Genomic DNA, 132,587 nt, shown 5'->3' with positions numbered 1-132,587 from the left:
GCATTATTTGAGATTTGGTTCAATATGCTGTGTCAATAAATAGGTTAAGTCTGATATCCTCACTCTGAACTCAAAAATATAAAAGTACTTAACCTACAGAGAATCAGATATCTTCATAAAAAGTGAAGACCTCATGCAGACATATTAATGAGTTATATTATCTTTATCTTGAACTTGACTTCAGACATTTTAATTTTTTTGTCAGGCAATACTTTTGCATTCTCCTAAGTTTCATTTGATAAGCTATGTGTACTGGATCTTATATAAAACAAAGAAAGCCATGCTTGCTTCTTCCTTTTGGAAGTAACATGGGACCATATTTCAACAATAATTGTTGATTATCTATAAACAGTGTTTTAAGGTAAGAACAGGTTTCTTGGTCTTTTAAAAATCATGTTTGAGCCCAGGCCAGTTTGACTCAGAGGTTAGAACATCAGCCCATGGACCAGAGAGTCCTAGGTTTGGTTCCTACTAGGGGCATGTATCTCGATTGCAGTTTGTCCCCAGCCCCATTTGGGGTCATGTGGGTGGCAACCACTTGATGTATCTCTCTCACATCAATGTTTCTCTCTCTCTCTTCCTCCCTCTCTCCCTCCTGCTCTATCTAAGGATAAATGGAAAAATGTCCTCAGGTGAGGATAAAAAAAATTATGTTTGAAAGCACTTTAGTGATTGGATTTCATGACTATTTCCTTTCCTGTATTTTCTTTGCCACTTATTTATTATGTAAAAATAAACATTGTGTGGTGTGTTTGCTCTCAAGGTGCTCCTTCTATTACATAATTGTCTGTCTCCATGTCATTGCTGATCCCCTAACAAGTCTCCCCACTGCCATCCCCTTTCAATCTGGGAACATGCAATGCATTTCATTCTTCAGTCTGCAGCACTTACCATGTGTTGCTTTGTAAACTCCTGAGGTAGTGACCATGTCTAATTCACCTTTTAGAATTCAGAGTCCAGAGAGAGCTGAGGGGAAAATGCAGAGCTTCATGAAGAAGGCAGAGCCCAAAAAGAAAGTGGAAACACTACTTGGAAGGGTTTCCTCTAGAAATTGGTGCAATCATCTGTCAGGTGGGGCCTAGTTCTCCCATCTCTCCAGATGAGAAAACAAGGACTCCCTTCCTTTGGCTTATTTATATACTAGTGTGAAAATTAAATGTCACCTATCCTTACTGTAAAAACAGAAAACAAGATCATACAGCATTTGTCTTTCTGACTTATTTTATTAGCATAATGCCTTCAAAGTCCATCCATATTGTTGCAGATGGCAAGATTTCCTTTTTCTCTCATGGCTAAATAACATTCAAGTGTGTGTGTGTGTGTGTGACATTTTCTTTGTGCATTTATCTGTCAAAAAAAAAACACTTAAGTTGTTTCCATGTCTTAGTATTGTGAATAATTTTGCAATGAACAGAGGAGTACAGGTAACCTTTAAAGATAGCGATTTCATCTCCTTTGGACATACATCCAGAAGTGGGATTACTAGATCACATGGTAGTTTCATTTTTAATTTTTTGAGGAATTTCTATATCATTTTCCATAGTGGCTGCACCTGCCCATTATCTCTTAATAGTGTGTGTACTTCCTAAGAATAAAAACATTCTCTTACATAATTTGAATAGTTTTCAACTTCAGAAAATCTGAATACAATGTTTTAATTCAAATCTAAACACAGCCCAGCCAGTGTAGCGCAGTGGATTGAGTGTCGTCCCATAGACTGAGAGGTCCTGGTTCAATTCCTGGTCAGGGCACATGCCCTGGTTGCAGGCTCAATCCCTAGCTGGGGGGGCATGCACTAAAGAGGTGATCGGTGTGTCTCTCTCACATCAAAGTTTCTATCTGTCTCTCCCTTCCTTTGTCTCTAAATAAATCAATAAAAATATATTTTTAAAAAATCTAAATAAAATATTCTAAACCTGAATAGAATACAGTATTCTAAAACTGAATAAAATATTTTCATTTAATATAATATAGTATAGTTAGTTGTAAGACAACAAAAAGCTAGGAAAATTCTGGGACAAGTGGAATAGAAAAACTGAGGCAGAAAAATTAAACAAAGCCAAAAAGCTTTGCAGGCTGCTTGTAGTAGAACCTTATCTTGAGAACAAAGGGCTAAGACCTTATAACAAAAGAATGCAGGACAGGACTGGGAAGGGAAGGGAAGAGGAAGAGGAGGAATCCTAATTTAACTTCTCACTAACCAGAGACTATTTAGTGGAAATCATCGTGGAGCTATTAAGACAGTAAGGAGGAAAGGTGAGGAAAAGTATAGTAGTAGCTCATCTCACTATTTATTTATTTATTTATTTATAAAATATGTTTGTATTGATTTTTTTTTTTTTAGAAACATCTATTGGCTTCACGCCCCCCCCCCCCCACTGGGGATCTAGCTGCAACTGGGGCATGTGCCCTGCCCAGGAATCAAACCAGGACCTCTCAGTCCATGGGCCAATGCTCAATCCACTGAGTCACACCAGCAGGTTCATCCTACTGTTTAAACAGAGAGGCCAGCAGTCCCGCTATTTAATTGCCAGGTGCTTCTCATAAATTCTGGGACAAGCCATTAACAATAAAAAGGGGAGACCTTCAGTCTGGCCTGTGTGGATCAGTGGATTAAGCACATCCCATGGACTGAGAGGTGTGGATTGGATTCTTGGTCAGGGCACATGCCTGGGTTGCCAGCTAGATCACCAGTGATGGGGGAGAGGGGCAAGTATGCAGGAGGCAGACAATCGATGTTTCTCTCTCACATCGATGTTTCTATCTCTCCCTCTCTCTCTGAAAAATAAAATTTTTAAAAAGGGTGAGATCTTCAGAGTTAATTTATACCAGGTTCTACAGAATCTTGTCATTCTGAGAAAACCTTTCAATTGCCTCGGGTTCCATGGTGAAGCTAGACTGACTATTACTGCCTTTCCCTCTGCAGGTAGGCTTCTTTGCCCTTGGGAAATGAGGAAAACACAAGATACTTAACTTCTGGTTTGGATATCTGGGATACTTGGTATCCCTTTTCTGCTAGATAGTTTAAGGTCAAAATAGTGTTTCTGTCTGAAGTTTCTTTATCAGGCAGTTAAAACATTATCTGCATATTGTAGTACAGTCTCATTTTCAAGTTGGAGGTCTCTTAAGTCTTTTGCAAGAACTTCCCCAAAGAGAGTTGGGAAGATTTTGTAACCTATGGTAACACAGTTCAGCAATCCTTGGACTTGTTGATGGGTATCAGAATCTTCCTATTCAAAGGCAATTTTTTCTAGGAATCATGGTCCAAGGGAATGCAAAAGAAAGTATCCTTTCAATCTAGAATTATGTAATATTTTCTCGATTCTGGGATATTGGCAAACAGGGTATAGGGATTAGAAACAATAGGTTGTACATCCCCTACTATTTCATTTATGACCCTTAAGTCTTTTATATATCTATATTCTCACATCCCCAATTTGAAAATATTAGGAGCTCAAGTCTGATAGTGAAGACTGGAAACAATTGTGGGCACAGGTTGTAATTAAACAGGAGGGAAAAGTAAGGAGAATCAGCTGATGCCACGAAGGCTGCTCACAGGAGGCCACCACCTGCCTCACCTTTTATCTTGGGCCCCAGATGTCCACACTAGCAGGGTCAGCTCCTACTCCAATCCAGGCAGGATAGTTTAATGTTAGGAGAATTTTTGACAAGTTGAAAAAGGGAAATTGAGACAGATAGACAAATGGGACCAAACAATTCAAGTAATTTATAGCCAGCAAGTAAACCACAAGATTTTATCTTCCCTAACAAAGGACAACTGAAAGCAAATGGTTTACACCTCTCCTCCCTAATCAGAGAGTAAATAGCTTAAATCACCCTAGTCAGGGAGATAAATGACAGAGACCCAATTAGTGCCAGCTGTGCCAGCCAAACCCAAGAATGGATGAAGTCAGGGGAATAAATAACAATAACAACAAAAATTAGAACCAAACAAATCCAAGATAGAGGTAAAGCAGACCAGAAAATGACCCTGGTACCTTTAGGCACTCATTTTGCCACATCAATGTACCACAGGAGCTCCAAACCAGGGAGCAACTCTGTTTTTGTATAGTGCCCCCCCCCCCCAAAAAAAACCCCAAAAAACAAAACAAAAAAGACATACAGGGGAACCAAAGTGGAAGGACATGGCCTTTATTACTTACACAATGGGGAATACTTGATGATAGTGGGTTGGGTGAACTATCACACTTGACCAGAGTAAGGCAGGGGCTTATCTAGCAGTGGGGAGGAGGAGGGTGATATGCTGGGAACAGCTTGCTTTGCAGGCTAAAGACAAAGCAAACTTTGCTTGCTGTCAAGGATGTGGAAAAACTCCTGGTTCTTGCTGCTCTGCTCCGGGTGGCAGCCGGCCAGATGGACACTATTCAACTGACTGGGAGGGGAAATCAGGCTATATCCCTATGTGATTCTACACTCCACACTGATATCACCTGTTCTACTCACAGTCTATGTGTCAGTCTTCCAGCCAGGGACCTGTATGGTTAGGGCATTAGTACATTGCAACCAAATGCAGTATAGGCTACAGGCACAGAGTAATAGCAGAAGGCGTAGACCCACAACCCCTAAAAGGGTGTAGCACCTCCAGGAGTCAAGTGAGTTCCACCAGAAGATGAGAGGGTGATTGCCTAGGGCAGAGATGGTGCTGATTTCTGCCCTCAAGGCCTGCAAGGCTAAATTGACATTGTGTCCTGAGTCAACTATGTAGGATTTTTCACTGGAAAACATATATTTTTTAAGAGGCATAACAGAGATAACATGAGTCATTCCTTTAGTGTGCTTAAAAGTGAGCTGTTTAATTATCTAGTGTCCTCGACCACTTTCAGGAGGCTAGAGAAGAAGCAGGAGGAGATAGGCTTGGGCTTATTCCCAGGACTGCAGCAGCTTCTGAGCCTGCAGGGCTTGAATGTAAAAGTATCATTTTTTTTCCTCATGTGCTCCTCTAGCAGCCAGCATAGGGCTCCAGGGTAGCACTGTCCCTGGTACCACAGTTGCCTCCCGGCCTCAGGTGGGGTTAAGGCTGGGCTGAGGTGTGCATGTACATTAGTGGTGGAGGCAGCTTGGCAGGGCCCTGCCCATCTGGCCTCCCCTGTTGAGTTTCAGTTTCTGAATGATAAGGGGCTAATCCTGCATGGCTGGGTTGCCGGAGTCTGTCTCAACTAGTGTCTTTTCATCGGAATCAGTATCACTTTTAGCAGTAGGGTCCCATTTACTAAGGTGCCAACTCTTGGCCTGCTAGGGGTTGTCGCATTGTATTGAATTACAAGTAGAAGCAGCTTGGAGTGAGGGGGAACATCGCAAGGGAGCACATGCTTCCGATCTCTGGATGCAACCCAATTTATTCTCTTAGCAGTTCCTCAGGTTACACGGTGTTTCAGGTAATTAAGACCTTGAGATAGCATCTCTACTGACCTTTCAGCCAAACCCAGCATTCTTCCTGTTCCAGCTGCCCCTCAGCTCTTTTCAACGGAGATACATAACATTCACAATTGGGCCATAAACCCATTGACATGTTCAGGGTGGCGGTCCAACCCATCATGCATACTTTTACTTTTCTCATGTACACTTTGGTCCTTAGCTGGCCAGGTCATGAGAATGCATACCTCAAGGTTACATTTTGTTCATCCACCAAACCCCCAACCCTACACTAGGGTTCCATTCTGGGTACACTACTATGGCCTGGTTTTGAGCCAGGATCAGCTAGCTTCCTCCAGCTCAGGTGAGCAAACCAGACCACTAAATCCTGTGGCTGCTCACTGGCTTGCTGTAACTGCCATCTTAAAGTCCCCTTTTGATCTGCCTGCATCAGGCACCTATCTCACTCCCACTTCACTGACTTCTCCAACTTACATACTTTCACTTCAGCCCCCAACTTCTATGCCGTGGTGTCCAGCACCACCTGTAACAGAGGCCATACCACTGCAGCAGCCACACCCTGGCAATCCTTTCCTTTCCCTACTTGCCCTTTTCCCATGGTCCCCAGGACCATGAGCAATCCCACCAGGATGCAGAGGGGCATCTCCCCAGTCCCTTGGTGGTCTCCATGAATTTAGTAAGCTTGCTACTTCAAACCATGTAGAGCTTGTGCTCTACACTGGGGATTGCCCCTGTTAGATCTGGAATTGCCCCCAGCAGTGCTGGGATTGCCCCGGTGGCTCTGGGAATGCCCCCAGTGGAGCTGGGATTCCCCCTCAGCCCTTCCCTAAGGCATGTCCATGTCATCAGTTTCCACCCTAGCATTTTCTGGACTATCTTGCAGAGTATGCCAACTGTAACACAGGAGCTCCAAACCAGGAAGTTCCACTCTGTTCTTTGATAGTCAAAAAACCACATGGGAGACCAGAGAGGAAGGACATAGACTTTATTACTTGCACAAGGGGGAAGACCCAATGGCAGTCAATCAGGTGAATTATGGCACTCAGCCAGAGTCAGGCAGGGGCTTATGTAGCTGTGAGGAGGGGGAAGGTGACGTGCTGGGAATGGCTTACTTGCATGCTAAAGACAAAGCAAAAGTTGCAAAAATCCAGGTTCTGTGCTGCTCTGCTCCCTGTGGCCACTGGCCAGGCAGACACCATTCAATTGACTGGGGGAGGGGAAGGAGCAGCTATGGGGCTATATCCCCATGTGATCCTACAACCAGCATATTAAAGAACACATCTGGAAGCTGATGAATATTCAGCTGAGATATTTGCCTAGGGCCTCCCCTAGGATTGCCTTCTTTAAAAAACATAAGAACTTTCCAAACAAAGGACCCAGCAGGAGCTCTTCTTGGAGCTTCCAGGTACCCATCCTTTTCTCAGGTATGAGCTTTTACTTTCTCCTAAACTCTATGCATCTCCACAAGACTTGCAACCAGGAGAGCAGTGAGCAGCAGCAGCTTGTCCTGGGCTAATCCACTGAACTTGTCTCCAAGGCCCCCTTTTTTTTGACTTTTTAGTGAGCATCCTGGTGTTGGCCCACTTCTATCATGGTGACTTTTACAGTTAGTCCACTCAGCCCCACATGGCTTATTTCTTTCTTATACCATTCTTAGAGGGCCAAAGCAGCTCCTGGACTTGTATTGTGAAATCTTTTCTGAACGAAGTCAAGAACACTACAGGCTGGCCCAAGGCAGACCTGCTCCTGTCCTGCTCCCTATCCAGTGACAGTTACATGTCCCAGTTCTTCTCAGCCCTCTGGTTTCTGGACTCCAAAAAATATGGCTGAGAAGGCCTCCCCAAGACATATTCTTCATGTCCCAGACAGGTGGGATTGTGAGATGGAGGACAGGCCCAAGATACCTAGTTTAACAGCTTGGCTCACATGCCATTATTCAGACCCAAACTGCTGATAAGAAGGTTCTGGGTGGTGTGGCCTCCCTGCACCTGTCTGCTTTCACATCTTAGCAGTGAAATATTCTGTTCCTAAACTTCCATGGCTGCCTTGGGCTATGAAAAAGCAATGGGCTTCTCGACCTTGCTGCTTCCACAGTAGCGCATGTGCCCAGGTCAGCCCATTCCACTGTCTATCAGCAGACTCCCAAAGCCACAGGAGCCTGTTCCCAGGCTGAGTGGAATGGGCTCTGCCTCAAGGAGGAGGCAGAGCTTAGAAGCACCTTGTCCTGCCTGTGAATGCAGAGAGAGAGTTTTCTCACCTCAACATGCCTCACCCTCAGCCACCCCACAACTTTGGAAGAGAGAGGGAGAGCTAATAGGTTGTTCACAAAAGAAGCTGACATCTCATGAGTCTTCTTGACTTGATTGGGCTCTGACAGAAAGGAATTAATGACTGTGCAACTTCCCAGGGTCAGTGATTTCAAAACCATCATTCAGGTATAGAACACCACCTCCACACTCCACAAAGTAATGTCAGACCTCAGATGATCTGCTTATCTCAATGTTACTGAGCAGTTTTCTGCTATTTGATTACTACTTTAACAGGTTGACCATACTTTGCCCTTTTGACTTTTCCTTGTGTCCAAATAGCTGGATTTAACATAGTCAACAATCTTGGTGGGTACAGGTCCCTGGTCTTTCAGGACCTGATGGAATAGAGCCATGAAATATATTCTTTTATCCTTGGGAATCAGTACTTCTACTTTTTCTTGATTTAAATATATAATAGCCCCCAATTTACTTAGTAGGTCCCTTCCTAAGAAGGGTATATAAAGGACAGAATATGAAAGCTGTGTTAATTCTATTTCATAGGTGTCTGGTTTTCCTGATGCCCTTTTAATATTACATTCCCTCTGGGAGAGAGGGTCCTTTGCGTTGTAAGAACAGAATAAGTGGCTACAGTACCTAATAAAAATTCCATTTTCTCCTCTACTATAATCAGAGTAACCCATGGCTTTTCATGGGAGGTTAAAATGTTATTTTTGGAGCCAAAAGGGGAGCCCTCCAAGCCCTGTCAGTCCTTATCTTCTATCTGAGCAACAGCAAAGAATTAGGAGTTCCCCTTTGCCTCCTTCACTAAGGAGAGTAGGGGCACTCTTGCAATATGCACAATGGTTAGGTTCCTGCTTTGCTGTATGCCTTTGGTTGATCCCATGGTGGGGGAAAGGGTTACTTCCCCAAGGTGGTCTTCCTCCTTTCATCTTCAACTTTCTGGAAGCCTGGAGGGTAATAGTTAGAAAAGTGGCTTGATTTTTTATCTTTCCTTCTTCCTTCTTTTCTTCTGCCATATCCCAGTTGTTAAAAACCTAACGTACACCTCTACCAATTGGTTGAGTTCCTGTCAAGTTCATCCTGTTTACAACTGGTCTGCAAAATACTGTGCTACATTTTAATATTTAGCAAAAATAGCATTTAATAAGAACCATCCAGACCTTGAGACCCTTGTCCTATCTATCATTATCTCTATACGTCCTTCTGCATTATTTGAGTTATTTAAATTAATTTTTAAAAATATGCTTTTATTGATTTCAGAGAGGGAGAGATAGAAACATTGATAAAAGAAAAACATCTATCAGCTGCCTTCTGCATGTCTCCTACTGGGGATTGAGCCTGCAACCCAGGCACGTGCCCTGGTCAGGAATTGAACCAGCAGCATCTTGGTACATAGGATGATGCTCTGAATTTTTAATGGTTAAAATGAGTTAAAACTCATTACTTGAGTTTTAATTTTTAATAATTTGATACTTATTAAAAAATAAGAGAAACATTGTTGGAAGACACGTATTTTGGAGGTAAGCAGGCATGTTCATTGTTTTTCAAAATTTTTTGAGTAGGCCAAATAAATTGAAAAGACTGCACAATTTAGGGAAGAATTCTTTCTGTCTAGAAGAAAAAAATCATCTTCCAGCTACTCAGCATTTATAAACTCACCAATTGATGTCCTAGGAATCCACATTGTAAGTAGTTAGAAGGTTCAGAGACCCACCTTCTTTATGCTCTGTAATGGCAGCTAATGAACTCTGGGTCATTGATTCAGAAATTGGTTTGAGATTCTTTGGGTTTCATTTCAGAAGCTGAGTAGGAACTGCAAAAGGTTTTCAGAACCAAGGTTTTTGTTAGGTGGACAGCAATTTCTCTGGCAGCTCTAGAAAGTCTTGCCTCTCCCAGAATTGTTGTGAGTTTCCTATTTAAACGTCTGCTCATCCAGGCAAATATTTACAGCATTTTTTAGACAGCACACAGGCTCTTTCAAACCCTGTTTTGCTGCATAACAACCTTCAGTCAAACTCTCTAATACTGTTAAAAATGGCTCCTCTGGGGAATTATTTGTGAAGTTGTGTTCTGCCTAAATAAGTGTGCTACTGCAAAATATGCTAAAATGACTGCTGTAATTAGTAAAATAAATAGGAAAAAAAATAGAACCACACTAAACAAAAATGGAAATAAGAAAGAACATATTAAATGTGAATGGTTTGAATGCTCTGATAAGAAGACACAGAGTAGCTGACTCAATAAGAAAGCATGACTCACATATCCGTTGCTTACAAGAGACCCACCTCACAACAAAAGATTCACAGAGGTTGAAAATGAAGGGATGAGAAAAAATCTTTCAAGCAAATGGAAAGCAAAAAAAGGCTGGGGTAGTAATACTCATATCTGATAAAGTAGATTTCAAAATGAAGGCCATAACTAGAGACAAAGAAGGCCACTACATAATATTGAAAGGATCTATCTAACAGGAAGATATAACCTTAGTAAACATTTATGCACCCAATATAGGAGCACCAACATATATTAAAAATCTTTTGGAGGACTTCAAAGGAGTAATAAACAGCAATACAACCATAGCAGGGGACTTTAATACCCCACTGACATCACTGGATAGATCTTTAGACAAAAAATTAACAAGGAAACACAGACTCTAAATAAAGCACTAGACCAAATGAATTTAATAGATGTCTACAGAGAATTACACCACAAAACTGGAGAATTCACATTCTTCTCAAGTGCACATGAGACATTCTCAAAGATAGACCACATGTTAGGGCACAAACTGAGTCTCTACAAGTTCAAGAAGATTGAAATCATATCAAGCATCTTCTCAGATTACAATGGCATGAAACTAGAAATCAATTGCAACAAGAACATGCAAAGACATTGCAAAACATGGAGGCTAAACAGCATGTTATTAAACAATGAATGGGTTACCATGGAGATCAAGGAAGAAATTAAAAACTTCCTCGAAACCAATGAAAATGAACACAAAACAACACAAAATCTACAGTGAAAGCAGTTCTGAGAGGGAAGTTAATAGCACTAAAGACCTACCTCAAGAAGCAAGAAAAATTTCAAACGGAATATCTAACCTCACAACTTAAAGAACTAGAAAGCAAACAAACAACAAAAACAACAAAAAACACCAGAGCAAGTAGAAGAAAAAAAATAGTAAAGATGAGAGCAGAAATAAATGACATGAAGACTAAAAAATCAATTCAAAGGATCAATGAAACAAAGATCTGGTTCTTTGAAAAGATAAACAAGATTGATGGACCCTTAGCTAGACTCACAAAGAAACATAGAGAACCCAAATACACAAAATCAGAAATAAAAGAGGAGAAATAATAACTGACACAACAGAAATACAAAGGATCGTTAACAAATATTATGAACAATTATACAACAACAGATTCGACAATGTAAGCGCAATGGACAAATTTCGAGAAACACATAGTTTCCCAAAACTGAACTGGGAAGAGACAGAAAACTTGAACAAACCAATAACAACAAAAAAAATTGAAGATGTAATCAAGACTCTCCCAGCAAACAAAAGCCCAGGACCAGATGGCTTCACGGGGGAATTTTACCAAATATTCAAAGAAGAACTAATACCCATTCTCCTCAAACTATTTCAAAAAATTCAAGAAGAAGTAAGACTTCCAAACTTATTTTATGAGGCCAGCATAATTTCAATTCCAAAACCAGAAAAAGACACTACAAAGAAAGAAATTACAGACCAATATCCCTCATGAACATAGATGCCAAAATCCTGAACAGAACATTAGCAAATCAGATCCAGCAATACATCAGAAAAATTATTCACCATGACCAAGTGGGATTCATCCCAGGAATTCAAGGCTGGTACAATATTTGCAAATTAATAAATGTGATACACGACATAAACCAAATGAAAGATAAAAAACATATGATCATATTGATAGACACTGAGAGAGTATTTGACAAAATATAGCACTCATTTCTAATAAAAATGCTTAGCAGTGTGGGAATAGAGGGATCATATCTTGCTATAAGGAAGGCCATATATGAAAAACCTATAGCCAACATCATACTCAATGGGTAAAATCTACTGAAAATTACTGGAAATCTTAGCCACAGCAATTAGACAAGAAGAAAAAGTAAAAGGGATTCAAATTGGAAAGAAGAATGTGAAACTGTTATTATTTGCAGATGACATGATATTGTACATAGAAAACCCTACAGACTCTACCAAAAATCTACTAGACTTAATAAATGAATTTGGCAAAGTAGCAGGATACAAAATTAACATCAAGAACTCGACCGCATTCTTATACACCAATAATGTACTCACAGAAAGAGAAATAAAACAACAATCCCATTTACTGTTACAGCAAAAAAAACCCACAAAGATACCCATGAATAAATTTAAAGAAAAAAGTAAAGGATCTATTACCCAAAGCAATTTATAGAGTCAATGCAATACCCATTAAAATGCTAATGATGTATTTCATTGAACAAGAACAAATGCTCCAAAAATTTATATGGAACCAAAAAAGACCACAAATAGCCACAGAAATCTTGCAAAAGAAGGACCAAGTAGGAGGGACCTCAATATTGGATACAAAGTCATTGTAATCAAAACAGCGTGGTACTGGCACAAGAACAGGCATATAGACCAGTGGATCAGAACAGAGAACCTAGAAATTGACCCAAAACATTGTGCTCAATTAATATTTAACAAAGGTGACAAGAACATACAAAGGAGTAAAGTCAGCTTCTGTAATAAATGGTGTTAAGAAAATTGGATAGCTACAGGCAAAAAATGAAGATAGACCACCAACTTACACCATACATAAGAATAAACTCAAAATGAATAAAAAACTTAAATGTGACTCGTGAATCCATAAAAATCCTTGAAGAAAATGTAGGCAACAAAATTTCAGACATCACACACAGCAGAATTTTCACTGATATAATACCTAAGGCAAGAGAAACAAAGAACAAAATTAATAAATGGGACTACATCAAGCTAAAAAGCTTTTGCATAGCAAAAGAAACAATCATCAAAATGGAAAGAGAACCCACTATATGGGAGAGCATATTGGCCAATGATACATCAGGTAAGGGATTAATTTCCAAAATATATAGAGTACTTATACAACTCAACAAAAGAAAGACAAAGAATCCAATTGAAAAATGGACAGAAGACCTAAATAGACACCTGTGCAAACAGGACATACAAATGGCCAAGAGGCATATGAAAAATGCTCCAAGTCACTAATCATCAGAGAGATGCAAGTTAAAATGACTATGAGGTATCACCTCACACCTGTCAGAACGGCCGCCATCAACAAATCATCAAACAACAAGTGTTGGCGAGGGTGTGGAGAAAAGGGCACTCTAGTATACTGCTGGTGGGAATGCAGACTGGTGCAGCTACTATGGAAGACAATATGGTGTTTCCTCGAAAAATGAAGAATTGAACTGCATTTGACCCAGTGATCCCACTTCTACGAATATATACTAAGAAGCCTGAAACACACATCAGGAAGAATATATGTACCCCTATGTTCATAGCAGCACTATTTATAATTGCTAAGCTTTGGAAACAGCCAAAGTGTCCGATAGATGAGTGGATAAAATGCTATGGTGCACATACACAATGGAATACCTTGCAGGTGTAAGAAAGAAAGATGTCTTATCCTTTGAGATGACATGGAGCGACCTGGAGAGTATTATGCTAAGCAAAATAAGCCAATCAGAGAAAGACAAATATCACATGATCTCACTTATTTGTGGAATATAATGAACAATAGAAGATGATGAACAAAATAGACCCAGAAGAATAGTAGTCGGGTACAGACTGACAAATCTCAGAAGAGTAGGATGGGGGAAGGGAAGAGATAAACCAAAGAACTTATATGCATAAACACTTAACCAAAAGACATAGACAACAATGCCTGGGGGAGGTAAGATTGGTAGGAGGGTGTCAGTGGGGGAAACAGGAAAAATATCTGTAACAAAAATAAATTAATAAAACAAACAAATAAACAAAAACCAAAAAAAAAAAAAATCATTCTAACAATCTTTGTCTTTACTCCATTTGCTTAGAATATAATTATTGACATTTTGATACTTATTTTCATTAATTTATTTTTTGTGTATATTTAATTTTTTTCCCACTTTTTTTTGTTTGTTTCTTTAAAAGTTGTTTCTCTTTTTCTTCATCTCTTGGATTGCTCAGATTTTTCTTATTCTATTTCCCTGCTAAATTATAATTTATATATTCTGCTAGATTAGAAATTATATATTCTGTTTCTGTTTTTGGTTAATCTAGAATTTTAACATGCCTGTTTAAACTTAAAACTCTCTCAAGCATTGGAAAGATTAAGGGTGCTATTTTTTATTTCTTTCATCAACTTCTGTGCCCTTATTGTTCAGGATTTTGACCCTATCTTGCTTGTTTTAATGCAATGATGTAGACATTATTGTGATACTTTTATATTGCTAATGTTTGTTTTGATTTATCTACACGTGTAACTATTTCCTTGCTCACTGTACTTGTGAACTAAATGGAGCACATACTAAACCTGATAAACCCAGAGACCTAAAGTAATCACAAAGGATGGACTGAAATGAAAACTTATGAACTAAAAGCAGTTTATGGCAGGTAGTCATGACTTATACTAGAATCTTCCCTGACAACAGTCAGTCTTTACCTTAATTAAACCTGTCTATTGTCCTTTTGCATCTACCATAACATACCTTTGGAGTGTCAAAGTAATTTCCTTTTGTTCAGATCCCTCAGGGCACTAGTACCAGAGCAGGAGCCCACAAATCCTCTCATTGTCTTTAAGTTAATTGTTGACTGTTATCTATCCTGTAACCACCTATGTAAAGATGTATGTGTCTATCATTTTACTTTTTCCAGTCCCAAAGTCCTTCCTACCCTCTTGCTTTCCCCAGCCTTCCTAATTTATCACCAATGGATTTCATGTAACCTACTTACATCCCCTCTTTTAATTGTAATGTATAAAACAAGGTGCAGAACTGCCATTTTTCCAGAGCATAGTCTCAATCCGTTGAGATTTTACTTCTGAGCAATTGTCAGTTTGGCTCAAATAAATTCACAAAATTCTCTACAGGTTTGAGTGTTTCTTACTTGACATACTTCTTGCATTTCATTTCAAATCTGCATTTGGGAATAATATCTCTTCCTCCTGAAGCAATTCTTTCCTGAGGGTCAAGAGTGGAGAATGCTATTTGCTTTTGTTTGTCTTAAGTGTGTTTTGTACCTGTTCTTGAAAGATCATTTTACTAACTACATTATTCATGGTTGACAATTATTATACTGTAATATTTTAAAAGATATCTCTGCACGGCAACCTGTCAATGTAATCACCATTCTTGTGTCAGTGATCTGCTTTTTCTTTCTGTTTTTAAGAGCTGCTTGTCTTTTGGTTTTTCATAGTTTCACTATAATGTATATAGATGTTGATTTCATTCCACCTGGCTTGGAATTTGTGTTCTTTCTGAACCTGAATATTGTCTTTCATTAATTATGGAAAATTTACTTTTTTTTTTTTTTTTTACTATCAAACTGAATTTTATTTTATTTATTTATTTATTTTTTAATTTTATTATTGGGTTGTTTCCAGACCTTTTTTTTTTTTTAATTTTTTAATTTATTTTTTGTTAAAGATATTTTACCTTTTTTACCCCATTGGCACCCCCCTCCCCAACCCACCCCCACCCTGTCCCCAGCTTAGTTGTCCATGTCCATTGGCAATGCTTACATGCATATAAGTTCTGTAGTTTATCTCTTCCCTCCCACCCCTCTTGTGAGGGATGACAGTCTGTGCCCTACTTCCATGTTTCTGGGTCTACTGTATTCCTCAGACTGTTATGTTCATTATATTCCGTATATAAGGGAGATCATGTGGTATTTGTCTTTTTCTGCTTGGCTTATTTCACTTAGGATAATACTTTCCAGGTCCTTCCATGTCGTCTCAAAGGATAAGAGATCTTACTTTCTTACCACTGCATAGTATTCCATTGTGTATATGTACCACTGCTTTTTTATCCATTCGTCTACTGATGGACACTTGGGCTGTTTCCAGATCTTAGCTATTGTAAATAGTGCTGCTATGAACATGGGGGTACATATGTTCTTCCTGATTGGTGTTTCAGGCTTCTTAGGGTATATTCCTAGCAGTGGGATCACTGGGTCAAATGGAAGTTCAATTTTTAATTTTTTGAGGTAACACCATATTGTTTTCCACAGCGGCTGCACCACTCTACATTCCCACCAGCAGTGTATTAGAGTCCCCTTTTCTCCACTCCCTCGCCAACACTTGTTGTTTGATGATTTGTTGATGGCGGCCATTCTGACAGGTGTGAGGTGATACCTCATTGTTGTTTTAATTTGCATCTCTCTGATGATTAGTGATGTTGAGCATTTCTTCATATGTCTCTTGGCCATTTGTATGTCCTATTTGGAGAGGTGTCTATTCAGCTCCTCTGCCCATTTTTTAATTGGGTTCTTTGTCTTCCTTTTGTGGAGTTGTATGAGCACTCTTTATATATTGGAAATTAACCCCTTATCTGATACATCATTGGCAATGATGTTCTCCCATACAGTGGGTTGCCTTTCCATTTTGATGACTGTTTCTTTTGCTGTGCAGAAGCTTTTTAGTTTGATGTAGTCCCATGTGTTCATTTTTTCCTTTGTTTCTGTTGCCTTAGGTGATGTATCAGTGAAAATTCTGCTCCATATGATGTCCGAAATTTTGTTGCCTACATTTTCTTCTAGAATTTTTATGGATTCACGGGTCACATTTAAGTCTTTTATCCATTTTGAGTTTATTTTTGTGTATGGTGTAAGTTGATGGTCTAGTTTCATTTTTTTGCATGTAGCTGTCCAATTTTCCCAACACCATTTATTAAAGAGGCTGTCTTTACTCCACTGTATGCTCTTGCCACCTTTGTCAAATATTAATTGAGCGTATTGCCTTGGGTCCATTTCTGGGTTTTCAGTTCTGTTCCACTGGTCTATCTGCCTGTTCTTGTGCCAGTACCAGGCTGTTTTGGTTACAGTCACTTTGTAGTATAACCTGATATCTGGTATTGTGATCCCACCTACTTTGTTCTTCTTTTTCAAGATTGCTGTGGCTATTCGGGGTCTTTTTGGTTCCATATGAACTTTTGAAGTATTTGTTCTAGTCTATGAAATATGTCGTTGGTATTTTGATGGGGATTGCATTCAATCTATAGATTGCTTTGGGTAGTATGGACATTTTAATGATGTTAATTCTTCCAATCCATGAACAGGGTATGTGCTTCCACTTTTTTATATCTTCCTCTATTTCTTTTTTCAATGACCTGTAGTTTTCTGAGAATAGGTCCTTTACTTCTATGGTTAAGTTTATTCCTAGGTATCTTAATTTTTTTGGAGCGATGTTAAATGGGATTGTTTTTTCAATTTCTCTTTCTGTGAGTTCATCATTGGTGTACAAGAATGCCGTCGATTTCTTGACGTTAATTTTGTATCCTGCTACTTTGCCAAATTCATTTATTAAGTCTAGTAGATTTTTGATGGAGTCTTTAGGGTTTTCTATGCATAATATCATGTCATCTGCAAATAATGATAGTTTCACTTCCTCCTTTCCAATTTGGATCCCTTTTATTTTTTCTTCATGTCTGATGGCTGTGGATAAGACTTCCAGTACTATGTTAAATAAGAGTTGCAAAAGTGGACATCCCTGTCTTGTTCCTGTTCTTAATGGAAATGTTTTTAGTTTCTGTCCATTGAGTATGATGTTGGCTGTAGGTCTTTCATATATGGCCTTTATTATGTCGAGATATGATCTCTCTATTCCAACATTGCTGAGTGTTTTTATCAGAAATGGATGCTGGATTTTGTCGAATGCTTTTTCAGCATCTATTGATATGATCATGTGATTTTTATTCTTTATTTTGTTTATGTGGTGTATCACATTTATTGATTTGTGAATATTGTACCAGCCATGGATCCCTGGAATGAATCCCACGTGGTCATGGTGAATAATTTTTTTGATGTATTTCTGGATCCGATTTGTTAATAATTTGTTCAGGATTTTGGCGTCTATGTTCATCAGGGATATTGGCCGGCAGTTTTCTTTCTTTGTAGTGTCTTTTTCTGGTTTTGGAATTAGAATTATGCTGGCCTCATAGAACGTGTTTGGAAGTCTTCCTTCTTCTTGAATTTTTTGAAATAGCTTGAGGAGAATGGGTGTTAGTTCTTTTTTGAATGTTCGGTAAAACTCCCCAATGAAGCCATCTGGGCCTGGGCTTTTGTTTGCTGGGAGAGTCTTGATTACCTCTTCAATTTTCTTAGTTGTTATTGGTCTGTTCAAGTTTTCTATCTCTTCCCGGTCCAGTTTTGGGAGACTGTGTGTTTCTAGAAATTTGTCCATTTCACTTAGATTGTCGAATTTGTTGCCATATAGTTGTTTATAGTCGTTAACCATCTTTTGTATTTCCGTGGCGTTGGTTGTTACTTCTCCTCTTTCATTTCTGATTTTGTGTATTTGGGTTCTCTCTCTTTGTTTCTGGGTGAGTCTAGCTAAGGTTCCATCAATCTTGTTTATCTTTTTGAAAAACCAGCTCTTTGTTTCATTGATCCTTTGAATTGTTTTTTTGGTCTCTACGTTATTTATTTCTACTCTGATCTTTACTATTTCCTTTCTTCTACTTGCTCTGGGGTTTTCTTTTTGTTTGCTTTCTAATTCTTTAAGTTGTGAGGTTAGACAGTCAATTAGAAATTATTCTTGTTTTTTGAGGTAGGCCTGTAGTGCTATGAACTTCCCTCTCAGAACTGCTTTCGCTGCATCCCATAGATTTTGTGTTGTTGTGTCTTCATTTTCATTGGTTTCCAGGAGGTTTTTAATTTCTTCCTTGATCTCCTCGGTGACCCATTCATTGTTTAATAACATGCTATTTAGCCTCCATGTGTTGAAATGTCTTTGCATGTTCTTGTTGCAATTGATTTCTAGTTTCATGACATTGTGATCTGAGAAGATGCTTGATAGGATTTCAATCTTCTTGAACTTGTAGAGACTCAGTTTGTGTCCTATCATGTGGTCTATCTTTGAGAATGTCCCATGTGCACTGAAGAATGTGTATTCCGTAGTTTTGGGGTGTAATTCTCTGTAGATATCTATTAAATCCATTTGGTCTAATGCTTCATTTAGAGTCTCTGTTTCCTTACTAATTTTTTGCCTAGAGGACCTATCCAGTGCTGTCAACGGGGTGTTGAAGTCCCCTGCTATGATTGTATTGTTTTCGATTTCTTCTTGGAAATCCTCTAGAAGATTTTTAATATATTTTGGTGCTCCTATATTGGGTGCATATATGTTTATCAAGGTTATATCTTCCTGTTGGATACATGCTTTCAATATTATGTAGTCGTCTTCTTTGTCTCTAGTTATGGTCTTCATTTTGAAATCTATTTTATCAGATATGAGAATTGCTTCCCCAGCTTTTTTTTTGCTTTCCATTTGCTTGGAAATTTTTTTCCACCCCTTCACTTTCAATCTATGTGAGTCTTTTGTTGTAAACAACATATAGATGAGTCATGCTTTCTTATCCAATCACCTACTCTGTGTCATTTTATGGGAGCATTCAATCCATTTACATTTAAGGTGATTATTGATATGTACTTATTTATTGCCATCTTTGTTTAGTGTGGTTCTATTTTCCTTCCCATTTCTCCTGGTAATTACAGCAGTCCTTTTAACATTTCTTGTAGTGCTGGTTTGGTGCTAATGTATTTCCTTAGCCTTTTTTTTTGTCTGAAAAGCTCTTTATTTGACCTTCTATTTTGAATGATAGCCTTGCTGGGTAGAGTAGTCTTGGATTCAGATTCTTGTTTTTCATGACTTTGATTACTTCATGCCATTCCCTTCTGGCCTGTAGTGTTTCTTGTGAGAAGTCAGCTGAGAGCCTTATGGGGTTTCCTTTGTAGGTAACCTGTTGCTTATCTCTTGCTGCTTTTAGGATTCTCTCTTTGTCTTTAATTTGTGGCATTTTAATTACTATGTGTCTTGGTGTGGGCCTGTTTGGGTTCTTCTTACTTGGGACTCTCTGTGCTTCTTGAACTTGAATGCCTTCTTCCTTCACCAAATTAGGGAAGTTTTCTGTCACTATTTTTTTAAATATATTCTCTATCCCTTGCTCATTTTCTTCTTCTTCAGGGACTCCTATGATGCGAATATTATTAGGTTTCCACTTGTCCCACAGTTCTCTTAAGCTGTCTTCCTGTTTTTTAATGTTTCTTTTTTTTCCTTTTGGTTTTCTGATTGGTTGATTTTTTTCTACCCTGTCTTCTAATTCACTGATCCGGTCCTCTGCTTCCTCTACTCTGCTTTTTAAACCTTCCAATGTGTTTTTCATTTCTGATATGTCATTTTTTATCTCTTCTTGATGGTTTTTAATTTCCAATCGGCTTATTTTCAGTGTCTCTATGTCCTTACTCATGCTGTTCAGCTTCTTCAAGATCATGGCTCTGAATTCTAGCTCTGTTAATATGCCTAATTGCTCCACATTGATCTCATCTTCAGTGGAGGTCTCTTGCTCTTTCATTTGGCTTCTGTTTCTGTGTTTCACCGTTTTGGCTATCACTGTGGGCTTTGGAGCCTGTCAAGTTTTCCCTGTGGGTGTTGGTGTTCTGCTGTTTGTGGCTCCCTCTCCTGTGTTTAGATGAGCGAGGGAGGACCCACGTTAAACACCACTGTCAAGTCTTACTTTCCTGGTTATAGTTGCCAGCCCTTAAAGGTACTGTTATCCTCTAGCTTTTTGCCTGGAGGCTAGCAGTCGAGGTTACTTGATGAGTTTTGGGTTGTAAGTTGATTGAAAAACTCCCTCAGGTGCTCAGCACAAGGGTGGGGCAGATGCTGGTTGTTAATGACCTTCAATTAGGACTTCAATGGCCCACAGGGTGGGGTTGGATCTCCGAGGGAGGAACTGCTGCCTCCTCTCAGTGCCCTGGGAAGGAGCAATATGGCCACCGTCCTGCGTGGCTGCAACTCAGCCAAAGCTCTGAGCGCCCTCCAAATCCCGAGTGTCCGACACAGTTCCCGTCCAGTCTGCCCTCCCTCTGCCGGAGCCCAAGGTAAGTGGCTGTGGCTTTTTTAGCCTCTGTCCCGGCTCTGTGCTGTGGAGCCGCCTGGGAGTGTGATCTGAGGGTGCTTCTCCTAGCTAAGGCCGCTACTGAGCTGCCGACCGTGGGCTCCCAGTCCCCGTCTCGCGCCTTCGCAAGCCTACCAGGATGGAGTCAATGTCCCTCATTGTATCGTCCTCGCAAGCTGCTTTTCTGTTGCTTTTTCCTGTTGATTTGTCTGTGTTATAGTTGTAATTCCAGTTTGGTTCTGGGAGACGGTCTGTGTAGCTTCCATTCACTCCACCGCCATTTTTCCTCTCAAACCTATCTGAGTTTCAGGTTACTCCTTTGTAAAATGGAAATGATACCACCACTGAGATTGCTGGTTCCCGCAAGATGCCCAGCTCTGTTCCGCACCTCACGAACCCTATGGGCCACAAATTCAAATATCAAAAATTTACATTTTTTAACTAATTTAATATTGCCTCTTCTCATTCTCTCATTCTGGACCTCCTGGTGTGTGTGTGTGTGTGTGTGTGTGTGTGTGTGTGTGTATTCCATAATGTGTGCTGTACATGTAGACCCAGGGAAAAGCACAGAGACTGAAAATATAACTCTGTAAATGGAGAGCAGAGAAAGACTGAAGAAAGAGGCTGTCACTTCAGTCTGGCAATTAACAGAATTTATTCAAGGAAACATATACAAGGTGCATCTTGAGCAGCTATAAATGGATATCCTCTGAGCTGCATGACAGGCACTAAAGAGCTCTATAGGCCTTGGCCAGTTTGGTTCAGCAGTTGGAGCATGGGCCTGCAGACCAGAGAGTCCCAGGTTTGGTTCTTGCTAGGGGCATGTACAAAAAAAAAATAAAGCTCTAAAGAATACGGCAAGATGGATAGGGGTATTGCAGTGTGACCTGTTGGAGGTATGGAAAAATGCCTTACTGCTTGCCCAGGAAAGAAACCAGCACACCTTAGGATATAGGGGAGAGCTACTGGTTTATGTCAGAAAGAAAGTATTGATTACCATCAGACAGTCTGTGAGGGGGTTTACAGAAAGCATTCTCTATTCTGGCCTGAGTCTAGCTTGAGGACCCGGCAGCAGTCATATCATGGAACTGTCTCCCTTCCATACCATATCTTGCATCCTCTTTTCCAAGTATTCTGTCCTTTTGACTGTCCTATAATTTGTATTTAATGGGGAAATTTGATTAATTCATAGCTATAACTGATATGATGCTTGGATATATCCATAGATTTATTTTTTGGGTATGTGCCCCTAGCAACAACCAAACCCAGGACTCTCTGGTCCGCAGGCAATGCTCTGACCACTGAGCCAAACCAGCCAGGGCATATCCATTGATCTTATTTTACATTTTTCAACTTACTCCCTCTCTCATCCCACTCTTTCCAGCTTTTTTAAAAAATATGTTTTTATTGATTTTTTTAGGGAGAGAGAGATAGAAACATCAATGTGAGACAGATACATTTATTGGCCGCCTGCTGCACACCCCTTACTGGGGATTGAGCCCTCAACCCCCAGGCATGTGCTCTGACTAGGAATTGAACAGGGACCTCTCATCCATGGGATGACGCTCAATTCATTGAGCCTCACCGGCTGGGTTACCTTTTTTTTTTTTAATTGACCAACATTTGTTCCATTTCCCTCACCAGTAGTTTTGAAGTTACATATTCTATTTTTAGCTTTTGAAGAATTATCCATAAATTTTAAGCACATATCAGCATATGTTTCTATAAATATCTAGTTCCACAGTGCTTATACTCCCATCCAGGCACAGACTTTTGCATGGTTTTACTTACCTCTACCCTTCCTTCTGTCTGACTCCCAACCAAACACCTAATGGTTTCCCCAGAACATCTTCCCACTGCTCACATCTGGCTTCTTCAGGTCACTTCTATCTTCTACATGTGTTTTGGGCTGTAGTTTCTTCCTTTAATTCCACCTTGTTTACCTCCCATCTGCCAGAAATCCTCCTCAGGATTTCTCTTCAACTAAGGTGTCATAGGCTGAATGTCTATGTTCTCCAAAAGACATACGTTGAGATCCTAACCCCCAGTGACATGGCATTAGGAGACATTAGTGTGGGGACTGTGGAAGGTGATTAGATCCTGACAGTGGAGCCCTCTGAATGGGGTTAGTGGCCTTATAAAAGACCCCAGAGAGGTCTCTCATTTTTTCTGCCACATGAGGACACAATGAAAAGACTGCTGTCTATGAACCAGAAAGTAAGTTCTCAACAGACACTGAAGCTACCAGTGCCTTCATATTGGGCTTCCCAGCCACCAGAGGTATGAGAAATAAATTTCTGTATTTCAGTCATCCAGTTTATGGTAGTTTTTTTTTTTAAGTAATCAGGCCAAACTAACACACAAGGGCCTTATCTTTTCTCAACTTATCCAATTTTAAAATAAATCTTTTCAGTTATTACATATACCCAGTCTACCACCTTGATTGAGTCTATCATTTATAATACATCTCTCATATCCCTTGAGTCCAGGACTGCTAATCAATCATTATTGATAAGTTCACTAAAGAGACAAAGACTATTACAAGAAGCCTTATTATTCAGAAAATGCTCCTGGACTTCCTTTGATGTTGACATGATTACAAGGAATGTGCTCTGTTCTTCTAGTTGGCTTGTTTGTAATAATGTTAGATTACAAACATTAAATTCCTCGGATGATAGGGATGCAAAATTCATCTCCAGGTGGCAGTGTTGGCCAGCTTTAAAATTTCTCAAATTCAGTGATGTAAGAAATTTGTTTAATAATACTAGATTTATTTTCTCATCTTCCCATTCAATCAATCAATCAATCAATATTTATTGAGCTCCAGCTCAATCAATGTACGTCCTCTTGGGTCACCACACAGTGGTGTTTGTTTTTTTTATCCTCACCCGAGGACATTTTTCCATTTTTTGTTCAGATAGAGTGGGAGGAAGAGAGGAGAGAGAGAGAGAGAGAGAGAGAGAGAGAGAAAGAAAGAGAAACATCGATGAGTAGAGAGAGAGAGAGAGAGAGAGAGAAAGAGAAACATCGATGAGTAGTTGCCACCCATACGACCTAACCAGGGCCCGGGGCAAAGTGTAACCGAGGTACGTGCCCTTAGTGGGAACTGAACCCGGGTCTCTCTGGACCGTAGGCTGACACTCTAACCACTGAGCCAAACCAGCCAAAGCCACGGTGGTGTTTTTTGAGTGTCCTGTTTAACTTCTTCTTGGGACCCACAGGACTGGCCTCAGAGAAAGCAATGTCCCTTCAGGCAGTCAGTACATGTTTGTGGACTGACCCCTTCCCTGCCATAATCTTTGTCTCAAAGTTATGCCCACATCATAAACCCTCCCTCTTGGTTTGACTGAGCTGAGAGGTTTGGGAAGCCTATAGTTACTAAGGCCACAGACAGCAGTGGTGACAGTAGGGGCAGGAGAAAGGGGCCCAATAGCTCAGACCTGCCTAAAGGCTATTCCCTTATTCCCCTCCTTCCCCTCATAACCTCTTATGGAGGAATCAAGCAACCGGGATGATTACTGCCAACCAAGCATGTGAGTAAGGATATCTACTGGACGGAAACCTCAAAGGTGTCAGGCAGGCTGCTGGTGGGTACTGGGACTTTGAGCTCAAAGTGGGTGGACTGTACAGGTTTCTGCCAGATGATGAACCCATAGGATGGACCATGAAGACAAGTGGCCTTTTTGGAATGTTGGGGAAATCCACATGCTTTTTAAGATGACTCTGTCTTGGCTTGTGAGTTTGCTTCTCTGAGTAGTGTTGAACTGGGCCATCCCATTCCACTTACCCTTTGGTGTATAAGCATCCCCCTTCTCTCACCTTCCCATTGTGACTCCTAATTCAAACTCAAATGAAAGGAAACTCCAGGAGCTACCTGATAGCACCTTTCCTAGCTGCCTGATTTTTTCTTTTATTCAAATTAAAATAGAAACCTTTCAAGCCAGAACTGGATGCCATTCTTGGAAGCTACTAGACTAGAAATCCGCCAAACCATTGATTCTTGGTTTCATTGAAGTCAAGAGTGAAGTCAGTTCTAGTTGGGCAACCTTTCAAAGAAAACCACAGAGGGTATTCCTGACTGCCTCACTGGGCTCAGAGCTTGGACTATAAGTCATGTAAGAAATAATGGTTAATCCAGGGAACAACACCAATGAGGTGAGATGGGGAAGTCTACTGAATTAGAAACAAAGAAAGGCAAGGAATGGGACGGGGGATCGGGCTTGAGCTCTCCAAAGCTGAAGTGAAACACCCTTTAAACACATCCATGGAGCCCCCTCACTGGCATTAGCTGTGATTTAGGGAAACAGAAAGAACTTGGATATTTAGTCTGACATACCCCTATTGGGATGAATGCACCACTTGGAATTTTAGAGGTAAAGGATTCAGAATTTGGCTCACATTTGTTCATTATGCAGATGAGAAAACTGAGGCTTGGAGATGTTCGGGGACTTATCCTATGGGGGGCTTGGTCAGAACTAAGATTCTAGTCTAGTTTTCTTGGCTCCCTGTCCAGTGCTTTGTCCAGTCAGCTTCCTCAAGTTATAAATACAGGGTTTGATACATGTCTGATGGTGGCTACTTACAACTGGCCTTGGAGTGACTCGTATGTGTCTGTGTGATCACCACCAACAATGCCAGCCTGGCCTTAAATGAGAGTAGGAGCAGGAGGTGCTATCACTCCAGCAAGGGTGTCCACTCAGGAGACCAAAAAGAGGTGGGTATGGGCATGGGGGTCTTGGCTTCCCTTAGCCCTGTGCACCTGGCAGTTAGGAGACTGGTTCTTCCAGGTGTCAATGATTAGCAGTCACAAGACATGCTGTTGTCTTCTCTGATGATTCTCTTGACCACTGAGGCCACAAGTGAATCTAAAAGAGGATTTGGTTTGATGAAACTTAGCATGTTGCTAGAACTGACAGAGAATAAACCCCACCATGAGGTCTAACTGCTCCCCAGTAGTACTTCCCACAGATGGGGGGTCCCTCAGCTCCAGGAGAACACCTAGCTGCCAACTTAATACCACCTGAAGTCAGTCCTGGATTTTACCTCCTGTGTCTTCCTGCTCTTTGGTGGTAAATTTTCTCATCCTGGGTTTGCTATGGATTGCTAGGTAAACCCCACAAGGATCTGGTGTAAACTGTTACAAGATAGAGATAGAGGTTTTGCTGCAGCTGTATGGGAATCATGGATCCCCCCCTGCTGAAGCTGATTACATAGGCTACTCACATGTCATTGCTACCACTGAGTTCATGGGAACATCAGAAAATGGGAACTGGAAGAGAAGGTGAGTCCTTCACTCTCATGTAGCTACTCCCATTCTCCCAGCCAACTGGGTCCTCTCTTTCTTCCAAAACTCTTCAGTGTTCTGATGATAGATTTTTTTGTTTTGGGTTTCAGTTATTTGAGTTGATGTGTGTCTCTCTGTTTCTCTCCACACTCTTCCCCCAATCATGATCTTGATTTCAAGGGTTGTGTTGGGTTCATTCTTGTTGAGCTGACAGCCCTCTGTGGGCTGTACATACAGAAAGGGCTCCACAAATATCCTTTGTGTGTCATTGAAAAGAAGAAATGGGGGAATGAAGGGAACAGGAAAAGAAATAATATAGGGAAGAGGAAGCAGAGTGCTTTACAGATTCATTGATGACACCTGACTACAGTGAATGGCTTTGGTGACTCGGCGCGCACACACACACACACACACACACACACACAAACACACCCGCCCTAGCCTCAATCCACACAGCTATGTCCTGTGGGGCCTGGATAATTCTGAGAAAGCAGCAGGTTATCCAAGCCATGCTGATTACATTTTCTCCCCAGGAAGCCCCCTTCAACCTTAAAATGAGAAGAGCTCTCCTGTACGGAAAGCTATAGTTGGCAGGTGCAGAACTTAGGAGGGACTGGGGAGGCATCCTTCAGGAACCTTATATCTCAGACCTGATATTTAAGTTGGAGATGGTGGTACAGCTACGATTGCTGACGCTCACAATCCTTAGAGATAGATGCTTTGATCATCACTTTACATATGAGAAAACAAGCACAGAAAGGATAGATGCTCACTCAAGGCCACACAGCTAGCAAGTGGTAGAGCCTTAACTTTCTACCTCCAGACCTTCCAGTTTTGCTTGTTTATTTGTTTTTTGTTAATCCTCACCCTAGGATATTTTTTCCATTGATTTTTAGAAACAGTGGAAGGGAGGGAGAGAGAGACACGTTGATTGGTTGCCTCCCACACTCACCCTAACTGGGTCAGGGATAGAACCTGTAACCCAGGTATGTGCCCTTGACTGCATACCTTTGGTGTCCAGGTCTATGCTTTAACCATTTAGCCACATTGTCCAGGGCCAGAGCTAAAGCTTCTAGTTTTAACAGCTTTAGGGGTACCACCCACCAACACCCCTTTTGCTGTTTGTCTTCATCGGTCCTACAACTGACATTACTCAGAGTGTTGCAGCATTTGGACACCTGTAAGAAACAGTCTTCGTTGATAACGGATCCCTTGGGAGACCCACTTGCCCCAGTCAGAGTCATCTTAAAAAGCATGTGGCACAGATCAGGGCACCTGTCTACTGCTAGCTATTATCATGTTCTCTAGCCTTAAAAATCTTCTCGTCTATGGCAAGAAGCCAATACTCAACATGGCCTGGGGCTAACTGACAGCAGAATCTCCTTGGAATGGCAGGGACTTTCTTTCTGCAAATTTCATAGCTAAGAGGGTAGAATCTTTCCCAAACCCAAAGAACTCAATGAACCAGTTTTCAAAAATCTCCTTTCCCATGTGCTTAACCTTTTTTATTATGTGTTTACTTCCTGGGTGTTGAAACAGTAAGAATTTGGTTGAGAGAAGTTTCTTTGAGTTCCCTTCTATCCTTCCTGGCTTGACAACAAAAACACCTCCTCCACTATTAAGCTCTCTGTGTGCTGATTTCAGGTGTGGACCCTGAGAAAGCAGATACCCAATAAGAAGGGCTTCTGGTGGCTAACTGGACACAAACAAACAAACACAAAAACAGAGTGTAGCAGTCATTTTTACACAGGGGCCTCTCATGCATATGGCATTTCAGGAAGAAGCCTGAACTAAGCTACCTGCCTCCTGCACTGAACTGCCTTCCTGCACTGTGTTTCTGCCATCTGATCCAGCCCTTTATTTATTTATTTACTTATTATTTTAAAATATGACTTTATTGATTTTTTTGAGAGAGAGGAAGGGAGAGAGAGATAGAAACATTGATGTGAGAGAGAAACATAGATCGGCTGCCTCTTACACGCCCCTTCTTGGTTATTGAGCCCACAACTCAGGCCTGTGCCCTGATCAGGACCTTCCAGTACATGGAAGCACACTCAATCCACTGAGCAACACCTGACAGGCTGATCCAGCCTTTTATAAAGGAGTTTCTGGAATCCTATTTCAACCAATAGGGCTGAGACTTTCCCTTTCCAATTGGAGCTACAGGGCTATATCTCCATCAACATCTTCACTGACCAATCAGAAAGGCACTATTCTGACTAATCAGGACAATGCATTTTGATCACATCAAACTGAGAGGATTTGCATGAAGATGGACCGATCAGGGACCAGAGGTAGGGACTTCTGTCTATATAAGTCAGCCCTCCTTTAGTTCTGGGAGTACACTTTTCTTTTCCACCTTAAGACTTCCTTTCCCCAGAGCTGAAATATCAAAGATGTCTCTCCGGAGAGGGAGTAGAGCTGTCTACCTGGAGAGATGGGGCTCTTCCACAGCTATGCTGTATCACAGTTGAGCTATTTGCATTGAATAGTTTCCTTCAACCTCAAATTGGGGATTCCTATTAGCCCCAAGGCTTAAGACACAATCTCATTTATTCTTTACTACAGCAGGGGAGGGAGATAGTGTGCTGACATGTTCATACCCCATAATTGATGATTGGTAAATTATTGTGCTGACTTGTTTAGCTCCATAATTGATGATTGGGCAAGTCACTGTGTGCCCTTTAGCTGAAACTGTTTTGTAAAGAATTTAATCAACAGGATAGAGATAAAAATAACCCCAGTAAATTGAAATATTCCTTGAACCAAGAAATTGTTGGGAGCTGGCTACGCATCTGACAGAGTCCACAGAGCCTGGAGACCTTGGGTCAGAAACTTGACCTCCTCCACAATCACAAGAAATTAGGCTTGCATTGTGTTTGTGCAGCTCGGGACTAAGTGTTACCCAATGTACCTTGAAATACACCTGCGATAACAGACTGAGTGTTCCTGGGTATTCCTGGGTGGGCCTGGGTGTTTCTATTACCCGCAAGGCAAACTAATTCTATACAGCATTGTTGTAGCCCTTGCATTATATCAAGAAGATACTATTTTCTTATATCATTAAACTTTTGCTGTAAGGTATAAAAGGCATGTAATAAAGCATGTGGAGGCTGATCTCCAAAGACTGTCACAGGGGTGTTTGGAGTCAGACCCCCGCGGGCTAATACACGGCTGTTATTTGGACTTCAGTTCTCCAGTGGTCTTTGACTCTGTCACGCCACAATAGTAGTCCCCTTTTCTAAAAAAGTAAAATTAGGCACAGAAAAGTTTAGGAATTTGCCCTAGATCACAAAGCTAGAAATTCCAGGGTTTGAACCCAGGCCACAGAGAATGAGGCAATCAGAGAAAACCCGGAAAGGTACACAATTCTAAACCAGCAGAAATTAGTGGAACCTTTGCTTCTCCGTTAAACTTTCCCCTCTCCCCATACCTTCTCTCTCAGCATAAGACTGGTGGAGAGGTGGGGCGGTGCTAGGCTGCAGTTGGGTGATAAAAGCATTGGATTCCCAGTCCCCAAAATCCCAACAGGCCCCCGCCCGGTGGGCCACACGCCCCCCACCCCCCCTTATCAGCCCATTTAGCCCACAGGGGCTACTTGTGTTTGTGTGTTAGGAGGTACAGATGGGTTTGGCGGCGGGAGTGTGTGTGTGTGTGGGGGGGCTGTTCTTTCTCTATGTCACACAAAGAGATTAATACTTTGACTTCAGCTTTAGATGCCAACCGACCTAACTTTGGTTCTCACACCAAAGCTGGTTTATTTCGCTGCATCAGCCCCTTCTGTTTTATGAGGGTTCCTTCCCTCCAATCCAGAAGACACCAAACGCAGCCAGCGTCCTGGAGTTTGCTGCTTGGAGCAACTGTCGGAACTTGAAGATACACAAACTGAAACCAAAACGACGAGAGCACAGACAATCGCAGTTCAGGGCAGCCTCGCCAGAACCAGGATTCGGTTCACTCCGGCACTCCAGCGCTCGTACTCAGGCCGCTTTCCCTCCTCCTTAGTGGTCCCCTTCTCTAGGGCGGGGAGAGAGGAAGTGGGGACCCAGCGGGCTCCTAAAGGCAGCTTCCCTCCAGCAGGAGGCCTGAGAAGTGGGTGGTGGCGGGAGGGCGGAGACAGGGCGCGGCCCTTGGAGAGCGTGAGGCTCCTTGCCCTACTGCGGGCTTGCAGTGGCTGGGGTACAGAAGCCTTGAACGTTGGGGAAATGGCGGCACGCAGTATGGGCTGCGGTGTCCAGCGGCTCCTGAGCATTCTGCATGGCCACACTGGACCGCGGGGGTGGCTGCCGAGCCGAGTGAGCCCGAGGCGGAGAGGGGCCTCCAGGCTCCCCGGCAGCACACCTGCTGCTGTGGACCCAGCGCAGCCCGCTTCTTACCCTACGCTGAGTGTGCTGGCTAGTCGGCAGCCCGCCGCCTTCTGGGGGCCGCTGGCGCGGGATACGCTAGTGTGGGACACCCTCTACCACACCGTCTGGGACTGTGACTTCAGGAGCGGCAAGATCGGCTGGTTCCTGGGAGGCCAGCTGAACGTGTCTGGTGAGTGGGCTGCGGGGACCCATGGAACCCCAACTCATACGTCCAGAGGCGACTCACAGAACCCAGCCGGCGCAGCGGTCCCGGGCGGGTCGCTAACCGTTGGCCTGTCACCTCCGGACCCAGAGGCTGCAGCCTCCTATTCGCTGCGACCCCGCTTTCCCCGCGCCCGCCGGAGGAGACCAGGCCCAGCGTCAGCTCGGGTCTCCCAGCTGATAGCCTTGCCCCAGCTGCCTCCTGCAATGGCAAGCCCTCAAGCGTAAGCACGGGATTCCACTGCCCGGCGGAGCGCAAGCGGGGGATGGGGGGGGGGGGGCAAAGGGCGATACCTGGGGCAGGCTGGGGTGGGTTCCGGGTTCCTAGGAGTTGGGACTTCCCCATTCCTGTCCCCGGGGCTGGTGGCAAAACCGAAAAGCTTCAGTTACTTGTTACTATCAGCTGCCTGCCGGGCGAGTGGCCTGGGGAGAAATGTTGCCGATGTAAACAGAGCTGTAGTGTATCGTGAGAGGAAAAAAAAACCCAAGGCCTGCAGCTGGAATCACTTATCTCCTTGCTCCCTGGCAGTGCCGGTGGGAGGGAAGAAAACAATGGTAGGGCCTCCCAGCTTTCAGTTTCAGATACCCCCCCATCCCCGCCATGGCTTGTTTTAGACCTGGTTCTGTTTGAGGTCCCAGAAACCAGCGCCACTAGCCCTCAGTCATTTGGTATCTGGGGGGATTGAATCTACTATTGTTTTGTTAAGATTTAGAATTTGGGTGGTGGTTTGAGTACACTGTGCCCCGAGGCAGCAAGGACAGAAGGCCCAGGACCTGGAGGCAGTGGCCATCCAGGCACGGTAGGCTGGGGTGTGGGCAGCCTGGGGAGAAGGGGACTTACAGCCAGGTGGGGTGCTCTGGTGCCTGCATGGTAAAGGAGGATGAGGTACCCAGTTAGATGGAGGTGGGGTCTAGGGGATGTTTCAGGGAAGGACCTGCAGATCTTTAATGGCAGGGTCAGGCCCTGGCCAAGACTGAACTTCCATGTAAGATCTGGTGTCTTGCACAACTCCACCATTTACTGGGCCTATAACTCTACTTCTCAGAGCCTGTCTCCTCATTTGTAAACTAGGGACAGTAAGCCCACTTGCTAGGTTGATTGTGCAGACAGAATGCTGGAGGTGTGGAACAGTCTCAGCACTTACTGGTGATCTATAGTAGTAGCAATTTTTATATTTAGAAATACCCATATAATTATAGGTAGTGTCTTGCAGTTATTTTTCAAACAAAGAAACTTAGGGAAGAACTTTGGACCAAATTTGTTTTTTTCATAGTATATACTACTTTGGTAGTTTAATCAAAATGAATCACTTACTAGATAAGTGTTTTCTTTAAAACTGAATCAGCAGCAAATGTCCGTGAACTAGTGGGTAAAAACAGCAACAAAACAAACCCTTAGGTTTGCAGAGTTTGTGACCTGTGCTCTTGAAGGGAAAGGACCAACTTACAGAAGGAGAAAGCAGTAAATGTGTTGTGCAATTCCTGTGCAAGCTGACTGGGACTGTCGAGGCCTGAGGCCACTGTGAATGGTCAGGGTTGGCTTATGCATACTTGTAGCCTCTCACTCCCAGATAAGTCACAGGGGATGGACCTCACACGGCAGGCAGGAGGGCCACTTGTGCCTCATTCAGTAGGGTTCAACATGTAGTAGGCTAGCAGAAGTGCCTCTTTTTCCTTCACTTATTTTCCCAGAAATTGAGCTTCAGAAACTGCCTTGTGGAAAAAGTTTTTCAGCAACATTCTCACCTTGAATATGTATGTCCACCATTTCATCTGTCAGGAGTATCTCTGCCCTTTGCCATTGTGTGCAAACTACTGTGGTGATAGTATGAAAAAAGACCAGGCCAGACCATAGCTGCCCTGGGATCTCCCTAGAAGGTTGTGAAATGGTAGGCATGTTTTGGATTGATCTGTCTGTGTGATAGTCAGTGTGATGATGGCTTATTCCAAAGGAGTATCACTTTTGAAACTCTTATTACCCCTTCAGGAAAATCTGTACCACTACTCAAACTGTGATCCCCAGACCAGCAGCATCAGCATTACCTGGGAATTTTATTAGAAATGTAAGTTCTCAGGCCCCATCCTAGACCTTGAAATCAGAAACCCTGCGGGTGGGGCTCAGCCATCTGTGTTTCCAACCTCTCCAGGTGCTCCTGAGGCATATGCAGGGTTGAGAACCACTGACCTATTATGCCTCAAAGTAGGGCAGACAAAGACACTTCTACATGGGCAGAATTGGTATTACTGTCCTGGAGATGACTCTAATAAACAAACAGAAATGGCAGATGGGTGGTACAGCTTAGTGGCTCTGAGCATGTGAGAATTCTACCTGTGTCTGAATCCTTGCTTTCACCTTACTGTTCTTTACATGGGTTTCTTTGTCTGTATAATAAGGACAGTCTGAAATCTGTTCTAGTTATTATTTTTACATATCAAACCACCCCCAAGCATTGTATTACTCTCACAGTTCTATGGCTCAGAACTTTGGAAAGGGCCCAATGGGTATGGCTTGCTTCTGCTCCCCATTGATCTATAGTTGGGACTGTTGTCACAAGTTTGGAGCCTTGACTGGGACAACTCAGGCTGGCTCAGCTGGAACTGTGTCCCAAACCATCTACGCAGGGCCCAGGGAACTTCAACCAGAGGTCACAGACCCTACAGCAGAAGCTGCTAGGTTTCTTCTGACCAGCAGTGGATGGCCTGGGAATACCCAGGACTATTGTTAACATTAAATGAGAAAATACTTATAAAGCTCTCTGCACAGTCTCTAGCATGTTACTCATACCCAATCACTGGCCTTTTTTATTGATTGATGAATCCTGTGAGAGTGGGGAGTTGGGGGTGGGAAGGGGGCTGTGACATTAAGCCTGGCCTTCAGCAGTGTTGCTGAGAGTACTATGTTTCCTCGGACAGCATCGTATGGGTTTGTGTCTGATCAGTATGGGATAGATAGGAAACACAGTAGGGAAGTATGCAGGTGGTCAACAGGACTCAAAACTCATCCTGGAATTCTGGGCTAGTAGCCAGGTCACCAGGTGAGTCATGGTATCAGAGAGCACCCTAGGCAGGGGAAGTAGAGTCACCACTCCTCCCAGTATCTTGCTTCTTTTACCTTAAAACTGCTTTATAGAAGGTTATTTGGAAAGCAAAGATCTGAAAAAGATTCTTTCCAGTCTTTGAAATTTGGCTCTGTCCTTCATATGACTCAACAGGTGTTTTGCTCTGTGGTGTATAAACTCCAGATGTCAGGAAGTTGCAAATGCAGATGGGAGGGTAATGACATGTGTTGCTTTCAAAATATGAAACTGTATTTTCTAAATACCAAATTCTGAGTCTGATTTTGTAAAAAGTGTGTATATTCTTACTTTCAAACAAGGGTATAGAGAAACAATTTTTAACCAAGTATTGAACACAGGGATTTCTGCATGCTTTTTGGGACATTAGTTGCAGCAATGGGAACCCCTTTGCTGTACCTTTCTCTTCTTTATGACATGCCTCCAATAATTTAGAAGGCGGATACACTGACAATCAAAAGACGCTACAGTCCTGTAGCTTCACTTATTTCTCAGCAATTGAAGTAACTTGTTCAAGGTCTTTCAAGGAACAGTAAATGAAAATGTAACCCCGTTCTCTGGATTAAAGTCCCCCAGAAGAGACTTAATTCTCTGTAGTTGTCAGAGGCCTGACTTACTTTAAAGAGCAGATGTTTCTGGAAAGTTGGCAAATACAATTTTGTTGTTGTTGTTAATCCTCATCCAAGGATATTTTTCCATTGATTTTTTTGGAGAGAGTACAAGGGAGGGAGGGATGGAGGGAGAGAGGAGAGAGTGAGAAACACCTATCTGAGAGAGACACATCAATTGGTTGCCTCCTGTATAACCAGGGCTAGGGATTGAACCTGCAACCCAGGTACACACTCTTGACTGGAATCAAACTCTCAGCCCTTTGATTCACAGGGTGACGCTCTAACTGCTGAGCCGAACTGGTCAGGGTGGCAAATACAATTTTTGTGATTGATGTAATATCTTAAATTGTGCCAGGGAGATTTTCTATTTAAGGAAAACCCATTGTGAATTCTTCTGTGAATATTAACTTGTTTCTTTTAATTAATATAGAATTTCTGTATGTGTATTTACTTAAAATTGGGGAGGGGAAGGATGTATTTAAACAGCTGACAGTTCTTGAAAATTCCTACAAAACGTGTTCCATCTTTAAAAGGGAAATGATAATCTCTCATAGTCTTTTCTTTTTAAAAACAAAAACCCAAACCTGTGAACCATCAGCAGGTATTTGCTTAACTATTTGCAGAGCTATTTTAAGCTCTGTGTTAGACCTGCCTTGAGGTGAACATGATGGAGCCTCTTCTTATCTCATTGTCATGACACTGGTGTGAAGTGGTTGGTGGTCCCATTGTATCAATGTGGAAATAAAGACTCCAACTCACATATAGTGATGAATAGTGCAGAAAGTGCCCCAATGCTACAGAGTCTGCATTCTAATGAGATGAATCACAAATCAGTAAATGCGCAAGTGCACTCTAGGGTAACTTCCTCAAGGCACTTAAAGTTGCTAAGGGAAGAATTATGATGTCAGCCCTCCCAACTCACCCCCGTGATATGTGAATCTTAGGGACATGGTCCTTGCTCTCAGGGATCTTGTGACCTAGACTGAGGTCCTAGAATGGGACCACTGGGCAGAATAACTGTTAAATGGTGTGGGCCACTGAGTGAGAGAGAGGGAGAGATCACTGTGCTGGGAAATTTGGAAGAGGCTTGAGTAGGAGGAGGGGTTTGAGCTGAGTCTTAAAATGCATTAGGGCCTTGCCCTACTCTTCTTGGAAATCTTTGTAAATGTAATTTTCTTGTCCCACTGCTCAGTGCTATAGGTGGAGACTTTTTTTAAATCCTCACCTGAGGATATTTTTTCATTGGTTTTTAGATAGAGTGGAAAGGAGGAAGAAGGGAGAGAGAGAGAGAGAGAGAGAGAGGGAAACACTGATGTGAGAGAGACACATTGACTGATTGCCTCCAACACAATCCCTACTGGGGCTGGGCATTGGACCTGCAATCCACTTATGTACCTTTGACCAGGAATCGAATGCTCAGACCCTCCCTCAGGTCTGTGGGCTGATGCTCTAACTGCTGAACCAAAATGTCCAGGTTAAGACTTTTTTTTTAATGTGGAGAAGTAAGAATTTATTCCTTGTCTCCTAACTCTCCTTTCCTTCTTTCTTTTTCTCTCTGCAATTGAAGCATTAGCAGGAACTATACATGTGTTAAAAGCCAACATGTACATAATGTTTTAGGGTCACTGTCACCCAGACCCTGTGCTCTGCTTTCTGTAGGTGCCCATGTCATCTGAATGTAAACCATGCCAGCTGTGAACTGCATTTCCTGAGGGAACACTGCCACACATTCTGACCCTACGACAGGAAACTCTCCAGTGGTATCTAATTCCTGTTGTCACTCCCAGAGTTAGGAACTGTTAATCCCAGTCTGGATTAAGAAAGTGAGATTTAGATTAAATAGCAAGGGTGTCTGTAAGGAATTGGGGGTGCCGCTGAAAAACAGAGAAGAGACTGGAGAGCCAATCAGCTGAATAAACAGGGATCAGGCTTTATTGGGTACACTCCAGGCGGGTTCACAGACTCCGGGGGTCGAGTCCTAGAAGCTGTGCCCGATGCTGGGGTTTGTGTTTTTTTTTATATCTCCCTGTTGCAGCTGAGATTTGTCTGTTAGGGTCTGACCTTGTGGGGGCTATGCATGGGAGCCTCTGGAATGTGAGTCGATAAGAGCAGGATGGGAGTTAGTCTACAAGCTCAGGGCAGGCCGTTCCCAGAACAGGGTGGGAGGCAAGGCTGAGCAAGCGAGACAATGGTCAAGCAGTTTGCCTAGCACCAGTTCCCAGGCTATCGGACATTCCTGACTCTGTGATATAGAAATAGGGGCGAGGTCGTCTTTCTGGCTACTTCCCACTAGATGGGGGCGGTGTTAGGGGAGGGGGCCCGAGTCAGCGTGGTCCGAGTCCGGGGGGACTGGTCAGAGGCTGGTATTGTTGCAGCATCATTTGGTGGACTTCTAGTGTCCGTGTGAGTTGTGCGAATCGGTCCTGAATGAAGTGAAGAAAACGGGGCAATTAGCAGTATAATTATAATGAAGAGGACCGGGCCGGGGAGGGGGGAGAGTAAGGAGTACACAGAGGATTTCCACCAGGGGAAGGCATCTGCTGAGAATTTTTGTTTTTTTAAGTTCTGAGCTTAGCTGGTGGAGGGTTTCAACATGGGTTTCTACCAAACCTGATTCGTTGATATAATAGCAACATTCTTCCTCAAGAAATAAATAGGTTCCTCTGATTCCCACTGTGAGGAGTTCCAGGGCTCTCCGGTTCTGCATAGAAAGTTGGGCTAGAGAGGTTATTTGTCTTTTAAGAGAGGCTAGGGACTCCACTGAGCTGTCAATGGCTAACTGGAACTGGGATGCAAGCTGGGTGGAAGAGATTAGGAAGTTTGCAAGTGCCCCTCCCCCCATTCCCGAGGCTATGGCCAAGGTGGTGAGGGAGAGACCAATTACAAAAGGGAGAAAAACTGGGCATTTCTGCCTTGGGTGAGAGTAAATATATCGGCGTTGGAATTCAGCAGGGGTATAAACCGTAAGTTGTGGAGTCAGCGTGACCGGGAGGCAGAGAATAGAGGGATCGAGAGGCATGGAGAGGGTGATCGAGGGGTTTTCTATAAAGAGAAGGTGGTATAGCTGGAGCTGGGAGGGCCCAAGATGGGCCAGAGCCTAGTGTGAAAGAAGGTCCATAAGGCGATGGGGGGAGAAGACCTGTAATGGTTGTTGGAGGTTGATTTTCAGAGCCTTGGTGGTGAGATCGGCTGCAGCTGCAAAAGCTCGGAGACAGGGCTGCCATCCGCGAACCGTGGGGTCCAACTGTCTGGAGAGATAGGCTACCGGGATCAAAGTTGGACCCGTCGGTTGGGCTAAGACTCCAAGAGCTAAGTGGTGTCTCTCTTCTGTATATAAAACGAAGGGTCGTGAGGGATTAGGTAAGGCCAGGGCCGATGCTGAGCAGAGGGCCTTCAGGAGGGCTGAGAAGGCCTGGCTAGAAGCTGCCCGGAGTGTACCCAGTAAAGCCTGATCCCTGTTTATTCGGCTGATTGGCTCTCCAGTCTCTTCTCTGTTTTTCGGTGGCGCCCCCCATTCCTTACATCTGGTGCCAAAACTGGGAACCTCTTGAGGCCCCCAAAGCGGGCCCCCCAACCATGCTGCCCGGCCCCAGGAGCCGCTCCTCTTAATCATGCCCTCAGTTCCAAAAACCAACAAAATAGAACCGTGGTCCTATTCCATTATTTCTAGCTGCAGTATCCAGGTGGCTCGGGCCTGCTTTGAACACTCTAATTTTTTCAAAGTAAAGGCTTCCGGCCACAGGACACTTAGCTAAGAGCATCCAGGGGGAGCCGAGAGGCAAGGGGCGGGGACGGGCGGTGGCTCACCTTGCAACGGACCGCCTGCCAGCTGCCAGCTCCCAAGATCCAACTACGAGCTTTTTAATTGCAGCCACTTTTATATACGCTATTGGAGCTGGAATTACCGTGGCTGCTGGCACCAGACTTGCCTGAGGTTTGGACAGAATGTCTCTCCCCAGGAGGGGGACCGGACATGAGGGCATGACTAGGAAGGAGTGGGAGAACGGGTGACCCTCAAATAGGCAGTTAAGGAGAGTTGTCTGCCGTGGCGACGAGGGTGATCCGTCGACTCCCATGACAGAGACCTGGGAAGGAACCTTGAGGCCCAAATGAGAGGGAAGGACAGAGTAGGTAGCTCCGTGTCTATCAAGAAAGAGATAGACTTACCCGCTACCTGGAGTGTGACCCTGGGCTCAGCGAGGGTAACCAGAGTTGAAGAGCCAGGGCTGCCTCAGTCATCCATAAGCCCCAGTAGCTCCAATGCTGGGAAATCCTGGGTCTCAGGCGCTAGGCAAACTGCACAACTATTGTCTTGCTTGCTCAGCCTTGCCTCCCACCCTGTTCTGGGAACGGCCTGCCCCGAGCTTGTAGACTAACTCCCATCCTGCTCTTATCGACTCACATTCCAGAGGCTCCCATGCATAGCCCCCACAAGGTCAAACCCTAACAGACAAATCTCAGCTGCAACAGGGAGATATAAAAAAAAACACAAACCCCAGCATCGGGCGCGGCTTCTAGGACTCGACCCCCGGAGTCTGTGAACCCGCCCGGAGTGTACCCAATAAAGCCTGATCCCTGTTTATTCGGCTGATTGGCTCTCCAGTCTCTTCTCTGTTTTTCGGCGGCACCCCCGATTCCTTACAGTATCCACTCTGCAATAATGAGTGTTTGAACAGGGGATGGACTCTGGAGGGTGGGTTTGATTCATGATACAGGAAGCTGCGATTCAGTCAGGGCATGGCTTACAGAGCTGGCAAGTATTTTTTGTTTGTTTTTATTACTTTGGTATTGTTAACAGTATTACAAATGTCACCATTTTTGCCCCTTTGCCTCCGTTCACCTAGTCTCCACCCCACCTCACCTAGGCCTTCACCACATTATTTTCTGTGTCCAGGAGATATGCATATATGTTCTTTGGTTGATCTCTTCTCATCCCCTCCACCTACCTCCCCTCTGAGATCTGTCAGTCTGCTCCATGCATCCATGTCTCTGAACCTATTTTGTTCGTCAGTTTATTTGTTCATTAGATTTCATGTATTACTGAGGTCCTATGATGTTTGTCTTTCTCTGACTGGCTTATTTCACTTAGCATATTAATGTACATCCATGCTGTCTCAAAGGGTTACAGATCCTTCTTTTTTCACAGTCACATAGTATTCCATCGTATAAATGTACCACAGCTTTTTTTTTTTTTTTTACCTACTAATCTACTGATGGGCACTTGGGCATCCATGCCTCTGGACCTATTTTGTTCACCAGTTTATTTGGTTCATTAGATTCTACGTATAAGTGAGAGTATGTGATTATCTGTTATTTTCTGACTGGCTAATTTTGCTTAGCATGGTAATCTCCAGGTCCATCCATGTTGTTGCAAAGGGTAAGAGAAAGATTCTTCTTTTTATTTTACAGCTGCATTGTATTCCATTGTGTAAATGTACCATAACTTAAAAAATAATAATCAATATTTTGTTACAGATGTCCCTCCTTTTTTCTCCTTTGACATCCTTCTTATCATTCCCATCCACCTCCCCACCTTTACTGTATTGTATTCTGTATCCATTGGTTATGCATATATGCATATTAGTTCTGTGGTTTATCTCTTCCTGCCCTCCCACACCCCCTCCCACTGAGGTTTGTCAGTCTGTTTCCTACTTCCATGTCTCTGGATCTGTTTTGTGCATCAGTTTAATTGTTCATTATATTCCACAAATAAGTAAGATCATGTGTTATTTGTATTTCTCTGACTAGCTTATTTTGCTTAGCATAGTATTCCCAGGTCCCTCCATGTCATCTCAAAGGGTAAGAGATCTTTCTTTCTTTCAGCTGTATAGTATTCCATTGTGTATATGTACCACACCTTTTCTTTATCCACTCATCTACTGATGGGCACTTGAGCTATTTCCAGATTATAGCTATTGTAGATAACGCTGCAGTGAACATAGGGGTGCATATATTTTTTCGATTGATGTTTTGGGATTCTTAAAATATATTCCCAGAAGTGAGATCACTGAATCAATGACAGATCTATTTTTAATTTTTTGAGGAAACTCCATACTGTTTTCCATAGTGTCTACACTAGTCTGCATTCTCACCAGCAGTGTACTAGTGTTTACTATTCTCTACATCTTCTCTACCACTTGCTATTTATTGATTTGTTGATGTTAGCCATTCTGACAGGTGTGACATAATACCTCATTGTAGTTTTTTTAAATTAATTTATTTTTGTTACAGATGGTTCTCCTTTTTATCCCATTGACATCCTCCTCCCAATCCCCGTCCCTGCCCCCCCCCAGCATAGTTGTCTGTATCCTTTGGTTACGCATACATGCATATAAGTTCTGTGGTATAACTCTTCCCCCTAAACCACTCTTCTGAGGTTTGTCAATCTGTACATCCATGTCTCTGGGTTCATTCCGTTCATCAGTTTGTTTTGTTCATTGTATTCCACAAATAAGTGAGACCATGTGATATTAGTCTTTCTCTAATTGGCTTATTTCACTTAGGATAATATTCTCCAGATTCCTCCATATCATCTCAAATGATAAGAGATTTTTCTTTCTTACAGCTGCATAGTATTCCATTGTGTATATGTACCACAGCTTTTTAATCCACTCATCTATTGATGGACACGTGGGCTGTTTCCAGATCTTAGCAATTGTAAATAGTGCTGCTGTGGACATAAAGGTACATATATTTTTTCTGATTGGTGTTTCAGGCTTCTTAGGACATATTCCTAGGAGTGGGATCACAGGATCAAATGGCAGTTCAATTTTTAATTTTTTGAGGAAACACCATATTGCTTTCTACAGTGGCTGCACCAGTCTGCATTCCCCCCAGCAGTGTACTAGAGTCCCCTTTTCTCCACACCCTCACCAGCATTTGTTGTTTGATGATTTGTTGATTGCAGCCATTCTGGCAAGTGTGAGGTGATACCTCATAGTAGTTTTAATTTGCATCTCTCTGATGATCAGTGACATTGAGCATATTTTCACATATTTCTTGGCCATTTGTATGTTATGTTTGGAGAGATGTCTGTTTCGGTCCTCTGCCCATTTTTTAATTGGATTCTTTGTTTTCCTTTTGTTGAGTTGTATAAGTACTCTATATATTTTGGAGATTAACCCCTTATCTGATGTATTATTGGCACTTATGTTCTCCCATTTAGTGGGTTTCCTTTCGATTTTGATGCTTTTTCCTTTCGCTGTGCAGAAGCTTTTTAATTTAATGTAGTCCCATGTGTTCATTTTTTTCTTGGTTTCTCTTGCCTTAGGTGTTGTATCTGAAAATTCTGCTGTGTGTGATGTCTGAAATTTTGTTGCCTACATTTTCTTCCAGGATTTTTATAGATTCACAGGTCACATTGAACTCTTTTATCCATTTTGAGTTTATTTTTGTGTATGGTGTAAGTTAGTGATCTAGCCTCATTTTTTTGCATGTAGCTGTCCAATTTTCCCAATGCCATTTATTAAAGAGGCTGTCTTTTTTTTTCTTTTTTTTAATCCTCACCCGAGGACATTTTTCCATTTTTTGTTCAGACAGAGTGGGAGAGAGAGAGAGAAAGATTGACGTGAAAGGGACACATCGAGTGGCTGCCATCCACATGACCCAACCAGGGCCAGGGACAAACTGCAACTGATGTATGTGCTGTTAGTGCAAACCACACCTGGGTCTCTCTGGACCACAGGCCAACACTCTAACCACTGAGCAAAACCGACCAGAGCAAGAGGTTGTCTTTATTCCACTGTATGCTCTTGCCACCTTTGTCAAATACTAATTGAGCATAATGTCTTGGGTTTATTTCTGGGTTCTCTATTCTGTTCCATTGATCTATCTGCCTGTTCTTGTGCCAGTACCCCAGGCTGTTTTGATTACAATGGCTTTGCAGTATAACCTGATATCTGGTATTGTGATCCCTCCTACTTTTTCTTATTTTTCAATATTGCTGTGGCTATTCGGGGTGTTTTTTGGTTCCATACAAACTTTTGGAGTATTTGATCTAGTTTCATGTAATATGATGTTGATATTTTAGGGGGGATTGCTTTGCTTTGGGTAGAATGGACATTTTAATGATGTTGATTCTTCCAAACTATGAACAAGATATATGCTTCCACTTTTTATATCTTCCTCTATTTCATTTTACAATATCCTATAGTTTTCTGAGAACAGGTCCTTTACTTCTTTGGTTAAGTTATTCCTAGATATCTTAGGTTTTTTTTTGCTGCCATGGAAATGCGATATATTTTTAGTTTCTCTTTCTGTGAGTTTATCGTTGGTGTATAAGAATGCCATCAATTTCTTGATGTTAATTTTGTATCTTGCTGCTTTGCCAAATTCATTTATTAATTCTAGTAGGTTTCTGATGGAGTCTTTGGGGTTTTCTATGTACAACATTATGTCATCTGCAAATAACTACAGTTTCACTTCCTCCTTTCCAGTTTGGATTCCCTCTATTTTTTCTTCTTGTCTGATTGCCGTGGCTAAGACTATCAGTACTATAAGAGTGGCGAAAGTGGACATCCCTGTCTTGTTCCTGTTCTTAAGGGAAATGCTTTTAGTTTTGCCCATTAAGTATGATGTTGGCTATAGGTCTTTCATATATGGCCTTTATTATGTTGAGATATGATCCCTCTATTCCAGATTGCTGAGCGTTTTCATCAGAAATGGGTGCTGGATTTTGTCAAATGCTTTTTCAGTGTCTATTGATATGATCATATGATTTTTATCTTTCATTTTGTTCATGTGGTGTATCACATTTATTGATTTGCGAATATTGTACCAGCCTCCCTGGGATGAATCCCACTTGGTCATGATGAATAATTTTTTACTGTATTGCTGGATCCAATTAGCTAATAATTTGTTAAGGATTTTGGCATCTATATTCATCATGTATATTGGCCTGTTGTTTTTTTTCTTTGTAGTGTCTTTATCTAGTTTTGCAATTAGAATTATGCAAAACCAGATAAAGATGAACACACAATGAGTCTCATAAAACGAGTTTAGATGTCTACCTCCTTCTTGGATTATTTAGAGTAGTTTGAAGAGAATGGGTGTTAGATTTTCTCTGAATGTTTAGTAGTACTCCCTCGTGAAGCTGACCTGGCATATACTTTTGTTTTCTGGGAGTTTCTTGATTTTACATCTTCAGTTTCCTTAATTGTTATTTGTCTGTACAAGTTTTCTATCTCTTCCTGGTTCAGTTTTGGGAGACTCTGTGTTTCTAGAAGTTTGTCCATTTCACCTAGATTGTCCAATTTGCTGGTGTATAAATGTTCATAGTATGTTTTAATGATTTATTGTATTTCTGTAATGTCAGTTGTTACTTCTCCTCTTTCATTTCTGATTTTGTTTATTTAGTTTTTTTTCTTTTTGATTTTTGGTAAGTTTGGCTAAAGGTCTGTCGATCTTGTTTATCTTTTCAAAGAACCAGCTCTTTGTTTCATTGATCTTTTGAATTGCTTATTTAGTTTCTATGTTGTTTATTTATGTTCTTACCTTTATTTCTTTCCGTCTACTTGCTCTGGGTTTTTCTTTTTGTTTACTTTTTAGATCTTTAAGTTGTAGGGTTAAAAAGCCAATTAGAAATTTTTCTTGTTTCTTGAGGTAGTCCTATAGTGCTATGAACTTTCCTCTCAGGACTGCTTTTGCTGCATCCCATAGATATCGTGTCATTGTGTGTTCATCTTTCTTGCTTTCCAGGAAGTTTTTAATTTCTTCCTTGATCTCCTTGGTAACCTATTCATTGTTTAATAGCATGCTATTTAGCCTCTATGTGTTTGAATGTTTTTGTTGTAATCGATTTCTAGTTTCATGCCATTGTGATCTGAGAAGATGCTTGGTATGATCTCAATCTTCTTGAACTTGTAGAGACTTAGTTTGTGTCCTAACATGTGGTCTCTTTTTGAGAATGTCTCATGTGCACTTGAGAAGAATGTGAATTCTGCAATTTTGGGGTGTAATTCTCTGTAGATATTGATTAAATCCATTTTATTTAGTGCTTTTAGTGACTTTGTTTCCTTGTTAATTTTTTGTCTAGAAGATCTATCCAGTGATGTCAGCAGGGTATTGAAGTCCCCTGCTATGATTGTATTGCTGGTGATTTTCTCTTTGAAGTCTGCCAGAAGTTCTTTTAATGTATTTTGGTGTTCTTATGTTGCTGCATATATGTTTACCAAGGTTATATCCTCCTGTTAGATAGATCCTTTCAATATTATGTAGTGGCCTTCTTTGTCTCTAGCTATGGCCTTCAATTTGAAGTCTAATATATTGCATATGAGTATTGCTACCCCAGCTTTTTTTTTCGTTCAGTTTGCTTGGAAAATTTCTTTTCCATCTTTTCACTTTCAAGTAATCGGAGTCTTTTGTTGTGAGGTGTGTCGAGAGAGAGAGAGAGAGAGAGAGAGAGAGAGAGAGAGAGAGAGAGTCAGAGAGTCATGCTTTCTTATCCATTCTGCTCTTATCCATCTGTCTTTTGATTGGAGCATTTAATCTATTTACATTTAAGGTGATTATTGATAGGTACTTATTTATTGTCATTTTTGTTTAGTGTAGTTATATTTTTCTTCCTACTTCTACTAATTACAGCAGTCCTTTGAACATTTCTTGCAGTGCTGGTTTGGTGCTAATATATCCCCTTATCCTTTTTTTTGTCTGGGAAGCTCTTTATTTCACCTTCTGTTTGGAATCATACCCTTGCTGGATAGAGTAGTCTTGGGTTCAGATCCTTGTTTTTCATGACCTTGATTACATCATGCTACTCCCTTCTGGCCTTTAGTGTTTCTGTTGAGAAGTCATCTGAGAGCCTGATGGGGTTTCCTATGTAAGTAACCTGTTGTTTATCTCTTGCTGCCTTTATCTCTCTTTGTCTTTAATTTTTGGCATTTTCATTACCACGTGTCTTGGTGTGGCCTGTTTTGGTTCTTCTTATTTGGGGCTCTCTGTGCTTCTTAAACTTGAGTGCCTTTTTCCTTCACCAAGTTAGGAAAGTTTTTTGTCACTATTTCTTCAAATATATAGTCTAACTCTTGGTCATTTCCTTCCTCTTCTGGCACAGCTATGATGCATATGTTGTTACACTTCATGTTGTTCCATAGTTCTCAAGCTGTCTTCCTGTTTTTTAATTGTTTTTTTTCTTTTTGATGTTCTGATTGAGTGATTTTCTCTACCCTGTCTTCCAATTCACTGATCCGATCCTCGGCTTCCTCTGCTCTGCTGGTTATTCTTTCCAATGTGTTCTTTATTTCTGCTATGTCACTCTTCATTTCCAATTGGTTAGTTTTATTTTATTTTATTGATTAACTTTTGTTACAGATGTTTCTCCTTTCCCCCACACTGATTCCCCCTTCCCCCTCCCACCCTCCCCCTTCCCCAGATTGTTGTCCATGTCCACTGTTCATGCATACATGCATATAAGTTCTGTGGTTCATTCCTTCCCCACCTCCCCCCTCTTTAGGGGATTGTCAGTCTGTACCCCGCTTCTGCGTCTCTGGGACTACCACATTCCTCAAACTGTTATGTTCATTATATTCCACAAATCAGTGAGATCATATGAAACTTGTCTTTCTCTGTTTGGCTTGTTTCACTTAGGATGATACTTTCAAGGCCCCTCCATGTAGTCTCAAAGGATAAGAGATCTTTCTTTCTTAAAGCTGCGTAGTACTCCATTGTGTATATGTACCACAGCTTTTTGATCCATTCGTCTACTGATGGACACTGGGCTGTTTCCAGATCTTAGCTATTATAAATAGTGCTGCTACAAAGATGGGGTTACATATATTCTTTCTGATTGGTGTTTTATGCTTCTTAGGGTATATTCCTAGAGGTGGGATCACTGGGTCAAATGGAAGATCAATTTTTAATTTTTTGAGGTGACACCATATTGTTTTCCATAGTGGCTGCACCAGTCTGCATTCCCACCAGCAGTGCACTAGACTCATCTTTTCTCCACACCCTCGCCAACACTTGCTGTTTGATGATTTGTTGATGGCGGCCATTCTGACAGGTGTGAGGTGATACCTCATTGTTGTTTTAATTTGCATCTTTCTGATGATTAGTGATGATGAGCATTTCTTTATATGTTTCTTAGCCATTTGTATGTCCTATTTGGAGAGGTGTATACTTAGTTCCTCTGACCATTTTTTAATTGGATTCTTTGTCTTCCTTTTGTGCAGTTGTATGAGCACTCTATATGTATTTGAAATTAACCCCTTATCTGATATATCATTGGCAATTATGCTCTCCCATACAGTGGGTAGCCTTTCCGTTTTGATGATTGTATCTTTCGCTGTGCAGAAGCTTTTGAGTTTGATGTAGTCCCATGTGTTCATTTTCTCCTTTGTTTCTATTGCCTTAGGTGATGTGTCAGTAACAATTCTGGTGCGTATGATGTCTGAAATTTTGTTGCCCACAGTCTCTTCTAGGATTTTTATGGATTCAAGAGTTACATTTAAGTTTTTTATCCATTTTGAGTTTATTCTCGTGTAGGGTGTAAGTTGATGGTCTAGTTTCATTTTTCTGTCCAATTTTCCCAACACCATTTATTAAAGAAGCTGTCCTTATTCCACTGTATGCTTTTGCCACCTTTGTCAAATATTAATTGAGCATATTGCCTTAGGTCCATTTCTGGGTTCTCTGTTCTGTTCCATTGGTCTATATACCTGTTCTTGTGCCAGTACCAGGCTGTTTTGATTATAGTGGCTTTCTAGTATAACCTGAAATCTGGTATTGTGATCCCTCCAACTTTTTTCTTTTTCAAGATTGCTGTGGCTATTCTAGGCCTTTTGGGTTCCATATAAATTTTTGAAGTAATTGTTCTAATTCTGTGAAGTATGCCATTGGTATTTTGATGGGGATAGCTTTGAATCTATATATTGCTTTGGGTAATATGGACATTTTAATGATGTTAATTCTCCCAATCCATGAAAAGGCTATGTGGTTCCACTTTTTTATATCTTGCTCTATTTCTTTTTTAAATGACCTGTAGTTTTCTGCGAATAGGTCCTTTATTTCTTTGGTTAAGTTTATTCCTAGGTATCTTAATTTTTTTGCCACAATGGTAAATGGGATTGTTTTCTTAGTTTCTCTTTCTGTGAGTTCATCATTGGTGTATAAGAATGCCATCGATTTCTTGACGTTAATTTTGTATCCTGCTACTTTGCCAAATTCATTTATTATGTCTAGTAAACTTTTGATGGAGTCTTTGGGGTTTTCTATGTACAGTATCATGTCATCTGCAAATAATGACAATTTCAATTCCTCCTTTCCAATTTGGATCCCTTTTATTTTTTCTTCCTGTCTGATTGCTGTGGCTAAGACTTCCAGTACTATGTTAAATAGGAGTGGCGAAAGTGGGCATCCTTGCCTTGTTCCTGTTCTTAAGAGAAATGCTTTTACTTTTTGCCCATTGAGTATGATGTTGGCTGTAGGTCTTTCATATATGGCCTTTATTATGTCTAGATATGATCCCTCTATTGCCACACTGCTGAGCGTTTTTATCAGAAATGGATGCTGGACTTTGTTGAAGGCTTTTTCAGCATCTATTGATATTATCATGTGGTTTTTATTCTTCATTTTATTTATGTGGTGTATCACATTTATGGATTTGCGAATATTGTACCAGCCTTGCATCCCTGGGATGAATTCCACTTGGTCATGGTGTATAATTTTTTTGGTGTATTGCTGGATTTGATTTGCTAGTATTTTGTTCAGGATTTTGGTATCTATGTTCGTCAGGGATATTGGCCTGTAGTTTTCTTTCTTTGTTGTGTCTTTTTCTGGTTTTGGAATTAAAATTATGCTGGCTTCATAAAACGAGTTTGGAAGTCTTCCTTATTCTTGAATTTTTTGAAATAGTTTGAGGAGAATGGGTATTAGTTCTTCTTTGAATGTTCGGTAAAACTCCCCCGTGAAGCCATCCGGGCCTGGGCTTTTGTTTGCTGGGAGAGTCTTGATTACATCTTCAATTTCTTCTGTTGTTATTGGTCTGTTCAAGTTTTCTATCACTTCCTGATCCAGTTTTGGGAGAGTATGTGTTTCTAGAAATTTGTCCATTTCACTGAGTGTCGAATTTGTTGCCATATAATTGTTCATAGTAGTTGTTAGACCTTTTGTATTTCTGTGGTGTCAGTTGTTATATCTCCTCTTTCATTTCTGATTTTGTGTATTTGGGTTCTCTCTCTTTGTTTCTGGGTGAGTCTACCTAAGGGTCCATCAATCTTGTTTGTCTTTTCGAAAAACCAGCTCTTTGTTTTATTGATCCTGTGAATTGTTTTTTTGGTCTCTATGTCATTTATTTCTGCTCTGATCCTTACTATTTCCTTTCTTCTACTTGCTCTGGGGTTTTCTTTTTGTTTGCTCTCTAGTTCTTTACGTTGTGAGGTTAGGTAGTCTATTAGAGATTTTTCTTCTTTTTTTAAGGTAGGCCTGTAGTGCTATGAACTTCCCTCTCAGAACTGCTTTTGGTGCATCCCATAGATTTTGTGTTGTTGTGTGTTCATTTTCATTGGTTTCCAGGAAGGTTTTGATTTCTTCCTTGATCTCCTCGGTAACCCATTCATTGTTTAATAACATACTATTTAGCTTCCATGTGTTCAAATGTCTTTGTATGTTCTTCTTGCAATTGATTTCTAGTTTTATGACATTGTGGTCTGAGAAGATGCTTGATATAATTTCAGTCTTCTTGAACTTGTAGAGACTTTTTTTGTGCCCTAACATGTAGTCTATCTTTCAGAATGTTCCATGTGTACTTGAGAAGAATGTGAATTCTGTAGTTTTGGGGTGTAGTTCTCTGTAGATATCTATTAAATCCATTTGGTCTAATGCTTCATTTAGAGTCTCTGTTTCCTTGCTAATTTTTTGTCTTGAGGATCTATCCAGTGATGTGAGTGGGGTGTTGAAGTCCCCTGCTATGATTGTATTGTTTTCGATTTCTCCTTTGACGTCCTCCAGAAGTTTTTTAATATATTTTGGTGCTCCTATATTGGGTGCATATATGTTTATCAAGGTTATATCTTCCTGTTGGATTGATCCTTTCAATATTACGTAGTGGCCTTCTTTGTCGCTAGTTGTGGCCTTCATTCTGAAATCTATTTTATCACATATAAGTATTGCTACCCCAGCTTTTTTTCCTTTCCGTTTGCTTGAAAGATTTTTTTCCATCCCTTCACTTTCAATCTATGTGAGTCTTTTGTTGTGAGGTGGGTCTCTTTTAAACAACATATAGATGAGTCATGCTTTCTTATCCAATCAGCTACTCTGTGTCTTTTTATGGGAGCATTCAGTCCATTTACATTTAAGGTGATTATTGATATGTACTTATTTATTGCCATTTTTGTTTAGTGTGGTTTTATTTTCCTTCCCATTTCTCCTGGTAGTTACAGCAGTCCTTTTAACATTTCTTTCAGTGCTGGTTTGGTGCTAATGTATTCCTTTAGCCTTTTTTTGTCTGAAAAGCTCTTTATTTCACCTTCTATTTTGAATGATAGCCTTGCTGGGTAGAGTAGTCTTGGATTCAGATCCTTGTTTTTTATGACCTTGATTTCTTCATGCCATTCCCTTCTAGCCTGTAGTGTTTCTTGTGAGAAGTCAGCTGAGAGCCTTATGGGGTTTCCTTTGTAGGTAATCTGTTGCTTATCTCTTGCTGCTTTTAGGATTCTCTCTTTGTCTTTAATTTTTGGCAGTTTGATTACTATGTGTCTTGGTGTGGGCCTGTTTGGGTTCTTCTTACTTGGGGCTTTCTGAGCTTCTTTAACTTGAATGCCTTCTTCCTTCACCAAATTAGGGAAGTTTTCTGTCACTATTTCTTTGAATATATTTTCTAGCCCTCGCTTATTTTTTCTTCTTCCGGGACTCCTATGATGCGAATATTATTTTGTTTCCAGTTGTCCCACAGTTCTCTTAAGCTGTCTTCCTGTTGTTTAATCGTTTTTTCCTTTTTGTTTTCTGATTGGTTGATTTCTTCTAGCCTGTCTTCTAATTTACTTATCCAGTCCTCAGCTTCCCCTATTCTGCTTTTTAGACCTTCCAATGTGTTTTTCATTTCTGATATGTCATTCTTCATTTCTTCCTGTTGGTTTTTCATTTCCAACTGGTTTATTTTCAACATTTCTATGTCTTTACTCATGGTGCTCATGTCCTTACACATGCTGTTGAGCTTCCGCAACATCATGGCTCTAAATTCTAGTTCTGTTAACTCGCTTAACTGCACCTCATTTATTTCATCTTCCGTAGAGGTCTCTTGTTCTTTCATTTGGCTTTTGTTTCTGTTTCTCACCATTTTGGCTATCACAGTGGGCTTTGGAGTCTGCCAAATTTTCCCAGTGGGTGTTGGTGTTCTGCTGTTTGTGGCTCCCTCTCCTGGGTTTGGATTCGCCAGGGAGGACCCACTTTATTTATTTATTTATTTATCCTCACTCGAGGATATTTTTCCATTTTTTTGTACAGATAGAGTGGGAGGGAGAGAGAGGTAGGGAGAGAGAGAGAGAAACATCGACGTGAAGGGACACATCTAGTGGCTGCCACCCGCACGACCAACCAGGGCCGGGGACAAACTGCAACCGAAGTACGTGCCCTTAGCGGGAACCGAACCCGGGTCTCACCGGACCACAGGCCGACACTCTAACCACTGAGTCAAACTGGCCAGGGTGGGAGGACCCACTTTAAACACCACCGTCAAGTCTTAGCTTTTCTGGTTAGTGTTGCACGCCCAGGGGATGGTAGTCATCCTCTAGCTTTTTTTTGCCTGGAGGCTATTAGTAGAGGTCACCTGCAGACCCTTGGTTTCTGAGTTGCCTGAAAAACTCCTTCAGGTACTCAGTGTAAGAGGATGTCCTGAGAGTGAGGCTGGTGTTCCTTGTTAATGGGCCTAAATTAGCATTTTAATGGCCACCAGGTGGGCTTTAATCTCTGAGGGAGGGGCCGCCACCTCTCCCCAGGGCCCTGAGAAGAAGTGAAATGACCACAGTCCTGTGTGGCTGCACTCAGGAAAAGCTCTTAGCACCCTCCAAAACCCGAGTGTCCCCACACAATTCCAGTCCAGTCTGCCTTCCCTCTGCCGGAGCCCAAGGTGAGTGGCTGCTGCCAATTTAGCCTCTGTCCGGACTCTTCGTCGTGGAGCCGCCTGGGACTTTTGACCCGAGGGCGCTACTTCCAGCCAAGGGCGGCTGCGGCTGTGGCACCAGCTGAGGGGTTTGCACTCAGCAGAAGCCTCAGGACTGAGCCACAGTAGCGGGACACCGCAGAGGAGGCAGTAGCGTCCCACCAAGTCCCCTGGTGCCCGTGAGTCTGTGCGGCACCAGCTGAGAGCTTAGCAGGCAACAGAGTTCCCAGGGCCCATGCAGGGTCGCAAGGGAGGCGGTAGCAGTAACTTCCAGCTGAGTTCCCTGGTCCCGCCGAGTCCCCTGGTCCCTGCGAGTCTGTGCGGCTCCAGCCGAGAGCTTAGCAGGCAACAGAGTTCCCAGGGCCCATGTAGGGTTGCAAGGGAGGCGGTAGTAGTAACTTCCTGCCGAGTTCCCTGGTCCCTGCCCAGGCCGCTGTGGACCGTGTGGCCCCCTCTCGCGTCCTCGCAAGCATACCAGGATTGAGTGGGTGTTTCTGGTTATGTGTTCCTCCAAGGTGTCTTTCGGCTGCCCTTTGCTGATGATTTGCCTTTATTTTCGTTGTAAATCCAGTTTGGTCTTGGGAGATGGTCTGTGTTGCTCCATTCACTTCGCCGCCATTTCCTCCCAATTGGTTAGTTTTCAATGTTTCCATATCTTTACTTATGCTGTTGAGCTCTTTACTCATGCTGTTGAGCTTTCTCATGATTACTGCTTTGAACTCTCGCTCTGATATCTTGCCTATTTCTGTCATTTTTTTCTTCTCCTGCAGAATTATCTCATTTTGTCATTTGGGTTTTCTTTCTTTGTTTCACCATTTTTGCTATGTCATTGGGTTTTGTAGCCTGCCAAATTTTCCCTCTGGTTGTTGGTGTTCTGCTACTTGGGGGTCTCTCTGCTGGGCTTGGATGAGTGAAGAAGGACTCAAGTTAAACACCACTGTCAAGTCTTAATATCCTGGGTAGATTTGCAAGCTAAGAAAAGGGTCAGTTATCCTGTAGCTATTTGCCTAGAGGCTGTTAGTGTCAGTTGCTTGATGTGTCTCAGGTTGCTCTCTCTAGCTTATTCAATTGACATGTTAAGGATCCTTAATTTTGGTTTCTCTGGTCTCCCTTGGTGGTGTTGAATTTCTGTGGAAGGGGCCATTGCTTCTCCCAGGGCTGTGGTTAGGGGCTCTTTGAGTAATATGAGTATCTTCCCTGGAGGGAGCGATTCAGCACAGAACTCCCTGCATCCACCCCTCTGGAGTCAGGAGCCCTCTTTTCACTCAGTTCCAGTCCAGACCTTCGTTCCTCTGTCCGAGCCCAAGGTGAGTGGCTGTAGCTGGTTTGGTGCCTTTTTTTTTTTTCCCCAATAAAGCTCCACTTTCTCAGCGGGAAGTGCACACCACTAATATAGTTTTCTGCTGCTCTGCGGACTCCCAGCTTGTAGATTCTCAGCCCACTCCCTCACGTTTCCACAATTTCTAGCAGGCTTGATTTGGCATCTCTGGTTGCAGTTGTTCTATCCCACTGCTCTTCAGGTCTTTTTTCCTGATGATTTGTTTTTAAAACCCCTGCTTTCTCAGCAGGAGGTTCACACCACTAATACAGTCCTCTGCTGCTCCATGGACTCCAAGCCTGTGCCCACGCACCTCTGCAATTTCTGCCAGGCTCATTTTGGCATCCCTCGTTGTAGTGGTTCTGTCCAGCAGCTCTTCAGTTGGCTTTTTCTAGTTATTTGTCTTTATTTTAGTTGTAATTTCAGTTTGGTCTTGGGAGATGGACTGTGTAGCTTTCACTCACTCTGCTGCCATTTTTTCTCCTCCCCTCATTGTAGTTTTAGTTTGCATCTCTCTGATGATTAGTGACATTGAGAATTTTTTCATTTAGAAAAGTGTCTATTTAGGTCCTTTGCCCCTTTTAATTGGATTATTTGTCTGACTTTTGTTGAATTGTATGAATTCTTTACATATTTTAGAAATTAACCCCTTATCAGATATATCACTGGAGAATATGTTTTCCCATACAGTGGATTCCCTTTTCATTTTGTTGATTGCTTCTTTTGCTGTGCAGAACATTTTTAGTTTGATGTAGTTCCATTTAGTTTTTTTTTTTTTTCCTTTGTTTCTCTTGCCCTAGGTGACGTATTGGTGAAAATAGTGCTACGTGAGATGTATGAGTATTTTCTGTGTATGTTTTCTTCTAGGGTTTTTATGGTTTTACAACTTACACTTGTATATAGTATAAGTTGGTGGTCCATTTTCTTTTTTCTTTTTTTTTTTTTTTTTGCATGTACCTGTCCAGTTTTCTCAACACTATTTATTGAAGAGACAGTCTTTATTCAGTTGTATGCTCTTGCCTCCTTTTTCAAATATTAATTGACTATAATAGCATGGGTCAATTTCTGGGGTCTCTATTTTCTTCCATTAATTTATATGCTTGTTCCTGTGCTGTTTTGATTACAATGACTTTGTAGTATAGTTTGATATATGGTATTGTGATCCCTCCAACTTGGTTCTTCTTTCTCAAGATTGCTGAGGCTATTTGGGGTTGTTTTTGGTTTCATATATATTTTTGGGATATTCGTTCTAGATCAGTAAAATATGTTATTAGTATTTTAATAGCAGTTGCGTTGAATCTGTAGATTGCTCTGGGTAGTATGGACATTTTAATGACGTTAATTCTTTCAGTCCATAAACACCATATATGCATCCACGTGTTTGTATTTTTCTCTGTTTCTTTTTTCACTGTCTTACAGTTTTCCAAGTATAGGTCTTTTACCTTCTTGGTTAAGTTTATTAGTTGGTACCTTATTTTGTTGTTGTTGTTACAATGGTAAATGGGATTTTTTTTCTGTTTCTCTTTATAGAGTTCATTATTGGTGTATAAAAATGCCCTCAATTTAAATCTAGAAGTTTTTTGGTGGAGCCTTTAAGGTCATGTCATCTGTGAATAATGACAATTTTATTTACTCCTTTCCAATTTGGATGCCTTTTATTTTTTCTTGTCTAATCACTATGGATAGGACTTCCAGTACAGTGTTGAATAAGAGTGGTGAAAGTGGACATCCCTGTCTTGTTCCTGATCTTAAGGAAAGTGCTTTAATTTTTGCCCATTTAGTATAATGTTGGCTGTAGGTTTGTCATATATGGCTTTTATTACATTGAGGTATGATCTCTGTATTTCCACTTTGCTGAGAGTTTTTATCATAAATGGATGCTGTGTTTTGTCAAATGCTCTTTCTGCATCTATTGATGTGATTATATGATTTTTATTTTTCATTTTGTTTATGAAATATTTCACATTTACTAATTTATGAATACTGTTTTAGCCTTGCTTCCTTGGAATAAATCTCACTTATGCTATATGATCTTTTTAATGTATTGGTAGATCCAATTTGCTAATATTTTGTTGAGTTTAGCATCTGTGTTCATCAGGGATATTGGCCTGTTATATTTTTCTTTGTGGTGTATTTATCTGATTTTGAATTAGGATAATGCCAGCCTTGTTAAAAGAGCTTGGTAAAAAAAGAAGAAAAAAAAAGCTTGGGAAACTTTCTTCCTCTTTAATTATTTTGTTATAGTTTAAGGAGGGTAGGTGTTAATTCTTCTTTGAATGTTTGATAAAATTTGCCCTGGCCGGTTTGGCTCAGCGGTTAGAGCGTCGGCCTGCGGTCCGGAGAGACCCGGGTTCGGTTCCCGCTAAGGGCACGTACCTTGGTTGCAGTTTGTCCCCAGCCCTGGTTGGGTTGTGTGGGTGGCAACCACTCGATGTGTCACTTTCACGTCGATGCTTCTCTCTCTCTCTCTCCCTCTCCCTCTATCTGAACAAAATATCGAAAAATGTCCTCGGGTGAGGATAAAAAAATAAAATAAAAAAAAATGAATGTTTGATAAAATTTGCCTGTGAAGCTGTCCAGGCTAGGACTTTTGTTTGCTGGCATTTATTTATTTTTTATTGCTTTAATTTTATTCGTTGTTATTGGTCTATTCAGGTTTTCTGATTCTTTGTAATTGAATTTTGGAAGATTGTATTTTTTTTAGAAATTCATCCATTTCTCCCAGGTTGTCCAATTTGTTAACATATAGCTGTTCATAGTATTTTCTTACTCTGTATTTCTGTGATGTCAGTTGTTATTTTGTCTTTTTAATTTCTGATTGTATTTGTTTTGGTTCTCTTTGTTTCTTGATGAGTCTGGTTAAAGGTTAATCAATCTTGTTTATCTTTTCCAAGAAACAGTGCTTGGTTTCATTGATCTTTTGTATAGTCTTTTTTGTCTCTGTCATTTATTTCCATTCTGATCTTTATTATTTTCTTCCTTCTTTTTATTTTGGGCTTTTTACTGTTCTTTTTCTAATTATTTTAGTTATAGGGTTAGCTTGTTTATTTGCAATATCTCCTGTTTCTTGATGTAGACCTGTAATGCTATGAACTTTTCTTTCAGGATGGCTTTGCAATGTCACATAGATTCTGGGTTGTTGTGTGTTCATTTTCATTTGTTTCCAGGAAGTTTTTGATTTCTTTCTTGATCTCATTGGTAATCCATTCATTGTTTTATAATATACTGTTTATATAATATACTGTTTAGCCTCCATGTGTTTGAATATTTTTGCCTGTTTTTATTGTAGTTGATTTCTAGTTTCATGACATTGTGAACTGAGAAGATGCTTTCAATCTTCTTGAACTTTATATTTCTTCTTCTTACATGAGTCCCTTTAACATTTCGTGCAGTGCTGGTTTGGTGGTAATAACTCCTTTAGCTTTTTTTTTTTTTTTTTTTTTTTGGTGGGGGAGAGCTCTTCATTTCACCTTTAATTTTGAATGATAGCCTTGCTGGATAGAGTAGTTTTGGTTTCCGATCCTTGCTTTTCATTACTTTGAATAGTTTATGCCATTCCCTTCTTGCCTGTTGTCTTTCTGTTGAGAAATCTGCTGACATCCCTTGTAGATAATTCCCTTTCTCTGTCTCTTACTGCCCTAAGATTCTCACTTTGTCTTTAATGTTTTTCATTTTAATTATGATGTGTCTTTGTGTGGGTCTCTTTATGCTCATCTTTATTGAGACTCTCTGTGCTTCATGAACTTATGTGGCTTTTTCATTCATCATATTAGGGGAGTTTTCTGTCATTATTTCTTCAAATGGGTTCTCTATCCCTTGCTCACCTTCTTCTCCCTCTGGTACCCCTATGATGCAGATGTTATATTTCATATAATCTCAGAGTTTCTTAAACTACCCTTTTACTTTTTAATTATTTTTCTTTTGGTTGCTCTGATTGAGTAATTTTTTTTCTATCTTGTCTTCCAGTTTGCTAATTTGATCCTCTGCTTTGTCCAGCCTGTTGTATTTCAGATATGGCATTCTTCATTTTCGACTGATTATTTTCTATGGTTTCTATGGTTTTTTTTTTCATGCTTTTGAGCATCCTATAACCATAACTTTGAGCTCTGTTTCTGATAAATTGTTTACCTCCATTTTATTTAGCTCTTTTTCTGGAGATTCGTCCTGTTATTTGATGTGGGGTTGATTCTTTGTCTCCCCATTTTGGCTGTCTCTTACCGTTTGTTTCTTCGTATTAGATAGAACTGCATTAACTCCTAATCTTGGTGGGGTGGCTTTCTGTTGTAGGTGTCCTGTAGGACCCAGTGGTGCAGTCTCCTTGATCTCATGAGCTGGGTGCTCTAGGAATGTGTCTTGTGGGCCCTCCTGTTGTAATTGGGTATTGGTTGATTGATGTTGGCTCGTTCACAGATGGGATCAACCTTGAGGCTTGCTGAGTGTGAAGCTCAATCCTGAACATGTCATGCAAACTGCTGTGCAGGTGCAGTGTCGAGGTATCTTGGTGAGCTTCAGGCTGGGTGTTTATTTAGGCTAACCTTGATTACTATGTATGAGATGCTGTGCAGGGGTTGCCCCCCAGAGGTGAGGTTGTTCCAGGGTCTGAAGCTTGCTGGGATCCTCATTTGTGTGTCTAATTGAGTCAAGCTCTGGTGTGATTGAAGCCCACCACTGGTTGTGTTGGTTCTGGGTCCTCTTGGGTGCGTTTCAGATGCAGGTTGCAGTCAGATGTTGTGTGTAATTGGTCTTGGGCTGCCTGTCTGTAGCTACCAATCTGTTCACTGTTTATGTCTGTGTGTACTAGACCTGTGTGTGCATGGGAGGGGCCAATATGTGTAAATGGCTTCTTCCAGTTTAGAGCTGGGGGCTGATATGCGGTCAGATTGGGGCTGTCTGAGGTCTACCTCTACCTGTCAGCTACTCTGCTTTCCTCCTGAGGTTGCCTAGTCTTTCTCAGTGCCTTCTGGAGAGAGTGTAGGATGGACCTAGGCTAGCCTAGCTCAGGCTAGTGGACCCCCTGCTTGGGGATTATGCAATTAGGCACTCAATGAGGGGATATTAGTCTCTGCTTCAAAGCCAAACTCTTCAATCTCTGCCAGTCTCCAAATCTAGTTCCCCCTAAGGGAGCTCACTGCAGGTTCAGGTTGGTTACAGTCTGCAGTCTTTTCTCCAGGAGCAGTTTCAGCCACCCTGGGCTCAGGGGTGTAGATCAAATGAGTGTTCTGTTGAGGATGTTGTGGGCCCAGCCTGCAGGAGGGGGATAAAGCACTTCCTCCTGGTCCCAGACATGCTCAGAATGATGTGCTCTGAGCCAATCTTCCATCTCCCACAGAACTGCACCCAGGACTTCACAGGGCTGAACCAAGCAATTTCCTGTTGTGGGTAGTGTTTGCAGCCTGCAGGAGGTGGGGATGGGCACTACCATTTTTTGGGGGATCTGCAGGGCCAAACTCATAGGAAGCTCGGATCTGTCTCCCCACAATGCAATCACAGAGCTCAGCACTCGCCTGTTTGTCTACCTGACATAATCCTCCCCCAGGAAACACAGTCCAAAAATCCCAGCTCCTCTGTGCCACCAAACCAAGTAGGAGGGAGGCAGAAAATCAGCCCTGTGTGAGACTCCATTATCTGTATGGCTGGTTTAAGCATTGTGGGGCAGAAATTTCTAGCTCTGCTTGGGTTCTGAACCCCAAAATATGGGCCAAAAATCCCAGACCTGTGCTTCTCCCCTGTGCCACCAGCCTAGTGGGATGGGGCAAATCGGGCAGCTCCACGAGTGGGTGAGGGGCTCTGATCATGTACTCAATGTGGGAGAGACCATTCCTTTTTTCCCAAGCCACACAGATTAGTCACTGACTGGCACTCTGCCCAATGCCTTTCCAGAAAGTAGAGGGTGGGTATCTCAAAATCACTGCTGGGTGCAGCCTGCAAACCCCTCCACTGGACCCCAACAGGGCCATACAGCAGAATCTCAGTCTGGAGAAAACTTCTCAGGCTGGGGCTGCTAACAATAGGGGTAGTCCAAGTCTCCCAGGCAGACAGAATTTTTCTGATTTCTTCTGCCTGATGCTACACTGGCTCTTCTCCCCATCTCTTGCTCTGGGTTGGGGATCTCTGTGTGAGGTTGAGACCCCCCCACTCTCAGGCGGAGGGAGCTTTGCAGCGGCAGTATCTTTCTGGCCTGTCAGCCACCGCACCTGCTCGATGGGTGCTTTCCTTTTCTGCATCTCCGCTCCTCTTACCAGTCTCTATGTGGCTTCTTCAGTGCTACTTAGAGATAATGTTTCAGATCAGCTACACTTCAATTGGTTTTTCAAGCTGATTGCTCTGTAGTTTAGCTATAAACCTGGTTCGTGGCTGGGAGCAAGTGCACACAGCCTCCACTTACTCTGCAGCCATCTTTCATCTACCTGACATTTTGATCACTCCTGTCCTCATAGGAAAAGAAAGCCCTCTGGAATCTGGAATATACACACAAAGTAGAATGCATGTAGCTGTATACACATCTGTCTATGGGAGCATGTGTGGTCCTGAACTAGCAGCAGTGGCATCACTGGGATCTGTTAGAAGTGAAATGCTCAGGTCCTCCCAGACCTGCTCACTCATCCTTCTGATAGTGGTGGGGCTCATAATCTGTGTGCTAAGAAGCCCTCTGGGAGTTCTGGGGAGTTTAGAAGTGCTGATTTAGTCCAACAGAACTTCTTGAGGAACAAGGTCATGATGACAGGAAGAGGTCTGTTCCCTTCCCTGGGCATGGGACCAACTTGATGCCATTTAGACTCCGTTATTGTTCATTAGTTCAAGGACTTGAATAGTCTGTCCACTATCCAGAGCTGTGGTGCCTCTCTGCTCTCTGTCTGGGTTAGGCTGCATGCATACAAGCATGAACAGGACATCTGGCTCCTGCCCACAGAGGGACAGCAAGTTCAAACATCTCAGGTGAGTTAGAGGTTCAAGGGACATGAAGTGCTCACTGAGAAAGTGAGAATGTGAAGGTCGGGACCTGCAGGAGGGTTGATACCAGGTGAGGACAGCCGTGGGGAGAGTGGGACAGTGTGCCACGAACAAGTAGAAACCATGTAAAAGTTCTGAGGTAGGACCTGGCCAGATTTTCTCAGTGGTTAGAGCATCAGTCTGTGGACCAAACGGTCATGGGTTCGATTCCCTGTCAAGGGCATGTACCTGGCACGTTCAATCCCCAGCCCCAGTCGGGGTCATGTGGGAGGCAACCAGTTGATGTGTCTCTTTCACATTAATGTTTCTTTATCCCCACCCCTTCCACTGTGTCTAAAAAATCAATAGAAAAATATCCTCAGGTGAGGATTAACAAAACAAAACAAAACAAAAAGTTCCAAGGCAAGAAGGTGCTCACCAGAATTGCCACTGCCAGTAGGAAGAGATTGATCAACCAGGACCTTGGTGGCCTCTTGTCCCGTACTTCCCACTTGCAACGAAGGGATCTAGGGACACTGCACCTGGGGCTCATTGCTGACCTGCCTGAATTCCTGCCATTTGAAGAGATGGACACAGGGCTTTCTGGCTACCCAGCGACACCCTGGGTACTGTCCATCATGGGTTCCCCTCCACCTTCTGCATCTCTGCCCTCCTGCTTGGTTTAAACCAGTCACAGGATGCCCTGCTTGGCTCCATGGCACTGAGAGTCTAGGTTGGAAGTTGGATAGTCATGTGCTGGCACCTTTGCCACCCTGGGAGTAGGCGATGTAGGTAGATGAGCCCCAGGTAAGGTGTTACTTGTGCTTTGAGGCCCTTCCTATTGCTTCCTGGCTAGGCCTTGGGCAGGTCACTGGACCACCTGTGGACTGTTTTCTAAGCTATACCTGAGACAGCCCACTTTCCAGAGTGATTAAGAAGGTTCAACTCAGGGTGAGAGAAGGTGTGTTGGAGCAGACTTCTTGGATAAGAATCCACACCTATCATCTGGAGTCTTCTGAGGTCTGATCTGGGGTGGGATCAAGGATTGGCATCTATGCCTGGGGCAGCCAGGGTCCAATGAACACTCATGTACACATACAAGCAACACCCTGCTTCTGGACTCCTGCTCAGTGCATAGCTTTAATTCACTCTGTTTCCTCTCCAACCCTTTCTCAGTATTTGTCCTCAGCTTCAAGGAGCTGGGCACTCCATGGCTTGTCATGAACTGCTTAGGGTCACTCCTTCCCATTCCATCAATCAGGCTCTCTAGGGCCAGGCAGTGGAGTGGGAATAGGACCTGCCCTGTAGAGGCATGGCTACCACCTTAGCTCCCAGGGGAGAGTGTATCTTCATCTGCTGATCGTTCAAGAGAAGTCAGAAATCCCTAGTTTTAGTGTGAAAATTTGATTTTTCAACTTCGGATCTTTATTTGGGGAGGGGGTACGTGCCCCTAGTGAGAACCAAACCCGGGACTCTCTGGTCCGCAGACCGATGCTCCAACCACTGAGCCAAACCGGCCAGGGCGATCAACTTTGGTCCATTTTGAAACACACACACACACACACACACACACACACACACACACACACACATTGGGCTTATTGTATAAATTCAGGGTCATCCACCAAGCCCCTTCTTCTGTTTCTCATTTTGCTTTTTCTCTTTTCTGTTTTTTGGGGCATTTCTTCTCCTCCATTTATCTAATAATTCAAATAACTTTTCTGCGTCAGTAAATAGTATTAGTAACTTTTCCTATGACATTTATTTATTTATTAAAATTTTGACATAATTTATATACCTCTTAGGAGCCAGAAAATTGAAATGAATTAAAAACAATTTTTTAAATTGATTTTTAGAGAGGAAGGGAGAGGAAGAGAGAAATAGAAACATCAATGAGAAAGAGAACATCAATTGGCTGCCTCCTGCATGCTCCCCACTGAGGAAGGGGAGAGAGAGATAGAAACATCCATGCGACAGAAACATGGATTGGCTGCCTCCTGTGTGTCCCTTACAGGGGATTGAGCCTGCAACCCGGGCCTGTGCCCTGACCAGGAATTAAACTGTGAATTCTCAGTCCATGGGACGACGCTCAATCCACTGAGCCACATCAGCCAGGTGAAATGAATTTTTTTTATTGTAAGAATAAATAATAGAAAAAAATAACCCAAAAGGGAAAAAATGTAATTCACACACACACAATATTTTCATGTGAGTTTATCCTTTCAAGAAGTATAGGAATCACATGATCTTTTGGTATCTTCCAGAATTTTTGTCAGAATAGTTATCCCATTTAAAGAAGTCTCTAACTCATAGCATGGTATTTATCAGTTGGTAATATAGTACCTTGTATTTATTCATTTAACAGTACTTTAACATTCAGTATTTCATTTGTTTTTGGTCATAGCCTTGTGAATTAGACATAATAGATAATGCAGCTCCCATTTATAGAAGAGGAGATTGACTAGGAGAACATAGGTAACTGCCTTGAAAAGAAAAAAAAAAAAAAAACACACACTATTTTATATACCTGGACATTGGTGTGACCTGAAACCAGATGGCTGCTGCCCCCAACAACTATTTGTGGTGTTCATTTATTTCCCCTGCTGATGGAGAGGTAAGCAATGAAAGCTTGGCTTTAAAGGCTGGCATTAATAGCCACAGCTAATCTCACCTTGAACAGCATGTCAGCATGATTCAGATTTACAGTAAACTGGCAGAAATGACCTTCTATTTTTGTGGGCAGTCATGTGACCTGAGCTTGGGTAACAGAGGAGGAGGGGAGGGGAGTAGAGCCCTGTGGAAAACGATCATTGAATTTTCTCATCATTGCAACACTCTTTGGAGCAAAGATTGGTTTTAGGGTGCTGGCTGGACACCTGAGAAGGAATGTGGCTCCTTGACCTGGACTGTGTGCGTCTATACCACATGCAAAAGCCCCTTGCATGAAACTTGTATTGAATCAGGGGCATCCTATTTGCATGAAATATTCTTTCCAACAGCTCAGGCTACAGTACCCAACCCCAGCTGCACATTAGCACCACCCAGGGAGCCTTGAAAACCACAGGGTCAATTGGGTTAGGGTCCTTGGGATGACCCAGACAACACCAATGTATGTCTGGGTTTGGGACTACTGGTGTGAAGTGCTTGCTTCCGACTGTTCACAGAGGATCACCGTATACTTGTGAGATCATATTTGTATAGTTATTGTCTTGTTTTCGCAGGCTCTGACAATTACCTCCTTGCAAGGAAGTAAAAACCTCACCTTTGATGAGGGAGGGCTCCACTTCATCAGAGAGTAGTGCAAGTCACAGCAAACCAGATCCTCCCCTGATTTGGACTCTAAAAACACCAAGTTTAATGTTTGTTAACCTGTTTTTGTGCAGTCAACTGCTTGGATCAGCACGTTCAGAAGTCCCCAGAGAGTGTTGCTTTGATCTGGGAGCGAGACGAGCCTGGAACTGAAGTGAGGATCACCTACAGGTACTATGTGTTCCCTGATGGCAGGCATCTCAGTGTCCACAAGGTCTCCTGGACCTCTATGTCTGCTGTAGATGCTGGCAACGCACACCTTTGCTGGACTGTTTTCCAGGGACAGGATTGCCCAGTTTGGAGGAGATCTGGCTTTCCTGTTTACTTGGCAGTGCTCAGTGTCTTCAGATTTTCATAGAAGGATCTGGGTCTTTGGGAACAACTATGATGAATGTTCAAAGCATAGGGGAAGCTGTTGGCACAGTCCTGAGTGTGTGTCTGGTCCTGGGCAGATATCCTGGCTGTCTGAGTATCAAGGAGCATTGGGGATGTTTTCTCATTTCAGGAAAAGTAAGCATGAATGCAAGCTGAATAAAATACACACTGGCATAATTCAAATCAACCCACTCAGCCTCTTACTCTTAGTATACTTATATAAGAGTGGGACCAAAAATAAAATCAAGTCTTTTGAAGAGGGGGTACGCCTGACATTTGTATCCTTTGATTCCTTAAATTCTTAATGTATTCTAAGTGCCAAGCACCCTTCTGGATATTGGGTGTGTGTTGAGGGATTTGAACAAACCCACTGTCCAGGAATAGTAATTGGCCTCCTGAAAGTGCTGCCTACTGTAGTGATGGCCTTCCTTGGCGTCTCTGTGGCCAGTCTTTGCAGGGCATTGATTGTCCTTTCCCTGGGGGTAAAACTCCCTTTGCTAAAGCCTTGAGTTCCCTTTATGGTACCTCAGACTAATTATGAACTTAAGTGTGTGTCCTTTATCACCACCCCATCAAGGAGTCATGAGCACAATTATGCTCCTAGTAGGTGTCTTACAGCTTTTCTTGTGCAGTTGTTCAACAAGTTTCACTGTGTGCCACTGTATCAAACTCATCTCTCAGCCTGCCAGGATTGGTGCAACGCAATGAACTACAAGCACACACTGGTAGGAGTGAGAGGGAGCTTTGCAAGGGAACAAATGCTCCAGATCTTTGGACACAGTCCCATTTATTTGCAGATTGGTTCCCCCAGGTTACAAGTGGATTTATATAAATTATTTCCTTGAGATGGCATCTCTGCAAACCATACAGCCTAACCTTATCTCTAGCGTTTTACAGAGACTTTAAAGCTAAAAAATAACAAACTCAGACATTCTTGAGTCCTACAACCCATTTGTCCATTTGTCCATTCAAGGCAGAGGTGGTGCAGCCATTGTCATGCAAATCTTATCTCATTCTCATGCAAACGAAGCATCCAATGCAAGCAAGAGGGTCTTCCTGCCTATCAGTCAAACATATCTGTTCACACACACACTTTGAGCCTAGGCTGGCAGGTTGTGAGAATGCATTATCACAAGGTTACAAATCGTCCATCTACCAACCCCCCCATTTCCACACTCCTGTTTTTGCCAACACTCTTAGCAGTCACAGCCCATCATGACTTTCCAGCCTCTGCATCAACCTGTGTCCCACTGGCCGAGCTGAGAACAGATACAGATAAACCTCAGGCCCCCAGGACCCCTGTACACACTAGAGACTAGGGAATGCTGCTCTAAAAAACTGGCTCCACTGTTCTTTACGATTATTGGCCCAATTTGATTTCTGTGTGATTCTTTAGTAAAAAGATTTAAACTCAATGGGTAGGGGTAGAGGAGCTAACCAACTGGATGCTGGAGATAAAGTGGGTTCAGCCACAGACTGAATTCTTTCTGTCACTGCCTCAGGCATGCCCAGATCCTAGGGAAGGGGCAGGTGGGTGATGTGTGACATTTCCTTGGTTGGGTATCACCTGTGCACACACCAAGTGAGTGTTCAGCAGTATTTGACAGTCTGAGAGCTGGGCTTGGGCTGGCCTGTTGAGATTTGTGGTTAATTATAAACCACAGGGGAATTTTTAGTACTACAGCTAGTGTGTTAAAGCTGGGAACAATGTTAGTTCCATTTCAACAAAGTAACCTTGGGCAATGAACACATTTATGAATACAGGCAAAGTATTATTCTCTCCAAAAATATCTAGATTTATCCCAGAACAGTATTACAGACTTTAGCCATCTTAGCATCAGATGACTATTACTATTTACTGTTTGAGTGAAAAGAAGAGTGCATACAGGTTGTCTCTAATAGCAGCTAGTTTTTGAGAGACTTGGGTTATTTATTTATCTGGTTATTTTAGATTTTTGACAATAAGATTTTCTTTCTCTCCTCCCAAAGTAAAGCCACCTAGACATTGGTGCTGGCTGTGCTGCCAGCATACAAACTCTACTAAAATAAACTGCTTTCCTACCCAGTGTTCCATGTGGTGGCACTCAAGATGCCCCAGGATGGCCACAAGCCCAAAGATCAATTTCTAGATTCACAGCCTGAGCCTTTTATGGAAACACCTTGGGGTTGTGGTTCTTAGAGGCTAGGGTGCTGGTGGCAGTGTAGTTTCTTGGGGACCATGCCCACCTTGTCTGTCTCAAGCTTTGGCTACATGTCTCATTCGTTAGGTGCCCAAAGCCTCCCACTTCTGGGTCTGCTGAAGAATTTTTTTGATGAGGCATGTTTCTGAAAAATCATTGTAGAATTTGTAACATGAACCAATGGCTCCTGCCCCAATAACTATTAGTAACGCCTTTATCCCACTCACAAGAGTTGCCACTGTTTTCCATATGTCTAGGCAGACATACATGTGCATGCCCATGGGTGTGTGTGTGTGTGTGTGTATTCCACAATTTTAAACATACTCATTCTCCAGGTATGTTTTTGTTGTTAATTGTCACTTGAGGATATTTTTTTATTTTTATTTTATTTTTTTAGAGAGAGTGAGAGGGAGGGATGGGGAGAGAGAGAGAAAGAAATATTAATGTGAGCGGGAAGGAGGGGTCAAGGGGGAAATCTGTAACATTTTCAAAAATTAAAAAAAAAAGAAACATCGATGTGAGAGAGACACATTGATTGATTGATTGCCTCCCATACACACCTGGACTAGGGCCGAGACTCAAACCTGCAACCCAGTTACATGCCCTTAATTGGGAATAAAACCCACAACCCTTCTGTGCATGGGCTGCTGCTGTAACCACTGAGCAACACCAGCCAGGGTTCCAGGTATGTTTTTATAAACTACTTATAGTGTTGAAGGATCTATCCTGGAAACATTCTCTGGTTTGCAGGCATGGCCATCTTCCTGCTCTGTTAGTACTAGTGATTACTAATTAGTGATTACTTAGCTGTTGCCTTCAAGTGTCTGCTATTTTAAATACTGACTTGTATTTGTAACCTTATCTCCCTCGGATGGAAGAGGCCTGGCAGGTTGGCTTTGGGAACCTTGGTGAGGCCCTATGTCCTAATTCTGTCCCTACCCCTCCTGCCTCATCACGTCCTTCTTTCTGTGACATCAGTTGGCACCAGTTCTGAGGCACATCATGCCAGATGGGCTAAGGCTGCCAGGAGGAGGTATTCCTCAGCAGTGCAGGTAGGCCTTGTGCTGGTGCTGGCCATCTGGTTCTGGTAGGAGAACCTTACTGGCTGTCATTTTTTCAAGCTTCCTCCTTCAGAAGTGTAGTGCTTACTTCCCTATGGGAAGTGAAGGGGCAGGAATGCTTTACTTAGTAGGGATCAGCCTGGGATAGTCTGCACACATCTCTCCATCTCTCAGGAAAGAGAGCAGCCTGTGACCTGAAGCCAGAGACAGGGCCAGATGGCTGCCCAGCCCAATTTCAGACATATGTTCAGGAATGACCTGTGGAAGCTGTTCTCTCCTAGTGACCAGCAGGACTGCAAAACCCTGGGCCCCTCTTGTATTGCCTGAGGCTGTCCACATGAGCTTCTCCAGCTTGGTGCTATTTTACAAGATTGTCCTTCACATGTAGTTCATGTTGGCAGATTTCAGTGGTCTTGTGGGAGGGGGTGTGGAGAAACATAGATCCCTTTCCTTCAGGAAGGTGGTGGTAAGGTCTCAGGTAGATTCATAAGGTCAAGACCTGTGGTGTGTGGGTGGGTGCCCAGAAACAGGAGAGAGCAGGCTGTGGGTGCCACAGTGAGAGTATTTACCAAAACTCTTAACTAGCTCATCTTTTGCCTGAGGTTCTTTAAAGAAGGGTCTGAATTTGAACCTGAGTCCAGATGTGACCCTTTTAATTAAGCTGTAACAGATTTTATTTAACCCTGGCCAGTACTGTGACCTCATCTGTCACACCAGGGAGTAGAGGAGATCAGTGCCATTCCAGTACTAGTGGGTGTGGGACAGTGCACGGTGTCACACCCAGTGTTATAAAACACAGAGTAGCAACATTTCATGTGTGCGCCCCCGCCGCCACATGACCTGAGTGTAGTTTTCACCGTAAGTCAAGCCCCTGGAGGGGAGGATTTCTGTGGTTGTACCATCTGGGCCTTATTATTGGGGAGGGGTGCTCCACAGTGAGGAACCCCTATCCAGAGGAGCAGGGGGCATGTCAGACCCTCCTCCACCCTGCCTGCCTCAGAGCTTAGGTGCTGAGGGGATGGCTTTAACCTGGGTGTGCCAGGCCAGGCCTTGGGTGTCATTGAGACTTGATGCAACCTAGTGCCTAATGTGGAGGGTCCACCAGGAATATAACATAGGGCCTAGCCCTTTGGGACGTCCCTCTGACTGGGGCAGCTAAACCAGCACACATGGGCAGAGGGAACTGGATGGGAAAGAAGCCTGGAGACACCTCCCCCAGAGGCTTGTTTGTGTCTTTGGCCCTGAGTGTCTTCAAACTTGGCCACTTATTAAGGTCACAGAAATGGCTGGTTCCTTTGGGCACCTGCATTAGGAAACAGAAAGTCTCACTTTGGATACCTGGTTGAGAAGGCTCTGGGGAAGTCCTGTGGAGGGTTGGGTTTGGGGAGGCATGATGAGGGGTGCAGAGTGGGTAGTGATATGTGAGCACACTGTAGGGTGAGGCAGCCAGCATAAGTGGAGGGGGAGTCCTGTGCTCCACCCACTCTGACCACTCCAGCTTTCTGACCTTCAGTTTTCTCATCTATAAAATGGAAACACACGTCTCCTCCACTAAGTGGCTGAATGTTAGCTGGACATGGGGCATCAAAGCCCAGCACAGTATTTGGGAGGATGAGGGTCTGTTTTACCTGTATTTTGGGGCCAGTTGAAGGGAGGTCAGCAGAGGATTTCAGTTTTGACAATGGGAAGAGAACAGGGTGGCCCTACGACTGCTGGTGCTGAGTGAATATGGTGGCATTTTCAGGGGAGGACCTCAACTCAGGAGAACAATGTCATTAGCTAATGGGCTTCCCCTCCCCCTTCTTGTGTGCCTGACCCTTGTACCTTGCTCTTCTTCTCATCCCCAAAGTAATTACTTTAGTGAGCAGATCCTTTATTAAAATAGTGCGGCAATTGAAGGGAGGATCATAAACTGGCATAATGTGGTTAATGGGTATGGGGATTGACCCACCAGTAATACAGGTCAAAATTTGTTCAAGGGGCTCCCCTAGGTAGGGTAGAGAGGCCAGTGGCTCCTGGGCTTCTGTGTGGTGTCCCAGTTTCTAGCCTAAGAGGTATCTGCATGCTGACTCCCAGAATCCCATAGAAACCCTGTGTTACTTGAATCATTCTGGTTTTAAAGACTTGAACTCCTAATGTTGGAGCTGGGAAGTGTTTTGAACTTTTCTAAACATGGCCACTTCTTTTCTTTATCTTCTTTTGGGCAAACTAAGGCTCCTGGAATTTTATATTTTAGAATGGCCACATCTTGAGACTATAGCAAGAATGACCCACACTGAGAGAGTCTGTCTGTATGTCCAGGAAAATCTCCTTGATGGGGACTTTCCGAGCACAATGACAGAGGCTTACTTGGGGGAGCACACCTCCCTTGGAACTGGATCCTTGCTTTTTTGAACCCCCTTCTTCCATTAGGAGGTGTTGGGGTTGGTGGTCTTGTGGGAGGTGAAGGTGCACAGCCTGGTTAAGGGAGAATGCAGCTCTGGGGGTGCTGGTGGGGGCTGGTGCAAGCATTTGGGGTGGGAATGGTGATGAGATTGCATAGCTCTGGGATGGGTGGGGAAGGGCACAGGCTCTGTTGCAGTTGGCACTTGGAAGTAAGGCTTCCAGGACAGAGTGTTTTGTTATTCCTATTTGTGTTTCCCCTTCTGCTTTTGGAGACTCATGACAGTGAGGTAAGCCTGACTCACAGCTTTACTGTGGGCCTCACTGTGGAGTTACTCTACCCTGCCTGGTATCAGGACCTGCCTGAGACAAGGGCCACCAGGAACGAATCTGGGGAATGTTGCTGGCTGGGAATAGGACAACTTAGCCCTTTGTCTTCCTGAAGTCATAGATGTCCCTTTAGCCTGGGGGCAGCCACTAGTCTACTAGGCAGGAGCTCACACTGATGACCTTATTTCATATTAATGGTGGCCCTTGGTTTTAAAGCCCAGGACCTTACAACCAATAAGCTTCAGGAGCTCTCAAGCTTACCCAGCTGGAAAGGTCAGAAATGGGGTTTAAACTCAGCTTTGTCTGGCTCTTTGGCTGTGCTTAGTAACCTGAGTCTTCCATCCCCATCTGAAGGAGTAGGTGAAGGTACAGATGGGATTCCTACTGCTCTGCAGCACTAACTTGATGACAGGCTCAGAGGCCTGTGTGCAGATACTGAGGTCTGCTGTGTGCAGATAAAATGCCCTTTTATTAGGGTGATGTGTTCCAGATGTTGCCCCCCCCTCCCCCCCCGCTGCTCCAGGAGAAGCAGACACACATTCGGGAGGAGGGGACTCAGTAGTACCAGGGGGTCCAGGAGGCCTGGAGGAGGGACAAGGAATAGTGCAAGGAGGAGGCCAGGCTGTGGAATTCTAGTGTGACAGTGAGGTGTAGAAAGCGCACATGCTTGAGGGGCATTGCAGACCACAGCGTGCTTTGGCGGGAAGGGGACATCATCGTGGGTACTAGAGGAAGGGATAATGGATGGGTACTGATGCTTCTCAGGACAGATGCTGTATCTGTCTTGTGCTTCCTCACCATTTTTTCTCCTGGTTCTCCCTGTCTTGGATCTCATGTGCTGTGGTAACAGCAGGGAGTTGAGGTGGGTGAGAGGCTTGACAATTTCCTGTCAACAAATCTAGTTAAACTTCCTCTTAGAAATTAGGGCGAAGTTTCTGGACCACTGGCAGATGGGGGAATATACATGCTCCCTGTCTGGGCTGACACAGCCCCTTTCTCCCAACTGGTTCTTCTTGGAAAGGAATTTGGGAGAAAAGCCTTAAGTTTATGCAGTATGTGCATGGGATTTAGAAGAGGATATGTGGGGTCTTGCAGATGCAAACATACTCAGAAGTTCCCTGTGGTCTCCAAACATGACACAGCTTGAGTGATGTGTCAGTAGGATCTAAAGCAGTGATTTCCAGCCCAGGTGTCTCCAGGGGAGGTTTCTAACAACACACCATCCAGACCTAGCTTGGGCGTTGCAGTCAGGATCTCCTGGTGGGGCCTGGGAATCCGTACTGTATTTGAAAATGCATCTCTGGTAATATGATGACAATGTATTTGTCAGGATATAGTTGCAGAAAAGGGAGGTCACTGCTGCTCTTTTAAGGAGAAACAGTTTATACCAGATGATTACAAAGCACCTAGACATGGAAGAGCAGCCTCTGGGAAGATTCCAGCCCTCACCTCTGACACAATCAAAATGGACTCAGGAGACTCACAGACACTTCGGAGCTTCCAAACACATTCCTATGGCTTTGGTTTAGGGGTCAGGAAACCAGGATTATTGCTGGTTCAGCTGCATCTTGGAGCTAGTGGAACCTCTCCAGCAAAAGCCTAGCATCTCCTGATCTTACAGGGTGGCAGCAAGACAGGAGCCCACACTATGCAACTGCTCCTGTATGCAGCTACCTGGTGCAACCTGAGTCACATGCAGAAGCTCAGATGTGAGGCATTTAAGGTGGCAGATGCACCCCTAGGAGGCTGACCTGGATGTTGAGAGAACACCATGGCAATTGCAGGCAGGACCAGTCCAGGGTGGGTTTGTTGACTTTATTCCAGCTGATGCCCGTGTAGTTGATTATTATAGTATGGGGGACTGGGCCTGCACCTGCTCAGATCTCAGGCTACTTGGGTGGGGCCTGGTCGTCCCTCCTCATGGTGCAAATGAACCACAGCTGTTCAAATTCTGTTCTAACTAATAGGCTCCAGTCTTTTTACCCTGTAACTAAGTGCTTCTGCCAGGGTGGACCAGTCACAACATACACTTGCTACAGATTGGCCATTCTTCAAAAGGACAATCTTTTATTCTCACGTTGCAAAACCCATTATTTTTCTAAACCTTACAACTAAATTGTGGATAGTTTTCCAGTCTGATGTTTTACATGAGGAGGTCTTTGGCATGTTAGCAGCTGGTACAAATGGGGGCACTTTCTTTGAACTGCAAAAAGGTGGTACAAGGCCTGGTGTGGGCTCCAGAGTCCTGGGGCTAGTGCTTTGGAACAGGGCTGAGCTGCACAGCCATCTACAGTGGCCCAGGTGACAGGGCTGTCATGGAGTGTATCTGAGAGTGCTTTCAGCCTCTGACCTTAAGGATGAGAGTGGAGCCTGTGGAAACCCAATTTTTGAACTTACATAGAACTCAGTGCTTAAAACCCAGGATAGGGGACTATGGCCTGGAAAAGAAGGTGACTTGTTATATAAATATCTAATCACTGATTTGTATACCTAAAACTAACATAATATTATATGTCAACTGTAATTCAAAAAAATTGTGGTGACTTGGAGTGGAATTAAAGAGGCATGCATTGTATTCTTCTCCTTCCTTCCAAGTGAACAACTTTCTTTCTTTTTATCTTTGAATTACAGGTGACATACAATATAATATTAATTTTAGATGTACAACATAGTGATTAGACATTTATGTAACTTACAAGTGATCACCCTAATAAATCTGGTGTCCATCTGACATCATATGTAATTATTATAATATTGACTATATCCTCTATGCTGTACTTTACATCCCCGTGACTATTTTGTAACTACCAATTTGTACTTCTCAATCCCTTCACCTTTTTACTCATCCTTCCTATCCCCTTCCTTTCTAGCAGCCATCAAAATGTTCTCTGTATCTGTATATTTGTGTTTTGTTTATTTATTCACTTTGTTTTTTTAGATTTTACATATAAGTTAAATCATATGGCATTTGTCTTTCTCTGACTTACTTCACTCAGACAATACCCTGCAGGTCCATCTATGTTTTTGCAGATGGAAAGATTTCATTCCTTTTTATGGCTGAGTCATATTTAATTTTATATATATAATGTCTATTTTATCCACTCATCTACTGATGGACCCTTAGGTTGCTTCCATATCTTGGCTATTGTAAATAATGCTGCAATTAATATATGGATGCATATGTCTTTTTGAATTAGTGTTTTGGGTTTCTTCAGATAAATACCTGGAAGCGGAATTCTTGGGTTTGTCTCTTATTATAGCCTTTGTTTTAAAGTCTATTTTGTCTGATATAAATATTGCTACCCCAGGTTGGTTTTTTTTTAATTACTTCCTTTTTCATGAAATAACTTTTTCCATTCCTTTACTTTATGTTTGTGTGTCTTTCAATTTCAAGTGAATCTCTTATAGACAGACTACGTAAGGGTCTTGTTTTCTTATCCATTCAGCTAACCTGTGCCTTTTGACTGGAGCATTTAATCCATTTACACTTAAAGTAATTGTTACTACATATGTTGTTATTGCCATTCCGTTACTCATATTTTTGAGCTTTTTTGTTTCTTTTTCTTCTTAAATAAGTCCCTTTAACACTTCTTGTAATATTGATTTGGTGGTGATGAACTTCTTTAGCTTTTTCTTGTCTGGGATGCTCTTTGTCTACATTTTGATTCTAAATAATAGCTTTGCTGGGTAGAGTAATCTTGGTTGTAGGTCCTTGCTTTTCATCACTTTGAATATGTTGTGCCAATCCTTATGGCTTGCAAAGCCGCCGCCGCCGTCTTCTTCTTCTTCTTCTTCTTCTTTTTTAGAAATCAGCTGACAGCCCTGGCCAGTTTGGCTTAGTGATTGAAGCATCGGCCCGTGGACCAGAGTCTCGGGTTCAGTTCCTGTTAGGGTGTTAGGGGCACATACCAAAAAAGAAAAAATAAATCAGCTGACAGCTTTATGGGAGCTCCCTTGTAGGTAACTAACTGCTTTTGTCTTGCTGCTTTTCAGATTCTCTCTTTTTCTTTAACCTTCACTACTTTAAATATGATGTGTCTTAGAGTGGGCCTCCTTGGGTTCATCTTGTTTTGGACTGTCTGCTCTTCTTAGACTTGTATGTCTATTTCCTTTGCCAGGTGATAAATTTTTCTTCAGATAGATATTCAGTTCCTTGCTTTTTCTGTTCTCCTTCTTGTACCTCTATGATGTGAATGTTGGTATGTTTGATGTTGTTCCAGAGCCCCCTTGAAATATCCTCACTTTTTTCTCTCTTCTGATTGGGTGTTTTTTGCTATCTTATCTTACAAATCACTGATTTGACCCTCTGCTTCATCTAATCTACTGTTAATTCTCTTTAATATATTCTTCATTTCAGTTATTGTAGTCTTCATTTCTGACTGGTTCTTTTTTATGGTTTCTGTGTCCTTTTTCTGCTGTTGAAGTTCTCACTAAGTTTTTTTGAGCATCTTTGTAACCATTGTTTTGAACTCTGTATCAGGTAGATTGCTTGTCTTAATTTTGTTTATTTCTTATGCTGGAGGTTTCTCTTATTCTTTTATTTAGTGCATGTTTCTTTGTCTGCTCATTTGGGCTGCCTCCCTATGTCTGTTTCTAAGTATTAGGTAGATCTGCTACATCTCCCATCTTGGCAGAGTGGCTTTATGTAGTAGGTATCCTGTGGGGCCCAGTGGTGCAGTCTCCCTGGTCACCTGATCTGGGTGCTTCAGGTGTGTCCCATGTGTGAGTTGTGTGTGTCCACCCTCCTGTTGTAGTTGAGCATTGATTGCTGTTGGCACATCATTGGTAGGGATTGACCCCAAAACTTATCGGTTGTGAGGACTGGTCATGACTACAATGGAGGAACTACTGTGCAGGGGCTGACCCTGTGGAGAAGGATTTCCTTTAGTGGGGCTCTGGTATCTGCCAAGTCTGCCCTTTGAGTGTGTCATTTGTGGAGGTGGTTGGGTGGTGCCCTTGTTTAGTCTGAAGCTGGCTACCTGGTATGTTGTTTCTGGGGCCTCCTCGGAGGTACAGGTCAAGGTTAGCTGCTGCCTGTACCCTGCTCAGGGCTACTTGGTATGAGCTACAAAGTGATTTACAGATGGTCATCACTTGTGCTGGGCTTGAAGTTCCTGGGAGAGGCTAAGCTGTAAACTGAGGCTGGCTGCCACGTGTTGGCCTTGGGACTGCTTAGCAAGAGATACAGGGCATGCCAAAGCTTGTTTGGGGTTTGTGAACCTTTGAGAAATTTTAGGGAAGTCTGCAGCATGATTCAAGACTAGCCATTTGTATGGAAAACCCACTGGAAGCATCTTGGGTGGATCTGCAAGTTGGGTGGGGCAGGGTCCCAGGAAATCACCAGGGCTGAGCCAACAGTGTTAGCCAGGTGATGGACACTCAGATATGATACCTTCCTGTGCCTACAGGGGGAAGGCTCAGCAAAGTAACAATAGCCTCTGCTTGCACTTCTGTCTGGGAGAAAACGTCCCCTTCAGCCCTCTTCCCTAAAGCCATATAATTTAATTCCTCCTAGGATGTCCCTGGTACCTTTTGAGCTGTTGCCCTGCGATGGAGCTCAGAGTCAGTGAGTCTGTTAGCGAGTAAGTTCTTGCATGGGCCCTTGAAGAGAAACACCCGGGGCTCTAGAAGTCCTCTGTCTCACTCAGTCACAATCGCTGCTGGTTTTTATAGCTAGAAGCTATGGGGACTTCTCTTGCCAGCATTAGAACCCTGGGGTAGAGAGTCTGGTATGGGACTGGGACTCTTCTATCCTCTGGGAGGAACTTCACAGCTGAGAAATCTTCAGTTTTTTTAACCACCACATATGGGTGTGGGACCAGCCCATTACATGTCTTTAACTCCCCCACCCCCTCCACCAATCTCTATGTGGCTTCTTCTGTATATTTTTAGTTATAGGACTTCTGTTCAGCTAGACTGCAGGCAGTTCTCAATGTTAGTTGTCTGTAGTTTAGTTGTAATTTTGATGTGGTCATGGGAGGATGCAAGTACAGCATTTACCTTCTTTGCCATCTTAATCAGAAGCCCAAACAACTTTCATTTTTAGCAATTATGTATTATTATAAAATGAATAGTTATTAAAATGAATAAAATAATTAACAATGATTGTTTTTATGAAGGAAGAAATTGGTTAACATAACCTTTAAGTAATGTCTTAGTGGGAGTCACAGGCTGCCTTTAGGGTGCTGAAGGCACAGGAGATTAGTTCTGGTGTTGTAGGGGCTCCTCTTCCAAACTCCTGGCTCATTAAGTCATGTTAGTAGCTGAAAATTGACTGTGGTGGGACTATTTAAAGTACAATAATTGACGCATACTGTAAATCAAGGCTTTCTTCCCTGAGAAAATTGATTGTCAAACATTTGCTGGCACAACAGTGACTACATGAGTTGTTCTTTTTAGCAGTTCTGTTTTTCTCTAAGCTGTGACCAAAAGGCCAGGAAAAAAACCTGGGTCAGAGGCAGTCACACTGAGTTTTAGTGTGCCCTCTGGATTCCTACCCATATGGCTGTGTCTGCCAGAATAAACCGGCTCTGCTTACTTTTTTTCAGGTGTTAACTTGGAAGGCTCTGTGGCCTAAGAAATAGAGCCACCCCTATGTGTGTCTTGTCTGAAACTTTCCATGTGAACCTGATACCAGATGAAGTTTGGGGTCCTCTTCCTCACTGGGTGCTGCTGGTGGTGGGCTTCTTACGATATTCTGAGAAAAAGAATTTTCTGAGACTCACATGGGAGAACGAGTGATTTTCATTTGTGTGGAATTAAATCCTTGTATTTCCAAAGCCCCATTTCCCTTTGTCTACTCATAGAAGTGTAGCTGGGGTTTCAGTAAAGTTAGAAGCAAAGCCAGTGTCCAGAGTTTTCTTTCCATATTGGAGCCAGGTCTAGTACAGCATCAGGTTAGCTGCATTCCATTAGTTCATTGTGTGTGGGTGAATGCAGGGGAGCAGGAGCAAAAGAGCCCCACAAGCCCAGAGTCACACAAGTCCCAAGAGAATGAGGAGCACAAGAGGGCAAACTCCTTTATTAAGGGAGTTATGTATCCCAAATCTTCATGCTTTTGCAGTGGCCATGCACATTCTGACCAACCATCTCTGTTCCCAGGTGTGATTGACAGCAAGCACCTTCACTAGTCCCCTCAACTTTATTGGGCATTCATTCATCTGTCTTGCCTTTGTCCAGGCCCCTTACCCCACTGTTTTGTTAGGAACTTGCCTATAATATCTGGCCTTTCCTTTGCTCCTTTCCTGTTACTAATAACTAGTTAATTACAATGGTATCAAACCCACTTGCTCTGTGTTTTGTCGTCGTTGTGGCCCAGTGGACTTGTGTGCATCAGGGTAGAGAGATCCACCAGATTGCATGTGGGCATGTAAACCTGGAGAGGGACCTGAATAATATACTATGGCCTTTTTTTTTTTTTTAACCACAGGGAAAAGTACATACATTTAAAAAGTTAAAACCTGCCCTGACTGGTTTGGCTCAGCGGTTAGAGTGTTGACTTGTGGTCCAGAGAGATCCGGGTTTGGTTCCCACTAAGGGCACGTACCTTGGTTGCAGTTTGTCCCCAGCCCTCGTTGGGTCATGCAGGAGGCAGCCACTCAATGTATCCCTTTCACATCGATGTTTCTCTCTCTCTCTCTCTCTCTCTCTCTCTCTCTCTCTCTCTCTCTCTCTCCTTCCTCTCTCTCCCTCCCACTCTATCTGAACAAGAAATAGAAAAATCCTCGGGTGAGGATTAAAAAAAAAAAAAGGTTAAAACCTACATTCTTCCCCATATTCTGCCAGGGAAAGACCATTAATTCTATGCCTTCCCTGGGAAGTAAACAAGCCTGTCAGGCAGTAGGTAAATGTCCTGCCAGGACACACCAGGTGTTTTCAGGGCTGGGATCCGTACTGGAGTCTACCAGTGTTTCTTTCTTAGGCTGCCAGTTGGCAAGCATCTCTGGAGCTCTTTGTGCATGGGTACCTGGCTCCCTCAAATGATATGAACTGGGCTTTGGTCTGGAAAGGAAATAACTTCTTTCCAGGAGACAAGACTGGCTGAAGGCCAAGTGCTGGGGTCTGAGGGTACATGGGTCCAACGGGAAATTAATCATTATTTAAGGAGGAAGATAGAGCTTCTCTGAAGTCTTACGGTTACTTCTATTCCACAAGGTTTGTCTAGAGGCCAAGGACATTCTACGCTGTGTCAGAGTAAGAGAGCAAGACTTGAGATGTGGCTTTTGACCTGGACATGTCTAGGGAGACTTACCCTAGGACAAGTGGTCCTGAGTATGGAACCAAACACTGAATTATGAAGAAAAAGGCTACCCCCATCCCCAGTCCCACCCTTTTAACACTTTCTAATTTTTCTTTTGAATAGTTAGTCTCAGGTTCAGAGCGTTTAGTTTATTCATAAAATAAATTTATTTAAAAATAAACCAATCTTCTCAATGTTAATTAAATAACAATAGAGGAGGCAGATGGCAAAAATCCTGAATTCCAGTCACCTTTTCAATAGAAAGCAAGAAGTTCTGATGCTGAGAGTTATAGAGGAACTGGTTAAGACAAGAAAGACTCTTGGAGTGAGGCCAAACCCTTTCCCTTGAAGAACTGCGAGAAAGTCACTTCACTGCTGTATATCAGTTTCTTCATCTGGAAAATGTAGGTGGGGTGATGATAGCCTATAGTCCATAGGCTGTTGTGAGGGTTAAATAGATGTATAAAGGATTCAGAGCAGTACTAGGCATAGGGCATTCACTTAATAGCGGTTACTGGTGTCATTTCATGAGCAGAAAATGTGAGCGCGGATAGGTAGATAGGAGAGTATTCTGGATAGTAATATGTGGGAGCTAGGGAAGGAACCAGACCCCTTGATGCTGAGGAGGTAGGAGATGGTGGGCCCGATGGTGCAGTGGCTGGCCTAGAGAGGAGGTTTCTGGTGTTCAGTGGGTGGCAGGTGTGGCTGGAGGAGGTGGGGTTGTTGATGGAGACTGTGAGGTGACATGGTAGGTGATGGATGGTGGGGTGCAGAGTGGAGGGATGGGGTCTGTCTGTCTTCTCTCCAGCTTCTCAGCACCACAAGCCATGGGCTGAGTGCCTGGAACCTGCAGGCCAGTAACAGACCTGACTGTGAATAATGTACTCTTCTCAGATCCGCTCCCCGAGTCCAAGATGAGGACTTCCCCACAGCACCTGCCACAGGGACATAGCAGGTGGGCCATGTAGGTGAGGGCTTCATGCATGCCATTCACATACTTGTGAGGCTCATTCACTCTGAGTCAATAACACAGATACAGTACTTGCAACTTATACAAAAGCAAACTGTCATTTTCATTCTCCTTCCAGAGATAAGGCACTTAAAGTGCCCATCTTCTATGAAGGAGGCACCGATTTTCACCAAATTTCTTTTTCTGCTACTTTCTGCAAAAGTTATGCCTGGGATCTACTATTGTTGTAGACCAACGAGACAGACCAGACTCAGACTCCGAACTGGGTTCAAATTAAGAGAGCTTTATTAGTCGCGCAGCGACTGTCCCATCCTACTCAGAGGAGAGAGCAGCCCCGAGCTCAGGGGGTGGGTTGCTTATATAGTTGTCTTAGCCCCTGTTAAGGAATTTGGGTTAAGGATATGCAAGCAAGCAAGCACATACAGAAGCAGATATTTGCAGTTAGCTGTTATGCCTGAGGGAACAATCAGTTTCTGTGTACACAAAGCAATGGTTATCTATACAATGCAGTGGTTATCTATTACTAGATAGTTCTTGTCTTTCCCTTAAAATCCAGGGGGCAAGGTCATGTGTTTGTCCTTTACACTATTTGATCCTTATCTTCATTCTGTTCCAGCTGCTATAACAAAATACCACAGACTGGGGTCTTACAAATAATAGAAACTTATTTCTTACAGTAGTGGAATCTGGAAGACCAAGTTTGAGGTACCAGCATGGTGACCTCTGGAGAGGTTCTCTTCTCCTGAATTACAGCCAGCACCTTCTCATTGTGTCCTTGCATGATGGAAGGGGCAAGGGAGCTCTGTGGGACCTCTCTTTTTTTAAAATATGTTTTTATTGATTTTTTTTTTTTAGAGAGAGAGAGAAACATCCATGTGAGAGACATCAATTGGCGGCCTCCAGCACACCCCCTAGTGGGGATCAAGCCTGCAACCCAGGCATCTGCCCTGACTGGGAATTGAACTGGGACCTCTCAGTCCATTGCAATCCACTGAGCCACACCTGTTGGGCTAGTTTTGGGTTTTTTATCTGGTTCTTGCCTGCAGGCTTAGTTCCTCCTGCAATTTCCACCCTTTCTTGACTTGTTCAGCCAGCTTTTGTCAGGGGATGTGTTGGAGAATAAGAGAAGACAAGAAAGTCAAGCTTAGATCCTGATAGTATAGCAACCAGCAGACTCAGCCAAGGGAGTCCCAGCCGCTTTCAGTGAAGGAAAAGCCTGGCCAGCTACAACCTCAATAACATCACAGCCACTACTATCTGCCCAACAGCAGCAACTGCACCACTACCACCATTATTATTTCTACAGCCACAGCCATAACCATTATGACCACCACCATCACCAGCAGCATCACTAATACCTGCAGCATGGAGCCTAGGCCACCCCAAGGTCCAGCCAAACATGAGCAGAAACACACCCTATAGCAACATCAGGAAATACCAAAGAAGAATACAGGCTGTGGTGAACTAAGTGGTAATGCTGGAGAAAGAGAAATATTTTTAAAGAACCTGGGTTCTGATAAAGCTACCAACCCTATTGGCAGGGTCCTCAATGGCAACCAACAAGTTGTAGACACTAATCTGAAGCAGACAGCAAAAGCCACTACCTTTGTGAAACCAGGATTTAAAACCACAAATTTTACTTAAAAAAAACAGTATAAACAAAAAGAATGGAAATTCTTATGAAAAGAAATCTGGGGAGATCCAGTCTGTAGATAAGAGTGATATTATAGTAATTCCAAGTGGTGTTATAACAAATAATTCTGGTTATATTACTAATGATTACATGCGCAAAGGAGCAGATAATTATGGTAGTGGATCTGAGATCAGATGTACCACTCTTAAATAACGGAAATCTAGGTACAACAGTGCCAAGAGTTGTGAAAACCTTAATTTATTATTGTGAGACAAAATAATGCAACAAAAGACCAGTATCTCAACCTTAAAACGGGTTTGATTTAGTTTTTTGGGGGCTTGAAACTCTCAAACTTGATTACAGTAAACAAATGGGAAATCAAGTAGATGGTTCAAAGCCCATTGAGAAGTGTGAAACTGGGCCCGGAAAGACAAATTGAGGGAAAACTGTTCTAGGTAATATGCTGCAGAAAAACATATTAAACCTGTGTGAGCAGAAAAAAGTTTGATGATTGACTCAAATGAAAGCATGCTTCAGCTGCTGCCTCCAAAGAGGACTTTTGGATCCTATTTAAACCTCTCCCAATTTTTCCAGTGGACAATAGCAATGCTAAAATAGTGTCTAAAATAAGTTATGCAAGCAAAATAAAGGAAAGCCTCAACAAAACTGTACAGAACTCTTCTGTGTCACCATCTTCATCTTTATCTTCTCTATCATCTACTGGGAAAACTCAGACCCTGTCTTCAAGTTGATTATCCCAGGTCCCTGTGTCAGTGCTGAAATCTGCTACTTCAGCCAACTTTTCTAATGGGCTTGTTTTAATAGGGACTGATGCAAGTGGGCATTCTACAAGGTGTCAGCCACTGCTAACTACTGCTACTAATATGCTAACACCCATCTCTTCTGGGACTGATTCACTTCCTCAGGAATTTCAACAGCTGTTGAACAAATTAAGTCTAGCTTTTTAATCTACCCTTCAAACATGTAAACTGTGCTGTTAAGCACAGCACAAGTGGATCTATCCTCTTAGACAGAGAATCAAAACCAGAGGCATATCTTCCAGAATCAGTGGGGTTTATCATTTATTTATTTATTAAATTTTTTTTTTCCCTTTATTGAGTTTAGAGAGAGAGGAAGGGAGAGAGAGAGAAACATCAATGAGAAAGATCATCGATTGGCTGCCTCCTGCATGTCCTCCACTGGGGATCGGGCCCACAGCCTAGGCATGTGTCCTGACTGGGAATTGAACCGGTGACCTCTTGGTGCATGGGTCAATGCTCAACCACTGAGCCACACCGGCGAGACAAGTTTTATCATTTTTAAATGAGCCCAGTGCTGACCCTAAAACTGTTATTGGGAAGTCATCAGATCATAAAGTGATGGAGGTGACATTTCAAGGGGAATATCCTGCCACTTTGGTTTTATAGGATGGTGAAATAGTCCCCTCAGGAATTGAGCATCCTTTGTTTCCCAAGACTTCTGAACTGGAGAAATGGACCAGTTCTAAAGTTCTGGGTAGCATTCTAAAATCTGGGACTGCTAGTGAGAGTGGAGCCTTCTCCTCGGAACCTACTAATATAGATGACCTGTAAAAAGCTGACACCAGAAGTCAGGGTACTTTAGTGTTTCTCTTAAAGGACTATGAGATAGAAAATCAAAATCCTCTTCTGCTTGAGTGGCTCAGTTGGCTGGAGCATCATCCCATACACTAAATGGTTGCAGGTTTGACTCCTGGTCAGGGCCAGGTACCTAGGTTGTGGGTTAAATCCCTGGTTGGGGCACATATTGGAAGCAACAGATCAATTTTTCTCACATTGACATTTCTCTCTCTCTCTCTCTCTCTCTCTCACCAATAAGCATATCCTTGGATGAGGATTAAAAGAAATCCTTTGGGGTGGGGAGGGAGGGGGAGGGAGGAATCAGTGGGGGAAGAAGGAGAAACATCTGTAACATAAATAAATAAATAAATAAATAAATAAATAAATAAATAAATAAATCCCCTGGCTAGTTTGGCTTAGTGGTTAAGAGTGTTGGCCCATGGACTAAAGAGTCGTGAGTTTGATTCCTGGTCAAGGACACGTACCTCGGTTGTAGGTTCGATTCCCAGCCCCAGTTGGGGTCATGCAGGAGGCAACCCGTCGATGTGTCTCTCACATTGTAGCATCTCTCTCTCTCTCTCTCCCTCCCTCTCTCTCCTCTACTCTCTCTAATAATCAATGGAAAAATATTTTTGGGTAAGGATTAATAGCAACAAAAATCCTTGTGTGTCTCCTACAAATACTTTATTAGGCTCCACCAAAGAACAGAGAAGCCTAGAAAGGAATGAAAGCTGGGATTCTTTTGACCTGAGGGCCACTATTGTATATCACACTAAAGAAATTGAATCTGTTTGGAAAATCACTTACAACAAAACCATGGATAGTCCAGATCAATGAAGGACCAGACTGCCATTTATAACCTTTCTGCAGCATTAGCTCACTGTTTACAGGGAACAAAAGGCTGTTATGCTCCTAGATCTTCAATGCAGTACAGGAACCATAAGTAGAATTATACGATAATATACACAGTTACACACACACACGGTGGGGCAAAAGTAGGTTTGCAATTGTTGGTATGAAAAATAATTTAATAAATAATAATACAACAATAAACTTTTGCATACTCACAACTGTAAACCTACTTTTGCCACACTGTGTGTGTGTGTGTGTGTGTGTGTGTGTGTGTGTGTGTGTTTTAAAGGCAACTGAAAGTAATTAGACTTATTAAGGGATCAAATTTATTTCAAGAGACTATACACATGGTTATTTAATTTCCAGTAGTGAATAGTATTTTTCTTTTGTTAGATTTGCTTTTAAGTGTGAATGCAAGTGATTATTGAATACAGAATTTTTAATAAATATGAAAAATAGAAGTCTATATAAGTTTACAGATTTACTAATGTGGTGGCACAACCTGGTGACTAGAGGAAGGCCTTGGTTTCCCCTTATTCAGTCCTGCCGTGTTAGTTCTTTTTTTTAAATAATAAATTAAAAATCGAACCATACAACAGCAAAAATGGGAAAATGGTTATTTACAAAGTCCAAGTTCAGATCAGGTGCTGGAATAAGGTTGAAAGCAGCCTCCAGCTAACTGCCACTCTTTCAGTTGCTTTTCTTTTCTTTTTTTAATTTCTTTAGACAACTTTTTTTTTTTAATTAATTAATTAATTTTTGTTACAGATGTTTTTCCTTTTCCCCCCACTGATTCCCCCTCCCTCTCCCTCCCTGCCCTGTCCCCAGCTTTGTTGTCCATGTCCATTGTTCATGCACACATGCATATAAGTTCTGTGGTTTATCTCTCCCCCACCACCCCCTCTTCTGGGGATTGTTAGTCTGTACCCCACTTTCACATCTCTGGAACTACTCCATTCCTCAGAGTGTTATGTTCCTATATTCTGAGATCATATGATACTTGTCTTTCTCTGTTTGGCTTGTTTCACTTAGGATAATACTTTCCAGGTCCCTCCATGTCATCTCAAAGGATAAGAGATCTTTCTTTCTTACAGCTGCAAAGTACTCCATTGTGTATATGTACCACAGCTTTTTTATCATTCATCTACTGATGGACACTTGGGCTGTTTCCAGATCTTAGCTATTGTAAATAGTGCTGCTATGAACATCGGGGTACATATATTCTTTCTGATTGGTGTTTCAGGCTTCTTACGGTATATTCATTCCTAGAAGTGGGATCATTCCAGTTACTTTTCTTCACTTCCTATTATACTCCAGAAAAGTAGGCAGCTCCTGGAGTTGACTGCCATAGACTCTGATTGGGCTGGGTTTGGTCACATGACAATTCCTAAACCAAACAGTTTGTTCAGGGCGATACAGGGTTCTGACTGGCAGGCTGAGCCTTGAGATAAGCCTGGGAATGGAGGTTGGGATCATGTGTGGGAGAGGAGAGGTATGAGATAGTGGGCCCCTGGCACAGTCTCCATCCTGCTGCACCCATTTAGCACTTAGCATGAAGAGAAATGGGGTGCTCTCCCTACACCAACACTGCCTTGGGGCTGCATTGAGGGTTACTGTCCTATGGCCTGCCTTCCCTTTTGACTCACTGTGGGTTCACATATTTGGGGCCTGCTGCATGAGCTTGGAGCCCTGCCTAGCAGGAATCTTGCGTGATGCCACTGGCCTGTGTTTATTAAAAAACCTGGGCCTTGCATTTTCCCACTGTCTTACTTATAAAATCTTTATTTTAGAAGTGAATGTTTTAAGAAGCCTCAGGGATATGACAATATAGGCTTTGAAGGCTTGTCTTTGAGAAACCATGCCCTAAATGGACTTAAGAACAATCATTTTACCTCAGCAGTATGACAATGGATCTTTGTTAATAGAAGTCTACAAAAAAAATTATTTTCTGAAAACAACCTCACCATGTGATAAGTATTTCATTGTCTGCTATCCTCCAGGCACTGGATAGGTATACAGTACTTGCAGAATTATTCCACTTTAAATTTTTCTGAATTTTGGGCCTCCTCCATCTCTAATGGCCTTCTCTTCTCTGTGCCACAGGGAACTGTTGGAGACCACATGCCGCCTGGCCAACACATTGAAGAGGCACGGAGTTCATCGAGGGGACCGTGTGGCAATCTACATGCCTGTTTCCCCACTGGCTGTGGCTGCAATGCTTGCATGTGCCAGGATTGGAGCTGTCCACACAGTCATCTTTGCTGGCTTCAGTGCGGAGTCCTTGGCTGGGAGGATCAATGATGGTGAGTGTGTGGGCAGGACGTGGGAGGGAGGGAGGGAGGAACCCAGAGTCCCCTGGTCCTTGTTTCTTGGACTTCAGGTGGAAACAGACATTAATAAAAGTCACACAGACAAATGGCAGACACTAGCAGGGATAGGCACATCACTGAATGAGCATTTGTTCTATGAGTTGAGATCCGACTGTGATAGATATAACCAGGCGAGGAAGGGAGGGTGGAGGGAACAGCACAGGTTCCAGCTTAAGGGAGGGAGAAGGCCAGTGTGCATGAGATCCTGAAGTAGGCTGGTGTGGCTCCAGAGGAGATGGGAAGAAACAGGTAGGATGAGATGAGGTTGGGGATATACAGGAAAGGTCTCACAGGTCAATAGCTAGAAGCCTTCCTTCCATTGTGAAGAATCAGGGTACCAAAGAGGGTACCAAGTTCTGGGGTCATTGGAGTTCTTTGTGTCTCATAGAAGATTTGCCTATGAGTAGTGAATAAAGTGAAAGGTTGGAATTCTTAGACTTTTGCTGCACCCTCTTTTTTTTATTTTCCATTTTTTGTTCAGATAGAGTGGGAGGGAGGGAGGGTGAGAGAGAGAGAGAGAGAGAGAGAGAGAGAGAGAGAGAAACATCGATGTGAAAGGGACACATCGAGTGGTTGCCACCCGTACAACCAAACCAGGGCCGGGGACAAACTGCAACCAAGGTACATGCCCTTAATGGGAACCAAACCTGGGTCTCTCTGGAATGCAGGCCGACACTCTAACCACTGAGCAAACCGGCCAGGGCTGCTGCATCCTCTTTAGAAAAGATTGGTAAGCCTTACCACTCCCTCTCAACCTTTCTCTCTGCACTTACTATGTGCCACGCCCTGTTCTAAGCACTTTCTAAAGGTCATCACCTTCAATTTAATTAACTTAGTCCTTGTAAATACTATATAAAATAATATTACTATTTCTTCCTTTTTTATTGCAGTTGTAACGATTTTAAAAAGTACAATTTATTCTATGGTATAAAGTACATTCACAATGTTGTGCAACCATCATCACTATCTATTCCAGAACTTTTTCCTCACCCCAAATAAACTCCCTGTATCCATTAAGCATGCATTTCCCATTTCTTCTTCCACCTAGCCTCTGGTAACCACTAATCTGTTTTCTCTTTCAGTAATTTATTTGTTCTGGATATTTCATATAAATGAACTCACAATATGTGCCCTTCATGTGTGGCTTCTTTCACTGAGCATAATGTTTTCAGGTTCACCCACTGTTGAATATGTATCAGTATTTCATTTTTTGTAGCTGAATACTATTTCACTTTATGGATATACCACATTTTATATATCCATGCACCTGTTGATGGACATTTGAGTTGTTTATACTTTTTGGCTGTAGTAAATAGAGTTGCTATGAATATTTGTGTATAAGAACACTTGTTTTCATTTTTTTTTTTTTTAGTATACACTAGCTTAAGTGGTAATTCTATGTTTAACTTATTGAGGAACTGTAAAACTGTTTTCCAAAGGAGCTGCTCTGTTTCACATTCTGACCAGCAATGTATGAGGGTTCCAATTTCTCCAAATTCTCATCAACACTTGTTATTTTTCTTTAAAAAAAATGTTATACACTTCTGGTCAAGATAGCGGCATAGGTAAATGTGGTACTCACCTTCTCCTACAACCACATCAAAATTACAACTAAACTACAGAACAAAGATCATTCAGAACCACCTGAAATCAAGTTGAATAGAAGTCCTACAACTACAAAATTAAAGAAGCCACTTCAAGACTGGCAAGAGGGGTAGAGGTGAGGACAGGCTATTCCCATACCCAAGTGTGGCGGATAAAAATCAGGAGGGACACCTCAGCTGTGAAGGTCCTCCCTGAGGAGTGAGGGGTCCCCCTCCCAGGTTCCCAGCTCAGGGTTCCAGTGCCAGGAAGAGAAGTCCCCATAACTTCTGGCTGGAAAAACCAGTGGGAACTGAGGCTGAGGGAGGTTGAGGCTGCTGGAGCCCCAGGCAGCTCCTCTTAAAGGGCCCACGCATGGACTTACTCAGACTCGCTCCTTCTGGGCACCAGCATGGAGGGGAGGCAGCTTGAAAGGCACCAGAGACATACAGGGAAGAACTGAGTTGTTTGGCATGGGGTGAGAGCTGGAGAGGCAGCTTTCTCCTGGACAGATGTACTGGTGGAGGCTTTTGTTCCTTTGGTGAGCCCTTTCCCCATGAGGCCAGCAGACAGCAGCCATATCTGGGATTCTAGCAACCTGGCTTACACTGATTGGTAAACCCTGGTGATTTCCTGAGGCCCTGCCCCACCCAACTTTTGGGCCTACCCAAGTTGTGTCCAGTGGCTTTACTATAGGATTGGCCTATTTTAGCTCTTGCTTCAGATTTTCCTAAATTCTCTCAAACAAGCAGCATCTGGCCACAGTGAGCTCCGTCACTCTTGCTAAGTGGCCCCAGGCCTGGCACTACCAACCTTGTTTTATAGCTGGGCTTTGCCTGGGCACCTCCAAGCCCAGCACAAGCAGCCACCATCAGCTGATCTCATTGTAGCTTATGCCTGGTGTCCCCAGGTAGAACATAGGCAGTGGCTGACCTTGCCCCAGAGCCAGCTCACCCAGTGGACAGCTTCATACCACGTTGAAATACCACCACCCAACTACCTCCCAAGTTACATAAGGAATGGACTCAGTGGGTACCAGAACCCTGCTGAAGTAAGTCTCGCTCTGGGTGGTAGGCCCCTGCACAGCTGATCACCCGAGGTAGTCAGAGGTCAGTGGTTAGTGGGCACAGCCAGTCCTTGCAGCTGATCAACCTGAGTAAAACCCTCCTATTGATGTGCCGATAGCAATCAAGACTCAATTATAACAGAAGAGTATAAAGTCCACATGAAGGGTGCACCTTGAGGGCCCAGCTGGGTGACCAGGGAGGCTGTGCCTCTGAACCTACAGGCCACCCTAGGAAGCTTAGGACCTACTATGACAGGCCGCCCTAGGAAGTCTAGGAGACATAGCAACCCTACCTAATACATAGAAACAAACACAGGGAGGCAGCCAAAATGAGACAAAGAATCATGTCCCAAATGAAAGAACAGAACAAAACTCCAGGAAAAGAACTAAAGGAAATGGAGATAAGCAATCTAACAGATGCAGAGTTCAAAACACTGCTTATAAGGATGCTCAGTGAACTTGGTGAGAATTTCAAGGAACTTCATGAGGACCTCAAGAGCATAATAAAGGAACAGTGAGAAATGAAGGATTCACTAACTGAAATAGAGAATAATTTACAGGGAGTCAGTAGTAGAGTAGGTGAAGCCAAGAAGCAAACCATTTTATTTGGAATATAAGAAAGCAAAAAACACCCAAGCAGAAGAGCAAAAAGAAAAAAGAATAAAAAAAATAATGAGTATCGTATAAGGAGCCTGTGGGACAACTTCAAGCGTACCAAAATTCACATCATGGGAGTGCCAGAAGGAGAAGAGAGAGGGCAAGAAATTGAAAGCCTATTTGAAAAATAATGACAGAAATCTTTCCTAATTTAGTGAAGAAAACAGACATACAAGTCCAGGAAGCGCAGAGAGTACCAAACGAGGTAAACCCAAAGAGGTCCACACTAAGGCACTTCATCATCAAAATGCAAAAGGTTAAAAAGACAGAATCTTAAAAGCAGCATGAGAAAAGCAGTTAATTACCTACAACAGAGCTTTCATAAGGATGTCAGCCAATTTCTCAAAAGAAATTTTGCAGCCCAGAAGGGAGTGGCAAGAAATATTTAAAGTGATGAAAAGCAAGGACCTACAACCAAGATTACTCTATTCTGCAAAGCTATCATTTAGAATTGATGGACAAATAAAGAGTTTTTCAGACAAGAAAAAGCCAAAGGAGTTCATCACCACCAGAATTATATGAAATGTTGATGGGTCTTCTTGATAAAGAAGATAAAGAAATATGAACAATAAAATGGCAATAAATACATATCTAGTAACAATCAAATCTACCAAAAACATGAGCAAGCAGAACAGAAACAGATTCATAGATACAGAGAACTTTTTGTTGGTTGCCAGATGGGAGGAGGGTTGGGTGAAAAAGATGAAGGGATTAAGAAGTACAAATTGGTTGTTAGACTGAGGAACCTCCAAGGGAAGCAGGAAGGTGGGGTGGGAAGAGAGAAACCAAAGACCTTATATGCATATATGCATAACCAATAGACACAGACAATAGTGTGGGAAGGCATGAGAGGAGTGGGAATGAGGAGTAGGGAATCAAGGGGAGAAAAAAGGAGAGACATCTGTAATACATTCAACAGTAAAGATAAGTTAAAAAAAAAAGACTTGAAAACAATGTTATAGCTATTCTAATGGGTATGAAATGATATCTCATTGTGGTTTTGATTTGCATTTTCTGAATGCTCAATATCATTGAGCATATTTTATGTATGTACTTGTTGTCTATTTATATGTCTTCTTTGGAGAAAAGTCTTTTGTCCATTTTTTGTCATTGTTGTTACCCAAGGATAGTTTTCCATTGAGTTTAGAAAGAGTGAAAGGAAAGGAAGGAGGGATGGGGAGAGAAAGGGAGAGAGACAGAGAAGGAGAAGAAGAGAAACATCAATATTAGAGAGACACAATCATTGGTTGCCTTCCACATGATCCCTGACAAGGGCCAGGGATCAAACTTGCAAGAAAGGTACATGCCCTATACCAGGAATCAAACCCGCAACCCTTTGGTGCCTGGACCAACTCTCTAACCACTGAGTACAATGACAAGGGCAATCTTTTACACATTTTTTAGTTGGTTATTGTTTTGTTGTTGGATCATAAGAGTTCTCTATATATTCTGGATACTAGACTTTTATAGTTACATGATTTACAGTTGTTTTCTTCCATTCTGTGAGTTGTCTTTTCTCCCTTTTGATAGTATCCTTTGATGCACAAAGGTTTTAAATTGGGATGAAATCCAATTTATCTATTTTTTCTTTTGTTGTTTGTGCTTTTGTTGTAATTTTAAAAAATCTATTACCAAATCCAATGTCATGAAGATTTGCCTCTATATTTTTTTTCTAAGATTTATAATTTTAATTGTTATGTTTGGATCTTTGACTAATTTTGAGTTAATTTTGTGTTAAATAATGGTCCAAATTCATTCTTTGGTCTGTGGATATCTAATAATACCAGCACCATATATTTAAGAGATGATTTTTTCCCCCATTGAATGTTCTTGGCACTCTTGTCAAAACTAATTTGACCATATTTGCAAGTGCTTATTTCTAAGTTATGTATTCAGTTCTATTGATCTGAATTCCTGTTCTTATGCCTATACCAAATTGTTTTGATACTGTAGTTTTGTAGTACATTTTGAAATTCAGAAGCATGAGTCTTCCAACTTTGTATTCTTTTTTCATGATTGCTTTGATGTTATGGGTCTCTTGCATTTTCGGATCAACTTTTCCGTTTCTGCAAAAAAGGGCTATAGGAATTTTGACAGAAATTGCATTGGATCTATAAAACAGTTTGAAGACAGTTGCCATATTGAATAATTAAACTCTTTCAATTCATGAACATGGATGTCATTTCCTTTATTTATGTCCTCTTTAACTTCTTTCAGCAACATTTTGTAGTTTTCCATGTACAAGTCTTACATCTCCTTAGTTACATTTATTCCCAGGTATTCTATGCTTTTGAAGCTCTAATAAATGGAATTTAGTTTCTTTTTTGTTTTTATTTAATTTAATTTACTTAATTAATTTATTTTTGTTACAGATGTATCTCCTTTCTGCCCCCCTCCTGATCCCCCACCCCCTTTGTTTAGTTTCTTTTTTGAATTATTTATTGGTAGTGTATAGAAATAGAACTGATCTTTGTGTGTTGATTTTGTTTCCTGCAAATTTGCAGTATTTGTTTATTAGCTTTAGTAGTATATTTATGGGCTCCTTGGGGTTTTCTACATATAAGACCACATCATCTGTGAATAGAGATACTTTTACTTCTTCTTTTATGATTTGGATCTTTGCTTTCCTTTCCTTTACTTCCTTCCTTTATTCCTTCCTCTCTCTTCTTCTTTCTCCTAATTGCTCTGATTAGAACTTCTGTAACAGTGTTGAATGACAATAGTGAAAGCAAGTGTCCTTGTTTTGTTTTTGATCTAAGAGGGGAAAGCTTTTAGTGTTTCATCACTGGGTATGATGTTATCTATGTGTTTTCATAGATGCCTTTCATCGGGTTGAGGGAAGTTCCCTTCTATTCCTCATTTATTAAATATTTTTATCATGAAAGAGTGTTGGATTTCATTGAATGCCCTTTCTACATCAGTTGAGATGTGGTTTCAGCCTTCATTCAATTAGTGTGGTATATATATTACATTGATTGATTTTCATATGTTGACCCATCCTTGCATTCTGGGAGTAAATCCCACTTTGTCACGATGTATAATTCTGTTACTGTGCTACTGGATACAGTTTATTAGCATTTTGTGTTGAGCATTGTTGTATCAGAGTTCATAAGGGATATTGGTATATAGTTTTTCTGTGATTTATTTGTCTGGCTTTGAGATCATAGGTACCATTCTATGCTGGCCACATAGAATGAATTAGGAAGTGTTTCCTCTGCATTTTTATTTGGAAGTTTAAGAAGGATTGTTATTAATTTGTCTTTATTTTATTTATTTATTTATTTATTTATTTATTTATTTATTACTCTTCACCTGAGGATATTTTTCCATTGATTTTGAGAGAGAGAGAGAGAGAAAGAGAGAGAGAGAGAGAGAGAGAGAAAGAAATATTGATGTGAGAGAGACACATCTCTTGGTTGCCTCCCACATGACCTTGACTGGAGCAAGTATCGAACCTATAACCCAGGTATGTGCCATTGATCAGAATCAACCTCATGACCCCTTGGTCTCAGGGCTGATGCTCTAACCACTTAGCTAACCAGCCAAGGCATGATTTGTCTTCAAATGTTTGGTAGACTTCACTAGTGATGCTATCTAGTACTGGAATTTCTCTTTTTTTCTTTTTTCAATTTTTTATTATTTTCATTTTTATTTCTGTTATAAATGTATCTCCTTTTTTAAACCATTAACACCCTCATCTCCATCCCCCCCACCCCATCCCAGGCTTTGTTGTCCATGTCCATTGGTTTTGCGTACATGCATATAAGTTCTGTGGTTAACCTCTTTCCTCTCCCCACCACCCCTTTCTTCTGAGGGTTGTCAGTCTGTACCCTACTTCCATGTTTTTGGATCTACCCTATTCCTCAGACTGTTATGTTCATTATGTTCCACAAATAAGTGAGATCATGTGGTATTTGCCTTTTTCTGCTTTGCTTGTTTTACTTAGAATAATACTTTCCAGGTCCCTCTATGTCGTCTCAAAGGATAAGAGATCTTTCTTTCTTACACATGCATAGTACTCCATTATGTATATGTAGCACAGCTTTTTTATGCATTCGTCCACTGATGGGCACTTGGGCTGTTTCCAAATCTTACCTATTGTGAATAATGCTGCTATGAACATAGGGGTACATATATTCTTTCTAATTGGTGTTTCAGGCTTCTTAGGGTATATTCTTAGAAGTGGGATCACTGGATCAAATGGCCGGTCAATTTTTAATTTTTTAAGGTAACACCATAGTGTTTTCCATAGAGCCTGCACCAGTCTGCAATCCCACCAGCAATATATTAGAGTGCCCTATTCTCCACACCCTTGCCAACACTTGTTTGATGATTTGTTGATGGCGGCTATTTTGACAGGTGTGAAGTGATACCTCATTGTTGTTTTAATTTGCATCTCTCTGATGATTAGTGATGTTGAGCATTTCTTCATATGTCTCTTGGCCTGTTTGGAGAAGTGTCTATTCAGCTCCTCTGCCCATTGTTAAATTGGGTTCTTTGTCTTCCTTTTGTTGAGTTGTGGGAGTACTCTATATATTTTGGAAATTAACCCCTTATCTGATATATCATTGGAAATTATGCTCTTCCATACAGTGGGTTGCCTTTCTATTTTGCTGATTGTATCTTTTGCTGTGCAAAAGCTTTTGAGTTTGATGTAGTCCCATGTGTTCATTTTCTCCATTGTTTCTATTGCTTTATGTGATGTATCAGTGAAAATTCTGCTGCATATGATGTCTGAAATTTTGTTGCCTACAGTTTCTTCTACGATTTTTATGGATTCATGAGTCACATTTAAGTCTTTTATTCATTTTGAGTTTATTTTGGCGTATGGTGTAAGTTGATGGTCTAGTTTCATTTTTTTGCATGTAGCTGTCCAATTTTCCCAACACCATTTATTAAAGAGGTTGTCTTTACTCCATTGTATGCTCTTGTCACCTTTGTCAAATATTAATTGAGCATAGTGTCTTGGGTCTATTTCTGGATTTTCTATTCTGTTCCACTGGTCTATATTCCTGTTCTTGTACCAGTACCAGGCTGTTTGGGTTACAGTCACTTTGTAGTATCCGAAACCTCATATTTTGATCCCTCCTCACTTGGTCCTTCTTTCTGAAGATTGCTGTGGCTATTTGGGGTCCTTTTTGGTTCCATATGAACTTTTGAAATATTTGTTCTAGTTCTGTGAAATATGTTGTTGGTATTTTGATGAGCATTGCATTGAATCTATAGAGTACTTTCAGTAGTATGGACATTTTAACAATTTCAATTCTTCCAATCTATGAACAAGGTATGTGCTTCCACTTTTTTATATCTTCCTCTGTTTTCTTCTTCAATGACCTATAGTTTTCTGTGAATAGGTCCTTTATTTCTTTGGTTAAGTTTATTCCTAGGTATCTTAATTTTCTTGCCACGATGATAAACGGGATTGTTTTTTTTAGGTTCTGTTTCTGTGAGTTCATCATTGGTGTATAAGAATGCCATAAATTTTTTGACATTAATTTTGTATCCTGCCGCTTTGCCAAATTCATATATTAAGTCTGGTAGATTTTTGATTGAGTCTTTAGGGTTTTCTCTGTATAATATCATGTCATCTGCAAATAATGACAGTTTCACTTCCTCCTTTCCCATTTGGATCCCTTTTATTTTTTCTTCATGTCTGATTGCTGTTGCTAAGACTTCCAGTACTATGTTAAATAAGAGTGGCGAAAGTGGACATCTCTGTCTTGTTCCTGTTCTGTTTTTAGTTTCTGCCCATTGAGTATGATGTTGGCTGTAGGTCTTTCATATATGGCCTTTATTATGTCAAGATATGATCCCTCTATTCCCACATTGTTGAGTGTTTTTATCAGAAATGGATGCTGTGTTTTGTTGAATGCTTTTTTATCACCTATTGATATGATCATGTTGTTTTTAGTCTTCATTTTGTTCATGTGGTATATCACATTTATTGATTTGCGAATATTGTACCAGCCTTGCATCCCTGGGATGAATCCCACTTGGTCATGGTGAATAATTTTTTTGATGTATTGCTGGATCCAGTTTGCTAGTATTTTGTTCAGGATTTTGGCATGTATATTCACCAGGGATATTGGTCTGTAGTTTTCTTCCTTTGTAGTGTTTTTTTCCCGGTTTTAGAATTAGAATTATGTTGGCCTCATAAAACAAGTTCAGAAGTCTTCCTTCTTCTTGACTTTTTTAAAATAGTTTGAGGGGAATGCGTATTAGTTCTTTTTTGAATGTTTGATAAACTTCCCCATGAAGCCATCCGGGCCTGGGCTTTTGTTTGCTGGGAGAGCCTTGATTACCTCTTCCATTTCCTTAGTTGTCATTGGTCTGTTCAAATTTTCTATCTCTTCCTGGTACAGTTTTGGGAGACTGTGTGTTTCTAGAAATTTGTCCATTTTGCTTAGATTGTCGAATTTGTTGCCATATATTGTTCATAGTAGTTGTTAACAATCTTCTGTATTTCTGTGTTGTCAGTTGTTACTTCTCTTTCATTACTGATTATGTTTATTTGGGTTCTCTTTGTTTCTTGGTGAGTCAAGCTAAGGGCCCATTAATCTTTTTTATCTTTTCTAAAATCCAGCTCTTTGTTTCATTGATCCTTGAATTGTTTTTTTTTGGTCTCTATGTCATTTATTTCTGCTCTGATTTTTACTATTTTCTTCCTTCTACTTTCTATGGGGTTTTCTTTTTGTTGCTTACTAATTCTTTAAATTGTGAGGTTAGACAGTCAATTAGAAATTTTTCTTGTTTCTTGAGGTAGGCCTGTAGTGCTATGAACTTCCCTCTCTGAACTACTTTCACTGCATCCCATTGATTTTGTGTTGTTGTGTGTTCATTTTCATTGGTTTCTAGGAAGTTTCTAATTTCTTCCTTGATCTCCATGGTAACCCATTCATTGTTTAATAACATGCTACTTAGCCTCCATGTTTTGCAATGTCTTTGCATGTTTTTGTTGCAATTGATTTCTAATTTTATGCCATTGTGATCTGAGAAGATGCTTGATATGATTTCAGTCTTCTTGAGCTTGTAGAGATTTAGTTTGTGTCCTATCATGTGGTCTGTCTTTGAGAATGTCCCATGTGCACTTGAGAAGAATATGAATTTTGTAGTTTTAGGGTGTAATTCTCTGTAGATATCTATTAAATCCATTTGATCTGTGCTTCATTTAGAGTCTCTGTTTCCTTGCTTATTTTTTGTCTAGAGGATCTATCCAGTGGTGTCAACGGGGTGTTGAAGTCCCCTGGTATGATTATATTGCTCTCAATTTCTCCTTGGAAGTCCTCTAGAAGATTTTTAATATATTTTGGTGCTCCTATATTGGGTGCATATATGTTTATCAAGGTTATATCTTTCTGTTGGATAGATCCTTTCAATATTATGTAGTGGCCTTCTTTGTCTCTAGTTATGGCCTTCATTTTGAAATCTATTTTATCAGATATGAGTATTGCTACTCCAGCGTTTTTTTTCTTTCTGTTTGCTTGAAAGATTTCCATCTATTCACTTTCCACCTATGTGAGTCTTTTGTTGTGAGGTCAGTCTCTTGTAAAGAACATATAGATGAGTCATGCTTTCTTTTTTTTTCTTTTCTTTTTTTTTTTTGCATTCATAGAGTTAGAGGGAGAGAGGGAGGAAGAGACAGTGAAGAAACATCGATGTGAGAGAGACACATCAACTGGCTGCCACCCACACAACCCCAACCGGGCTGGGGACAAACTGCAACCGAGGTATGTGCCCTTAGAGGGAACTGAACCCGGGTCTCTCTAGACCACGGGCCGAGGCTCTAACCGCTGAGCCAAACTGGCCAGGGCGAGTCATGCTTTCTTATCCAATCAGCTACTCTGTGTCTTTTTATGGGAGCATTCAATCCACTTACATTTAAGGTGATTATTGATATGTACTTATTTCTTGCCATTTTTGTTTAGCGTGGTTATATTTTTCCTCTTATTCTACTAATTACAGCAGTCCTTTTAACATTTCTTGTAGTACTGGTTTGGTGCTAATGTATTCCCTTAGCTTTTTTTCTGGGAAGCTCTTTATTTGACCTTCTATTTTGAATGATAGCCTTGCTGGGTAGAGTAGTCTTAGATTCAGATCCTTGTTTTTCATGACCTTGATTACTTCATGTCACTCCCTTTTTGCCTGTAGTGTTTCTTTTTTTTTATTTTAGTCCTCGCCCGAGGACATTTTTTGATATTTTGTTCAGATAGAGTGGGAGGGAGAGAGAGAAAGAGAAACGTCGATGTGAAAGGGACACATTGAGTGGTTGCCACCCGCACAAGACAACCAGGGCCGGGGACAAACTGCAACCAAGGTACATGCTTTTAGCAGGAACCGAACCCGGGTCTCTCCGGACCACAGGCCGATGCTCTAACTGCTGAGCCAAACTGGCCAGGGCCATAGTGTTTCTTTTGAGAGGTCAGCTGAGAGCCTAATTGGGTTTCCTTTGTAGATAACCTGTTGCTTATCTCTTGCTGCTTTTAGGATTCTCTCTTTGTCTTTAATTTTTGGCTTTTTAATTACTATGTGTCATTGTGTGAGCCTCTTTGGGTTCTTCTTACTTGTGGCTCTCTGTGCTTCTTAAACTTGAATGCCTTCTTCCTTCACCAAATTAGGGAAGTTTTCTGTCACTATTTCTTTGAATATATTCTTTAATCCTTGCCCATTTTCTTCTTTTTTGGGGACTCCAATAATGCGAATATTATTACATTTCCAGTTGTTCCCCAGTTCTCTGAAGCTGTCTTCCTGTTTTTTAATCGTTTTTTTTTTTGTTGTTTTTCTGATTGTTTTATATTTTTCTATCCTGTCTCATAATTCACTGATCTGGTCCTCAGCTTCCTCTACTCTGCTGTTTATACCTTCCAATGTGTTTTTTTATTTCTGATATGTCATCCTTGATTTCTTCTTGGTGATTTTTAATTTCCAGTTGGTTGATTTTCAACATCTCTATGTCCTTACTCATGCTGTTGAGCTTCCTCAAGGTCATGGCTCTGAATTCTAGCTTTGTTAAATTGCTTAACTGCTCCACATTTATCTCATCTTCGGTAGAGGTCTCTTCTTCTTTCATTTGGCTATTGTTTCTGTGTTTCACCATTTTGGCTATCACAGTGGGCTTTGGAGCTTGTCAAATGTTCCCTGTGGGTGTTGGTGTTCTGCTGTTTGTGGCTCCCTCTCTTGGGTTTTGATGAGCAAGGGAGGACCCACGTTAAATACCACTGTCAAGTCTTTCTTTCCTGGTTAGAGTTGCTAGCCCAGGAATGGTACAGTTATCTTCTAGCTTTTTGCCTGGAAGCTATCTGTACAGGTTACTTGAAGAGCCTTGGGTTTTCAGTTTAATGAAAAACTCCCTCATGTACTCAAGGTAAGGGGATTTCCTGAGGGTGGGGCAGACGGTGGTTGTTAGTGAGTCTTAATTTGCATTTCAGTGGTCCCCCTGGGTGAGGTTGAATCTACAAGGGAGGGGCCGCCGCCTCTCCCCAGAGCCCTGGGAAGGAGTAAGATGGCCACCATCCTGCGTGGCTGCAACTCAACAAAAGCTCTGAGCCTCCTCCAAATCCCAATTGTCCCCACACAGTTCCAGTTCAGTCCACTCTTCCTCTGCCAGAGCCCAAGGTGAATGGCTGTGTCTATTTTAGCGTCTGTCCTGGCTCTGCACTGTGGAGCTGCCTGGGAGTTTAATGTGAGGGTGCTGCTCACAGCTAAGGCTGCTGCTGTCTGTGGGCTCCCAGCACCCCTCTTGCGCATCCACAATCCTACCAGGATTGAGTCAGTGTCCCTGCAAGCTATATTGATCCTCACAAGCTGCTTTTCTGTTGCCTTTTCCTGCCAATTTTTCTTTATTTTAGTTGCAATTCCAGTTTGGTTCTAGGAGACGGCCTGTGTAGCTTCCATTTACTCCACTGCCTTTTTTGAATCCCCTGGAATGTTCTTTATTAGAAGGTTACTATTTACTTTTAAGGACAAGGAAATTGAGGCACAGAAAGGTTAAGTGACTTGCTCAAGGTCATATCATTAGTTAGTGACAGAGCCAGGAATTCTGCCATCAGAGTCATACTTTTATCATTATACTGGGCTGCTTCTTTTCTTTATTACTGATGTGCCCATATTTACCAAATGTCTCTGTTAAAATTCTTAGAAACAGATCACAGCACCTGAATCTGGAGACTTAGCATATGGGAATTTAGTAGCTGGGCAGTACCCAGAACCTCAGGAACCCTAAACAACCAGGTTATGGGATGGCAGGGACTGAGGCTCTGAGGACCTCTGTAGGGGACCCTCCTGTAAATGTTCTCTAGAACTTTGCCATTACAAGATCTCTTCCCTACTACCTTCAGTCTCTGTGTCCAGCTATTCAGTTGTCACGTTCCTGGGAATGGGACTCTGTTGGGACAGGTATCTGTATCCTCTTCGGGTCAATGAGGGAGTGCTTTGTATTGCTGTGTAATTACTGCTGAGTAGTGTATTGGTATGTAATAAACTACTCCACAACTTAGTACTTAAAATAGTTGCTTTAGGCCATAAATATTATTATTGTATTTTATGATTCTGTGGGCAGGGGTTAGATGGGCACAGTGGGAATGGCTTTTCCCTGTTCCACAATGCCTGGGATATCAGCTGGGTTGTCTTGAATGGTGAGGGACTCATCAGTCATTACTTCCTCTTTTTGTGGCACTTTCCACTTGACTAACTTGTGTTTCCTCATAGCACACCAACTTAAGGTAGCCAGACATATATAGTGCTGCATGGCTCCAAGAAGAAGGAAATGGATAGCATAATTTTAGCAATACTCTAATGGTCAAAGCAGTCAGTGGCCCCCAAATTCAAGGGACTGGGACCTGGACTCCACTTCTCCATGAGAAGTAGTGCGAGACTAGGTCAAGAATTTGCAGCTATCTTTAATCTGTCAATGGGAGGATGGCAGTATAAGCATAGCTATAGTGTTTCACCATGAGCTGGGTGGCCACCTCAGGTAGTATGTATTATTCTAGAGTTCTAGTCCCTTGGCCTAGCTTCCAGGGTCTGACCACTCATCTTTCCTTTATATATTCTCTTGCTTTAGGCCATATGAGGAGTGAAGAGAGAGACAGAGTTGCCGTGGGGAGGGGAGGAGAATGGCTCTGAGAGATGCTATAGGGACAGAATCATGGCCTGCATAGATAGCCACTCTAAGCCTCCAGAATCTGTAAATATGTTACATAACATGGCAGAAGATTTGTACAGATGTAATATACCTTAAAATGGAGAAATTATCTAGGTGGGTCCAAATTAATCATATAAGCCCTTGAAAGCAGAGAACTTCCTCTGCCTGGAGGCAGAAGACATGTGACAGAGGGGAGGTCAGAGAGGTTCAAAGGGTGAGAAGGACTTTGCTAGCTTTAAAGATAGAGAGGTGACAAGCCACGTGATGTTAGTGTCTTTAGAAGCTGACAAAAACCACTGGCTGGCAGTAAGGATGTGGGGACCTCAGTCCTACAGTCACATGGAATTGATTCTGCCAACCTTCTGAATGAGCCTTGAAGCAGATTTTCTCTGAGAGCCTCCAGACAAGAGCCCAGGCCCCTTGTTATCAGTGGGATGCCCTCTGTGTCCCCACCTGTTACTGGTGGAAGTGGAGCTCTTGGGGTGCCATGGGAACAAGAATTTCCCGAGGCCCCCATGGGAGGATGAGGTATCTAGAAAACTTTATTGATAATGTAACATTAAAAGAGTTCTCCTCCTAGGTCCCATTTCTCTGTCTCACCATGGAAAAGTCCTATTTTGTCTTAAGCAGTGCTAGAATTAAAACCACTGCCCACAGTTTCTGCTCCATATCAAAGTCCAGTCCAGTCCAGCATCTTTCTAGTTTAGCTTATGTTCCAGCTGCAGTCCATTGAATGTACAGTCTGCATGGCCATGGGCCATGTGGCTTCTAGGGACATATGGTGGGCTAGTGTGGGTCATGGAGCAAGCTAGTGCAAGGAAGCAGGAGTGAAGCAAGAGGAACAAGAGAATGAGAACTCTTTGTCCCGACATTTTAACTGGGAGTTTAACCAATGAACCCTTCAGGATTTTGTGCACTTGCTGTGGCTCTTTCCCTCTAGCCAATTATCTTTTTCCCAGATTAGACTGACAGGCAGACACCTTTCTTACATCTCCTCAACTTCACTGTGTAAGTGCCCATCTTGTCCTTTGTTTTGGTTTTTTTAATTTTTTTTCTTTATTGATTTTAGAGAGAGAAGAAGGGAGAGGAAGAGAGAGATGGAAACATCTATGAGAGAGAACATCAATTGGCTGCCTCCTGCATGCCCCACACATGTGCCCTGACCGGGAATCAAACCGGTGACCTCTTGGTGTATGGGTCGACACTCAACCACTGAGCCACACTGGCTGGGCCCATCTTGCCCTTTCTTAGACCCCAGTGATTTGCAAGGAATGGACTGGTGGTGGTTCCCTGGGGAGTATAAAGTTGTAACTTCCTGGTGAAGATGCCCACATGACCATGATTATAATGTTTGGCCTCCTTTTTGTTTTCTTTCTATTTTAATATTAGCCAGCTAATTATGACAATAACACCCTGACACCTTGATTTTTGCCTTGAGATTCTTAGGACAGAACCATGTAGAGCTCACCTGGACTTCAGAACTGTGAGCTAAAATATTACTGTTTGAGCCACCAAGTTTATGGGAACCATAGAAAACCAATACAGGTGCTGATTCCTGTTCAAAACCCAGAAAGGTAAATAAAATCCTCCCAGACAAAGCATCAGGCTGATCCTACCTGTACCCCAATTCACCTTGTACCTATTGGCTATGTGGAACCATAAGGCTACATGTGCTCCCATGCACCTCCTAGGAACCAAAGCTGTGCACACAGATTCCTTGCCCTTGAGAACTACCCAAGCAGAGGCTTTGGACAAATGAATGTCAGGAGTGAGGCGTGAGCCATGGGAAACTGGGGAGGACCTAAAACCCACATAACATGATTCTAGCATGTTGGATGGGCCTGGGGGGAGTTTTCTCTAGGGGGAGTTCCTTGAGAAGGGTCCCTTTGAACCTGCTGAATCATCTCCCTTCCCTGCAGGAAGCTTACCTGGACCAGTCCCAGCTCTGAGGGATATATTCCTGGAGACTTTCTGACAGTCTCTACCCAATAGAATTTGTTTTTACAAGGTGACAGATTGTTAAGGTCCAAGGAGCAAGAGTGTGTGTGGCCAGGGACCCATGGTATGCAGAGCCAGATGGCACTGCCTTTGGCAACCCAGAGAGTTTAAATTATGTCTCTGACCCCTGTATGATCCTGCTGAGTCATCCAGCTGCAAAGACCTGTCTAGATAATTCTCAGGTAGCCCTCAAGGCTGTATCATTTCCAGGGCTCTTGGGAGGAAGAAAGAATGTGGATATGTTGCTAGAAATTGCTTTTCAGATTGGGAAGCTCAAGGAGAGTGGTGCTTTAGTTAGTGCTCCCCCAGAAGCAGACCCTGAGTTCATTTGGGAAGTGGTCCTGCAAAGTGCTATAGGACAGTGGGAGTGAGGCTAGGAAGAGGAACCAAATAAGACCAATTTTCACAGTGAGTGACCAGAACTCAGTTCCTCAGGGATGCCCTATAAGATGATGGAACCACATGTGTCAAGATAACCCTCTATCCAGGAATGAGGGAGTTGGGGTATTTATATTCCAGATCTTGAGAGTCACTTGTTGTGAGCTGTTGGAGTCAGGGTAATTCCCTAGCACCTCTGCCTGTGGCTCCAAAAGAATCCCTTTGGTACAGAGTGATTAAAAGTTTAGCGTGATGTGCTTGGGTCCCACTAGCCAGCAAGCACTACACTGGATATTTGTTTCAGGTTCTTCCTTAGGGAACCGTTTAAAAATCCACTGTAACCTGATTCCTTCAGGTCATCTGAGTTAGGGCACAGAGTGGAGGGTCACTCCTTTGTGGTCCCGAGGCCTAGTTATGTTTGTACATAATTCCCTGCTCTGGGCCTCCCCCTAGGTTAACCATGGAATGGAATTCCATCAGTGTACATTGCCCTGGGCCTGGATGAACCTGGCTGGGTCATTGAAGAGCAATTTTGAGCCTGGAGGGCCTTACCCTGAAGGTGAGGGTAGGGGCTAGCAGCTCCTGGCATTCACCTAGGGTATGGTCTTTGTTCTCTGGAACTTTGGCCCTAGACAGTGCAGGAGCCGCACAGGACATGTTGGGGTTCGGTCTCTGACTGCCCAGCTTTCTTGGCCTCTGACTCATGGTGGCTGTGACTGGGAGTGATGTGATGGCCTCTCTCCTAGGAAAGCTTCTAGAGCTGGTAGGAAGGAGTGGTAGAAGGCTGGAAGCGTTCAGCTTCAAAGTTGCTTGTCTCCAGTTACTTCCTGCTCTTCCTCAGAGCTGGGAAAAGGTGTGGTGCTTCTGTATTCTGCACAAAGATTGTAAAGCAGGCACACCCTTCACGTTTTTGTTGACTCTTACACTCAATATTGGATTTTCTTTATCACCTTCCTGTGCCTGGAATATGTGGCTGCCAGTCTGGGCTGTGAGGGTCAAAGTGGAGAGGAAACTGATCAGAAATGTCCATTGTCTCTGTTAGCAAAGTGCAAGGTGGTTATCACCTTCAACCAAGGACTGCGGGGAGGGCGTGTGGTGGAGCTGAAGAAGATAGTGGATGAAGCTGTGAAGCACTGCCCAACCATCCAGCATGTCCTGGTGGCTCACAGGACAGACAACAAGGTCCAAATGGGGCATCTGGATGTCCCCCTTGAGCAGGTGGGTTTACCTCAATTTGTAGTTTGATGAGGAGAGGTTATTATTGGGTTAATTGGGTTTCAGTCTTGTCAGATTGTAGTTTTGAATCTGGGTCCCCCAGAGGTGTTCAGGGTGGTGTTTGATGGGAAGGTGGAACTCAAATACCACAAGCATGGTAAAACAGCTAATGTAACAGAAATGATTGGATTCATAATTTTATTTTGTGTTTTCTCTGCATCTGGAATTGAATTAGGGCAGGCCAGAGAAGATGAGCTCTGATCCAGTTTGCTGAGTTTCACAGCAGCCAGGCAGTGCTGTTTTCAGGAAAACCAAATGGAGAGGAGAGGCTAACTACCAAGGATGGGGCTGATTTTGTCTTCCCCCTTACAGGAAATGGCCAAGGAGAACCCTGTGTGTGCCCCAGAAAGCATGGGCAGTGAGGACATGCTCTTCCTGCTGTACACCTCTGGAAGCACTGGGATGCCTAAGGGCCTCGTGCATACCCAGGCAGGCTACCTGCTCTATGCTGCCATAACACACAGGGTAAGGTATTGTCGGTGGATAGAGGGTGGGTGCTGCTCACCTCCCTGGTGGGATTGGGCAGATGGCCAGGCGGGGATGGATTTAGGGCTAGAACTTCTCTTGCTATAAAGCAGTGCCCTCAGGTGTGAAGACGGGCTCATGTTTTCCCACAGTGTGCTCATGAGCAGGGCTGCTGTGAGTCATGGCACTAGCCCAGTAGAGTGGATTGGAAGGGAGTCCATGTTCTTGTTTGCTGTAAGAGTCCAGGTCCCAAACCAGACTCTCATTGCTGGTCTTCAGTCCTTTGACCTGTGCCTGTGTTATCCATTGGCTCAAATGCCTACAGGAATTGGGTCCTCACTAGCTCTCTGATGCACTAGCAGGGCCACATTCTGATGCTCAGGCCCAAGACACTTTGGCCTTCCTGGACCCCTTCCTCTATTAAAAAAAAGTGTCAAAAAATATTTTACAACAACATTGCTATAAGGATTAATATATTACTATTATATATTAAAGCTTTTTTTATGTACTTAAAAGATTATTTTTTTCTTCTGATTTTAAAAGAAAGTAAAACATTTTGATGGGCCACTAAAAGTATTATGACCTCTAGACCCTACTCTTTGGGGCCACATTTTAAAAATAAAAACATTTAGTTTTATAAAGAAACTTAAATTTAGTACATGGAAATTATATTACAGTGGGCCATCTTTAGAGATTATAAAACAAACACTATCACACGTTTTTGTTTTTTTATTCCAGTAGATCAGTTTAGAAATCAGTACTCATTTAAATGTTGGTGGTGGGTTATAGTTTAACACGGTGTCCCTGGTTGCCTTGGGAAGTGGTTGACACTTACTAGGTGGGATTGGGTTTCGATATATCATCTGTGATCCAGACTCTCTCTGTTTTAGAAGGCAAAACTGAGCTCTAGCAGGTGCCAGCAGCAAAAGGAAGTGTCTGGCCAGGTGGCTATAAAGCCCAGGCCCATCTAATCAGAGCTTGGACACTATCTTGGGTAGTGATATCCTCCCTGCTTCAGCCTTCTTCTATGCCTACCAGGTTCCCAACCTGGTTATCAACTTGGTTTTCCCAGGGGCCAGAGAGAGCCTCCACAACCCCAGTCACTGTGGTCAGGAGTGGAGGTGGGGGTAGAATATGCTAATTGGCCAGGCTGGGTCATGTGGGAGGTAAACTTCATGGAGTGAGAGTGGATGAGGAGCAGGTACTGGGCAGCATGCACACAGCCTTTGAGTGGCAATGGCTAGGTCCCGCTGGTGGCCACTCACACCCAGCCTTGAGGATGTTGAAAAAGAGTCAAAAAGACAGATGTGGTACAGAACCAGGCTGAGCATACAGTGTGTTACAATTAATACAAATCCATATTAAAGTAGTTGCCTCTGGCTGGTGGGTGACCTTGAGCATGTCACAGAACTTTTCTAGACCTTAATGTTCTCAACTGAAAAACCCCACCCTTTCTCAGTTCTTGGTAGCAAAGATTGCTATGTCATGTAAATAAAAGTACTTTGGAAAATATAAACACAGAGACAAAATACCAAGAAAGTCACAGAATGAATCAAATTATTTTCTTCAGTTTATAATAAAATTAACATTAAGGAAGCTAAGGTGAGAGATTCTTCTCTCTTTTTTTCTTTCCTTTTGCATTTTCAAAGTGTTTTGCATTTCCAGGAAACTGTCTACATGAACAAAAGAAGTGGGGATGTGTGAAAGGTGACCATCTTTTGAAATGTTTGTTTTTCAGTGCAATGAGATTTTTTTTTTAAGTACTAAGAATAGAACCTTTCAGGCTTCTTTATATAAGTGTGTTTGTGTGTATGTGTGCACATTTGTCTATGTATGTGTGTGCACCTGTGTGGATATTAGGGCAGTTGGTTTCTTCAGGGAAAAGGACAGTTGAAAATTAACGTCAAGAAATTGACGGCATTCTTATACACCAATGACGAACTCACAGAAAGAGAAACTGAAAAAACAACCTCATTTACCATCATGGCTTAACCAAAGAAGCAAAGGACCTATTTACAGAAAACTAAAGGACAATTGAAAAAAGAAGTACAGGAAGATATAAAAAAGTGGAAGCACATACCTTGTTCATGGATTAGAAGAATTAACATCATTAAAATGTTCATATTACCCAAAACGATCTATAGATTCAATGCAATCCCCATCAAAATACCAACTATATATTTTACAGAACTAGAACAAATATTTCAGAAGTTCATATGGAACCAAAAAAGACCCCAGATAGCCATAGCAATCTTGAAAAAGAAGGACAATGTAGGAGGGATCATAATACCAGGTATCAGGTTATACTTCAAAACTACTGTAATCAAAACAGCCTGGTACTAGCACAAGAACAGGCATATAGACCAGTGGAACAGAATAGAGAACCCAGAAATGGACCCAAGACACTATGCTCAATTAATATTTGACAAAGAAGGCAAGAGCATACAATGGAGTAAAGACAGCTTCTTTAATAAATGATGTTGGGAAAATTTGATAGCTACATGCAAAAAAAATGAAACTAGACTATCAACTTAAACCATACACAAGAATAAACTTAAAATGGATAAAAGACTTAAATGTGACCTGCGAATCCATAAAAATCCTAGAAGAAAATGTAGACAAAAAAATTTCGGACATCATATGCAGTAGAATTTTCACTGATACATCACCTAAGGCAACAGAAACAAAGGAAAAAATGAACACATGGGACTACATCAAACTCAAAAGCTTCTGTACAGCAAAAGAAACAACCATGAAAATGGAAAGGCAACCCACTGTATGGGAGAACATCATTGCCAATGATACATCAGATAAGAGGTTAATTTCCAAAATATATAGAGTGCTCATACAACTCAGCCGAAGGAAGACAAAGAACCCAATTTAAAACTGGGCAGAGAAGCTGAATGGACACCTCTCCAAACAGGATATACAAATGGCCAAGAGACATATGAAGAAATGCTCAACATCACTAATCATCAGAGAAATGCAAATTAAAACAACAATGAGGTATCACCTCACACCTGTCAGAATGGCCGCCATCAACAAATCATCAAACAACAAGTGTTGGCGAGGGTGTGGAGAAAAGGGGACTCCAGTACACTGCTGGTGGGAATGCAGATTGGTACACCCACTATGGTAAACACTATGGTGTTACCTCAAAAAATTAAAAATTGAACTGCCATTTGACCCAGTGATCCCACTTCTAGGAATATACCCTAAGAAGCCTGAAACACCAATCAGAAAGAATATATGTACCCCCATGTTCATAGCAGCACTATTCACAAGAGCTAAGATTTGGAAACAACCCAAGTGCCCATCAGTAGACGAATGGATAAAAAAGCAGTGGTACATATACACAATGGAGTACTATGCAGCTGTAATAAAGAAAGATCTCTTATCCTTTGAGATGACATGGAGGGACCTGGAAAGTATTATCCTAAGTGAAACAAGCTAAGCAGAAAAAGACATACCACATGATCTCACTTATTTGTGGAATATAATGAACATAACAGTCTGAGGAATAGGGTAGACCCAGAAACATGGAAGTAGGGTATAGACTGACAACCCTCAGAAAAGGGAGTGGGGGTGACAAGGGAAGAGATAAACCACATAACTTATATGCATGTACGCATAACCAATGGACATGGACAACAAAGCCCGGGATGGGGCGGGGGGGATGGGGAGGAGGGTGTCAATGGGGTAAAAAAGGAGAAACATCTGGAACAAAAATAAAATTAAAAAGAAAAAAATAAAATAAAATAAAAATGGACAGTTGACTCTAAAGGGATGATGGGGGTGTGAATTGATTTTGGGGTGTGAACTGATTTTGGCTGTTTGCAGTAGGGGCAGGGCACCAGCTGCCTGCTGGGTCCCTTGGAGAATGGCCATCCCCAGGGACCTGCTCTCCTTCTAAGAACTGCAGGGAAAGAAATCCAGCCCTTTGAAAGACTTGACAGTTTGGGTCTGAGTTGTATTAAAAATCCTTTTAGTTCCCTAATGCTGTGGGGTTTTGGGATGTAGGTGTCCTGATTCACCAGAGCAGTGAAAATGTGGTCTTCCTTGAAGAATCTGTCCTCCACTCAGACACAGTTCCACGGGTACCTAGTCGTGTCCAGACCACCACTATGCTGTCTGGGAATTCCTGGAGAATCTCAACATTTTCTTTGGCAGCAGAAGACGATCCAATTTTTTAAAAGGTTTATTGCAAAATAGAACACATACAGAAAACCATCCAAGTCAAATGTGTAGCTTAATGAATTATTATAAGTCAACCTACTTCACTCAAGAAATTGAATGTTGCCAACTTCACAGAAACCCTTTCATAGCCTATCCACCCTCAGCCTCCTCCCCACATCCTGTCTTCTACAGCATCACTGCCTTGTGTTTTCCTTTCTCTGGTTGTCACCTGGATGTGCAACCCTAGGTTCTGTAGCTTACTCTTGCCACTGACATTTTTTGATATATCTTTTAAATCTTTTGAAACCTATAGGTTACCCTCCATTCTTTTCATTTTCTTAAACTTTGTCTGTTGCAGCACCTGGCCATTTGTCCCTTTTCCTCTGTGTTTCCTGCAAAGGGCATTTAGATCCAGAGATGGGATCAAGCTCAGGTTGGACCTTTTGGCAAGAATTCAGGAGACACCTATCTCTCCTCTCAGGCTCTTAGAAGCTGATGATGCTTGAGGCATTTTTTGGCCTTTTTTACTTTTTCACAGTTTTTAAAGGATTCAAAAAATTGTGGCATAACTTGCCCTGGCCGGGTAGCTCAGTTGGAGTATCGTTCCTATAAAACAAGGTTTTATTCCTGGTCAGGGCATATAAATGAATGCATAAATAAATAGGACAACAAATTGATGTTTTTTTCTGTTCTCTCTAAAATCAACAAATTAAAAGAAAAACTACATTGATTTAAAAAAAGAAAATTTTTAATTGTGGTATAACTTAATGCAGAAAAATGCCCCTATACATACCACTGAAGTTTTACCTGTGAGTGAATACTCATGATCATGGGGCATCATCTGCCCCTGGAAGGCCCTGACATGACCTCAAAGGCAGTTCCCCAGCAAGATCAGCTTTAGTGTGACTTCTGCATAGAGATTGGCTTTGTCAATCTAGGGCTTTAATTAGTGTAACTCTAAGGTCTGGCTTTTTTAATTGTCCTCTGAGAAGGTGTTGTTGCTTTTACCTATAACTCTGTCTTTTTACTTACTTCTCTGCTCTTGGTGGCCAGTGGAGTGGCTACATTTTGTAGTTATAGACCAGTCTTAGTGACATGTGGGAACTTTGGGTCTTAGGCTTCTGACAAGCCTCTCTTGTTTCTGCAGCTTGTGTTTGACTATCAGCCAGGAGACGTCTTCGGCTGTGTGGCTGACATTGGCTGGATCACTGGACACAGCTATGTGGTATATGGGCCCCTCTGCAATGGAGCAACGACTGTCCTTTTTGAAAGTACTCCTGTTTACCCTGATCCTGGTGAGGACTGGGAGAGAGCTTGAGGAAGGAGGAAAAGTTCACAGGAGGGTGGAATAGAGGCCTGTGCACTGGCCTGGCTATGGTTTGTGGTCCCATGGCATAGTTGCCCAACAGTTGCCTTGTCCATAATAAGATCAGATGAGCAATAGGAGGGGGTCTAATTTGGTACTGGAAGCTGTCACAAGACCACACACTCCAGCATTCTTTAACTTAAACTGCATGCCTTGGGCTTTCCCTTTAACACTGTTCTTACTTCTATGGACTCCTGACCAGATCCATCTCTTCCTCAAAGCCCAGATCAACTGCCACCCTCCTCTGGACCCCCAGATGAAGAGGTGCTTTCTTCAGCCTGCTACTTGTGCCTTTAGGGCTGTTCCATCAGAATGTGTCATGCATGTCCTGGAGCCACCTCCATGAATTGATTTTACTTAGAGGACATGGCATATCTTTCTTACTTTGACATCTTTCTCCCACTCAGCTCAGAGTCCCCAAGTCTTTGTTTTATTATAATCCAATAATGGTGGCCCTGCTAGAGGCTCTTGCTCAAGCATCCCACAGAACTGACAGTTATGTTTGTGGGACTTCTTTTTCACCTCCTTTTGCTCCTCTCCAGCCTCCCACTGGGATTGGATACTCTTTAGGAAGACTATATAGGGGTCATAGCCAGTCACTTTAACCGCTTGAAGTGCAGCTTTTTGTGTGCACAATAATAGTGATGAGTTGAGGGTGGAGTATGGGAAATGAGGTGAGTGCATGTTGGGCAGTTGCCCTGCTCCCTGGGACACATGCATTTGTGAACAGTGTTCCAGGGGAAGCACCAGTCACCACTTTAGAGACCATTTAAATGCAACTAAATGCAAGTTCTGTATTAATGCTACATGGGTTGTTTATAAATTCATAGTAACATCTTTTTAACTGATTCCTCACTATATTATATGGAGCACACTATGTGGGTGCAACTGTCCAGAGCCAGGTGAAACTTTTTACAAAAGGGCAAGCCTATGGATGGGGGTGTGCCAGGGGATGACTGCCACAGGGAACCCCTTCCCAGAGGTCCCCCTTCCCATCCTGGTGTTGGGTGTTTAATCCTGCTTTTGTAAAGAATGCAGGTGTTTATATGTATCCAGTACCCAGTATTGTTGACTGATCTCTAAATTAGGTTAAAATAGATACCGTCTGGTGGGCTCTGAGACTAACTGAATTGAGGCCTTTTTGTAGGTCGGTACTGGGAGATGGTGCAAAGGTTGAAGATCAATCAGTTCTATGGTGCCCCTACAGCTGTCCGGCTGTTGCTAAAATACGGTGACACCTGGGTGCAGAAGTATGACCGCTCATCCCTGCGGACTTTGGGGTCAGGTGAGCATTGCTGTGTAGCTGGGGAGGGTGTGTGTATTGTCTGTCAAAGCCACTGCAGGCTTCTAAATGGTTTTAATCATGAAAGCTATGTGACTGTGTCTGTGGTGAATTCAAACAATGTTAGGCCGCATAAAGTAGGAAGCAGAGGCCTGTCAGCACCTCCCCAGAGCCCACAGCTGCTAACAGTCTGGGGCACAGCACTCCAGACACTTACTGTGCCTATCCATATTATGGGCTTCATTTTTATGAATCCTTACCAACTCTGTAAGATAAGGTCTGAGCTCTTTCTTCAGTGGCTGCATGGGATTGCCCTGTGGAAGTCAACTGCTGTTCACTGAGCATTCCCATGTTGCTGGGCACCTGTTATTTCCAAGCACCAAAATAAATGTTATTCTGTGCTGTGCACTGCTCTCACTGTAGGTATTTCCATGCAGGTAGTTGTAAGATCAAAGGTTATTTCCATTTTTAGTTTTAACAGAGGTTGCCAAATCTCATGAAAGCTTTTGGGAAATGATATGGGATTAATTCAGAGGGTAGCTGGGAGGTCCTGCCAGTTCTCTCTGCTCTTTCTTGATTCATTTTATTTCTGCCCCTACACGTGTTGCCAGATGTGGTCAGAAAGGGAAACAAGGCAGGAGGCCCTCCCTGCTTCTTGGTGAATATACAGATCTCCTTGGTAGTTTTTCATGGGATGTGTCTTTTTGTCAATTTTGTCCATAGCAAATGTAGCTCAGTGGTGGTGTGCACACATTACTTGTCAGTGATGAGGGTGAGCAGTGCTGGTACAGGACTTAGGGCCCTGGTTCCCTCTGTCCCCCTTGCCTACAGTGCCCTGTTGCTCCTTCCCACCTCAGGATCCAACCCTCCCTCAAGACCTCTCTCTGAGCTGCTTCTCCTGGGGATTTCCTTGACTGCTGTAGAACATGGGCTCTCGGACAAACTGTATGTTTTATACCTGGGCAGGGCCAGCTTGGTGCTGGTCTTTTGCTATGGTTATAGCTCAGGACCATTCTAGGTGGCTGGATTAGCCCTCACAGCACTTCAGGCTTTGGGTATGTTGATTTCTTCTAATTTCACCAGTCATCAGAATCTAGTTCACTCAAGACTTCTACCCCAAGATATATATTTCTTAAAAGAGTTTTTTTTTAACTTTTAATTTTATAAGTAACATAGGTATAATCTTATTATAAAAAGCAAAACTTGGTACTTTGCAATGAAAGCTGATGTTCCTGTGAGTGCTACCCCAGAGGACCCTGTTGTTTGTATACGTTCTAGCATGGTCTTCAAAGTTATATTTCTATGCAAAGACACAGCTCAGCTCTGAGCTGATTTCTTTATGATGAATGTGATCACACTGTACTATTACAATGTGATGTTTATTTTAACTCATCAGTAGTCAGTTTTCCATATAGCTCTGCTATGTTGTTTGAAAACTTGCTCATACCCTCCTGTGGGGATTATCATGGTTCTTGTAGTCATATCCCTGTGGTTGGCTATTGGGGCTATTGGCAGTTTCCCAGTATCAACTAGTGTTGCAGTGGCATCTTCCTGCCTCCTTGTGGGCATACGTGAGTGCAGGGGTGATATACACAAAACCCAGCCACCTGGGTGACCAGATGGGAGACTCCAATCAGAACAAGCTTTGGTTAGATGCTGCATCATGGGTGGTCCCAAGCAAGAGGCAACCGGCATGAGAGTATTTCAGTATTTTAGCAGTAGTATATCAAAACCTGCAAGTTCTGGCTGAATGCTAGTCTGGTGTGGGTGTTTCATTAGTGTAGTGTCTTAGTGTTAGAATTTGACATAAATTTAGGAGGCATACACATTCAGACCACAGCAGGTAGACACTGAAATTGGCAATAGAGTCATAGCACATAGGTACTTTTCCCCTTTCTACTGAGGTATAAAATATAATGAAATTCACAAATGCTAGGCATTCAGCTTGAGAACTACACACACACACTCACACACACACACAAGTATTACCACATCCAGATCAGGCCATAAAAATTTCTAGTCGCCAGCAGGCTCCCTTATGCCCTCTCCCATTCGGGAGCCCTCAGATATGACCACTACTTGGCTGCTGTAGCATGGATAGATTTTCTTATTCTTGAACTTCATATACATGGGCTTGTGCTGCATGAATTACTCTTGTGCTCGCAGTAATCGCTTAGGGCCAGGACTCTGAGGTTTGTCCTTGTTGGTGTTGAATGTAGTGATGGCTTATTCATTTTTATGCTATATGGTATTTACTGCATGCATATACTACATTTTATTTCCCCATTTCACTCTTGATGAATAGTATTTTAGTTTTTGGCCACTGTGAACATTCTTATTTATGTCCATTTTTGGTGAACATAGGCACTTGTTTTTGTGAAGTGTGTGTCAGGAGTGACATTTTTGAGTAATAGGATAAACCTATATTAACTTTAGTGTAATCTGTCCCAAACAGTTGACCAAAATATTTGTATAGGATGTATGCACTTTTAAAAAGAGAAGTACTCACATTTCTCCCCAAAATTGCTGTACCAGATTATACTCCTACAGTGCATGTGATATTCTTCCCCCTACATCCTTGTCAATTTTTGTTATTTTTGACCCTCCAATGGTGAAAATATCTAATTTAACTTGTATTTCTTTAATAGCCATAATGTGACAGATCTCACTGCTTTTTCAAACCTCCTATTATGTCTTTCAGGAAAAGTTAGAGCGGTTTTCCCTTTAATCATCTATTCATTTTGGTTTCAGGTTTATTGAGATCTATTAACATCTCTTTTTCTTTTGTGTGTGGTTTCAGTGGGAGAACCAATCAACCAGGAGGCCTGGGAGTGGCTCCACAATGTGGTAGGGGAGAGCAGATGTACACTGGTAGACACCTGGTGGCAGACAGGTGAGAGTGTCTTCCAGGAGTAGGGGTCAGGACACATTTGGGAACCAGGTAGGCCTTTCCTGCTATGGCTGTGCTGTCAAGTTAGTGCACTGAGAACATGCAGCTAAGTACCAGGTGCGAGGCAAGGTGGGGAGTGGTCAGGTGTGAGGCTATGTGAATTCGATCCAACACCACTAATGCCTCAGCCCTCAACATATATGGTTAATAAAAAGCTGGTTTCTGAAGCTCAGAGGTAGAGCCTGGCTTTGCAGCTTTAAGACTTGGGATGTGTAATGACTTCTCTGAGAGTCAGTTCCCTTATTTGTAAAATGGGGGTGCTCCCTCCAGACTCTGAATGAGGATGCAATGAAATGATACCATTAACTCATGTTGCCCAAGGCCTGACATGTAGTAAGTACTCAGCCAAATGTTCACTTTCCTCATAAGGACTGCTTTCTGAATGCGAGTGATGAGGATGAGCCCTGTTGTTTAAGGAACTTTAAGTCTAAATCTAAATTTTAGTGGGAAAAGTTTTCTGTGGCATTTTGTTTAGATTTGCCCCCTCTTCTCTTGGGTTTCTGACTTATTAGGATGTTTGGGCCAGGAGACTACCACTGATATAGCTAAAGTCTCCTTTTTCCAGAAGCCAGAAAGTGGGATATTCCAAGTGGCTCAGTTCTCATCTATTCAGGAGGGCACAGGACTAAGATTACAACTGAATCTCGTGAGGTATTTCCCTGTAGACTGACAGAAAGAAGTGTCAGAGAAATAATATGAAAACAGAATTTGTGGCCATCTGTTTTTGTTGTTTGGGGCACTGGTCCAGAAGCAAGTCTTTATCTTCTTGTGCAAGTAGGTGGGTTCCACTTTTTCCTCTGAAGTGAGGGCTGGACAAACAGGGCCCTGGAGGAGGAGAGGCAGCACCCAGTGAGCTAAGAAGCCACGGCACCTGGGAACTGAGCCCTCTGCCAGGGCCCCTTTCCCATTCTACAGTGGAGATTAGAACCCAAGTCTAGTTTTGCCTCAGAGAAAAATCTTTGTGACAGTAGGGGCCGTTTCCTTGCCCTAAATGGGCAGTTCCACCCAACTCCCACTCTGGGAGAGCACCAGCCAGTGTGTCTGTCCTAGATTCTTGACTACTTGGCCTGAATAAATGTGTCACTAGCTCCTTGGCCCATTGGTGTTTCTTCCCTGTCATCCCCATAGAAACAGGTGGCATCTGCATTGCACCACGGCCCTCAGAAGAAGGGGCAGAAATCCTCCCCGGCATGGCGATGCGGCCCTTCTTTGGCATTGTCCCAGCTCTTATGGATGAGAAGGTGTGTAAGGGCCTCACAGAAGTGACTCCCTCCTCTACATGCACCCCACTGAGCTCCCCGGTGTTTTTGCCTTTCTGGCCTCCTTTACCCACTCGCCCATGTCACACATGCCCAGGGTCTAGCAGGTAACAGAGAGGGCCTGTGTCCTCATGCAGTATGTACTGCAGAGTCTCTTCTTAGAGACACAGTGGATACAATCACCATATTGGGCAAGCCCACGTTCGCCTCAGAAGTCCTCCTGAGGAGGATTCCTTGCGGAAGAAAAAGCTCTGGACATTTCCTTCAGTGCACTCTTGTCATTTTCTGTCTCAAGCCACGCAGTTAGGAGAATGAAGCTGATTATCAGTTCTTTGTTTCTCAGTGAGAATCTGTCCATATTTTCAAATGCATGTCTCCCCGGTCTGCAGGGGAATGTCGTGGAGGGCGGCAATGTTTCTGGGGCTCTGTGCCTCTCTCAGGCCTGGCCAGGCATGGCTAGGACCATCTATGGAGATCATCAGAGATTCATGGATGCCTACTTCAAGGCTTATCCAGGTGAGGAGACTAACGTGGGTTATGTGATGCTTTTCCACACACTGCTGGAACCCTATTCTCAGAATAAGTTTCTAAGATAATGGTGACTTGTGAGCATAGTGCAGGTTAAGAACAGGCACTTTGAAGACATCGGTTTGAGTCCTACTTCCTCCCCCTTTACTTCCCTGACTTATGTCTAAAATGGGAAAAGACTCACCTCGGGAACATCATGGGGTTAAGTGTGAGAGTGTACAGAGCCCTGAGCATATCCATGACCCATGGTGTGTACTCTTTAGGCTATTAGGAAAACTGTCATGATAACTAAAAGTTTTCTTCTAGCTTTTTCATCAGTTTGCTTTTGTGTCATTGCGTTAAGAGTTGGCAAATACAGTATACCTATTGGAGCCCATACTCTTCAGTCTCAAGCCTGTAAATGAGACTCACTTTTTGGGAAGCCTGAGGGCAACTCCTTATATATCTTCTTCTCCCAAGACATTTTCAGTCTTGATTCACACCATTTTGTTAAAGCCATTTGCCCTTTCACTGGCACACAGCCAAACAGCACATCTAGACAGTGTCTCTATGAGGGGTTGCAAGAATGGCCAGCAGGCAGCATGTCAGCAGAGTGCAGGGCTTCAGAGCTTTTCTCTACAGAGCAAGGCTGGTACATGGGTCCCATTGTGTTCCTTATGTAAGGATGAGAGCCCCTCTGGGTCCTGGTTCAAAGGCATTGGCTCTGAATTTCCTCACTGTGGTGCAGGCTACTATTTCACTGGAGATGGAGCTTACCGAACCGAGGGAGGCTATTACCAGATCACAGGGCGGATGGATGATGTCATCAACATCAGTGGCCATAGGCTGGGGACTGCAGAGATTGAGGATGCAATGGTGAGTGCAGGCCATGTTGGTCTCAGATTGAGAGCTAAAATTTGTGGTGTCAGGTGTTCCACCTCCTACATATTTTGCCTTTTTATTCTGCAGGCTAGCCACCCTGCAGTGCCGGAGACTGCTGTCATTGGCTACCCCCACAACATTAAAGGAGAAGGTGAGTGCCACGGAAGGAACTCCTTTCGTCTCGCTCCCATCACAGCACCTCTGTAAAAAGAACAGACTCTGGAGGGTAGGTGGCATGATATTTATGGGTGAAGCTGTTGGTTTTCTTCTCTTTCAAGTGTAGATTTTGGGTGAGAAGGCTGAACAGCATGCCTGTTAGAATAAGGTCAGATTTCTTTTTTTTTTTTTTTTTTCCTTTTTTATTGATTTTACAGAGGAAGGAAGGGAGAGGGAGAGAGAGTCAGAAACATGGATGAGAGAGAACATCGACTGGCTACCTCCTACATGCCCCCCACTGGGGATTGGGCCCACAATCTGGGCATGTGCCCTGACCGGAAATCGAGCCAGTGACCTCTTGGTGCATGGGTCAACATTCAACCACTGAGCCACACCAGCCAGGCAAGGTCAGATTTCTGAGATCCTCTAGTTCTTCTGTCCTTTAGAACACTCATCCATAAGCAGCCCTGAGCTCTTTAGCTTCAGCTGAGCTTGGGGAGTCCAGTGCTCTATCCATGGTTACTCTGGCAGCTCTATTACAGAAGACTTGTGGTGAAATGCCCTGCTATAGCATCTCTTTGCACGTGCTTGTGCATAGCATCCAGTGCCAGCTCTACAGCTACACTGGAAGATTAATGTGTGCCCTAGAGTGGGCTCTTTTGCTGTTCTGGGACTCTTTTTAGAGGAATTTGACATGTAGTTCCCATTGTACAGCAACACACGGAAGGGACTATAGAACAAGTTATCAGAATTGTCTTCTTTACCGAGGACACACTTTGTTCTAAAGTCTGCCAGTTTCTAAGCAAGTGGGTCTGGGAAGTGGCAGGATCATCTGAGTGTTGTAATGCCAGGTACACAGAGGCCACATTGGCCTGATGTGACCTGGAGACTCACTGATTCTCTGTTGCACTACTGGGTAGACTGACCTCTACTGCCCTGCTGAGTGGTCTGTGATTGGGCACTCTTCCTCCTGCTGACTGAGACATTCTGTGTCAAGTGTATCCCAAAGGTCACCTGCCTTTCTTCCATGTCTTTGTGTCACTGTTCCATTATTTACTCAACACTTTTTTTAAATTGGCCAATTGTAAAAATTAGTATTACAGTGCTCTACAAAAACGTGTTCATTTGCCTTCCCTTTGTTAACAGAAGATTGGATGTATGGGCAGATGTTAGGAATCAGAAGTGGCTGGAGATGGGAACAGGTCTTTATGTGTGAGTCTCAGAGGCCTTGGACACTTCACATTCCCATAAGCAGCTCTCAGCACTGTTTCCTGGCATCCTAAGCTACTCTGATAGTGCTGAGCCTTTTAATGTCTGCCAGGCTGGTAGGGGAGAATTTGTGTATGAGTATGATGATATGTTATTTTTCTGATTTCTTACAAAATTGAGTATCTGTTCATTTGTAATAATACATAATTCATTAACTGTTTTTGGTGAACTCGAAAACAATCTGTGAAAGCTTTTGTGTATTTATTTGTCCCCATTCTCTCTGTCGGTACTTGATCTGACCGATGTGTTGAGCTTCTGCCATCAGCCTGTCTTACCAGTCCCTGAGTTCAGCCTTGTGCAACCTCCTCCGGGCTCTCAGCCTACTCCTCATCCTACGTTGAGGCTTTCCTGACCCATCTCTGCTTAGAATTCAACAATCCAGGCTCATTTTATTGCCATCTCATTATAGATACAAGTGACTGGCAGGGAAGGGTGCCAATTAGAGACAGAGGGAAGCAAGTACACAGGGCAGCATGTCCAGTGTGATCCCACTAGGGTTTAAAAGATGGCAATATACATCGAGAAATTAACTTTAAAATTTGGGTCTGGGGACAACAGCCAGCAGCCCCTAAGAACCTGTTACTTGTGGGTTTTGTACAAGGGCTGTCACCATTTAATCCTGACACACAGCTGTGAGGCAGGTACTGTTAGCTCCCCAGGTTATAAGTAGAAAACTGTGGCACAGACTGGTTAGGTGGCTTCCTCACAGGTAACAAGGCCACACAGCTAGCAAGTGGCAGAGGTAGGATATGGAGCCAGAGCAGTCTCTCCTAATCATCCTTCTGCACTACCTTTAAGTGGAAGAGTGAAAGGAGAGAGGCAGGGAGGGGAGGTACAATTTTATTTTATATACTTCTACAGTGTTTTAATTTTTGGTAATCAGTATCTGTTGCTTTGGTTTTAAAATTTTCATTAAGATTGCAGTTTGTCCCCGGCCTGGTTGGGTTGTGTGGGTGGCAGCCACTCGATGTGTCCCTTTCACATCGATGTTTCTCTCTCTCCCTCCTGCTCTATCTAAACAAAAAATGGAAAAATGTCCTTGGGTGAAGATAAAAAAAATTTTTTTTTTTCATTAAATCTACAATAAACATCTCTCAGTGGGATTACACAGCCAGCTCAGGTGTTAGCTTGTCCCTTTCCTCTGAGCCCCTTTGGTTTGGGCCTAGACTGCTCAGAATCTTAAATACTAAGAGGAGAGAAAAATGCAGCTCTTCCCTTCAAAGATCTGACGACCTAATGAGGTAAGCATGGGGGAACAATAACTGTTCACACGTAGAAAATGCCACAGCTGCATTCATGGACAGAGTCAGGAAAGGCTTCACAGAGTACAAGGTAGCTAACCTGGGTCTTGAGGGATGAATGGGAGTTTGACTGGTAGAGATGTGGAGAGGTTTTCAGGCAAAGGTTGTAAATCTCTACAGATTATAGTTTATTCAGGAAAGTCATTCATAAATGCATTTAACAAACATTTGATGAGCACCTGCTATACTCCAGGCACAGTTGTAGATACTGAGACACAGCAGAAAGTGAAAGAGACAGGAGGTCCTGCTGCCCTAGAGCTGACATGCTGTGGTGATTAGGGATTAGAGGGAAGAGACAGACATAAACAATAAAAATGATCAATGAGGAAACTACATAGTATGTTAGGTGATATGTACCAGAAGGAAAATTTATTAAGATGGGGTAGAATTGGTATAGGAATAAACAAACAAATGAACAAGGAGGGCTGCACATATGTAAGAACTTTATGTATGAGAGAGGGGGACATTACAGGTCAGTAAGGGAAAGGACACTGCCCAAGATTGTGCTGGGACAAGTGACTGCTCATATAGACAAAAAATTGAATTAGATCCTGATGTCATACCATATATAAGATTATCCCAGATAAATTAAAAAGAAATACAGTTAGAGACCTATGGGAACCACTGTAAATCTTTTCTGGAACAAGGTAGGATATTGACAAAGTTTGCTAAAGTATGGGATAGCCATTGCCACCCCACAGACTTTCTGCCATGATGGAACTATCTATCATGTGACTCATGTAACCAAAGAACTGCATTTTTAACTTAGTTTAAATTTAGATATTCACTGTGGCTGGTGCTTACAATGTTGGACACATATGCACAAAGTTAGTGGCATGTGCAGTGTTCCCTTGTATCATCTCTTGGGAACTGATTAAATTTCCTGTGAGCCTGTGTTACAGGGCTATTTCACAGGTGCTAGGACAGTTAGGATAAGTCCTGTGTTCAATGTCACACAACACAGCCAGTCTAAGTATCAGAGCCATGGTGCCAAGCTCTCACCCACACATGCCCTCCCACCTAGGATATTCAGAGGAACTGACAGAATCTTTCTCTTTGAATGAATATGATAATGCATCTTTAGGGATGCAACTAAAGAAACCAGCTGCTACAAGGTCACCAACATATGATTTGAATTTATGGTGATTTGTATACAATACTCTGGCTAACACATTCCAACATCTTGCTCTCCTTCCAGCTGCATTTGCCTTCATTGTGTTGAAAGACAATGCAGGTGACTCGGATGTGGTGGTGAGTGAACTCAGGTCTGCAGTGGCCTCCAAGATTGCCAAGTACGCTGTGCCCGATCAGATTCTGGTGAGTGCACGTCTGCCTCAGGTTTGACTGCACTGCCCATCTAAACCTTCTCCACTTCCCACAACTAACATCACAGAAAAACCGACACTAGCTGTTTGGTTTCCTGAGTGGTAGATGAGAGTAGCAGATGGCTGTATTGTCAGAGAGAGAGGGAGAGGAGCAGGGAGATACAGTGGCAGAAATCTGAACAGCTTACATGTTCAGGGGTAGTGCTGGGCAAGAGCAGATGCTCTCTACTTTGGCATATGGAGGCTGGTTACAGAAACAGAAGGAAATTAGGGATTTTAAATAGAGAAACATGTGGAAGGTAGCACAGTTCTTTAGCTCCTGTGTGGTTTCTGAACACCGTTCCTGGTGCCAGAAAAGGAGATGTCACTATACCCTATCTGAGGGAGCCTGTGTTGGAGTAGTTTTGTGGAAGAATTGGGCCACCCTCTTGGCCCCATTAGCTTTTCATTTGTTAACATTTCCCCCATAGTGTTCCTTCATCTCAAAGTGGTCCTCTGAAGCTTATTTGGTGTGGCACAAGGTCTAACTGTTGGCTTGGGGAATAGAGTTTCAGGGAGACCTGAACTCTCCCTACATGAACTGAACTCTTTCAAAAGATAGGTCACTGTTAAAGTGCCCAGATATAGCTCCTAATGTATTGCCATTGCCTTTGAATGGGTTATGGTTTTTTAAAAATGTGAAATGCTAAATTTTCACACCCCTGCAAGATAATGTTTTTTCTCTTAAGCAGCTCTCACCTCAGACATAATACAAAACCAACCCAGACCCAGGCCAGGAGGTGTAGATGTGGTGCTGTGACAACTCTTTGGTTCTGTTGCTACCTGGGGGTTCTTGCTAATATAACTTAAGGGAGAAACAGAGATGTTGGCAGTGAGGTACACCCAGGTACAGGTGAACTCTGGCCTGGTGGAGGTTTCAGCATGATTCACTGTTGAGTCTGCCCTTTGGGTTGATACCACTTCAGGTTCAGATTGTGGGTAGATAAAACCAGAGAACATGGGCCTTATGATCTGAGAAGAGCCCTTCTTATCTCAATGCAGTCAGATGCTGACTGAGAATGTGGTCACCACCTCAGATTCTAATATTGCACTATTTCCTTGCCAGGTAGTGAAACGTCTTCCAAAAACTCGGTCTGGAAAAGTTATGCGGAGGCTCCTGAGGAAGATAATCACAGACAGAGCTCATGATCTAGGGGACATCACCACCCTGGAGGACCCCAGCATCATTGCAGAAATACTAAGTGCCTACCAGAAGCACAAAGACAAGGGGGCTGCTGGTCAGTAATGGGCTGTGACTAAAACCCAGTGCCCAAGATCCGAACTTGTCCTTCTAGAAAATAGTTCTTAGTTGACTTGTTTTTAGATGTCCCAGAGTTGTCCTCTCCCAGCACATAACCCTCACTGCCCCTAATGTAAGGTCAATGCTAAAATCTCTTCTTTCTTTCTGTTGGAGAACCCATGCAGGGATACTGTCAAATGTAGTTAGTGTTTGTTCTATTGTCTTAAATTTGGTTTCCTTGAATGAAAAGTCTCTGTTTCTGTGCCCTTTCCTAACAGCAGAGGAAGGTGAAAAACCTGGTAAAATGTGTGTCTGCTCAGATGACTGAGAAATAGAAGCAATTATGTTTTCCAGATGTTTCTAGATATAAAAGGCAGAGATTTTATTTTTATACTTTTATATTTTGGAAGAATAATATTCAAACACACATGTGGAATGTGTGAATTTGCTTGTACACACTCTTTGTAACATTTAGAGTTATGAACATCTTGTCTGCTTTCACTCATGGGAAACATGGAGAGGATCCGATGTTGTACTTTTAATTATTGTTTGGCATATTTGGAAATCTGAATTGGAAGGGTTTGTACCTCAGTCTAAACACAGCTCTCTTGAGAATGCTTGAGCCTGCAGCATCCCTTTTTTTGATATAAATTTCTAATTCTCTTGGTTTGTGTACAATTAAACCCAACTTGTAAAGTGGTGGCATGAATGTGCTCACCTTTGAGTTCTAAAGCTATTCCAGTCACATGTTCTGTTTCTCCAAGCTGTGATCTGGAAAGATTTTCCCCTACCAACCTTGGATACCTCTTGGTAGGAGATCAACATGTTCCAAATTTGTGGGGTGGTTCAGGGAAGCCAGTGAAAACTCAGGTAACTTAGAGCACTGATTTGTCTAGAACTGGATCCTCGCAAACTCTACCTGCTCTTCATTCTGTCATTGGGGCATAAGAACCATAGAGGTCCAGTGACGAGAGCTGGAGCTCTGAATCAAGTTTCTTTCTTTCAAATGTGCCATAAGTCCTCTGAAAGTTAGCAAGATGATGTAAATCATCAAGTCAAAAAGTATTTGTTTATTAGCCAAGCATGCCAGAGATGATGGTGTGGAGTACAGGAAGGTACCCTGCTGAGTTAGATCCTTGAGGACAGGAAAAGGTTATCCTTGTCTTTCCCTCACAGTCTGCGGTGACTTGCACCTGTTTAGGTATTCAAGGGATGTCTAGGATACTGAATATATACTGTGGACTGTACCTGCACTGGCCTCTCTGGTGATTAGGCAAATATACCTGTGACACCCAGTGGGCTGGGCAGTGGCTGTATACTGAGTGATGGTCTGTTGTTACCATGCTTAGCCACAGAGAACTATGCACCTGAACCTTTCACATTTGTGGTAGACTTGGAAGACTGTAGTTATGGTGCTATTTATGAAATGGCTTAGATGTAAACTTGCAGTGACCAGGGCCTCAGAATGATCTGTAGGACAGCACAAATAAAGCTTTATTTTGTTCATTCTCTTCTGTTTGTGGTGTGGTTTTTGTTGTTGTTGTTGTTGTTTTTTATCAAATAATTTTGCTGATTGTAATTTTAAGAACAAAACTGGAAGGGGCCCATTCACTCGAGAACACACACGCAAAAATGTATTATCTTATAGGAACTACACAATAAGAGGTCACCTATCTTAGACTTATTTGGTAAGTTCACCTGTCTCTAGATTATTGTGCTATCCAATACACTAGTCACATGTAGCTATTTAAATGTAAATAAAAACAATTGAATAAAATAGAACAAACAAAAAACGATATTCATTTCTTTCATGGCAGTCGCCACAGTTCAAGTGCTCAGTAGTCACACATGGTCAGTAGTATCAGATAAGACATGTGGATGAGAATATTTCAGTCATCACACAGGGTCTGGTGACTAGGGCTAATCTAGGACATAGATAAGAATGAGGACACAAAAAATCTCTAGGCAGCTCAATCAACATTACAGACTGCATACAGGAGAAGCACGAGCTTGCCTGTGAGACATCCCATATAGCCCAGGTTGTCTTTACACTAGATGTGGGTGGATGAGGTTTTCCATATCTTTCACTAAACAGAGAAACAGAGAAGGACACATTGAACTGGTACCAAGATAGGTGAGATGTGAAACATTGGTTTGTCTCCCATAAAACCTGAGCCCACTGTTGCCTTTAAAGCAGAAGCTGGGAATAGTTCTTCCCAGGGACGGTGTTTGTTCTTGTGCCCAAGGGATCAGGGAAGGGAGGCTGGGAAAACTCCCAAGTTCCCACCTGAGGCAGTCTGAATGCACAGAAAGGCAACTCACTGAGAAAGACACACTTGTGCATCTCTGAGTGCTGTGGGAAGACACAGCAGGAATGCTTTTCTATTGCAATAGTCTATATCCACACCCTGCCAGGGTAGGGTATAGTAAGAGGCTTACAGATAAATCATTAAAAGGTTAGGTTGTGCCCTGGCCAGTTTGGCTCAGCAGTTAAGAGTGTTGGCCTGCGGTCTGGAGAGATCCGGGTTCAGTTCCTGCTAAGGACACGTACCTAGGTTGCAGTTTGTCCCGGCCCTGGTTGGGTCATTTGGGTGGTGACCACTTGATGTGTCCCTTTCATGTCAATGTTTCTCTCTCTCTCCCTCCCACTCTATCTGAACAAAATATCAAAAAATGTCCCTGGGTAAGGATAAATAAAATAAAAATTAAAAAAAAGTTTAGGTTGTCCTTATCGCCCCTCTCTGGTAAAGCCATCCTGATTTATTTTGGGGGCCATCTTGTTCCCACTTTTTTCAGGGACCCACCCTGTCTGCTAGGGGGTTGTGATGCTTATCCCCAGCATCACAATCTCTGGCCTAAGTGACAAGTTTATACCAGGCCAGTCAACTCTATCAGGGCCCCTAGGAAGCAGACACAAAAACACCATTGGAAAAGGGGCTATTGCCCACATACCACAAGACAAGACAGGGCACAGAAATGAGCTACAGTAGTCTTTTACTAGCCACATGGTAGGACCTCCTGGAACAGAGCAGTGCAGAAGACATGGCACCTAGGGTAGATGCTACCAAGCTGCACCAGGCTCACCCTACCCCTGGACCTCACTTCCTGCTTTGGCTTTTCTGTCTTAACTGAAACCCTGACCAAGACACAAGGCAGTGCCACTGAGAAGCAGAGAAGAGCAGGCAGCTACAGCAAAAGCAGAGGTGAGATATCTGATGGTATAGAAGCACACAGAGGACATATTATACCAAATTCTGAGACAGCTAAATCTGAACATTAAGTACATCTCAGGATGGCAATGGATTACATTCATAATAGCTGTAAGTCCCCAAGGCAAATTAAATTCATACTCAGAAAAGCATTAGGCAATGCCTTTTAAGAATAATTCTCTTAAAATGGCTAAAACAAAACAAAAGTCATGCTCAAAGGGAAAATTCAAGTTTTCAACATGATTAATTCCCTAAGGAAAATATGTTCCTATTAAATAGAAAAAATAAATCATGGCTAATGTTCATGATTTGCTCAACATTGAACTAAAAGTAAATCATGAGGTGATTCAGGCACATACTTGTACTTGGTTCACACACCAGCTGAATTTGTGGTGAAGAAAATAAAGTGTATTCTCATCCCATTTCCTCAGCTTGACTCAGGAGTGGAGATTCAGCTGTGGAATTGTTAGCATAGGTAGTGAAAGGGTTAGTAATGTTTTAAAGGGTAAAGGTAAAAGCTTGCAAAAGGCGGAAACTGAAAAATCGTTTTGCCTGCATGACCTTTGCTCAACCTTCTGTTGAGAAGGATTCTTGGGTTATCCACAAGACAATCACCCAGCAAATGCAGGACAGGATATCAGACCAGTCCAACTGCAAAGTGGACCATGGGCCAGGCAGAGTATGTCAGCAGGAACTGCTAGAAGCTAAAAGTAGAGTACACAACCTGCACCTCAACTGTGATTTGAGGCTGAGCCCACCTGCACCCAGGTGCATGCAATAAAGCATTTTGGTCTACACTGGCCTTGTGTTGTGGATGTGATCTCCCGCAGGCTCAGACCTTTTAGGGAACTAGATATATTAATGAAGAGAACAAAGGTAGTCAGGCATTATTAAGCACAACAAACTAGGAAGTTGAAACAAGTATCAGGCCTCCTTTGCTAGGAAGCTACAGCATTCATAGGCAACCCCAGCGATCAGAGTATTGCCCCACCAGGGAGATTAGCACCCCTTTCACCCCATGCAGGAAGAAGGGACCGGCTTTCCAGTCTCTAGGGTACAACCTGTCTGTTAGTCAAAACTATGGGTAGAAGAATAATAATAACGAGGAAATTTCCTGCTGGGCACATGCCCAGTAAAAGACTAGATGGCATAGGGGGAGGTGGTTCTTTCATAAAGCACGTGCAATAGGAACTAAGATGGCGACCTTAAATGGGAGGAGCCTGGCCAGGGAAAAGTATCAGATTGGATAGGGGACACAGAATCCTGGAAGATCCAGGAAAATTGGTTGGTTAGAGGAAAGACCCAAGACAATCCTGTGAAGGATTGGGAAATTGATTGGTTAGTTTGAAAAAGTGCCTGGCCCTTCCCAATCCCGAGATCATCCAAATTTAACAAAGCTCTCTCACTCACTCTGCGCCAGTAACGGGTGTTGGCCTGTTACCTGAGTTTGTTAATGCTTTTCTCTCCATAACAACCATGAGGGCCTAGCAGCCACCTGGGGTCCAGCAGCCACACAGACTTCAAACGCAGGCTCCACGTATAAGTCTAGGCAGAGTGCCAGCCAAAGCACAGGTGGGAACAGACTAAGCTAGTCAGATGGGGACAGTGACTAAACTGGACTAAGTCTTGTCATGGCACAGAATTTCTGGACACTGTCCCTATTTCTATGCCAGATGAAGAAAAGCCTGGACTTTTTCCACAGTGGGATAGACCTGAATCCGGGACAGTCCATTGTGTTTGCTCCAGCTTCAACAAACCTTACCACAACACCTTGTCTTCCCATATGTGGGTCACCAGAAGTGCTTTCCTCATGACTCCATGAAAGGGCCACATTTTATTGACAAGAGAACCACCATAAGTTGTGCTAGTCCTCGCAGAGCTGACTTATACCACTACCCTCATGACATCCAACATTGAATGAGGATAGAAATGCTTACATTACTGTGTGTCATGTACAAAGAGGCTTTGAGCAGTTTCTTAATTCCATCATCCATTTTATCCTTACTCCTTCCAAGGCAGTGTGGACAAAAAAGGGGCAACACGCTAAATCTGACAAGCTCAGGGGAGGCTTGCAAGGCAGTCCTTAAAAACTCAGAGACCTAGCCCTGGCCAGGTAGCTCAGTTAGAGCATTGTACCAATGTGCCAAAGTTGTGGGTTCTATCCCCAGTTAGGGCACATACAAAAATTAACTAATGAATGCATAAATAGGTGAAACAACAAATCAATGTTTCTCTCCCACTCTCTATCCCTTCTTCTCTCTCTAAAATCAATACTTCTTTAAAAAATTTAAAAAAAAAAAAAAAAACTCAGAAAAATAAAGTACCACATAGGATGATCTAAAATAAAAATTTTTTAACTAAAAGCAAGTCATAGCCCTAGCCAGTTTGGCTCAGCAGGTAGCACATCAGCCCAGAGACTGAAGAGTCAGGGTTCCATTCTTGGTCAAGGGTATGTTACTGGGTTACAGCTTTGAACCTCAGCCCCAGTAGGGGTCATACAGGAGGTAACCAATCAGTGTGTCTCTGTCACATTGATGTTTCTCTCCCCCTCTTCCTCCCTCCCTTCTACTGTATTTAAAAATCAGTGGAAAACTATCCTCAGATGAAGATTTAAAAAAAGCCCGACCAGTGTGGCTCAGTGGTTGAGCATCAACCCATGCAGCAATAGGTCGCGGGTGCGATTCCTGATCAGGGCACATGCCCAGGTTGTGGGCCTGATCCTCAGTGGGGGACATGCTGGAGGCAGCCAATTGTTCTCATCAATGTTTCTATCCCACTCCCTCTCACTCTAAAATCAATAAAAAATTATTTTATTTACTTATTTTTTGATTTTGGAGAACTAATTTCTTTTTCTTTGGCATTTATCTTCAGATAGAGCAGGAGGGAGAGAGGGAGGAAGAGAGAGAAAGAAACATTGATGTGAGAGAGACACATTGAGTGGTTGCCACCCACATGACCCCAACAGGGTCAGGGATAAACTGCAACCGAGATACATGCCCTTAGCGGGAACTGAAGTCAGGACTCTCTGGTCCACGGGTTGACGCTCTAACAGCTGAGCCAAACAGGCCAGGGCCTAATTTTTTTTGTTGTTAATTTATTTTTGTTACAGATATTTCAACTTTTTTCCCCATTGACACCCTCCTCCCCACCCCCCACCCCATCCCCAGCTTTGTTGTCCATGTCCAACGGTTATGCGTACATGCATATAAGTTCTATGGTTTATCTCTTCCCTTCCCTACCCAGTCTTCTGAGGATTGTTAGTCTATATACCCTACTTCCACGTATCTTTGTCTACCCTGTTCCTCAGACTGTTATGTTCATTATAATCCACAAATAAGTGAGATCATGTGATATTTGTTTTTCACTGCTTGGCTTGTTTTGCTTAAGATAATATTCTCTAGGTCCCTTCATGTCTTCTCAAAGGATAAGAGATCTTTCTTAGAGCTGCATAGTACTCAATTGTGCATATGTGCCACAGCTTTTTTATCCATTCGTCTACTGAAGGACACTTGGGCTGTTTCAAAATCTTAGCTATTGTAAATACTGCTACTATGAACATGGGGGTACATATATTCTTTCTGATGGGTGTTTCAGGCTTCTTAGGGTATATTTCTAGAAGTGGAATCACTAGGTCAAATGGCAATTCAATTTTTAACTTTTTGAGGTTTCATATGAACTTTTGAAATATTTGTTGTAGTTCTGTGAAATATGTTATTGGTATTTTGATGGAGATTGCATTGAATTTATAGATTGCTTTGAGTAGTATGGACATTTTAATGATGTTAATTCTTCCAATCCATGAACAAGGTATGTGCTTCCACTTTTTTATATCTTCCTCTATTTTTATTTCAGTATCCTGTTGTTTTCTGCAAATAGGTCCTTTACTTCTTTCATTAAGTTTATTCCTGGGTATCTTAATTTATTTGCCAAGATTTTAAATGTACTTGCTTTTTTAGTTTCTCTTTCTGTGAGTTCATCATTGGTGTATAAGAATGCCATCAATTTCTTGACGTTAATTTTGTATCCTGCTACTTTGCCAAATTCACTTATTAAGTCTAGTAGATTTTTGATGGAGTCATTAGGGTTTTCTACATTTACTATCATTTTCTCTGCGAATAATGACAGTTTCACTTCCTCCTTTTCAATTTGGAATATATATATATATATATATATATATATATATATATATATTCTTATTGCTGTGGCTAACATTTCCAGTACTATGTGAAATAACAGTGGAAAAAGTGGGCTTTCCTGTCTTATTCCTGATCTTAAGGGAAATGCTTTTAGTTTCTGCCTATTGAGTATGATGTTGGTTGTAGGTCTTTCATGTATGGCCTTTATTATGTCAAGATATGATCCTTCTATTCCCACATTGCTGAGCTTTTTTATCAGAAATGGGTGCTGGATTTTGTCAAATGTTTTTCAGCATCTATTGATATGATCATGTGGTTTATATTCTTCATTTTATTTATGTGGTGTATCACAATTATTGATTTGTGAATATTGTACCAGCCTTGCATCCCTGGGATGAATCCCACTTGGTCATGGTGAATAATTTTTTTTTGATGTATTGCTGGATCCGATTTGCTAGTATTTTGTTCAGGATTGGCATCTATGTTCATCAGGGATATTGGCCTGTAGTTTTTTTTTTTTCCTTTGTAGTGTCTTTTTCTGGTTTTGGAATTAGAATTATGCAAGCCTCATAAAACAAGTTTGAAAGTCTTGCTTCTTCTTGAAGTTTTTGAAATAGTTTGAGGAGAATGAGTGTTAGTTCTTTTTTGAATGTTTAGTAAAACTCCCCCATGAAGCCATCCGGACCTGGGCTTTTGTTTGCTGGGAGAGTCTTGATTACATGTTCAATTTACTTAGTTATTGGTCTGTTCAAGTTTTCTATCTCTTTCCGGTCCAGATTTGGGAGACTGTGTTTCTAGAAATTTGTCCATTTCCCTTAGATTGTTGAATTTGTTGCCATATAATTGTTCATAGTACAGTAGTTAACATTCTTATGTATTTCTTTGGTGTCCGTTGTAACTTCTCTGTCATTTTTTATTTTGTGTATTTAGGTTCTCTCTCTTTGTTTCTTGGTGATTCCAGCTAAGGGTCCATCAATCTTGTTTATCTTTTCGAAAAACCAGCTCTTTGTTTCATTGATCCTTTGAATTGTTTTTTGAACTCTATGTCATTTATTTCTGTTCTGATTTTTACTATTTCCTTCCTTCTACTTGCTCTGCGGTTTTCATTTTGTTTGCTTACTAATTCTTTAAGTTGTGAGGTTAGACACTCAATTAAAAATTTTTCTTGTTTCTTGAGGTAGGCCTGTAGTGCTATGAACTTCCCTGTCAGAACTGCTTTCGCTGCATCCCATAGGTTTTGTGTTGTTGTGTGTTCATTTTCATTGGTTTCCAGGAAGGTTTTAATATCTCTCTTGACCTCCTTGGTAACCCACTTGTTGTTTAATTACATGCTATTTAGCCTCCATGTGTTCAAATGTCTTTGCATGTTCTTGTTGCAATTGCTTCCTATTTTCATGCCGTTGTGACCTGATATGATTTCAATCTTCTTTAACTTGTAGAGACATAGTTTGTATCTTAACATGTTGTTTGTCTTTGAGAATGTCCCATGTGCACTTGAGAAGAATGTGAATTCTGCAGTTTTGTGGTGTAATTCTCTGTAGATATTGATTAAATCCATTTGGTCTAGTGCTTAATTTAGAGTCTCTGTTCTGTTGTTAATTTATTGTCTAAAGGATCTATCCAATGATGTCAGTAGGGCATTGAAATCCCCTGCTATGATTGTATTGCTGTCGATTTCTCCTTTGAAATTCTCCAGAAAAGTTTTAATATATTTTGATGCCCCTGTATTGAGTACATATATGTTGACCCACCTTACATCTTCCTGTTGGATAGATCCTTTCAATATTATGTAGTGGCCTTCTTTGTCTTTAGTTATGGCCTTCATTTTGAAATCTATTTGATCAGATATGAGTATTGCTACCCCAGTTTTTTTTCTTTACTATTTGCTTGGAAGTTTTTGTTTTTATCCCTTCACTTTCATTCTGTTTTTTTTTTTTTTTATCAACTTATTTTTTTTACAGATGTTTCTTTTTTTTTCCCCCTTGACACACTCCTCCTCAATTCCCCCATCCTGTCCCCAGCGTTGTTGTCCATGTCCATTGGTTATGAGTACATGAATATAAGTTCTGTGGTTTATCTACTCTTCCCCCACACCACCTGTTCTCAGGGTTGTCATTCTATACCCTACTTCCAGGTCCTGGGTCTACCCTGTTCCTCAGACTGTTATGTTCATTATATTCCACAAATGTGTGAGATAATGTGATATTTGTCTTCTCTCTTTGGCTTGTTTTTCTTATGATAATATTCTCCAGGTCCCTCCATGTCATCTCAAAGGATAAGAGATCTTTCTTTCTTAGAGCTGCATAGTACTCTATTGTGTATATGTACCATAGCTTTTTTATCCATTCATCTACTGATGGACATTTGGGCTGTTTCCAGATCTTAGCTATTGTAAATAGTGCTGCTACAAACATGGGGGTACATATATTCTTTCTGATTGGTGTTTCAGGCTTCTTAGGGTATATTTCTAGAAGTGGGATCACTGGGTCAAATGTAAGTTCAATTTTAAATTTTTTGAGGTAACACCATATTGTTTTCCATAGTGGCTACAGCAGTCTGCATTCCCACCAGCAGTGTACTAGAGTCCTCTTTTCTCCACACCCTTGCCCAACCTGTTATGTGGTGATTTGTTGATGGTGGCCATCTGACAGGTATGAGGTGATACCTCATTGTTGTTTTAATTTGCATCTCTCTGATGATTAGTGATGTTGAGCATTTCTTCATATGTCCCTTGGCCATTTGTATATCCTGTTTGGAAAGGTGTCTAGCTCCTCTGCCCATTGTTTAATTGGGTTCTTTGTCTTACTTTTGTTGAGCTGTATGAGCACTCTATATATTTTGGAAATTAACCCCTTATCTAATGTATCATTGGCTATTATGCTCTCCCATATAGTGGGTTCCCTTTCCATTTTTATGGTTATTTCTTTTGCTGTGCAGAAGCTTTTGAGTTTGATGTAGTCCCATGTGTTCATTTTCTCCTTTGTTTCTGTTGCCTTAGGTGATGTATTAGGAAAAATTTTGCTGTGTGTGATGTCTGAAATTTTGTTGCCTAAATTTTCTTCTAGGATTGTTATGGCTTCACAAGACAAATTTAAGCCTTAATCTATTTTGAGTTTATTCTTGTGTATGGTATAAGGTGATGGTTTAGTTTCATTTTTTTTTTTTTTTTTGCATGTAGCTGTCCAATTTTTACAAGACCATTTATTAAAGAAGCTGTCTTTACTCCATTGTATGCTCTTGCCACCTTTGTCAAATATTCATTGACCATAATGTCTTGGGTCAATTTCCGGTTTTCTGTTCTGTTCCACCAGTCTATACGCCTGTTCTTGTGCCAGCACCAGGCTGTTTTGATTATAGCAGCTTTACAGTATAACCTGATATCTGGTATTTTGATCCCACCTACTTTGCCATTCTTTTCCAAGATTGCTGTGGCTATTCGAGGTCCTTTTTGGTTCCATATGAACTTTTGAAATATTTGTTCTAGTTCTGTGAAATATGTCATTGGTATTTTGATGGGGATTGCATTGAATCCATTCTTTCACTTTCAGCTTGTATGAGTCTTTTGTTGTGTGGTGGGTTTCTTGTAAACAACATATATGTGAGTCATGCTTTCTTATATAATCCAGTTGTCTGTCTTTTTATCAGAGCATTCAGTCCATTTACATTTAAGGTGATTATTGATGTATACTTATTTATTGCCATTTTCACTTAATGTGGTCATATTTTTCTTTCTATTTCTTCTACTAACTACAGCAGTCCTTTTAACATTTTTTGCAATACTTTTTTGGTGCTAATATATTCCTTTAGCCTTTTTTTTTTTTTTTTTTTTTTTTTTTTGCTCTGTGAAGATCTTTATTTGACCTTCTATTTTGAATGATAGCCTTGCTGGGTAGAGTAGTCTTGGATTCAGATTCTTGTTTTTCATGACCTTGATTACTT

General features: G+C 42.2%; 1 protein-coding gene and 1 pseudogene across 8 annotated transcripts; both read left to right on the top strand.

The window, feature by feature from the left end:
- Positions 1 to 30,026: 30,026 nt before the first annotated feature.
- ACSS1 (acyl-CoA synthetase short chain family member 1) lies at positions 30,027 to 122,866 on the top strand. Of its 8 annotated transcripts, none has more exons than XM_036245553.1 (14): positions 30,035 to 30,636; positions 63,077 to 63,173; positions 84,726 to 84,925; positions 102,854 to 103,029; positions 103,399 to 103,551; positions 108,875 to 109,022; positions 110,241 to 110,378; positions 113,176 to 113,268; positions 114,454 to 114,566; positions 114,974 to 115,100; positions 115,840 to 115,967; positions 116,061 to 116,124; positions 119,898 to 120,016; positions 121,130 to 122,858. In XM_036245553.1, exons 1-14 carry the CDS (start codon positions 30,306 to 30,308, stop codon positions 121,307 to 121,309), a joined length of 2,067 nt encoding a protein of 688 aa, XP_036101446.1. In that variant the 5' UTR covers positions 30,035 to 30,305; the 3' UTR covers positions 121,310 to 122,858. The 8 variants fall into 8 exon arrangements, with proteins under 8 accessions (XP_036101453.1, XP_036101447.1, XP_036101448.1 ...); XM_036245558.1 differs by lacking the exon at positions 30,035 to 30,636 and adding an exon at positions 30,874 to 30,892 and having other exon boundaries at positions 121,130 to 122,808; XM_036245554.1 differs by lacking the exon at positions 113,176 to 113,268 and having other exon boundaries at positions 30,032 to 30,636; positions 121,130 to 122,866.
- LOC118618362 lies at positions 78,484 to 82,699 on the top strand (annotated as a pseudogene).
- Positions 122,867 to 132,587: the final 9,721 nt, after the last annotated feature.

Source organism: Molossus molossus, unplaced genomic scaffold (assembly GCF_014108415.1).
Source record: "Molossus molossus isolate mMolMol1 unplaced genomic scaffold, mMolMol1.p scaffold_m16_p_6, whole genome shotgun sequence".
NCBI classification, from domain to species: domain Eukaryota; kingdom Metazoa; phylum Chordata; class Mammalia; order Chiroptera; family Molossidae; genus Molossus; species Molossus molossus.
The sequence above is the reverse complement of the archived record's forward strand: the minus strand, read 5'-3'. Positions and strand labels throughout refer to the sequence as shown.

Coding starts and splice junctions, on each gene's coding strand:
- ACSS1 (XM_036245553.1), top strand. CDS start 30,306: ATGGCGGCACGCAGTATGGGCTGCGGTGTCCAGCGGCTCCTGAGCATT. Junction 103,030..103,398: donor TGGATGTCCCCCTTGAGCAG/GTGGGTTTACCT, acceptor TCCCCCTTACAG/GAAATGGCCAAGGAGAACCC. Junction 109,023..110,240: donor TCCTGTTTACCCTGATCCTG/GTGAGGACTGGG, acceptor GCCTTTTTGTAG/GTCGGTACTGGGAGATGGTG.